This window comes from Nicotiana tomentosiformis, chromosome 1, assembly GCF_000390325.3.
Source record: "Nicotiana tomentosiformis chromosome 1, ASM39032v3, whole genome shotgun sequence".
Lineage (NCBI taxonomy): Eukaryota > Viridiplantae > Streptophyta > Magnoliopsida > Solanales > Solanaceae > Nicotiana > Nicotiana tomentosiformis.
Genome location: NC_090812.1, coordinates 82,656,123 through 82,800,301, shown reverse-complemented (window position 1 = coordinate 82,800,301; position 144,179 = coordinate 82,656,123). Strand labels below are relative to the sequence as shown.

At 37.5% G+C, this 144,179-nt stretch overlaps 7 protein-coding genes and 2 long non-coding RNA genes across 29 annotated transcripts in view; 8 read left to right on the top strand and 1 right to left on the bottom strand.

Annotated features, from left to right (window-relative positions):
- Positions 1–4,628, top strand: part of LOC104085704 (F-box/LRR-repeat protein 10) — a 6,175-nt gene extending 1,547 nt beyond the window's left edge. For 4 of the 7 annotated variants that reach the window (XM_009589816.4, XM_009589815.4, XM_009589817.4 and 1 more), the window contains exons 3-5: positions 1–8; positions 162–255; positions 2,944–4,628. The exon at positions 1–8 is cut by the window's left edge and continues 198 nt beyond it. In XM_009589816.4, coding sequence (XP_009588111.1) covers positions 1–8; positions 162–255; positions 2,944–4,380 — 1,539 coding nt within the window. In that variant the 3' untranslated portion in view covers positions 4,381–4,628. Of the gene's footprint in view, positions 9–161; positions 256–1,405; positions 1,440–2,912 lie in introns of those variants that run through there. The other 3 variants (XM_018767182.2, XM_018767183.3, XM_070186301.1) reach the window with 3 other exon arrangements.
- Positions 4,629–18,466: 13,838 nt separating this feature from the next.
- Positions 18,467–28,931, top strand: LOC104085703 (serine/threonine-protein kinase STY46-like). Its single transcript, XM_009589813.4, has 16 exons — positions 18,467–18,931; positions 19,400–19,514; positions 19,776–19,849; positions 20,014–20,130; positions 20,212–20,266; positions 20,743–20,853; positions 21,836–21,886; positions 22,153–22,319; positions 22,399–22,506; positions 22,705–22,778; positions 22,922–23,097; positions 24,501–24,596; positions 27,696–27,776; positions 27,871–27,924; positions 28,075–28,209; positions 28,619–28,931. Exons 1-16 carry the CDS (start codon positions 18,738–18,740, stop codon positions 28,697–28,699), a joined length of 1,689 nt encoding a protein of 562 aa, XP_009588108.1. The 5' UTR covers positions 18,467–18,737; the 3' UTR covers positions 28,700–28,931.
- Positions 28,932–31,240: 2,309 nt separating this feature from the next.
- On the top strand, positions 31,241–32,922 carry LOC104085702 (uncharacterized). The gene is made up of 3 exons (XR_683919.4): positions 31,241–31,551; positions 32,474–32,501; positions 32,593–32,922. It is a non-coding gene; the product is annotated as an uncharacterized lncRNA (long non-coding RNA).
- Positions 32,923–58,053: 25,131 nt separating this feature from the next.
- Positions 58,054–81,241, top strand: LOC104085701 (serine/threonine-protein kinase ATR). 7 transcript variants are annotated; one of them, XM_009589806.4, is made up of 18 exons: positions 58,054–58,664; positions 58,758–58,902; positions 59,650–59,762; positions 60,374–60,711; positions 60,837–60,961; positions 63,439–63,583; positions 63,688–64,254; positions 64,329–64,404; positions 65,259–65,571; positions 65,855–67,114; positions 68,154–71,538; positions 71,620–72,186; positions 73,507–74,130; positions 74,270–74,464; positions 74,749–75,023; positions 75,936–76,040; positions 76,237–76,469; positions 80,865–81,241. In XM_009589806.4, the coding sequence occupies exons 1-15, from the start codon at positions 58,514–58,516 to the stop codon at positions 74,914–74,916; spliced, it is 8,172 nt and encodes a 2,723-aa protein (XP_009588101.1). In that variant the 5' UTR covers positions 58,054–58,513; the 3' UTR covers positions 74,917–75,023; positions 75,936–76,040; positions 76,237–76,469; positions 80,865–81,241. The 7 variants fall into 7 exon arrangements, with proteins under 7 accessions (XP_009588101.1, XP_033509181.1, XP_070042375.1 ...); XM_033653290.2 differs by lacking the exon at positions 80,865–81,241 and having other exon boundaries at positions 68,154–70,396; positions 70,547–71,538; positions 76,237–76,605; XM_070186274.1 differs by lacking the exon at positions 80,865–81,241 and having other exon boundaries at positions 76,237–76,605.
- Positions 81,242–85,584: 4,343 nt separating this feature from the next.
- Positions 85,585–91,705, top strand: LOC104085700 (uncharacterized). Of its 4 annotated transcripts, none has more exons than XM_009589800.4 (5): positions 85,585–86,057; positions 86,811–87,062; positions 87,325–87,468; positions 87,942–88,691; positions 91,379–91,705. In XM_009589800.4, the coding sequence occupies exons 1-5, from the start codon at positions 85,947–85,949 to the stop codon at positions 91,598–91,600; spliced, it is 1,479 nt and encodes a 492-aa protein (XP_009588095.1). In that variant the 5' UTR covers positions 85,585–85,946; the 3' UTR covers positions 91,601–91,705. The 4 variants fall into 4 exon arrangements, with proteins under 4 accessions (XP_009588095.1, XP_009588094.1, XP_009588098.1 ...); XM_009589799.4 differs by having other exon boundaries at positions 85,587–86,057; positions 90,917–91,705; XM_009589803.4 differs by having other exon boundaries at positions 85,588–86,057; positions 86,782–87,062; positions 90,917–91,705.
- Positions 91,706–92,620: 915 nt separating this feature from the next.
- LOC104085709 (protein ASPARTIC PROTEASE IN GUARD CELL 1-like) lies at positions 92,621–94,763 on the top strand. The gene is made up of 3 exons (XM_070197086.1): positions 92,621–93,515; positions 94,124–94,279; positions 94,759–94,763. The coding sequence occupies exons 1-3, from the start codon at positions 92,621–92,623 to the stop codon at positions 94,761–94,763; spliced, it is 1,056 nt and encodes a 351-aa protein (XP_070053187.1).
- A 729-nt stretch (positions 94,764–95,492) lies between these two features.
- LOC104085699 (uncharacterized) lies at positions 95,493–117,192 on the bottom strand. 6 transcript variants are annotated; one of them, XM_070186272.1, is made up of 15 exons: positions 116,875–117,191; positions 116,685–116,796; positions 116,286–116,398; positions 116,091–116,180; positions 115,753–115,961; positions 115,270–115,314; positions 114,592–114,667; positions 114,402–114,488; positions 114,217–114,297; positions 97,002–97,034; positions 96,858–96,911; positions 96,692–96,733; positions 96,152–96,230; positions 96,001–96,071; positions 95,493–95,848 (listed from the first exon to the last, which is right to left on the bottom strand). In XM_070186272.1, the coding sequence occupies exons 1-15, from the start codon at positions 117,040–117,042 to the stop codon at positions 95,768–95,770; spliced, it is 1,341 nt and encodes a 446-aa protein (XP_070042373.1). In that variant the 5' UTR covers positions 117,043–117,191; the 3' UTR covers positions 95,493–95,767. The 6 variants fall into 6 exon arrangements, with proteins under 6 accessions (XP_070042373.1, XP_033509175.1, XP_033509177.1 ...); XM_033653284.2 differs by having other exon boundaries at positions 116,058–116,180; positions 116,875–117,189; XM_033653286.2 differs by lacking the exon at positions 114,217–114,297 and having other exon boundaries at positions 116,058–116,180.
- Positions 117,193–133,673: 16,481 nt separating this feature from the next.
- LOC104085697 (24-methylenesterol C-methyltransferase 2-like) lies at positions 133,674–135,157 on the top strand. The gene has a single exon (XM_009589796.4). The coding sequence runs from the start codon at positions 133,815–133,817 to the stop codon at positions 134,886–134,888; it is 1,074 nt and encodes a 357-aa protein (XP_009588091.1). The 5' UTR covers positions 133,674–133,814; the 3' UTR covers positions 134,889–135,157.
- A 3,703-nt stretch (positions 135,158–138,860) lies between these two features.
- Positions 138,861–140,488, top strand: LOC138899630 (uncharacterized). Its single transcript, XR_011411383.1, has 2 exons — positions 138,861–139,105; positions 139,794–140,488. It is a non-coding gene; the product is annotated as an uncharacterized lncRNA (long non-coding RNA).
- Positions 140,489–144,179: the final 3,691 nt, after the last annotated feature.

Below are 144,179 nucleotides of genomic sequence, written 5' to 3'. Positions count from 1 at the left end.
GACCTCAGGTTATCTCTTCGTCCCAAAGCTTTTCTTAACTTTTTCTCTGTAGAAACCAAAGTTTGAGCTTGTATAATCACGAGAATAAAGAAAATTCATTTGGATGTTTTATTCAGTTGATTATTAGCTTGTTTGTTAGTACGTTTTATTTTTATCTTCAGGTTTCTTTATCTGAGTTCTTTGGCGGAGAAGAGAGGCAGATCAATTGATGTATCTGATCTAGAGGTCTTATTTGGCGGATGCACTCAGCTGGAAGTAAGGCTTCTTGAAAGTGTGGCATAATAAAGATTTAATTTATTAGGATAACAAATGGGCTTGTGGCATAAAAAATATTTAATTTATTAGGATAATAAATAGGTTAATCAGCATCTTTGTAAATCGAAGAACATTAGCTAAGATATTGTGTGAACAGCCTATCTGACAAGCGGAAAAAGTTTAACTCAAGCAAAAAAGAGTATAGCACTAAAAGTGGTGCAGCTGTAGGCAATATCAATATTTAGCTTTTTCATAGAACATATCCCGTCAGAGTTCTTTCCTTTTCGTGGTTTCTATCATAGCCTTTTTGCTAGGGTGGATCCTGGATGAGTCGCTACAAGTCTGTTTTAGTTCTTTCACTTCACAGTGGTTTGTGCTAAGCGTAACCAATGGTGCAGATACCTTATCCAATTTCATGATAAGAATTGGCTAGATAAAAAAGGGAGGGGGTTAGGAATCATTCCAGTGTTTCGCCATTCGAATTTTGAGATTTCTTTTGCTTTTTCGTTCTTTCTTCAGGTTTTAAAGAAAGACTGAAGCATTTCGTACTTCAGACCTAACTTTTTCTTGAGAGAGAGTGGGAATAAATCATAAAAGTTTTCTGAATAAATTAAATAGATGGGTCCAGTTATTTGTATAATGAAGTTATAGGCGTATTGTTAAATTTGTTCAAATGACAATATGTAATATTGTAATTTAGAGAAAGTAACACATTGAATTAAACAAATAACAATAAATGATCAAGTGAGACTGCCAGTCATCCATACTTTTTTCTGGTGATGAATATATCTGTACTACTTCCTCTGATTAATTTTATATTATAGTGTTTGAATTAACACGAAGTTTAAGAAAAAGACTTTGATACATAAGCTAAATATATATGACATACCAAAAGTATTTTTAGAATCTTGTGGTCTTTTATAAGAGCGCATCATTAAGATTCTTTTAGTAAGGTTAATAATTTTATTAATGAGAAAATTTCCTGTATACAAGTAGGATATCAAAGTTGAGAATCTACAATAAAATGATTCTCTACAAACGAAACCCAATCTTCTATATAAAAAAAAACTAGGAATGAGATGCTCTTCCGCAAACATACATAGTCATTATTTATCCCTTTGAAAGCTCTCTTATTTCTCTCCTTTAACAGGACCCACATGAGTGCTCGTGGGGCAGCATCCCAGGTTCTCCGATTTCTCTTCCTTCTTCTAAATGTCCAATTGGGAGTGCCTCCTTCATGTGCCGAGCATCGTCCATTATAGCTTGAACAATCTCAAAATCTCACGCCACATAATGAGTTCCCACCTGACAATGTAGGAGAAGGTGGTTCACATCTTCGCCTAAACATTTGCACATAAAAGCACCATAAAATAGAAATGTCAAAATTAAAGAGTTTTTAAAGGTCAAACTTGTCAATCTTTTTGAGTGGACCAAAAATAAAAGAGAGTCATTGCAGTGGAACAGAGAGTAATAATTTAGATGTACCTTGATTTCCCACAACCATTTTTATTGAAGAGTGGTAGATATGGTCTGACTTTCTTGTGAAGTCTGCCTCATTTATTGCGTTGAAAAATTACCTTATAACTCCACAACATATAAATTGGAAAGGTCAACTAGGTCATTGTGTTATTGGTAAGGAGTTATTCTTTTGTTCTACGCTTCTCTCATTGCTCACTATTCCTCTGTATTTAGGGAATTAAGCATCTCACGTACGTAACTACATTTAGGATTACTGCTAACACGATGTGGGTCAAGTTAATAAAATTGTCCAGGCATATATAGCCTATAAAATGATGAAACCAGAATAATAAAAAAGCATTGACAATCATTACCAACATACTTCTTTTACCAGGTAGTGACAATTCTCCTTGATCATAGTGAACCTTACTAATTTAACTGACTAGAGTATGGTGAAAACTCTTGTTTTTAACTGTCACGAGGGATTGCCAGTTACCGGATCAAGTGACTTAGAGGGTTACTGTTGTGCCTTTATTTTAAAGAAATAGAAAGGCTGTTACCGTGCTTTAGCTTGGCTGGATATTGTTTTCTTCATTCATATATCCAATCACCAACTTGCTTTGAATTGAGGCATATAGTAGTTGTTGTATTCTTTACTCCTGCTTTTAGGTATGGTGTATGTGTACAGTTCACAGGTTGTGTTTTGATTATAGTGAAGTGATTTTTAAGTAGGAGTTGGAGAAAGGCTTTTGAGTTGAAGGACTGAGTGTAGTGTTGTGGTCTCGTCTTTGGTCTTCTAAGGCACCACATGTTAAATGCACTTAAATGCGCTTGATCTCCACTGATTTTGAAAAGTCGGGCTTTCATTTTTAGAGAAAGGAGATTCCATCATGAATACGTTTAACCTCTAATTTCTCCTAAACTGCCGAGCAACAATAAGGTCCATTCTGAGTAGGAGTGGTGAAGATATTCTTTCTGTTTATAAATAGTTCTCTGCAAATTTACCAATTCAAAACAATAAATGAAAAACTGAAAGCCTAAAATACTCACAGAGAAAGCAAATGGCAAAAGTTCCCTGAACAGACCTTTATTTTCATCAATTGATCTTTGTTTACCACCCACCTTCCTTGCAGCTAGGATGGAAGATTTGGGAGATCTGAGTCTTTATTGCAGTTCCTTTTATGCTTTTACTGATACAGGTTGCGCTGAGCATGTTGTTTTTCTTTGTAGACTCTGATCCTGATGTTTGATGTCTCAATGTTTTTGCGGCATAATTTTGCTCGTGTGTGGGCTATCGCCCCAGCAACTCTGTTATCCCTTGAAGTGGGTTATATTTCTTCAGTAATGGTGACAGAATTGCTTAGCCCGCCTGTGGTACCTTATCAGTCAATTGAGCATATTCGGCCATCCATATTACCAGGAATACAGAAGTTATGTCTTTCAGTGGATTATATTACTGACACCATGGTCAGCACAATAACTACAAATCTCAACTGTTTGACACATTTGGACCTTCGAGACTCACCAATTATGGAACCAAGATTGGCGTTTGATCTTACCAATGCAGGTATTCAACAAATTAATCTGCATGGGAGATTGAAACATCTGTCATTGGTGAGGAGTCAAGAGATTTTTCCAGCTTACTTCAAGCGAGTTAATGATCTCGGTATTCTTCTTATGGCTGATAGATGCTCAGACATGGAAAGTATTTATCTTGGTGGTTTTTGTCAGGTTACAGACACTGGTTTTAGAACAATTTTGCATTCATGTGCTAAAATATATAAGCTGAGGATCTATCACGGGCCCCACTTGACTGATCTTGTATTTCACGACATTGCTGCAACTTCGCTTACTTTGACACATGTTAGTTTAAGATGGTGTAATCTTTTGACGAACCATGGTGTTGCACGATTGGTTTCCAATGAAAATCTTAGTGTGCTTGACTTGAGGGACTGTAGGAATATTGGGGATGAAGCCCTCCGAACCATTAGCAATCTTTCTAAGTTGAAGGCTTTACTGATTGATGGTTCTGATATAAGTGATTCGGGATTGTCCCATTTATCAAAAGGGGCAATGAGTTCGCTTGTATCATTGTCTGTACGAGGGTGCAAGAGACTAACAGACAATTGCATTTCCTTTCTCTTTGATGAATCTTCTAATTGTGAATTGAGAGAATTGGACTTGTCAAACATTCCGAACCTATCTGATGCTGGTGTACTTTTGCTCGCTAAAAGACGTATTCCACTATTTGAGCTTAGAATGCGTCAATGTCCTTTGATAAGTGATACTTCAATTATGGTTTTAGCATCAATGAAGGTTGATGAAGAAGGGTGGTATGGAAGTAGTTTACTGCTGTTGGATCTCTATAATTGTGGGGGTATAACTCAGCTTTCATTCCAATGGTTAAAGAAGCCTTATTTTCCGAGATTGAGATGGTTGGGAGTATCGAGTTATGTCAGCAGGGATGTGCTGGATGCTTTATCCCGGAATAGACCATTTCTGCATGTAGCTTTTCATGGGGAGGAGCTGGGGACGACTGATCAATGGGATAATTCAGACAATCTTTATATGCATGATTATGATGAAGTTGATGAGTTGGAACAATGGCTTGATGGAGAAAATGAGGGTGATGATGAGGACATTCAAGAAGCGGAAAACATCGCATAACCTCATGCTGTAAGATGCCAATTATTTTATACAAATCTATGATAAATCAACAGTTCTATTTTTGTATATATTGTTACAATTCCAGATTCGTACTTAGCTCTACTGTTGTAACTTCTAAATATTTGACAATTCTTGATTTCGAATGTTGTATAGATTGTCGCAATATGACGTTATGTACCTGGCTTGGCCTACCCTTATAACAATCAGTTTGTCGAGATAATGCTTATGTTGGTATTTATCAGTTTAAATGGTGATTTCAGTTGTTTAAATTAAAGCTTTGATGTTATAATAAGCAGTGAATCTTTGCATACATTTGATGAGCATCACCTAGTGCACTACTGCAATTAAGAAGAAAAACGGTCTACAAGAACGAAAGCGGGCAAATCTAGCTCATCTCTTTGCGTATTTTTGTCATATCTGTTTCTGTTTATCCATGTAACACTGGAGGTTAGTATTTGTTGCTTGCTTTGAATCCTGTCCAGAAAAAGTGGCTTTTAGCCGTAACACCAAAAGGATTGTCCTTTAGATGTGCAGGTGTTGGAATTGCAGGATATCCTCTTCTTCACGAGGTTATGGCCCTGAAGAGAACAATTGGAACCTTGTCATCATGCATGTTTCCTATGGATAAGGCCAATATCAAAACGTGATAATTAGCTGTCACTTTCCTTGACAACAAGGATCTATAGCCTGTGGTTGATATTGAAGGTCTATAGACGGGCGGAGCTAGAGATTCGATAACGAATTTGTTTTAAGAAATTCATTTAATAAGTACAAATTCTTACTTTAGATATCCAGTAACATAAAAATGTAAGAATTCCGAACCCAATAACTTCAAATTCTGGCTCTGCCTAATAAATAACAGACATACTATAGATTTAGGGATCGTTTGGTTGGGAAACAAGTTATCTCATAATTAATTATCTCTGGATTAGTTATTCTGGGATTAGTTATCCCATCCTCCATAGGGATAAAAAAAAATATAATTTCGGGACTAGTTATACCACGATTTTATTCCAATCAAACATGAGATAAACTCATCTCAAATTTAATTTCGAGATTAATTATCCCTTATCTCTCGTACCAAACGAGCCCTTAGAGTTATCCTGCTTAAGTCGTGCAGGCCTGCAACTTTTAACCCTACCAAGGTTTGTTAACTTGCTTTCATGTTGGATCAGTGCCCCTCCTATGCTGCAATTGTAGAGTGAATAGCATAGCTATATCGTTAGATAAGTACTACAACAATTACGTTTCAATTCCAAATAAGTTTAGATTAACCACATGAATTCTCTATGATCATGTTACTCAATCTAAACTCATCTTAGGCCAATGTTGTATAGAATAAAAATAAAAATTACTAGATGTTTATATTTTCTATTGATGCATAAATTTCTGAAAAGGCTAAACAACTCCTAGAAAAACATAGGATGTGCACATCCTAAAAGTGCTAACATGATTAAAATATATTCTCTACTATATCTTCAATATAGATAACTTTTTTCTATTGTACCCATAATTTGCTAAGTCATCATGGATCCGAATAAATTATAGGTCATTCGACATAACTTTCTTTGAAATGATTTCAGCTCTATTTTGTCCCTTTTAACACCTTTACTCACCATAGTTTTACATCTACGGATATCATTAAGTGAGGGGGGTCCCGAGTGGCTTATTGGCGTTTGTTTGAATTTTGCAGAAAAACAGTTAGTATTTGGGTTTTTAAAATTAGTGTTTGTTTCCAAAGTTGTTGCAGCCAAAAAAAAAAAAAAAAAAGTACAACTTTCTTGAAATTAAACTCGGTCTTTCAAATATTAAGAATTCAAAAAAACTAGTAGCTATACTTTGTATACATGGTAAGAAATATGAATTGTACTTGAATTATAAATGCGCACAATGCTTTGCCGGTCACTGCTGAATTGAAGAGAAATATAGTACTACTATTTAAGGTCCTTACAACATAATGTTGTAATTAGCAATTCTGTTTGAATTGTAAAGCAATTCTTCGCATTTCAGAGAAAATCTAATATGAGTTGGATTTTAATATTTAATATTTTGAGGCGCAACCAATGGGAAGCATAATCACGAGTGAGCATATGTTGGACCATATATTACTTTCATCTGAAGCATAATCCTTGTCTACTTAAAAGCTGTCTAAGCTAATTAAAAATGAAGACTTCTATACGTTAGTAACGAGAATGGCGATTCAAAAATCAAAAGTTTGATTAATTAACTACTATACAGATAAAGTTGGTGAAATAATATCGTTCCAGAAAAATTACTGTCAAATATATATATATATATATATATATATATATATATATATATAAAACGTTATCGAAAAATTTCTCACAGCGGCACGTATAACGCAGAGAAGACCATCTCAAGATATTTTTTGTTTCTAAACTACATTAAATTCATATATTATCGTATTCGAAGAGTTCAATTGTATGCGCATTTTCAAGCGCCTTAATATGGTAATATGAAAATATAGAGTAATAATCTTATTAAATTTCAATGACAATGCAATAATTCTTTATATTTTAGCGTACATATATAACTTATAAATTCTTGTGTTATTCTTTATTTGTTTCTCCATTAATCCAATTCCTTATTTCTTAGCTCGCTAGCAGCTGTGCATCCACATTTTTTCATTAATCTTGAATTGATATTGGATTATTTTTTTTCAGACTCTAAATTTGTCAGGTAAATGCTAAATATAATGGCTTTGACCTTGGGAGCACCCTCTTTTCTAAAATTTTAAATTTAAACGTGCAATATAAACTGCTAAATAGAAATTTAGGAAGACTCATATTTGAGGCCATATTTTTAAAAAGTTGAGTCTGAAATTTTGATCACTTACCGTTTGACATCTCAAGATTGTACTAACTCGATTTAAATATTTGATGTACAGAGAGCATTTGTCATTCCAGATAATCTTAAATAAAGAAAGGAAAGATGTCGCGTATCATGCGTATTATTGAACGCGTCCAGATTCGGAAAACAAATTTCAATTCCATTTTCCTATATTATCCCACTAAAGAAATAGCTTTAGAGAAACATCTACAATTCTACATGTCCAGATTCGGAAAAACAAAGATGTAGACGACAGATTAGTTGATATAGTTTGCTTGTATTTTGAGTGTTCGCCATGCTTTAGTATTTATTAATTTTTTATCTTTGAATTTGTGATCCGAACATTGCAAAATAAATAAATAAAACAAAAGTAAACCTTTGACGTTCATTTTAATATCGATGTTTTACTTTTATGAATTTGTTTTATATATATGCATCAAACTAAGAAATTAAATGTGCACTGTTGTTGTTGCTGCTGGTATTTTTTTTTTTTTTTGGGCAAGAATTAACGTGCGTGACTGATTAATATAGTAATATACATTTTTAAGTAGGATTTTAGATAAGCACTCTAGCAGTCGTAGTATTTTTTTATTTTTTATTATTGGATTAAATTTATAATGTGAATAAATAAATCAAATGGTACTTGTAAAAATAGTGCCTATATTCAATGTACTTAAGGAACTCGTCTAGATTCAATGAACCTACACAAGGTCTACTGCTTCCTAATTGTGCAGCGGAAATAACTCACAATTAGGCTTTTATGTATCTTTTTAATTACTCTCTCACAATTTTTTTTTTCTTGTTATACTCACCGTATTAATTACCCATTTTAAATAATTTTCTCAAATTTATTAAAAATATACATTAATTAATATGTGTATTATAATAAATTATGCACTTTATTTATTATTTCTTAAATGATCTGCAAAGTCTATAGTGGACAAGTAAAAGTGAACGGAGTGAGTATCTTCTTTTATTTGTTTAGATTTATTAATTAATCCTTTTATCAAATTAAAGAAAAAAGTTAGTCTTATTAGTTTAAAAAATTGAAGGGAGAGAACGACCTAACCTAAACTAGATCTACTAACAATTATTGAAGCCTGAAGGCACGACCTAACAATCTTTTGGCCTCAACCTAACCCTAATTTTGTCAAATTTGTCAAAAGACATTTCTTTTCTTCCTTTAAATATTGCTATCATCTTATATATGACAAGCTAGAGTGAATAAAGATAACATCCTTAGTGCAAACATGTGCTTATTTTTAATTCTTTTTCTTATTCTTTTTGTGCTTATTTGTTTCAAACAAAATCTGATCAATAATGAGAAATAATATGAGAACATAAATTGTGTGAATTAGTGGGTCTTAAATCGTAACTCCTAACTCAGAAAATGATGAATCATTGCTAGGTCCATTTTTTCAGTAATCCTGAGCCTCGCAATGTTCAACTTAATTATCACTAATTTGTGTTAAACATAGTCTCTTAGAAAATGATTGATCATTATAATTTGCAACTAATATCCAACTCCAATTCACTGTTGCATTACCATTTTCGCTTTCTTTTATTGATATCCATGCAAATCAATCAAATCTTGAACTAGCAGGGACCATAAGTAAGCGCAAGAGACTTGTGAGTTGTGACCCCAGCAATAAATAGAAAATTGCCTTTTAACCGTTTTCTTGCCTTCATTCACTTAGTTATAAGCTTTTCAAGATTATCAAAATAATATGAAACTAGCATTTAATCAATTTACTGGTTTTAAGTTTCAATGTCTTTTGGACCTCCCATTAATCCCTCATTGTTTGCAGTAAAAAAGTTAACTCCTATAATATACATAAGCTGGAACATTTGAGTTGAATAATTAATAAAAAAGATCCAATCTTGTGAAACATTTGTGAAGGAGATATATGACAGCCCATAAAAGGAACACGACATGAAAATGTGTGAAACCTTATGTAAGGATTATGTGGTCCTCTTGAAAATGCATGTTCGTACTAATATTAGTATATATTAGGTAAGAATGTAAGATAATATTACATGAGTCGCCACACTACGTGAATCAGGACCCAAAGTTAGATTACTTTATTCCTGACTAGTCTCCGGGTAAAAACACACCCTATTATAAGATTAAAACCACTAAATTAATGAATCGGTTCCCCTCTCTATATATATGTATGTATGTATATTCAAAATACTAATACAATAAAAAGAATTCAAGACTAATACTTCTTCCGTTTCAAATTAGATGAGCTACTTTTCATTTTAGTCTGTTCCAAAATAAATGGCACATTTCTAAATTTGAAAATAATTCAACTTTAAACTCTTCATTTTACCAATTTTACCCTTAATGAGAATCTTTTATAATCACATAAATGTCATTGACATACAAAGTTTTTACCCATTAAATTTTTAAAATCACAAGTTTTAAATTTTTTTTTTTTTCTTAAACTCTGTAACGAATCAAACTATCTCGTCTAAATTGAGAGAGAGAGCAATAATTTAATTGTAGTACTAAGTAATGTGGGGTTACTAGACAATGTGGGGTCGTTTAATCAAAAAGAAAAAAATGACATGATGGGATCGACTCGTGTTTCGTCCAGTAGCCAGCTAATTAAAAGCACGTTGGAAAAACATCAAGTCACCGTTCTATGTTGCCCATACATAATTTGACCTCATGAATCTCTGACTCTATTCCACGTTAGCATATCGAAAAAGAAATTTCATTTAATTAACCGGATAAGGTTCGTACACTTATCTCCTTTATACTTTAGTCTTTACGCTTGGGAAAGCCGCATATTCCACCGGCTACAGGTCTCCACTTACACCACTGTAAAAATGACCTTTCGGGACTCCCAAAGGTCATCAATGCAGAATTGGAGTATTTAGTATGAGATCGGATAAATCCGATAATTTTTGCTTAAATATTGTATTATATTAAAAAAATTATTAAAAATATATAACAATAATAACAATAATCCAGTAAATTTTTATAAATGAGGTTCGGGAATGATAAAGTGTATCAGATGTTACACCTACCCCAGAGAATAAAGATGTTATTTCCGAAAGACCACGTCTCAAGAGAATGAAATTAAATATAATCAACAAAGACTTCTTGGGATAATATATAGTTATGTTGGAAATACCCCAAGAATAATTTTTTGTTTGTGCCTAAATTATTCTTCGGGAAATTAGATTGAAATACCCCAAGAATTATTTAGCCACAAGCAAAAAATTCAACAAAAATTATATAGAAGAAATTTATTAAACGAGGGAGAGAACATGGTAGGAGACTTTTTCACAACAACTCTTGAATCTCTCTATATCATAGTTACCTCTCTACAACTAAAAATATGTAGTAGCATCCCTATTTATAATACTACAAAATCAGATTTGAATAAAATCTAGAAAACATATTCCTACATGATTTTAGTTGTGTATCCTAATTAAAAATAAATTAAATAAACTAGTAAATATCAAATCCTAGACAACGTGGGAATACTAATTAATCTTGGTTTAATTTCCAACAGCCTCCCTTAAATCAAGATTTTCAAACTTGAGCATGCCATGAGTAACATCAAGCCTTGTAGAAGTCAAATACTTTAAACTCTCCACCAATTCTCTAAAATATGTTGCATCAACAAAGTCGCGAGTATCGTCTTTAGTTAACATCAAATTCCCTTCAATATTGACCATATATGATTTGTCTTTAACCATGGTAAATTCCTTCAAAATATCATCAACATATTTTTCCTTTACTTTGAAACCATCTACTTCTCTAGTTGCCTTGTAGTTGGACTTGCTCAACCATTCAACTCCAATTTGCTATTCTATAGGATGTAGAGTAATGCCACCAATAAACATTTTCTCTTGCTTGAAACATGCAATCTCGAACAATGGCACGAAATTGATTGCATCTTCAATATCTATAATCATATGTTGTTGTGGTTCTCGATCCCAAGTTATTTCTGCCTCAATCTTTGGTAGATTATCAGAAACTTTCTCTTGATGAATCGTCTTGCTTTTTTCGTTGCTATGTTCATCTTCAATACCATCAAATAACTTTTCTTGTAAAACACCAATCCCTTTTGGATGGGCATCTCTTGCAACCAAATCGTCCTTTTGAACAATCGCAAAAATTCTTGGAAGATCAATTTGAACATTATTTGACTTCTCTTCGCTTTTAATGGAATCTCTATCACAACAAAAATTACATGTACTTTCTCTTATTTTCTCATCTATTTTTGAATTTTGGTCTTCTTGATTTATTTCCACCATTATTGGTGTGCCCTTCTTTTTCTTTTGATTGATCATCCTTTTCTAGCGGTACATCATCTAATATCTCATCTTTATGTTGATTCAGTGATCTCTCGTATGTCACCAATTCACCTTCTAAATCATCAAGTTTGAGAGTGCCAAGATCTTTGGTAGCCTCAAGAGTAACTTTCTTGTTGTTAAACTTTCAACTGAGAGACTCCAATATTTTCTCAACAATTTTAACTTCGTCCAATACTTTTCCATTGGTCCTTAGACCATTGACTATTTCAGTAATTCTTGCAACGAATTCTTTAACGGACTATGTTGGTTTCATACGAGCCAACTCAAATTGACTCCTAAATTCTTGAAGTTTCTCCTTTTTTATGTCAACAGTATTTCGATATGACTTCACTGAGATTGTCCAAGCCTCTTTTGATGACTTTGCATGCAAATATTTTTTAGATACGTGCAATTCGACATTGATGGCGAGATAGTAGCATGCCTTATAATTTAAATATCTTTTCTCCTCCAATTTCGTAGCTATATCATCCGTCAATGTTGTGCCTTCCGGGAATTCCTCAAATCCTTCATCAACGGTGGACCATAATTCAATAGCCTTAAAAAAATTCTTCATCTGTTGATACCAAGTTTCGAAATTACTTTTGCCATCAAACATAAAAACGGGACAATTAGGTAATAGAGTATCCATATTTTTTTGTTGGATCTCACACACGCTCTGACAGAATCTCACACAAGCTCTAATACCAATTTGAAGGATTGAAATACCCCAAAAATTATTTAGGCACAAGCAAAAAATTTAACAAAGACTATATAGAAGAAATTTATTAAACTAGCGAGAGAACGTGGTAGGAGGCTTTTTCATAATTCATAAACTCTTGAATCTCTCTACATCATAGTTACCTCTCTACAACTAAAAATATGCAGTAGCATCCCTATTTATAATACTACAAAACCAGATTTGAATAGAATCTAGAAAATATATTCCTACATGATTTTGATTGTGTATCCTAATTAAACATAAATTAAATAAACTAGTAAATATCAAATCCTAGACAACGTAGGAATACTAATTAATCTTGATTTAATTTTTAACAACTTATAATATTTAATTGTCTATTAAGTAACTATATTATTATGAGTTATGTGTTTGGTAACAAATTCGTAACTTGTACTAAAAAACTTCAAATTCTACGTATATATTTAGGTTAGCCACGTGTGTTTCCTCATCCATTCGCGTGCTCCCCTCTTAGTCATGAATGTCAGCCACGTACAGCCTTTCATCCATCCACGTGCTCGGTACTCCCACTTTAATCTTAGAATTAACCCTAATTAACCTCTTCTTAAATTTGTTTGCTTCCCTCCCTCCAAAGTTATAAGTTGAAGAAGTCGGCATTTTTATTAAAGTTAATCCTTAGTAGGAAGTATATAATTAATCATCAGTTTTGAACTAACAGTAGAGATTTCGACAGCTGTTGCTTGGCATTAAATTTTTGTAAAGTCTTTATAGCTTTACCTTGTTTAGGAGATTTTTTTTTATTTGTACAGCTTTACTAGTTTACTTTGTTTAGGAGATTTGGTGAATTACAACACTTGTCTATATGTTTTGCTCGTGTCGACAAATAATACGTAGATCTTTGAGCTCCAATTTTCTCAGAATTTTTAAATTAGTGATATTAGAAAAAAGTTTATTGAAATTCGAATTGTAAATTCCAGTTTAAATTGTGATTTAGTAGCCACTAAATTGTCTATCAGAGGACTTGTGAAGTTGTGACACTTTCACCATTTTTGACCTAAAAAACATGTTCACTTTTAAATATTCTTTCCTCTTCATTTCCCTTTTTCTTGTTTCAGAACAGTCAAAGCCAAATATTGTATACATACATTATACATCTCTTTCCTCTGATTGGGATTGTGATGAGCAAATAAAATTTCAAATTTTATTCGAAAAAGTTCATTTCAACTTCACATCTTAAAGGGGAAACCGCATCCATTATGTGTTCACGATAATTGGTTTATGTTAATGATCGAATGCAACTAAGTAGTTTCACATGTGATTTTTACTCGTTCAACTAATATAAGTCGAAAAGGTCAAATTCTTATTAATGTTTGTCACGCTTAATGCTTTTTATTTAATCGTGACTGTTATATATGACAAATAAGTTAAACTAACGAGTTAATGAACGTCAAAGTACTTGTGAACATGAGAAATTTATCTTGAATGTAAAATTTTATACGCGTGACAGAGTACATGTAATTGTTAATTGAATCATACACTACTTTGTACTAGTGTCATTTATTATAGAATTTCTCATTTGATTAATCTATAGGTAGGGTTTATTCCTTTTGTTATGCGCACATCTCGAGTTTAAGAATCAAGTCCATTTTTTTGGCATGAGATTTTGGATTATTCTAGTTATACCTCTGTAATGATATGATTAATTAAGCCTAAAGACCACACATATCATCGCCTCTTTGTTCCTTAGAATTTTATAGAATCAAAAACTGCAAGTTGAATACAAATCTCATAGTATCGACTATCGAGTCATTGTTTTCTGTTCTTTTTGTCTCGAATAACTTTGCACTTGATTTTCCGTAAAATAAAAGAAGTTTTAAAAGGTAGATGAAAGCCCCTTTTCTCGATACTGGGGGACCTTACACTTTTAACAAAATTACAATTGAGCATCTGAAATTGGAAAATTGTCAAATTTGATCGTCAAAATAAAATATGATAATGTGAGTATGAAAATCTTCCCGTTATAAATCTATGTATGATATTGGAGAGTCAAACAGCAAACAAAAAATTTAGAAGAGGAAAAATAGATAGAAAAACCAAAATAACAAGCATTTTGACATCTCAAACATAATCTTTCATCCAGGAAAAAAAGAATGTCCATAATTGTTAATTCCATTAAACCTCCTAATTAATGGAGTACCACTCTCCTTTATTAAACCAAAAGTCAACAATGAAATAATAGTGTTTTAGGGCACTTTGTTTTGAAAGTCAAATTTATTTACCCAGAAAAATCTCGTCTTTTAATTGGATCTAAAGGCCCTATGTTAGCAAATGCAATTCAACTTCAAATTAACTAGATTATATTGACAAAACTACAATTACTATAGCTCAGTCTGAATGCAAATCAAACATAGGGGTGCTAATTCTCTCCCACATAGATTTTGTGTTGAAACTTTTAATTACGACGACATTTCTAAACTTGAATAATGACGATCTTTTGAAGTTGTATCTTGGGATTGTTTACCCTTAAAAATGGATAACAATTGAATTTATACGCAATTTAAAGGATGTGTAGACTAATTCAATACAAGTGATTAGCAGCGTTAGATGAGCAAATTAAAGATAGAATATATGGCCAAACCAGTAGTAGTATCGAGTTCGGGCTCGGTTGTGAGCCAAACAATTAGTCTGCCTTCGATTCGGAACCAAATACTTATGAAGAACTATGAACAAAATTAAGAATTTTGATATACCTTTAGAAACACATAAAACAAATGTATATTGTCTTAATATGCGTGTTATAGTGTGTCTATTAAATAATCAGTTTCCCCTTTATATAGTAGGAGAGTTTTACTCTAAGCACAATTCTAAGAAAGGTAAAAATCTTCCTTTTCGCTAATCACTAATCTGCTGTCGATACGGACCGAGATTCACGTCGTGGTATCCGGTTGGACATGGATATCATGACCCTTTGTTAATCGTGCGCGGTCGTTTGGTAATGCTCTCCGGAGTCTTTGAACTCGAACCAGACCTAGGGGCGTGGTCTTAATGGCTCCTAGGGCATGTGTTTTGCTCGGGCCTTGATATGAGGGGCACCTGGCTTCGATTATAAGTGCATTTTATGTTGGATATATTTATAATTATAATCATTAATTTCTTTTTTTCTTCCCAAAATCAAAAAGTGTCGTGTGCTTCCTTTTAGGTTTAGAGTTCTTTAGAATTCACACTAATTGGGATTCTTGCCTTACGATTTCTTTTCCTTTGGTTTTGTTTCCTTTAGTTTTATAATTCTTCCTTTACTTTTAGGACTCTTTATTTTTAATTATGTTATGTTTAAGATGCAATTTTCATTGTGTTTTTTTTGTGTAGGTTTAGGATTCAATTTAATATTAGTTTATCGACCGTAGTTTATGGTAATGTTGTATCTTCACTTTATTTATATTTAGGATTCAATTTAGGTTTCTAGAATTTTAGAACCAAAACATTAAAAATAAGGAGGAGCTAACCACTTTATAAAAGAAGCCATTAACCGGCAGTCTTTATTATAAATTATTTATAGTATCAAACGTTCGTATAGGTAAATTTGCTTGTGAATTGAGGTAAATTTTCTACCTTGTTCTATATTCTTGAACTTACTTAATAATGATCTTTAATGCATTACTCATAAACAATTGCATATAGAAAGTGTGTCAATTGTGATTTTATTTACAATGTCTCATATATGATCATTGGTTTAAAATTGGCTCATATACGAATATTGTACAGGTTCTTTGGATCATTGCATTCATCACATAAAATTGGTTAGACATTCTAACTCATATAAATTGAATATTTTATTAATTTAAGATTATTTTTCACTTTGTGTTTGATAGTTTTAATTATTATTTGTTATGCGAGCTCAAGTTGCTCATATTTTTTGAGAAAAAATTAAATTTAATTACTTCTTTTAATTTACTATATTATACATATCACAATATTATAATTGTGTTCTTAAAGAATAGCTCTTGGCAATTGGTGTCCTTGCATATGCCCAAAATTTTGACAGTTTTTACTGGTTCAGCTGGTAGCTTTATTTGATTTTACGCTACTATTAAAAATTAATTTTATTGTGCAATAAGGTATGTTCTTGTATATGTGAACAAAAGCATATTAGTCCTCAATTTGATACGATCTTGCTCAATGTATGGTCTTCAAATAAATTCATAAATATAGGAAGTCAAAAATTAAAGTCCTATCTCACCAAGAAATAATTTATGTTCGTCAATATTTAGTGATGATAGATTGTAATTCTCCATAAAAAAAATTACAACATTGGAGGATCCTAACTAGGTTAGAAGAGGTAACAAGGTAAGAAGTATAAAAATTAATAGTTTAGTAGTACGTGCATTCTGGTTGGATTAACATAGGTCAGTGCATTAGCAAATATATTTTTTATTATGTTAAATCCTTATTAGTGGTTTAAGTATTTCTTTTAAATCTTCTTTTAAATAAATCTTTTGAATATTGTCTATAAAGAGATATTATGTAAGATATAACAATATAACTGTTATTAAATCATAAAATATATTATTTATAATTACAAATGTTATATCACTACCTTAACTAATCAAAGTGTTGACTTTTGCAGGTTGAGAAGATATCAAACATAGGAGTATTTGAATTCACCTATTATATTAATGTAATTACACCCAATTTTTATTTTATTTGCATGTTGAAATTTATTTGGACATTAATTACTATTATACATAATTTGTTCTCGTCATATACAATTTTTCTACTAACATACGCGTCTTACACGTGCAACGCACGTACCCTAAAACTAGTATATTTTTGTGTTGCTGACTCGATTGCAGCAATAAATTTATTTTGATTTTGTGTTACCTTTTCAAAATAGTCCAATATTTTGCAAATAATCATTGAGAATCCGCATGAAATAGGAGTATTTAGCCATTTCATTCCATAAAGCATAACAAGCATGCAGTATCTCTCTCGCTTTCTCATATCTGCATTTCATATCTTTCCTATGAACTTATCAGACAATACGGCAGACTCGTTTCGACCAAAAGTTCACGAGCAAAAAGAAGCTCTAACATTGACCTTTAACTCTCTTATTATAAAATCCTAAAAGGATCATTCAATAGCTAATGTTTATTCCTGATGAATAGAGAAGGATACCGAATTTTAGCTAAATTATTTTTCACTTCGGTGAAATATAAATTCAATAATTTCACTTTTGATATGTTAAAAGTCCGTCAGTCATTTAATTACGTATTTTAACACAAAATTTATAAGTTGTTCCAATGACAAGATATCAGTGATGTGAAGCTTTATAAGGTTATTGTGAACAATCATATATATTCGTGCTAAATTCAAATTTTTAGTTATACTTTAATGTGACAAAAAGCTCTTAGTTTGCACCTTAATTATGTTATTTGATTTAAAAATTTATTCATGATAATGACGGCATGTTGTTGAATGGTGATGCTAATAATAAATGAATGAGACTTTGTAAACAAAACAAAATCCCCCACTGATTCTTGCTGATGACAACGAATTTAATGCTAAAAGTACTTTTAATTAAATTGATTTAACTCAAATTTGACAATTCTTTTTTTTAATAATTTCCATATTATTATTATTCACCGCATGATAATACATATTTTTATTCATCACATAGCAATTATTTCATTATTATTTAACCCATAAACAATCTCCCTATTATAATCTTGCATAATTTAAATCATCATATAATAATGAAACAATCCATGATTACAGCATAAAAAGCGCACAGTATAACCGATTACTTGTAAATCTTTATAACATCAGTACTGCATCTTTATCGAAATTTCACCTACATTTGTACAGTTCGTCTGAAACAACGGTGGATCCGCCGGCCCCGTTGATGTGAATGCTCTAATTGGCTATTGTTGCGGTGAAGCTTTGGCTTAATACTTAATAACACAGTAGCAACTATTCCCGGAGAATATCCTTTTTTATTTATATTTAATACCCACTTGTCGGTTTATTCATCACCTAAATTTTGCCAAAGCTAAGAATATTAAGCAAAGCAAAAAAAAAAGGGGAATGTAATTAGCACGCAAAAAAAGCAGATCGAAGATAAGCAGATCCACGTCAACTTGACTGTGCCAATTAAAATCCCACCTTTACCCCGAGTCAAAAAAGGGTTATACAATACATACATACATGATTCATTTCATGTACCCACCCCCCCACCCCACCCCCCCAACACAGAGAGAAAGGGAAAAACGATATGACCAATGGGAATGAAACCTTCCTCAAAACCACTCCCCCCACCGCCATTTGTTTCTTAATAATTCTTCTCAGTTTTCTTTCACAAATTAAACATGCATCTTTGATATAAAGTAGAATTTGAATTCTGTAATTTTCCATCTCCATAACGAAGATTCACTTTACGTAAACTGCACCGCGGCCATTATTTTTCATTCCGGAGGAATTTAAGACTAGTGAGAGAGGTGAAATGGCGATAGAGGATAACGAGAGTTGTGGGAGTAGAGTGGTGGATTCGGCGACTACCAGTGGTCGTCATCAGAGAAAAAAATTGGAGGTCTACAATGAGGTTTTACGGAGGCTTAAGGAATCAAACAACGTCGAGGCTTTAGAACCTGGATTTGACGATGAACTTTGGGCTCACTTCAATCGTCTACCTACTCGGTAACTTTACCTTTCTACCTCTCTCTATGTATTAATCCGTACAATTATATACGTTTTATGCGGTTTTCTATAGACGATAATATATGACTACTGACATATGATCTCAAATGTACCGTTGTCGTTCGCATTTGTTGTGCCTTTGGGAGATTGGATTATTTTTGGTCGACAGTTTCAATCTTCTTATCAAGTTAGAAGTCGATAATGCCAGTTATCGTTTCCAGCTTCCTCTTCTGGTCTTAAATTTTTAGGTTTTACTTGCCGAAAAGTTTGCTATCTTAGCTTGTTAAAATTTCGATGAACCAGTTGAATTTGCTAAGCAGTTCACATTTGTGCAGATGTATTAATGTGCGTGTTTTAGATGCACGACGTTGCGAAACGCTGAATACTTTTTTTTTTTGGAGAAGTGCATACTTATGTGCCGCCAAAATTGATTGATCAATAAACGAATACCTTATTTTTGCATTTAAGGTACGCAATAGATGTGAATGTCGAAAGGGCAGAAGATGTACTCACACACAAGCGATTGCTACATCTTGCACATGTTCCAGCTAATAGACCTGCCTTTGATGTCCGGTTGGTGCAGGTAATTAAACTACTCTTGCAAGATAACACCTTTTAGTTGCTTTGCTCTTGATATCGCATACATTTAAATCAAGCATGCCTTTTTCTGGAGTTAAGGAGGATATTTTAGATGTTCGTTCACTCTGACTAGCTAGTTCAATAGACCAACACATCTCCGTGTAATCTTGGTCCTTTGTATTTTTTGTTTATTGTTGCTTGTCCAGTACCTAATTATTCCCAGTATATGCTAGTTATGGATTGAATCAAACTTGGCATTGTGCAGGTTGCTTCGGTTCCTGATGGAAACTTAAGAGATTCTTTTCATTCGAGCTTTGCAAAGAAGGAAGTTAGCAGAAGGTATCACCTTCGTGACATTCTACCTGAAAACGATTTCCCATAGGACGCTGTATTTCTTTGGTTACTTAGTGATTCATTGAAGCCTTTTTCTGTTGTTTAATATAATCTTGAATTCTTACTTGTCATTGACTGTGCTAAATAACCGCTTCCATTTTGATACATAGTGTCCATCCTCCACCTGCCTTTGGTTCTTCTCCTAATCTCGAAGCCCTTGCTTGTGAAGCAATCAAATCTGAAGTTCAAGACGAAGATACTGCTGCTCCTTGTGCAAATTTTTCGCGGTATAGAATTTTTTTTCTTTTTGTGCATTCCGCTTCGACGAGTATATATTATGAAGCATAAAATTGTAAATAATTTTGCAGGCCCATGCATGAAATTACATTTTCAACAGATGACAAGCCAAAGCTTCTTAGCCAGGTAATTGATGTGCTTATTTATTCAATACACTATCTGCTTGATAGAAATGTACTCTATCTGTTGGCAGAGGTGGGATGTGGTAAGCTTTTTATTTGACATTGAAAAAATGTCCATTTATTATTGAAACCAATTGTTGACCCATGAACATGTATAATATTTAATTCTTTATGTAGAAATGTAATTCAGGGACCTTGATGTATGAAGGGCTGAGGCTTTTGTCTGTTCCTTTGTTTCATGAAAGAACACAACTCTCATCTTGCTGCAGATTTCAAAATGATGCATGATTTGGAATGTGCAAGTAAAACAGACATAATTGTATTTGGTGACACCAAAATTGATAAATATTGCCTGCCTACTTGGCATTGTGATGCAGTGAGAAAGGATTGTGTATTGCAAGAAAAGAAGTAGTTCTTTATATCAGTTTATATCTCATGATAAGGAAATCTGAGACAATAATGAACCTTTGAATATGACAGTTAACTTCATTACTAGCTGAGCTTGGGCTGAACATCCAGGAAGCGCATGCCTTTTCCACTGTGGATGGCTACTCCCTAGATGTCTTTGTTGTTGATGGTTGGCCCTATGAGGTACATCTCTGACGTTATATCCTCACTTTGATCTGGGTTCGCTTAGGTGCCTGTTATATTTTGTGACCTAACATCAAGAAGTGACAGATAATGTATGCATGGTTTAAAGTTCTGTATTATGGTCGCTTTCAGCTCAACTAAAAATTGAGTAACCACTTTTAAACTATGTAAAGTTTATGAGAATTTCATCAAATTATTTAGGCTACATAATTTAAAAGGAATTTGATAATTCTGATTAAAAAATAATATAAAGGATTTGTACTTGTACATCTAGAAAATTCAGTTATAAATACTTTTAACATTAAGATTTCAATAAATCAAAGTGCATAAAGGTTTACGTATGACAATCGACTATGATAAAACATATTGGAGTATAACTATGTTGAATTCAATGAGAGTATATCATACACTTTCATTTAACTATTATTATGTCATTAGGTTTTTGTTTTGTTTTTTGTTATTTCGTAAGAAAAAATGTGACATAAATTTAATAAGAGTGTCCCGCTTTCAGCTTACCTTGGGAAATGATTATGTCTTGCTTTCTTGATTATTACTTTGTATATATCACAGTCATGATTCTCTACTTCACTTATTAGGAAATGAGTTTTAAAAGGTCTACAGTAAAATAATCTTTTTGAAGTGTTGGTTCGCCAATTAACTTTTTCCGGCATAGGAATCCTTTCTGTAGTTGGCTTGTTGAGTTCTAGGCTACACTGTTGCACCTCTAAATTCAGTGCATAAACTGGGAGTATTTTACATTTCAAACAGAAGTGAATGAAATTCTGTGCTCCAATGCTTCATATTTGTAGCACCAATTCCAGCATTCAGTGTGAGCCCCATGGTAGGTGCCAATTTTTTTTTTTTTTCTAATTGAAAAAGTAAAATCACTCTGTTATGGTTTCTCGGTCATGGTCGGGGTTGTCTATTATATTCCTTCTGATGTCATGTGTCCAATGGAACATTTATTTCTGTTTCTCATCAGGAAGTTGTGCGACTTCGAACTGCATTGGAGAGGGAAATCTTGAGAAATGAGGTACTTTCCTGTTATTTTGTTCTATATAATGACATTTGATATTCTGCCGAGATTTCTGGATATGTTTTTTCTGCACTAGTTAAATCCCAACTAATGTACAAAGGACTTTGGTAAGAACAGATTTCTGGTCGTTTTCTGAATGATAATACTTTTGGAGTTACTAGGATTAGTCATTTCCTTGTTCTCCTCGACGAGCAATATAAGATTTAGCCAGTTGTCTGTAAGTTTTGTGTACTTATCATTTAACGAGGTGTAGCTCCATTCAGAAATCATGGCCAAGCCCGTCACAATCGTTCATAAAGCAGGAGCAAGACTTGATCAAACGTGAATTTGACCATTTGACAATACCTTTTGATGGCATTGACGTCTGGGAAATTGATCATCAGCTTTTAAAATTTGAATACAAGATTGCATCTGGTTCATATGGTGACTTGTAAGTTTGTTATGAGCTATATCATTCCTCTGACCATTTTAGTTTCCTGGAGACTTAATTAATTAGGTAATTGTTTCAGATACAAAGGTACATACTGCAGTCAGGATGTAGCTATCAAAATCCTAAAATCTGAGCGCTTGAACACAGAATTGCAGACGGAGTTTGCCCAAGAAGTGTATATCATGAGGTCCGTCTGGTTATACCTCCCTATGAAGCTTATGGCTATTATCTTTGATTTCTTTCTCTATGCTTAAAATATGTTCAGACAATATATGGTATTATTGTCACATTGCTATATCCTTTACTTTTCAGGACAAGTATAAGATTACACACCATGTCAAGTCGTTATCTTTCCTCTGATACTGTATTTCTTTTGTACTTGCAGAAAAGTTCGTCACAAAAATGTTGTCCAATTCATAGGGGCTTGTACCAGGCCTCCCAACTTGTGTATAGTAACAGGTAGTAAATGTCGTATTCAGATCACCCAACTTGCAGAATTGTTTCAAAATCGCCGACTATCACTGTTTTCAAAACCATTTCCTGTATCAGTTTCAGTAGGAGTTCACTTAATGTTTATTTATCTTTCATTTCTTTGACTGTAGAGTACATGTCTGGGGGAAGCGTATATGACTATTTACACAAACGAAAGGGCAGTTTTAAACTACCTACCCTGCTTAAAGTAGCGATTGATGTAGCTAAAGGGATGAACTACCTGCATCAAAATAATATTATACATAGGGACTTGAAGGCTGCCAATCTACTGATGGATGAAAATGAAGTAAGACGCAATTTTCAGTAAGGCTGAAAATCTTATACTTTGTGTGCTGTCTTATTGCTAGATGTTTTTAGTCGCTGATGTTACGTATATTGATGATTGATCAACTTTCTAGAGTAATTTTTATCATGTCCAACTAACTATGCTTGTAAATATTGATTTCCCATTTTCATTTGCAAATGTAGAACCATTAGCTAGTACACAAGGCCCTACCACATGAAAGAGGTTTATTTCTGAACGACTATAGGGAAGTTATTGGAGATGCCACCACAGGATACGGAGCGCTGCGTATTTTATATACCACTGATAACATTTTGTTATCACTCTTTTGCTTAGCGATAATGGGCTGCTTGAACTTTGGGACATTTTCCAAAGTTTTTATTATCAGCCTATAGGAAATCTGCTAAAGGCAAATCATTGTGGTTGCATTAGATCTATGAAATAGGATATGACTGTGTTTTATTTCGAGTCCGTGAAAAACATATTGCTTTTCTTGAAAATATTGAGAACACAAGCAGGTTGAAACACACTGACGATCTGTCCTCATCGTGGTCTTTTAGTGATAGAACCAGGATGGAAAGAACTGAGAGGCACTTAAGGCTATTTTTGTATAAAGATAGGAAAGAATTAAATGCTAAAGCGGAAGTAACAAAACATTAGCAAGTCCAAAGCCTCCTTGACTGAAAAACAGTGTCTAAAAGGCAGACATGATGTAATTCAATTTGTAGTTTCTGTTACCTCCGTGTCTGAGATTGTAGAACGACTCCACTTCTCCCTTACAGCCAGATTCTAATATTGGTGACCAAATTGCGCGAAATGCATTAATGATGCAATTGCCATCTTTTATCCCAAAATTTCATTGTTGTAGCTTTCAATTAAGCTTCAGCTTGAAATTCAGTTCATAACAGTGGAGTTCAAAGTGTGCCAAATTAAGGGTGTAATCTTTCATTCATCCCATGTTCTTTCAATTGTACTCTAGTTTTCAACTAAGTTTCACTTTGAAATCCCTTTTAATTTGACTTAAATCATTTGGTTAGTGTACTTAGACATAATAAAATATGTGTTGTAGGCATGTGTGGGTTCATTAGTCCTTCATCCACCTTATGTTCTGAATCAGTTAGTGGTAAATTTTGAGTCTAAAATTAGTTTTCAGCTGTTTGTAATCAATAGTTTGCTATAATTTTCTCGCAGAATATATCGATCATGTTATTTTTTCAACTGAGAATTACTCATTGATGCTTCACTATGGGTTAAATTACCCAATACACCTTTTTATCCGCTTTTATTTTCTTAAGTGGGTTTCAAAAATAATTATATTCAAGCTCTCTTTTGTTAGTTTAGTCTAGGCCAATCTTAACCCAAATTAGTTGGTTGCTTATCAAGTTTTACCTAATGTCTTTTTTCAGGTCATTAAAGTGGCTGATTTTGGTGTTGCCAGAGTGAAGGCACAAACAGGTGTAATGACGGCAGAAACCGGGACTTATAGATGGATGGCCCCGGAGGTAGGCCTATCATTCAAATCTTAAGATAGGAAATTTAATCCGAAATCTCCCAAACCAGGCTTAAGCCTTAAGATAGAAGTTAGTTATGAGTGAGCAGAATTTTGGTGCAGATCTTAAATTTAGCCATCTATATTGTTTAGGATTTAGGCGGTATTAATTGGTTGTACACACAGTAGTGAGTAGACTGTGGAAGGTGATTTAAGAGAAGGAAGGGATGGAAGAAGAGGAATAGAGAGAGGGAGCAGTCCTTATGTCAAGAGGGTGGAGTCTTAACTAAGATTTGTTCATTATAAGAATTATATAATACAAAGACGTGTAGACTCTATTTGATCTCTCAAAGAATTCGATAGCTTGTGGTACCAATTATGAATCCATTCAAGGTAACAGCAGTTGTTACAATGGAGGCTGAAGGTACTAAAGTTATGTGTGAAGGCAGACCAATACGAAAGCAATATGCGACATGGTTCCTCTAAATAGATACAGAAAGAGCTACATACATATGATAGGTGTAGTATCAGAGGTATATGTTGCATCATATTTACCAAGAACTAGATAGCTAGTACTACCAATCATGACTTGTGTTAGGTAAGAGAGTCTGCAATTACTGACACAAGCTTTCCTTCTGGACCTCCCCATCCAAATAACTCGCGTGAGTCCTAGATAATGTGCCGAGATGTTACGTTATTAAATTGTTGCATGGCAAGTCTCTAGTGATCTTGGCAAAGGATATTTTGTTTTTTTAGTACCAGAATTGTGTGTTACTAGAATCAGAGAGCTGACTGTGGGGTACCTTACTGCACCATTTTGGGCTGCAACTGCATAAGGGATGAGTATCAGAAAAAGTTTTGTGCTTTCTAAAGCTCTAATATCCTTTCTTGTAGATTCTAGATACAAACTTATCAAAAATGGTTAAATTGGGAACAAAACACAGTTTATGATGGAGCATGAGTTTTCTCATATTTCCATAACTGGAATTAGAGGCAATTGAAACTGTACCTTTTAGCTTTTTCTTGTTTGAATTTTGTTTCATTGGAGTGTTGTGAGATACAAGCACTGATATCAACTCTCTGCCCAGTTGATTGATGCACAACAACAACAAACCCAGTGAAGGTGTGGGGAGGATAATGTGTACACAGACCTTACCCCTACCCCGGAAGGTCAGAGAGGGAGAGGTTGTTTCTGATAGACCCTCGACTAGAGAGTAGATGAAATGCGCTTTATAGGAATATCACATATACATAAAGAAGCATAGGCCACAAGTAGTAACAACAACAGTATATTAAAAAACCAAAGCGAAAGATGCCAATCAAACAACAAGTAAAGATAGCAGTCTATGAGTAAAAGGGATACCATACTAATACTAATGCTATAGGTCTGGAAAAGAAAGAGCAGCGCGCTCGACTACCCACTAGCCTTCTACCCTAATACTCGACCTCCACAACCTCCTATCAAGGGACATGTCCGCAGTAAGCTCCAGCTGCGTCATATCCTGCCTAATCACCTCTCCCCGATACTTCTTCGGCATGCTACTACCCTTCCTCATACCCATTGTTGCTAACCTCTCACACATCATAACTGGGGCATCAATGTTTCTCCTTTGTCCGAACCATCTCAGACTCGCCTCCCGCATATTATCCTCCACGGAGGCCACTTTCGCCTTTTCTCAAATAACTCCATTCCTAATCTTATCAAATCGGGTATGCCCGCACATCCATTGCAATATTCTTATTTCAGCTACTTTTATCTTTTGGACATGAGAGTTCTTGACTGGCCAACACTCTACTCCATACAACATAGTCGGTCTAACCACCACTCTATAGAACTTACCTTTAAGTTTTAATGGAATATTCTTATTACACAAGACACCGGAAGCGAACTCCATTTCATCCACCCTGACACGATACGATGTGTGACATCCTCATCAACCTCCCTATTTCTTTGTATTATTGACCCAAGATACCTAAAACTTACTCTCTTGGGGATGACTTGTGTATCAAGCCTCACCTCCATGTCCGCTTCCTGGGTTACGTCGTTGAATTTGCACTCTAAGTATTCCGTCTTGGTCATGCTCAACTTGAAACCTTTAGACTCCAGGGTCTCCCTCCAAACCTACAGTCTCTTGTTAACACCTCCCAACGTCTCGTCAATCAGAACTTTGTCATTAGCAAATAACATACACCATGACACCTCCCTTGAATGTGTCGCGTAGGTGCGTCTATCACCAAGGAAAATAGAAACGGGCTAAGAGCTGATCCCTGGTGCAACTCTATCACAACCAGAAAGTGTTCCGAGTCTCCTCCCGTTGTCCTAACCAGGGTATTACCTCTATCATACATGTCCTTAATCACCCTAATATAGGCTACCGTGACCCCTTTAGCCTCCAAGCATCTCCATAGCACCTCCCTCGGGACTTTGTCGTATACTTTTTCTAGGTCAATGAACATCATATGCAAGTCCTTTATCTCCCTATACCTCTCCACCAATCTCCTCACAAGGTGAGTGGCTTCCGTAGTCGAACGACCCGACATGAAATCGAACTGGTTCTCAAAAATAGATACAACTCTCCTCACCCTCACTTCAACCATCTCTCTCCCAAACTTTCATCGTATGGCTGGCTCTTAATATGTTGACTATAGTGGTGATATCTTGTGTTTTTGTTGTTTGGAGTGTGGCTTAGAATTGAGGTATTTCATTGGTTGTTACTGGCCAAGAGGATCCAGATGTGTTAGGTAACTCCTAGGTGTCAGTGGTGATTGATGAAATTTAATGAGGTTGAGCTTATTTAGTGGGTACACGCAATGCTGATCAATGATTTTATGACTGCTTGTATAAGATTTGTGTTAAAAACTCCCTGTTATTTTGTATAAGATTTGTGTCATTGTAAGCATCACTGCAGTTGCTTGAATAGTAATTGAACTAGATGGAGCATGGGAAGGGTTATAGAAACTCGGCCAAAAACAATCAGTTAGTTATTTGTGACAGTTACTTAAATCAGTTAATGTGCGAGTTACTTCCGTTATTTTCTCAATGAGATTTTATATAACTAGTTGTGCAGTTAGCATGGCTGCATTGGCTTATTTCAGATCTTTCTTCTTGAAGGTAATAGAACACAAGCCCTACGATCACAAAGCAGATGTATTCAGTTTTGGGGTTGTGCTATGGGAGTTGCTGACAGGGAAGGTACTGATATGTGATTGGAAATTTTTGGGTTAGCCCGTTTTTGTTGGTTGTTTTCTTGGTATATACTTATATTCACTTGATTTTGTTTAACCAGCTTCCATATGAGTACTTGACCCCATTGCAAGCTGCTATTGGAGTGGTCCAGAAGGTAATGCTTCTTTTATTTGATTTTATTTTATTTGTAATATCGTATGACCATAATGGTTGATTGCATATTGCGCGCTCATCACATGCATGCGGGCGCACATAGAAAAGATATGCACAAATGATTTGATATTAATTTTCTAATTGCTGCCAGGGTTTGCGACCAACTATACCCAAGCACACTCCTCCCAGACTTGCTGAGCTGCTAGAGACATGCTGGCAACAAGACCCGACATCCAGGCCTGACTTTTCTGAAATAGTAGATATTTTGCAGCAAATAGCAAAAGAGGTATTTGTCTCTGCTCAGGCATTGGCCAGTTAATAATTATTTTTCTTGGTGATAAATGTACAGTACACGTCACAAATTGGATTTACTGGGATTTAAAAGGGTATTGATTTTCTTTGGCCGAACATCTTTTGGTCACGATTTACAATTTTCTGTCAAATTGCCACCTCATGCCGATAATATAAATTGTATTAATGGCTGGGGAAAAAAGAGTTCACTCTCCTTGAACTTCTTAAGAGTTGGCAGTCCCTTCTTCAGCTTCCCTAGAATAATAACTATCCTCATTTGTGCTTTGCTTTTAATTTTCATAATTTCTCTGCACACAAAGATGGATTTAAATAGTACTCTCATAACATAAACTGTAACAAAGGAAGTAGTTTATTAACTCGGCAACACTCGACATGTGGGTCAGGTTGGAGATGAAAGAGCAGATCGTTGCAAGGAGAAGTCAGCTGGAGGATTCTTTTCAGCCCTTAGACGTGGACATCATTGAGTAGATGCACACATACAGAATGTTGATAAAGTTTTGATTTTTAGCCTCATTTATCCAGACTGTACAGTTTTTTTCCAGATCAATGTTCCCATGGTCAAAAGGAAGTTATTATTTCCAATTCTTTGAACAAATTCCTTTTATAAGCAACTTTCTTTTGGCAGCTCCGTCAGAAGCTTTCGGAGTTGGATCAAATTAGATTAATATAATTTTGCGACTACTCCATCAACATCAACATCCACATCCACATCATTATTCATTCCCCACGATCACGATATGTTTCGTATTCCCTGAAAGTAATGGTAGGTTTCCCGTATATTGTTGTTTCCGCTTTCTAGTTGTTTTGCGTGTGTTTCACTGTTTATGTGATATTTGACCTTTATATCGTGGTTTTAGGTTTATGGCATCGATTATGTGCGCTATGAAAGAAATGAATTTTAAACTTTAGGGCTTTCTGTTTTTGATAATGAACTCTAATTTTCGTTTGTTACTATTGGAGTACATCCGATTATCTGAACTTAGTTTAAAATAGCATACTTATATGTTAGTTTGCGAGTTTAGAATCGGTATTATGAAACAATTGTGACTTTATTCTTTTATTAATTAAATAAAGATGAAATACTGGAGATTTTTTGAAGTCAATGTAAGACGAATATTATTCCATAGAACAGTCTTGAGGAGAGCTCTATACATACCAAAGCTCTGACGGAAAAAAAAAAGTACTTTATCTTTATAGAAAAAGAAAATTCGGTAATGTTAAAATCGATAGTTGGGGACTACGATGTTGCTTTTGAGATTTACGGCGGGAGACTTCGAACGCTCTACATTATACCAAGGTTTTTCCTGTATCATTCACTCAAATTACGTGCCTATGAAAAAAGAAGATTGTTTGATATAACAAGTTTGATTTTGGAAAAGTCGCCTATATTCGGATTTAACCTTCTCATTTATTGTAATGAGAAGTGGGTTGCTCTGATGGTAAGTGCCCTCCACTTCTAACCAAGAGGTTGTGAGTGAGTTCGAGTCACCCCAAGAGCAAGTTGGGAGTTCTTGGAGGGAAAGATGTCGAGTGTCTATTGGAAACAGCCTGGTAGGGGTCACTACCCTCCCCAAATCCCACTAGTGGAATTATACTGGGTTGTTGTTGTTGTTATTTATCGTAATGCCACCTATTTTCTTCTCTTTTACTTTCGTTCTTTCATTCTTCTCAGTTCTCACAGCTCAAACGAATATATAAAGAACACAAATAATTTTAAAATGGATGATCTTGAATTTTTATCCCCGCTTGTCATGAGCAGAAGTTCAAGTTTAACTAGTATTGTTCCTCGCTTGCCTCATGAGCAACACTTTTAACTTTTGACGTTGAACTTCTGTCCATTGGGTGAGCGGAGTCAAAAGTTAAAGACCATCCTAAAAAAAATGTCATATTTTTGCAATTTTTGTGTTTACCGCCATTGAACAAATTAAATCTTGGGTAATAAATTTCACTTACCATGTTTAATGACTTATAAATTCAAATTGCATGCCATCTATTTTTCAGCTAGAATTGATAGATTATTTTTTCGTAAAAATATTAAGTAATATTATGGTATTATATTTTTAAATATTAATTTTTTATCAAACATGCAGTCCATGATGTTCTTACAAAAAATGTACATTTAATTTTTATAATTAATTAAAGTAAAATATTATTAATTTAAAAAATATATGTCAATTATTTTTACAATATTAGTTACAAATATATGATTAGTAATTAAAATATTTTCAAGAAACAATATGTATCTTAAATGTCAAATTTAATATCATTTATAAAGGCATATATTTGATCTTAAATTTTAATTTTTGATAATTAACTTTATATTTAAAATGTAATCTAATTGTATAATTACACTTGTGCAACCAAACAGTACACTTGTAATTAATTACATTATGACAAATAAATAGATCGTCTAGGTTATGCAACTACTACCCTAATAATTACATCAATTCCAATTACCTGGTGGCTTTTCAAACATACCCTTATTTCGATCTTCAATCTACGACCAATACTTGATTGAGATATTATTAGGTCCAATTCTAATTTAACTATATGATGATGTGTGCACCTCAACCCTGGAATTTTCATCTCCTCTGAAGTAAAATCTCATCATACGCATTTGCATTTTTGATAAATTAGTTGTTACTTGTTTAATTTTCGCAATAGTAGATTAATAGAAAAACGTCACTCTTAAATAGCTTGGACAATTAATTGATTTTAGTTTGCTTAGTTAAAGATCAATCTAAGTATCTGTGGGTTCGACATCCGACTTTCAAGTCACTTTATTACTTGACGATTATGTATACTTGCGTGTACTTGGGTAACCAACACACTCTCATTTCTTTCTCCGAGCATTTGAGGTGGTCACATAGGAACAATGATATTGACCTTCCATTACTAACGTCACATCCTTTAGAATGTTTAAGTTTCTTCTATTAACAACTTTAAATTTATTTATTTATTTTATTATTATTATTATTTTATTATTATTATTAAGACTCTACTAATTTAGGGATTATTATTTCTCGTATTAGGTTGACGAATTATGGATTAGTTTCACAAGCTATTAGTGGTTCCAAGAGATAATCTCAGTTATTATAGATATGTCAAACCCAAAAATTGTATTCCCTCTGCTTCTGGTCCTTAGCCACCCAAAGCTGCTAAGATATTTTCAATTGAAACTTTCATTTTTATATTTTATTCCATTTTTTCCGGTTTGTTCTTAAAAGTTCTTATTGCGTGGTGGCAGCAAGAAGAGAGCAAGAAGGGTACAACTTCAAATTTAGACCAAGAAGTGCCAAAAGCACCAGATCTATAGGTGATACGTCTGTTTTATCAATTAAAGAGGTTTATCTGTTATCTTCCCTTTTACTTAAATACATTATGAGATTTTAATTTAATTTTTGTATGTTTGGTGTATATATTGTTTTACTGGAAGATCTGAAAAATATTGTAATGAGTCCTTTTTATCTTTGTCGAGTCCTTTTATTATTATCATTTGACAGAGACTCTTCTACATGATTGCATTCAATTGCATCATTTAGATCTTCAAATTCAATTTGGTCAGCAATTTGGGATCAATGGGGATAGATATGATTTTTGAATGGTTCAAACAAGTTTCACCTTGAGACACTGTGAAACAATCATAGATGAAACACCAATTGTAAGCAATAACAAACAACATGGACATTAAAAGGCAATATTTGTTCGAGTTTATGGTGCTGGCCATGATATCTTATTTATGAATAGTTTCACAATGAAAAGGTTATATTACTTGATATATGTTAAATTTTGAATAAAGTGATCCCTGCATGCAGCCAATAAAGTATGGTTGTAATTGTTGCTTGTCTTCAAAATAAGATTCCAGTACTGAATCACTTTGATTATGTTATTGGCTAATGTACATGGTGATTGCACATTAAGATTATTTTGATAAATTATTACTTCACATTATCATTCTTGAAGCTCAAAGCCATACGAAGTCTCTACTTTAATTGACTTGCCTTAATCCAATGTCTAACTTAGATTCTTACGATGGACTTGAAAATTTTGTCCTATGGCGCAAGATCTGTCATAAAAATTTGAATAGGTGTTCCACTTATGTAATGTTGTACTTTCTGTGTGTTATTTAGTTATTAAATTTTTTAATGGAATCCAGTTTATTGAAAATATTTTGGAATTGGAACATATCAGTACCACAGTTGAGACTCTAATTTGCATTTTCACCTTCTCTTTTACAGTAACGTTTGTGATGCTTCTCAACAGCTTGTAAGTTATTTTCAATGAAGACTTATAGGATTTAGCTTTTACCACTTGAAATATTTTAAGATTTTAATGATAATATATTGTTGATATGCAGGACTTTGTGCGAATACACAATGATTGGTACAAATGCTAAAGGAGATTGGCTTGTTATGAAAACGAATGATTTTCGACTTGGATACCAACCGATTCAAAAGACCATTCTTCTCAAGCTTGGTAATTTTCCAAACATTGCAGAAATGTTAAGTGCACTTTGACTCTCTGTCATTGTCCATTGTATGTGGACATCCTTTTTTTGTCTGAGCTAGATATTTGTTATTGTTCACTATTTCAGATTGAATTCCTAAGCTTCAAATATATGTGATGTAGCTTGGATGCTTGATTTATGTGATTGTAAAGTAAAATATTTCGCTCTTTATTTCCCTAAGCACTGAACTTCTTTTGTTTTTGCAACTTTAATGTTTGGGAGGTATGATTTACATGGCGGGTATTTTACTTTTCAGTTTTTGTGTCTTCATGTTTGAGACTTCTGAATTTACATTACCTTGTAAATAAAGAATGTTTTACGTTTGAGGTTTATTTTACTGTCCAAGTTGTCATATTTAGTTAATACTTTTTGTTACGTTTACTTGACTTTCTTGCTACGAGAGTATGTTGATTGAAAGCAATGACCAATTATATCAGAATATAAATTATCAATATTCTAAATTGTTGTCATTGCTTAAACCAACTAGAGGATTGAAAAGTGAAAGAAGTCTGCTACCTAAAAATATGAGATGTTTATATTAGCTCAATTGATGAAATCATCAAAGATCCCTGGTTCAGAAAAAGTCTTAAACGTATTAAATTCTTTCAAGAGGATATTGCATATGAGGAGCAGCTGGAAGATGATGATGATATTAAGAAAACATCAATGAACGTGTTCGATTTAATTTTATTTTCGTCGGGATTGAACCTTTCGGGATTATTCAACGAGTGAGGTAATCCGATGGAAAATTCAGAAAAGGCTGTGGTCGAAGGGATACCGAAGAAAATAATGGAGAGAGTGGAGGAGTTGGCAAAGAAGGAAAATATTAAAGTGAAGAGGAAGAAGTAATGAGGAATGGAGATCAAAGTGCAAAATGGTAGATTCACCATGTCTAAATAAAGAACTGAAAGTAGTGACGAGCTACACAGTTGAGTCCAATTACAGTAATTTCCAACATAATAAGGTAGGCATGCTTTCAAGTTCAACATTTAAGGCCAAAATAGTAATTTCATGTCAAGTTCAATTGAATCATAAGATAATATCTCTCAAAAATTTCAAAAAAAAAAAACAATGATATATGACAGCTGAAGTGCAACAGTAATGAAATCAAATGCATCCTCTCATGACCACAGTCACTCATCCATTCCATTCACTCAGCACTCACACTCAGTAGGTACCTGCGCTCACTGGGGGTGAGTATAGACTCCGGAGGGGCTCCTACAACCCAAGCGCTATAATCCGCACAGACAACTCACGTGCTATAATATAATATCTGGATCCGCACAGACAACTCACGTGCTATAGTATAATATATCGATTCGCACGGATAACTCACGTGCTATTGTATCAATAGAGATTGAGATAAACTAAACAAGTAAACGTTACTGAGTACAAAACAATAATTTAGCAAATAATTCAATATGTACATGACCTTTGTGGGTCCCTACAGTGCCAACACATAATTTAAACATGATTTGTGTTTCAATTTCTCTACTACATGGAAAATGTACAGATAACCACAGATTATTCAACTACACAATTTTATTTAATTTGACCAAGTCACAATTCATACGGTGCACGCCCACACGCCCGTCACCTATCATGTGCGTCACCTCCAAAACCAATCATACAACACATAATCCAGGGTTTCATACCCTCGGGACCAAATTTAGTAATGTTACTTACCTCAAACTGTGTAATTCTTTATTCTGTTATGCCTTTGCCTCGCGAATTGACCTCCAAACGCCTCAAATCTAGCCACAAATAATTCGTTTCAGTCAATACAATTATAGAAATTAATTTCATATGAAAATACTAATTTTTCAATAAAAAATCAAAATTGCACCCAAAAGTCGCCTGTGGGGCCCACGTCTCGAAATCCGACGAAACTCACAAAATCCGATAACACATTCAATTATGAGTACAACCATATCAATTTTATCAAATTCCGATAACAATTCGACCTCCAAATCTAAAATTTTCTCTTGAAAAGTTTTACAAAAATCTTGATTTCTTCCATTTAAATTCGAAATAAATGATGAATATAACCATGGATTTATGGAATATAATCACTTTTGGATATAGGACACTTACCCAAGTCGAAGTCGTGAAAAAATCCCCAAAATCGCCCAAAAAACGTGCTCCAAAAATCCAAAACTAAATGAAGGAAATGAACATTTTTTGTTCTTAAGTTTCTGTAGTCCATTTTCCGTCACTAAAAGTCCACACCAGAAGTTACTTGCACCAGCAGTTATATTTTTTTACTAAAAAGGCTCTAACTCCATCATACAAACTCAGAATTCGACGATTCTTGTTCCTATGAGTCACAAATAATAATACGAACCTAGTCGTTTAATCGAAACTCAATTCGAAGCTCATTTGCTCAATGCGATACCAATTTCGCTCGTTAAACAATTAACTTGTGTTTCACGCTAAAAACCCAATCGCGACTTGATGAAATTAGACCAAACTTTTCAGATCACTCCTATAATTCATTATCAAAATCCCGGAAGTCTCGAAATCGAATTTCGATCTCTAGAACTAAAAATGGACCTTTGGATCATTACATGCTTATGCTCAAATCACCAAACTCTTCCAAAACTTATCCGAGCCCATAGGACCCCAACTAAGTATACTAACAAGTCCCATAATATGACACAAACTTAGTCGATGAATCAAATTATATAGAACAACACTAAAACACGAACCGCGCCCCAATTCAAGCCTATTCAAAACTAACAATTTTCAACTTCTACATTCAATGCCGAAACCTATCAAATCAAGTCCGATTGACCTCAAATTTTGCACACAAGTCATAAATGACATAACGAAGCTATTCAAATTTTCAGAATCAGATTCCGACCCCGATATTAAAAAGTCAACTCCCCGGTCAAATTTCCAACTTAAATTTCTATTTTAGCCATTTCAAACCTAATTTAACTACGGACTTCCAAATAATTCTTCGGACACGCTCCTAAGTCCAAAATCACCATACGGAGCTGTTAGAATCATCAAAACTCTATTCTGGAGTCGTTTACACATAATTCAATTATTCGGTCAATATTTTTAACTTAAGTTTTCATCTTCGAGACTAAGTAGGCGTTTGGACATAAGAATTGTAAAATTCCAAAATAGGACGAAAACATTTTTCAAGTGAAAATGGTATTTGAAATTTAGAGTTGTGTTTGGACATGAATATAATTTTGGGTTATTTTTAAAATTTTGTGAGTGATTTGAGTGAATTTTGAAAAGCTGTTTTTGGAGTTTTTCAAATTTTCGAAAATTTCCAAAATGTATCTTCAAGTGAAAATTGGAAATTTTATGAACAAGCACTAATTTCGAAAAAATATAAAACAATTTTGGAAAAGGGGAAAAAATTCTTATGTCCAAACGGGCCTTAAGTGTCTCAATTCATTCAGAAACCTCACCGGACCCGAACCAATTATCCGAGCAAGTGACATAACAACTGTAAAGCACAAATTGAGCAGTAAATGGGAAAACGGGACTGCAACACTCAAAATGACCAGCCGGGTCATTACATTCTCTCTCACTTAAACATTTGTTCGTCCTCGAACGTGCTAAGAGTTATTTCCAAGCCATCACATCACTATTCCATCTTACCACGCACATACTCGGGGGTGATACCACGCCACTCTATTCCATATATGCCTAACAACACAACATAATTGAAGATCATTACTTTAACCTTAGTCCGTAAAACTTAGAACCCAATTTCCAACATCCAGAATTTCTTACAAGACTCGAGTCTCACATCTACACACTATATAAGTTTTGAACAAGTTGTATCAGGCTGTGATGACCCAAAATGTCATCTTTAAATTTAATAAGTAATTTTATGCTTTAAGACCTTGAAAAGCACTATTTATCATTCCTCGACTTACGTGCGCAGTCCGTAAATTTTTTTTGAAAGTTTTTATGTGAAAAATGGATTAAAATGTGAAATAGAGCTTTAAAAACTCAATTGAGTTGACTTTAATCAATATTTTGAGCAAACAGACCCGGATTAATATTTTGACAATTTCGGTAGGTCCGTATCGTGATTTGGGACTTGGGCGTATGCCCGGAATCGAATTCCGAGGTCCCTAGCTCGAGATATGGAATTTTAAAGAAAAATTAAAAGCTTGAAAGCTTAATGATTTTTAAGAAATTACTGATATTGGATTTATTGACCTCGGGTCCGTATTTTATTTTTGGAGCTCGGTATAGGTCCACTATAATATTTATGACTTGTATGCCGAACTTGGTGAGAATCGGAGTTGATTTGACGTGATTCGGACGTCTGGTAGTAAAAATATTAGTTTTAAAGTTTTCTTGGAAATTTCGTTTGATTTGGTGTCCGATTCGTAGTTCTTGGTGTTATTTTGGCGATTTGATCGTGCAAGCAAGTTTGTATGATGTTGTAGGATTTGGGTGCATGTTTGATTTGGAGCACCGAGGGCTTGGATTGGTTTCGGATGGTTAACGGATCATTTACGGACTTAGGAAATCTAGTTTTCTATAGACTTCAGGCTTCTGGTGTGTTCTTCTTCGCGTTCGCGAAGATACTCTCGCGAACGCGAAGAACAAATTGGGGCTGGCACATTTTGTACTTCGCGTTAGCGACAGAGTGAACGCGTTCACGAAGGCCTGAGGTTCAAAGCTTCGCGTTCGCGACCGAAGCCTCGCGTTCGCGAAGGGAAAGAGGCTGGCTAGGATTATTGCCTTCGTGTTCGCGAAGGGCATCTCGCGTTCGCGAAGGCTAAGGTGGGCAAGCTTCGCGTTCGCAAAGTAGCCCTCGCATTCATGAAGTGTAAAATGGGACAGCACAAATTTGTGCTTCGTGAACGCGAGACACTGACCGCGTTCGCGAAGGGTAAAAGTCCCAGAAACAGAACTTAAGTTCTGGAAAATGGGATTCGTCCCATTTTCAACCCTTTTCCATTTTTGAGCTCGGGTAAGACAATTTTTGGGCGATTTTTACGGAAAAATATTGGGATAAGTATTCCTTATCCTATATTGATTATATTTCATGATTTCATACTCATTTATATCATGAATCCGTGAATTTATGGAAGAAAAATCATATTTTTATAAAATCTTCCAAAAACGAAAATTTAAGATTTGAAGGTCCATTTGACATCGGAATTGGATAATTTTTGTATGGTTGGACTCGTCTCGGAATGGGTGTTCGGATTTCGTTAATTTTTTTCGTAATTTGAGATGTGGGTCCCACTGTCGAATATTTAAATAAATTTTGGATTTTTATCCGAAATTTATAAATTCATATGGAATTAATTCCTATGATTAGTATTGAATATATCAAATTATTTGTGAATAGATTTGAAGCTTTCGGAGTCAAATTTAAATGGAAAAGTTGTGGTTGAGTAATTGGTTGGAATTTACAAAGCGAGATAAGTGTCGTGGTTAACCTTGACTTGAGGGAATAGAATCCTTAATTTAATTGTTATGTGTATTGCAAGTTAACGACGTATAGGCGAGGTGAAGAATGTCTATACGTCGTCAAATTAATTATTTGCATGCTTACTTGAAAAATCATAAATTGTTTTAAATCATAAATTAATTATTATAATAACTATTTCTCTCCTATTCTTTGTCAAATATTAATTCTTGAATTCATGCATTAATTGTTAAATACTATTTGAATTATGTGTTTTAATTGTTATTTGATATTTAGCATATTAAATATTAAACTGCCTATTTTCTCCCTGATTTTCATAATAATCTGCTATTTGTCATTGTTTGTTTCATAATTAAATTATAATTATTGTATGTTTGTTGTCTTATAATTTTATATTAATTGTTGTATTTATTGGAGAAATTTCTTCTATAAGAATTGGTAAATGAATATGTTGGAGGAGCGGGTTGCGCGCCGCAACAGAATTAATTATAATGAATATATTAGAGGATCGGGTTGCACGCCGCAACAGACTTATGAAAAGTCCATATTGGAGGATCGGGTTGCACGCCGCAACAGACTTATGAAAAGTCCATATTGGAGGATCGGATTGCACGCCGCAACAGACTTATGAAAAGCCCATATTGGAGGATCGGGTTGCACACCGCAACAGACTTATGAAAAGTCCATACTAGAGGATCGGGTTGCACGCCGCATTAGACTTATGAAAAGTCCATATTGGAGGATCGGGTTGCACGCCGCAACAGACTTATTAAAAAGTTGACATACATATATATATTGGGGGATCGGGTTGCATGCCGCAACAGATTTGATTAAAGGAATATATTATGAGAGCGGGTTGCACGCTTTAACAGATTTGATTAAAGGAATATATTATGAGAGCGGGTTGCACGCTGCAACAGAATTGAATGTGAATATATTGTGAGAGCGGGTTGCACGCAGCAGCAAAATTGATGGAAATGATAATTGGTTATGACTGTTGAGTTGGATTCAATTATTATAAATGAGTTACCTCATTTATTTCTATTATTGTTGTTACTAATATTGCGTACAGGTAATGTAAGTGATCCGCCTTAGCCTCGTCACTACTTCGTCGAGGTTAGGCTCAACACTTACCAGTACATGTGGTCGGTTGTACTGATACTACACTCTGCACTTCTTGTGCAGATTTTGGAGCTGGTCCCAGCGGCGTGCCATAGACTTGCTCAGATTTTAGCTATTCAGAGGAGACTTGAGGTATAACTGCATGGCGTCCGCAGTTCTGAAGTCCCCGTCTATTTTACTTTAGCTGTGTGTTTATTTTCAGACAGTTTTATTTTATTCAGACCTTTATTTATATTTATTCTAGAAGCTCGTGCACTCGTGACACCAATTCTGGGATAGTATTTAGACACCGTTATTTTTATGGATTATTTCACTATGTTATAAACTTTGCTTTCGCTTTTGTTTCCTTGATTATTAATAATTTAAAAATAATTTAAAATTTATTAATATTATTCTAACGTTGGCTTGCCTAGCAATTGAAATATTAGGCGCCATCACGGTCCGAAGGAGGGAATTTCGGGTCGTGACACAAGCCATGACCATAACCCCACATATAGTCACATAACATATTACACAACTCGCAACACCATTTCCGATCACAGTAACTACTCAAGACCATCCTGGTACTAGTGTTAAACCTCATATCAAAAATATTAATTAATACAAGTCTCACATCAAGAATTTGAAAAAAATCATGATATAAAGATAAGCTAGAGAGAGAGAGAGGTGGAGAGGGAGAGGGAGAGGGAGAGAGAGACCCCAAGGGACAAACAAATTACTACTCTAGAGTACTATACCCAAGTGTCAAGTTACACCGCTTTAAAGAAGACGGAACAATGTCATTGAAGGCCAAGACACTATTATTACAATCTAATGAGGCATCATAAATTAAAGAGTATGTGATCCCCCTATTCTTAAGATTAAACCGGTCGTCAACAATTACGAAAAAAATTGGAGGAATGCTAATTCTTGTTTTTTCTTTGATAAGCTAACTCTGACAACTATATGGATATGCCGAAATTTAATGCAAATAGTTTTCAAAAACGTTGGTCGATACTCGATACATTTTACTTACCCTCGAGTAAAAGAAAGAAATAAGCTCAATCATATAAGTAGCAAATGACTAAAAAGTCCATTAGTTATCAAGAACATACACGGTTACGAAGTAGATACATTTATACGATTTCCATCACCACTATAAAAATAAAATATGGACCTATATAATAATTTTTTTAATATCATCTCAGCATTATCATCTTTTTATTGCTCATCACAAACAGAAAGGAAAAATGAGAATGCAATAGAACCTATCCTTTTCCACTTCATAACACTACAAGTACCAAACTAAAGTTCCATAAGCTAGATATTCAAAGAAACCAAATAATTATTTGTTAAGAGTACACAGGCTTCAAGATACAAAAAGAAAGGAAAAATGGGAATGCAATAGAACCTATCTTTTTCCACTTCATAACACTACAAGTACCAAACTAAAGTTCCATAAGCCAGATATTCAAAGAAACCAAATAATTATTTGTTAAGAGTACAAACTCTTCAAGACACTTGCCACATAGCACATTTCTTAAATCTAGATAGGTGCAGGGAGTTGTTATTGCTCAAGATTAATATACATACCTCACTCATTGGACTCCTTTGAACTTTTCTTTCGTGAATAATCGATCTATACCAAATTCAAAAAATGAAAACGATTTAGATTTCAAGAAATATTGGAGAAGATGTAATCAGACAGAACATGCCTTTCAAGATATAGTCAACTTAAAATGGTGCTTAATCTACTCTTTGCTAGCACATGAACACACTCCCAAAGAAGTAACCAGCTGAATTTTTTTCTCTGTACATTACATCCATAAGAAGCATAGACTCGGAGTCTTCCCAAATCCTACACCTCAATCGATAAGGCGAAGTATAGCACACATTCATCGAGTTCCTTTTTCGACTTTCTCTTGACGTTTCCTTTTCCTTAGTCGTATATAATCCATCAATACACCGATAAACCATAAACCGCACAAGCAGACAACCACGAGATCCAATCGTGGGCGGTGGGGCTCCCCCATTTAGCTTTAAGCTACCATCACATACTGTAGAGCCCACAACGATTTTCCTTTCTTATTTACCATGATCCCGTACCGTTAACCCGCCAATTTTCTTTTTAGAAGTCCTTTGTTAAGCTTTTCATGAACATTCTGAATCATTAGTCACAATCACATATTCGACCTCATAACGAGTAGCAAGTAGTATTCTTCGTAGAAGCTTCATCAACGTCACGCAACCGCTAACCTGCTCACAGAAAATTACCTACCTGTGGAGTTCCTTACCGACATCCTCCAACAACGCTGCACTGGATACAACAACCACGCAATTAGTAAACTATCCTGAGCCCATACTCGCCCACAGACTGTATAAATATGTTCCTTCCCCATTGACGTCCACTGAAAGTTCAACAATACCTTCCAATTTCAAAGCCATGTTGCATCAGAAACGATAATCAAATCTTCACACCCCTCTTTATTTCAAGCAAACTTCTTCCTGCCATATTCAATCTTGCTCCGCACAGTAACCATCATTCAAATTATAATTCGTAGACCAAAGCACCTTTCATTATGACTCCCAAACTATTATACACTTTCTCAAGGTATGTGGCTCTTCTACCACATAATCCATATGCTACTCTGCCACTCCCATTTCGGTCAAACCGTCTCCTTTAAGCAACTTCCTGACCTCTGTTATCCATAATTGACCTGCTAGTAATTCAACTATCGCGAGACACCTTCCGTCGTGTCCTTCCTCATACTTCGCTCCCCCAATGTTGCTTCAAATCAAATCCATACTTGTAGCATCGAAACTAATGAATTGCTACCAACTCTAAACCTCCTAGAAGATCATATTTCTCGAGCCATCAACACTAGAAACACTCCTTAGATTCCGAAACTGCTACACCTCTCTATCTCTGACAACTGCCCCTCATGCACCATTTCACAATACCCTGCCCCGAAGGCAAAATCAAGAAGACCATACCACCGGCGAATCTTAATGTGTTCAAACAAGGACGATGACACTGCATCATAAGAAAAATTCAACCACGCAAAAAAATACCAAGTTTCGTTACTCCATCAACCAAAGCCTGAACATCCATAGTCCGATTGCCTTTCCTTTGTTGGAATTAAATGTTGAACCTCTAAATCATGCACTGAAAAATCCTCCTTTCAAGTCATTCACTGCCTCAATACATAAACGAGCGCCCCATCATTACATCACTACTGTGCGATAACGATGCATGAATATCATAATAATCTGTGCATAACCTCAAACCAACGGAAATACAACTACTCAGCTAAAATGACAGAACATCCTTCTGCAAGGCGACGATAATAGCCTGCCCGAACACATAGGAAAAACATCATGCACCACGTATGTAGTACTACTACAACTTCTCGATGCCCAACTGATAACAAGCGCTTCACGTCGCATGAGATTGAGTATGAAGGAAATAAAGGCACTAGCCTCAATGGAATCAAATCGCACGATGAGGAATCAAGAAGGGAAGTGCTCCTAACAGTCCTGTAGCCTCTCGAAGTTAAGTACAAACGTCTCTGTACCGATCAACAAGACTTTACTAGACTTTCTCATGACTCGTGAGACCTAAATGAACCTAACACTCTGATACCAAGCTATCACGACCCAAAATCCACTAAAGGTCGTGATGGCGCCTAACATCGCCGTCATACAAGCCAACGGTGATTGATCAACTTAATTACCCATTTTGTATTTTGAAATCATAATTTTCCTTAATTGAACAATATAAAATAGAATTTACAGAGTAAATAAAAATATTTACATGAACCATAATAATGAATAACCTGAAGGAACCCCCAAAAACCGATGCCACAAGTGCATTAGCTTTTTCTAAGAAGCACAACAACAATACAACATCTGTCCATAATATAAATAAGACAGGATAAAATAATTAGTACGATGAAGACTCGGTGGACTGTGATGTGTAGCGTAGGTTGCAGCTCACGTAAAGTGTCCACAACATATGCGCCTACGCGCTAAGATGGTCATCGAATGAACCTATCAGATCATGCATATTTAGTGCAGAAGTGCAACATGATTACGTAAATCAACGTGTACCCAGTAAGTATCTAGCCTAACTCCGGAGAAGTAGTGATGAGTAGCCGACATCGATACTTACTAGAGGTCCAAATAAATAATATAATAAATTATAACATATGTGGAGTGCACAACAATAGTGGAGTAAGTTTGTACTTTCATAATTTTTCCCAATTATTTCATTTAAAGTATAAATTTTCTCAAACTTGTATTCTTTCTTAATATCCCAGAACATGCCAAGTGTCAATACCCAATAAATAGGAAATATCATAAAATGCCGGGCATCAGTGGAAAGATTAGCTCGTAAATATTCGGGCTACTAGCGATATAACACATGATACTGTCGAGGTCGTTCGGCCCGATCCAGAATAAAGTGTACACTGCCAAGAGACGTGCGACATGATCCATAGATGTATCTATATACTGCCGAGGCATTCGGCCTGCTCCACAAGAAAAGGAAGGAAGTTACCAAATTACGAGGCACGTATTTACAATACAGCACATGAGCACAAAATGAATTTAATCTTTACCATTTTCCAAATAACTCGCCCACAACTCAAAGTGTTAAGGCTTAGCCTAGTGTACATATATTTACTTCTAAATCAATTTCAATTATAACTTCAATTAATTAAGCCAGCATAATGAGTTCAAGTAATTTAAACATTTCATGATAAGATCCTAAGTCTACCCGAACATAAACATGCTTTAGCTACGTACAGACTCTCGTCACCTCGTGCGTACGTAGCACCCACAACTAGTAGCACATAACAATAAATATCACCTATGGGTAGTTTCCCCCTCACAAGGTTAGACATGAGACTTACCTCGCTCCAAAAGCCTCTCTAACACCTCAAACTGATGCACGTCGATCCAAAACTAGTCAAATAATGTGCAACCCAATCAAAATATACTTTAATACCCATAATTAATCAATTCAAACAATTTCCAACTCTCAACTCTGCTCTAAAAGTCAATAAAGTCGGCCCTCGGGCCCACATGCCCGGATGCTGAATATTTTCGAAGATAAACTATACCCATAACATCACAAACTAAAATATATAACTTATCCCAAATTTCATGTCCAATTTCGTGGCCAAAATCTAAAAATATCAATTTCTAGGTTTTCTACCAAAATTCCAAATTTCAACAAATTTTCATGTTTAAATCCATATACAAACCATGTATCTAACTTTTTGTAGTGGGAAGCACTTACCTTGTGTTGCTCGATGAAAATCTCCCCTTGAAGCTCAAATCTCCCCAACCAAGTGAAAAATGGAAGAAAAATAGGCCAAGTCCCTTTTTTTATAAAAACTTCACTGCCCAGCGGCCTCTCGCATCTGCGGTCCATTAGCCGCTTCTGTGGCTCCGCAGATGCGATGCTCTTCCTCGCTTCTGCGGTCAAAAGGTCCGCTTTTGCAGACTCGCTTCTGCGACAACATTGCCGCTTCTGCGAAGCAGCCCTCTCTCACACTTTACGCTTCTGCGATCGATCCGTCGCAGGTGCGACTCCGCTTCTGTGGTCCGCCTTCTCACTTCTGCGGCCCCAACCCTATTCGTGCCTGGAAGCTTCTGTGACCCTCTTGGTCACTTATGCGGCTCCGCACATACAACCAAAACCTCGCAGGTGCGGTTACACCAGATGTCAGTTGGTTCAGCATTTTCATAAGGCCAAATTAATTCCGTTAACCATATGGAATCCACTCGAGGCCCTCGAGACCTTAACCAAATATACCAATACGTCCACAAATACAGTACGAACTTAGTCGAAGCCTTAAACCACGTCAAACAACATCAAAATCATGAATCACGCCTCAAATTAAACTTATAAATTTTCAAAATTTCAAATTCTATATCTTGTGTCGAAACATATCAAATCAAGTATGATTGACCTCAAATTTTTGCACACAAGTCATAAATGATATAACGAAGATATTCCAAGGCTCAGAATCCCAAACGGACATTGATAACATTAAATCCACTTCAAGTCAAACTTAAGAATTTCTTAAACTTTTAAAATACCAACCTTCCATAATAAGCGTCGAATTGCTCTCGGGTGATATGATACTCCACCCGAACATACACCCAAGCACTACAGTAGGACTATGTACCACAACTACCATTTTGTCATGTCCATGTCTTTGAGTGTCCCTAGCTACATACCTACCATTCACTTCCATGCAACCTTCCTCTCCTCTTTGTACTGGCAGAGTATTTGGTGGTGGTGCATCGTTTGCCTTCTCAGTTAGCTGATTGTTACTAGTTTCCACCCTTTGAGATCTATATCCATCAACCCATGTAGGCTTCCATTGCACCCTTGTTTCTGTTGCTTGTTTTTGGCTAGTGGCATTTTCCCTTGTTCTGGTTGAGCACCTTTGTTAGGAGGTACTATTTGTTGTTTGCGAACCTTTTGGCAATTATGACCCACTTGCATACATTTCGGACGGTAGATAGGCTTCCAGTCATACCATACCTCTTGATTGATCATTTTTCCTTTATGATCCTAGACTTTGATTGTGGTCAGTAGTTCTTTGGTTATGTCAACCTCGACAAGAATTCTGGAAAATGCACCTAGTCTCTACGACTAGGTAAGCCTACCAAATTGCGGAAATTACAAAAATGGAAGTAAAACTTAACAACTAACTGCAAGAGATAACTAAATAATTGGTAACAATGCCGCTCGGCATGTACAATAACCAACACTCTAGAAATACACAGTATTCCCAAAATCCAAAACATCATAAGTCACAAGCTACAGAAGGAAACTAGTATCTCTCCAGAGTCTAATAAAAGAAGTATGAAAGGTAAATGACATGGGAGAGAATAGAGGGGGACTTCGAGGTCTACGGACGCGGCAGATGTACCTTGAAGTCTCCGTACAACAGCAAGCACTCTTAGCTAATAGCGGGGTTGATAAGAAGCATCTGGATCTGCACACAAAACATGTGCAAAAGAGTAGCATGAGTACACCACAACGGTACCCAGTAAGTGCCAAGCCTAACCTCGGTAGAGTAGCGATGAGGTCAGGTCCAAGCCCCACTAGGATATAATAATAAGACATATGATAAATATAAAATGAAGAAAACGGAGAATTTAACAGAAAGAATTCACAGAGAATTAACAACATGGGTACAATGAGATACTCAGCATGGGATCTCCCGAGATACCGTCCCGTAGTCCCAAAAGTAAATACGCGAGGAGATCTCCCGAGGTACCGCCTCGTAGTCTCAAAAGTAAATGTGCAGAGGTATCTACCGAGGTACCGCCTCGTAGTCCCAAAAGTTAATACACATGGGGATCTCCCGAGGTACCGCCTCGTAGTCCCAAAAGTAAATATGCACGAAGAACTCACAAGGTACCACCTCGTAGTCTCAAAAGTAAATATGCAGGGAGAACTACCGAGGTACCGCCTCGTAATCTCAAAAGTAAATATACAGGGAGAACTCCCGAGGTACTGCCTCTTAGTCTTAAAAGTAAATACACAGCTCAACCTATAAATACAACAGTTAACAACAAAAATTCTACAGTTAAAACTAATAAAGATCAAGGAAAAATAGGAAATCAACTAGGCATGCTGCACAGAGTTCAAATAAGCAGTTAACTACACATGCTGGTATAACTCAATTAAGATGAAAATAGGTTGCTACTCAGTAAAAGTCGGGTTTTCCAACAAATAGCTCGTGTACGCACTCATCACCTCACGTAAACGGTGCTCACATATCACAACAGTACCAAATCCTAAGGGGATTTCCCCCACACATGATTAGGCAAGCCACTTACCTCGAATCAAGCTCAATCAATCCGTAAGAATACCCTTTCCTCGATTATCCGCCTCTGAATGGCCCAAATCTAGCCAAACACAATTACATATCATAAATACAACTATAATAGGCTCATCTAATTAATGAAATCAATACTTTAATAAGAGTTTCGAAAATCACCCTAAAAGGTCGACCAAGGCCCACGTCTCGTAATCGGGTAAAAGTCACAAAATATGAACACCCATTCTCTCACGAGTTCACTCGTATCAAAATTATCCAATTCCGACATCAAAATCCGAATCAAAACCCAAAAACTTAGTTGAAGAACTTTCTCCCATTTTCCCCAAAATTTTCAACCCAAATCCGAAATTAAAGGATGGAATTAATGATAGATTAGTGGGATATAACCAAAAATAAGTGAAGAATCATAACCCAATCGATATCTATGAAAATCTCTCAAAATCTCGTCCAAATCCGAGCCCTCTATCTCAAGTTATGCTAAAAATGGCTTAACCCTCGATTTGGGAATGTTATATTCTGCCCAGGCATCCCTTCTTTGCGAACACGGAAGAACCCTTGCGTTCGCAAAGCACACTTACTCCAACCCGAAATCTTTCATCGCGAAGCGATGGACTAATCGCGAACATGAAGGCCACTCAGCTCGACCCTATACGAATGCGGGACCAACATCGCGAACGCGTAGGTAAAAAGTGACCGGGAGACTCAGGTGACCAATTCCTCAACGAGAAAGCGGGACCTTCATCGCGAACGCGTAGACCATTTGCCTCAGAGCTTTGCGAACGTGGGACCTCCATCGTGAACGTGAAGTACAAAATCCCACCTGCCACCAGTTTCTCTTCGCGAACGCGGGTTTCCCCTCGCGAACTCGAAGAAGGAAACCAGTAACTAGAAAACCAAATTTTTTTGCAATTCTTCACAAGTCCAAAATGACCCGTTAAGCATCCGAAACTCAACGGAGGCCCCCGAGACCTCAACCAAATATACCAACAAGTCCTATAACACCATACGATCTTAGTCGAACCCTCAAAACATATCAAACAACGACAAAAATATGAATCACCCACTAATCCAAACTTAATGAACTTTGAAACCTTAAACTTCTACAACCGATGCCGAAACCTATCATACTACGTCTGATTGACCTCAAATTTTGCACCCAAGTTATATTTGACATTACGGACCTACTCTCACTTCCGGAATCAGAATCTGACCCTGATATAAAAAAGTCCACTTGCGGTCAAACTTCCCAAAAATTCAACTTTCGTTATTTCAAGCCTAATTCAGCTACAGGCCTCCAAAACACAATCCGGACACGCTCCTAAGTCTAAAATCACCCAACGGAGCTAACGAAACCGACGAAACTCCATTCTGATCAATATCCTAGGACTTAAGCTTCCGTTTTAGGGACTAAGTGTCCCAAATCACTCCGAAATTACAAACGAAACCTCCTGGCAAGTCACATAAGTAGAAAAAGGGTATGGGGAAAATAATAAATAGGGGATCAGGGCTATTACTCTCATAACAATCGACCGGGTCGTTACATCCTTCCCCTCTTAAAACAATCGTTCGTCCTTGAACGAGCATCGAGACATACTTGAAGTGGTGAAAAGATGAGGATAACGACTGCCCATATCATGCTCGGTCTCCCAAGTCGTCTCCTCGACCGGCTGACCCCTCCACTGAACCTTCACGAAAGCAATGTTTTTCGACCTCAGCTTTCGAGCATGTCTGTCCAAAATAGCCACATGCTCCTCAACATAAGATAAATCCTTGTCCAACTGGATTTAGCTGAAATCTAACACATGAGACGGATCGTCGTGATACTTTTGGAGCATAGAAACATGAAATATCGGATGGACTCCTGCTAGGCTGGGAGGCAAGGCAAGCTCATAAGCAACCTCCCTAACACGTCGCAACACCTCGAATGGTCCAATAAACCTTGGGCTCAGCTTTCCCTTCTTTCCAAACCTTAAAACATCATTCATGGGTGACACCCGGAGCAGGACCTGCTCTCCAACCATGAATGCAACATCGCGAACCTTCCGATCCGCATAACTCTTCTGTCTGAACTGGGTTGTGCGAAGTCGATCCTGAATCACCTTAACCTTCTCGAGAGCATCCTGAACCAAGTCTATACCCAATAACCTAGTCTCGCCCGGTTCAAACCAACCCACCGTAGACCGGCACCGCCTACCATACAGAGCCTCATACGGTGCCATCTGGATGCTCGACTGATAACTGTTGTTGTAGGAAAACTCCGCAAGTGGCAAGAACTGATCCCACGAACCTCCAAACTCCATCACATACACATATAGCATATCCTCTAATATATGAATAGCGTGCTCGGATTGTCTGTCCGTCTGAGGGTGAAATGATGTGCTCAACTCCACTCGAGTACCCAACTCATATTATACGGCCCCTCCAGAACCGTGATGTAAACTGCGCACCCCGGTCAGAGATGACAGATACCGGTACGCCATGAAGTCTGACGATCTCGCGGATATAAACTCGAGCCAACTGCTCGGAAGAATAGGTAGTCATCACATGAATGAAATGAGCTGACTTGGTCAGCCTATCCACTATCACCCAAACTGCATAAAACTTCCGCTGAGTCCTTGGAAGCCCAACAACGAAATCCATAGTGATTTGCTCCCATTTCCACTCCGAAATCTCTAACTTCTGAAGCAATCCACCTGGACGTTGATGCTCATATTTTACCTGCTGGCAATTTAGACACCCAGCCATATATTCCACTATGTCCTTCTTCATTCTCCTTAACCAGTAATGTTGCCTCAAGTCCTGATACATCTTCGTAGTACCCGGATGAATGAAATACCACGAACTGTGAGCCTCCTGGAGAATCAACTCACGCAAACCGTCTACATTGGGCACACAGAGCCTGCTCTGCATCCTCAGTGCACCATCATCTCCAATAGTGACCTCCTTAATATCATAGTGCTGAACCGTGACCTTAAGGACAAGCAGATGAGGGTCATCATACTGACGCTCCCTGATACGATCATGAAGAGAAAACCGAGAGACTACACAAGCTAACACTCGACTCGGTTCAGAAATATCAAATCTAACAAACTGGCTGGCTAAGGTCTGAATATCCAACGCCAATGGCCTCTCTACTGCTGGTAGATATGCTAAGCTCTCAAAACTCTCTACCCGGCGACTCAAAGCATCGACTACCACATTGGCCTTCCCGGGATGGTACAAAATGGTGATATCATAATCCTTAACTAGCTCCAACCACCTCCGCTAATGCAAGTTAAGATCCTTCTATTTGAACATATGTTGCAAACTCCGGTGATCGGTGTAGATCTCACGAGGGACACCGTACAAATAGTGCCCCCAAATCTTCAAGGCATGAATAATAGTTGCTAACTCAAGGTCGTGGACGGGATAGTTCTTTTCATGCACCTTCAGTTGTTTGGACGCTTAGGCAATCACCCTACCGTCCTGCATCAACATCGCGTCGAGAACAATCCACAACGTATCACAATATATCGTATAAGACCCTAAACCTGTAGGCAATACCAATACTGGGGCTGTAGTCAAAGCTGTCTTGAGCTTCTGAAAGCTCTCCTCACACTTCTCTGTCCACCTGAACGGAGCACCCTTCTGGGTCAGCCTGGTTATAGATGTTGTAATAGATGAGAAACCCTCTACAAATTGATGGTAATACCCCGCCAAACCAAGAAAACTCCGGATCTCCGTAGCTGAGGACGGTCTAGACCAATTCTGCACTGCTTCCACCTTCTTCGGATCTGCCTTGATCCCATCACTCGATACTACATGACCCAAGAATGCCACTGAGTCTATCCAAAACTTGCACTTTAAAAATTTTGCATATAAATTCTTTTCTCTCAAAGTCTGAAGCACAGTCTTCAGGTGTTGTTCATGATCCTCCCGAGTCCAGGAGTACACCAGAATATTGTCAATAAACACAATGATGAAAGAGTCAAGATAGGGTCAGAACACATTGTGCATCAAGTGCATAAATGATGTTGGGGAGTTGGTCAGCCCAAACGACATCACAAGAAACTTGTAGTGACCATACCGAGTCCTGAAAGCAGTCTTTGGGATATCTGGCTCCCGAATCTTCAACTGATGATAGCCTGAACGTAAGTCAATCTTGGAAAACACTCTGGCACCTTGTAACTGATCAAATAGGTCATCAATGCGAGGCAACGGATACATGTTCTTCACTGTGACTTTATTCAACTGGAGATAATCAATGCACATACGCATAGAACCATCCTTCTTCTTCACAAACAAGACCGGAGCACCCCAAGGTGACACACTAGGACAAATGAAGCCCTTATCAAGCAACTCCTGTAACTGCTCCTTCAAGTTAGGAGGAGCCATACGATATGGAGGAACAGAGATGGGCTGAGTGCCCGGTAACAAATCAATGCCAAAGTCAATATCTCTGTCTGGTAGCATGCCTGGAAGATCAGCTGAAAATACATATGGAAAATCCCTCACTATTGGGACTGATTCAACTGTAGAGGTATCAATACTGACATCTCTCACACAAGCTAGATACGCGTCACACCCCTTCTCAACCATTCGTTAAGCTTTAAAAAATGAAATAACTCTATTAGGAGTATACTTTATGGTACCTCTCCACTCTAATCGCGGTAATCCTGGCATAACCAGCGTCACGGTCTTAGCGTGACAATCAAGAATAGCATAATGGGGCGACAACCAGTCCATGCCTAAAATAATATCAAAGTCTACCATGCTGAGCAATAATAAATCAACTATGGTCTCAAAATCACTAAGAGCAGCCAAACACGACCGATACATACGGTCCACAACAAAAGAATCTCCCACAAGTGTAGACACATACATAGGGGAACTCAAAGAATCATGAGATACGCCCAAATACGAGGCAAAATAAGATGACACATAGGAATAAGTGGAGCTTGTATCAAATAAAATCGACGCATCTCTCTGACAGACAAGAACAATACCTGTAATGATAGAGTCGGAAGCAACTACCTCTATACGAGCGGGAAGAGCATAATATATGTCCTGGCCTCCCCCTCTAGGGCGACCTCGACCTCCCCGACTTCCACCTCAAGCTGGTTGAGCAGGTAGAGTAGTAAATGGTGCGGTAATCGTAGCCTGAAGACCCGGTGGAGCACGCGGTGGCTGAGAAGTCTGTGGAGGTGCACCCCTTCTAAGTTTGGGGCAATCCCTTACTATATGGCGAGTGTCGCCACACTCAAAACAAGCTCTCGGAGGGCGTGGCTGCCGTGACTAGCTCGGTCCAGGTCTGTTAGACTGACCGTTAAGAGCATCCCGTGCAGGAGGTGCATTAGATACTCACGGTGAATAACAAGGCTCCCGGGGCCTAGAATGAGCCAGAATATCACTGACGGCTGGAAGAGCTGAGTAAATGGGGCACATAGCCCCTTCCATGATGAACTACAGCTGGGGCACGAGTACCATTGTAAGTGCCAAACTCTTGAGACCTCTTGGCCTCCCTCTCCTCTCTCTCCCGAGCAAGCATACCCTCCAATCTCCTAGTAATACTCACAACCTGTTGGTAAAAAATATCCATCTCTAACTCCCAGGCCATGCTAAGCCTGATACTGGGGTGGAGTCCCTCAATAAACAGACGAACCCTCTCTCGAATTGTGGCAACCAAGGCTGATGCATGTCAGTCCAAATCACTGAAGCGAACTGCATACTCTGATACAGTCATAGCACCCTGGCGCAACTGCTCAAACTCCGCGCGCCATGCGTCTCTGAGACTCTGGGGAACATACTCCCTCAAGAACATATCCAAGAACTGGGTCCATGTAAGTGAAGCTGCCTCAGCCGGACTACCTAACTCATAAGCATGCCACCACTGATAGGCTTCTCCTCTAAGCTAGAATGTAGTAAAAGAAACTCCACTCGACTCCGCTACACCTATTGTACGGAGAATATGGTGACACTCCTCCAAAAAATCCTAGGCATCCTCTGACGCTAATCCACTTAAGGTAGGAGGGTGGTACTTCCTGTACCTCTCAAGTCTGAGTTGCTCCATCTTAAGAATCTGCTACCCTAACCTCGGGCTGAGTTGAGCTACCGGATCAGTATAATCTCTAGAATCTGGTCGACCTAAACCCGTTGCTCTGGGTACGGGCGACGGGAGTCTGTGCTCCTCCCCCGACCCTGAGATGTGGCAAGAGCAAGTGGAATCAAGCCAGTCTGAGCCACGGTGCTGAACATGCTCAGAAACAGGGCTAGAGTTTCCTGGAGGGATGGTGCAGCAATAGGTACCTCAAGTGCCTGCCCTCAAACTGGAGCTACTAGGGTCTCCTCTATAGCAGCTCGTACGGGGTGCTCTAGCTGCATCGTGTTTACGTCTTCAGTCTCTACCCCGGCACCAGCCTCTCGCGGCTCTAGCAGGGGGCGCGGGTGCCTGGTCATCAGATCCGCATGTATGTGTCCTCACCATCTGTGAGAGAATAGAATACATAAGTTTAGATTATTTTTTTTTGAAGTCAAGAATTTTCGCACGACAAGGAAATCAAGGAAGTGGAATTTTCCTAACAGTTCCATAGCCTACCGAAGATAAGTACAGACGTCTCCGTACCGATCCGCGAGACTCTAATAAACCGGTTTGTGACTCACGACACCTATGAATCTAGAGCTCTGATACCAATTTTTCATGACCCAAAAATCCCTCAGTAAAACGTCGTGACGGCACCTAGTCTCTATGACCAGGTAAGCCTATCAAATTGCGAAAATAACAAAATGGAAGTAAAACTTAACAACTAACTGGTAACAATGTTGCTCGACATGTACAATAACCAACACTCTAAAAATACACAGTATTCCCAAAATCCGGAACATCATAAGTCACAAGCTACAGAAGAAAACTAATATCTCTATACACCAGAGTCTAATAAAAGAAGTACTGAAGGTAAATGACATGGGAGAGAATAGAGGGGGACTCTGAGGTCTGCGGACGCGGTAGATGTACCTTGAAGTCTCCGTACAGCAGCAAGCACTCTCAGCTAAGAACGGGGCTGATAAGAAGCACCTGGATCTGCACACAAAACATGTGCAGAAGAGTAGCATGAGTACACCTCAACGGTACCCAGTAAATGCCAAGCCTAACCTCGGTAGAGTAGTGACGAGGTCAGGTACGGGCCCTACTGGATATAATAATAAGACATATGATAAATATAAAATGAAGAAAAATGGAGAATTTAACAGAAAAAATTCACAGAAAATTAACAACACAGTACAATGAGATACTCAGCAGGGGATCTTCCGAGATACCGTCTCGTAGTCCCAAAAGTAAATATGCGAGGAGATCTCCCGAGGTACTGCCTTGTAGTCTCAAAAGTAAATGTGCAGAGGGATCTCCCGAGGTACCGCCCCGTAGTCCCAAAAGTAAATATACAGGGGGATCTCATGAGGTACCCCTCGTAGTTTCAAAAGTAAATATGCAGGGAGAACTCCCGAGGTACCGCTTCGTAGTCCCAAAAGTAAATATACTGGGAGAACTCCTGAGGTACCGCCTCGTAGTCTCAAAAGTAAATATACGTGGAGAACTCCCGAGGTACTGCCTCGTAGTCTCAAAAGTAAATACACAGCTCAACCGACAAATACAACAGTTAACGGCAAGAATTCTACAGTTAAAAATGATAAAGATAAAGGAAGAACAGGAAATAAACTAGGCATGCTGCACATAGTTCAAATAAGCAATTAAAGCACGTAGATATGCGATATTAGACTAAACAGGATAACTACACATGCTAGTATAACTCAATTAAGATGAAAACAAGTTACTACTCAGTAAAAGCCGAATTTTCCAATAAATAGCCAGTGTACGCACTCGTCATCTCACGTACACGACGCTCACATATCACAATAATACCAAATCCTAAGGGGATTTCCCCCGCACAAGGTTAGGTAAGTCACTTACCTTGAATTAAGCTCAATCAATCCGTAAGAATGTCCTTTCCTCGATTATCCGACTCCGAATGGCCCAAATCTAGCCAAACACAATTACATATTATAAATACAACTATAATAGACTTATCTAATTAATAAAATCAATACTTTAACAAGAATTTTGAAAATCGCCCTAAAAAGTCTACCCGGGCCCACGTCTCAGAATCGGGTAAAAGTCACAAAATATGAACACCCATTATCTCACGAGTTCACTCGTACCAAAATTATCCAAATCCGACAACAAAATTCAAATCAAAACCCAAAAACTTAGTTGAAGAACTTTCTCCCATTTCCCCCAAATATTTCAACCCAAATCCAAAATTAAAGGATGAAATTAATGATAGATTAGTGGGATATACCCAAAAATAAGTGAAAAATCATTACCCAATCGATGTCTCTAAAAATTTCTCAAAATCCCGTCCAAATCCAAGCCATCTATCTCAAGTTATGCTAAAAATGGCTTAACCCTCGGTTTTGGAATGTTATATTCTGCCTAGGCATCCCTTCTTCACGAACGCGACAGAACCCTCGCGTTCGCGAAGCACAAACTTACTCCAGCTCGAAACCCTTCATCGCGAACACGATGGACTAATCGCGAATGCGAAGGTCACTCAGCTCGACCCTACGCGAACGCGAGACCAACATCGCGAACGTGTAGGCAAAAATGGGCATGAAGACTCAGGTGACCACTTCCTCTACGCGAATGCGGGACTTTCATCGCGAACGCGTAGACCATTTGCCTCAGAGCTTCGCGAACGTGGGACCTTCATCGCGAACGTGAAGCATAAAATCCCACCTGCCACCAGTTCCTCTTCGCGAATGCGGGTCTCCCATCGCGAACGCGAAGAAGGAAACCAGTAACTGGAAAACCAGAAAATTCTGCAATTCTTCACAAGTCCAAAATAATCCGTTAAGCATCCGAAACTCACCCGAGGCCCCCGGGACCTCAACCAAATATACCAACAAGTCCTATAACACCATACGATCTTAGTCGAACCTTCAAAATACATCAAACAACGACAAAAACATGAATCATCCACCAATCCAAACTTAATGAACTTTGAAACTTTAAACTTCTACAACCGATGCCGAAACCTATCAAACCACGTCCGATTGACCTCAAATTTTGCACGCAAGTTATATTCGACATTATGGACCTACTACCACTTCCTGAATCGGAATCTGACCCCTATATCAAAAAGTCCACTTCCGGTCAAACTTCCAAAAAATTTAACTTTCGCCATTTCAAGCCTAATTCATCTACAGGCCTCCAAAACATAATCCGGACACGCTCCGAAGTCTAAAATCACCCAACAGAGCTAACAGAACCGACAAAACTCCATTTCGGAGTCGTCCTCATACAGTTCCAACTACGGTCAATATCATAGGACTTAAGCTTCCGTTTTAGGGACTAAATGTCCCAAATCACTCCGGAACCACAAACAGAATCTCCCGGCAAGTCACATAAGCAGAAAAAGGTACGGAAAAAATAGTAAATAGGGGATTGGGGCTATTACTCTCAAAACGACCGGCCGAATCGTTACATTAGCTGCTCACGCTAATCGTGTGCTGAGAGGAACCCTAGAGAGAGAAAGCTTTTTGAGTAATAAAATATATATTTTCTATTATAAAAAATAGCAGACAAAAATATTAAGCAAGTAATATGCAAATAATTACTATTAACAATGTAATTATACTTAATATATATCTAATATTATTAAAAGCGAGAGAAAAAAACACCATATTTACCCAGGTGGTAGCCTAGATATAAGCCACATTGCTTAATTAGTTATTTAGTTAATAATTATTTATTAGAAATTAACAAAAAATTAGCTAACTAAAATTAACTACTCTAGCATGGGTGATAGTTGGTTTAGGTTAGTTAATTTCTTTGTTTCTTTTTTTTTTTAAAATCATTTTTATTTTTCTTTTTTGATATAAAAAATATATTTATTCATTAAAAATCAGACAACATTATTGAGAAAAATATAATAAAATTTAAAATAAAAATATTTTCAAAAGTAATAAAATATATTTTCTATTATATTACAAAAAGAAAGTAGCATATAAAAATATTAAGCAAGTAATATGCTAATAGTTTCTATTAACAATGTAATTATACTAAACATTGGATAATATAATTAAAAAATACATAACGGAATAGTTATTCGATAACTATATAGGTTCCTTTAATTTAATAGAGATTTTATTCATTAAAATTTAGACAATACCTATTCTATTCTATCTATATAGAATATGAGAAGCAAATTAATGTGATAATTCCAAGTGTAACAACAAAATTTAACAAGTGACAAAATTTTAGGACAAAGCTCTAACAAATTTGAAGATTCAAAAATTATTTAAGAAAAAAATAAAAAACCAAAATGATAAAAAGAAAGACACAAAGAAATTAACTACTCAAACATGGGTGAGAGTTCTTTTAAAAAAAAAATATTTTTGTTTTTTTAAAATAAAAAGTGTATTTATTCATAAAAATCAGATAATATTATTGAGAATAATAGAATAAAATAAAAAATAAAAAATATTCAAAAGTACTAAAATATATATCTTCTATTATATTATAAAAAGAAAGCGAATAGGCAAAAATATTAAACAAAGTAATACGCTAATAAAATTTTCTATTAATAATGTAATAATACTAAACATTGGATAATATAATAAAGAAAAATACAGAACAAAAAAGTTATTCAATGATTATATAAGTCTTTTTAATTTAATAGAGATTTTATTATTGGGTATATCGTATTGACAAATAAGATGACAATTGAAGTTTATTAAAACGATATGATCTAATATGTTCAAACAAGCTGATCACAAATTAAGTTAATTAATATTTTTTTTTTTAATATTTAATATTACTATTGCTATCTTACCTTATCAAAAAAAAAGAAACAAGATATTACTATTTAAGATAGCAATAGTTTCAAAAAAAAACTATTGCTATCTTAAACAAGAAACAAGAGAAAAACCACCGTAAAAGAATAAACATTGAAGGCACTGCTGGGGCGAGTTTCCCTCCAAATCCGACAAACGCAGGCAACCCGGGTCGACCCGATCAAATTAGGGAAGACAGAAAGAGTACAGTTTGAAAAAGGAGGGAAGCAAAGAGTGCACAAACGGCCATGGCGAATCTCTCGAGTTTAGTCCACGAACTTCGAGAAGCAGCTTCATCATCTACACCTCCAAACATCCGCAAAAAAAAACTATTGCTATCTTAAACAAGAAACAAGAGAAAAACCACCGTAAAAGAATAAACATTGAAGGCACTGCTGGGGCGAGTTTCCCTCCAAATCCGACAAACGCAGGCAACCCGGGTCGACCCGATCAAATTAGGGAAGACAGAAAGAGTACAGTTTGAAAAAGGAGGGAAGCAAAGAGTGCACAAACGGCCATGGCGAATCTCTCGAGTTTAGTCCACGAACTTCGAGAAGCAGCTTCATCATCTACACCTCCAAACATCCGAAACGACGACGCATTAGAGGTCCGATTTCGCGCCGTACTTCCCAATCTTCTCAATGCCTATGTCGTTCCTTCTTCTTCAGGTCTCAATTTATTTCTGGAATCTTCTTTTGTAACTCTGTATATCTATGAACGTTAAGTTAGTTGATTCCTTTTTTTTTTGGTTTTTATTTTAGCGATAGAGAGAGAGGTTTTTGCTGTGCTAAGGCTTATATCACACACTGCGAAGAACTTTCCTGGAGTTTATTACCATGGCAAGGCTAGTGCTGTGCTTCCGGTGATAGGGCGCATTTTGCCATTTTTAGCTGAACCTACTTTTCGGTAAGTTACTTTGGAACATTATACATTTTTCATAGTCGAGCAATTGCTTCCGTGAACCTGTGTTAAGACTATAGATGTTAAGTTTGAGTCGTGGCTATAACCCTCCGTTTGAAATCAGCTGCCCAGCCTTGGTTGGCTGGGTTACCTGGCAATTGTGCTAGTGGTGGGTGTGAATTAGTGAAGGTGTCGCAAGCTGGTCTAGACATCACTAATAATTAAGAGCTTACTTGAGTTTGTTGGTCTTGCTTGTGATAAACTCTTATTATCTGTTGTTGGTAAGAAAGACATAGCCTCTTTGCTCATTGGGATTTGGACCCTAAATAAGAGCACATTTGTGCTTTCTTGCATATTTCAAGATTCTGAAGAGATAAGGAGTTAGAAGTGAAGTTTTATTTGGAGTCACCTCAGATTCTTTCCATGTAGTTAAGAGTACAGCTAACCATCATTCTGATTTTTCCAGCTCTAGACACGGAAATAACTATTATTGAGAAAAAAGCTTACTTGAATCTGTTAGTCTTGCCTTGCAGTAAGCTCTTTAATTATCTGTTGCTAAGAAACACGTAAGCGTGCTGTTAGACTCTTTTCTCAGTAGAATTTTGACCCTTGATGAGAGAGCCTATTTGTAGTTTTTTGCATGTGTCAAGATACTGAAGTGATAAGGAGTTAGAATTGAAGTTTTATGAGAGTTACCTAAGACTAATTCCATGTAGTTAAGAGTAACAGCTAACGACCATTTTGATTTTCCAGCTCTAGACACGGAGTGGTTATTGAAACAATCGGAGCCCTGTTATCCACTCTTCGTACAGGAGATCGAGATGCTTATCGACAATTCTTTATGGACACAATATCGGTGGTTGAAGGTACACATTGGAAATAGTTTTCAAGTAGTTCCAGTAGATCCACAAATTGCAATATGGATTGGTGGTAAATACTCAACCAAAAATTTCACTGTGACTAGAGTCAGCAAATTGCTAAAGTTGTGCCTTTGGGAGATAAACTATTCTCAGGTACATTAAGCTTATTACGATCAGGTCAAAGGGAGTTGAAAGAAAACATCAATGCAAAGAATGACTGATGAGGATTGCCAGATAACACGGGAAGAGATAATTAGAAACAATGTTTTGACTTTGTCCTAGATAGAGTTAAATGGAAACAAACAATAGATATCTGTAACTAGCCGGTGACTGTTTGGCTAAATGGTTTTTGTTTTATTTGGCTTCTATCCTAATCGTAGTTAAGATTGAGATGTGTGCTTGGAGGTTTCTCGATTATGACTATGCTCTAACTGTCATGGACATTTTCCCTGAATTTTATTTGCACAACGAATATGGTGATGTTATGCTTATCTTCATTGAGCTTGAGCTACGTAGTTTTTCCTAATTTCTATTGAGAAAATCAAACATCTAGTAGACAACTTTTCTGCTCATTCGATTGCTTACCAGAAAACCTGACTAGTTTTTTCTTCATATAGATCTTCTTAGTGTTGCTTCACTATGTGATAAGCCAAGCTCTACAGAATCAAGGAAAGTACTTTTGAGGTGTTTCAGTGAGTCACTCTGTGGAGGTTGGAGCAACCATGATACGACGGTATTAAGTGATCTCCCCTTGTGTTGTAAGCCTTCCGACGGCAATGGTATTCTGATTAATGTCAAAGGCAAAGAAAGGTGGCAGCCTTTTGCTTCTTCTTCCATCAAGATTCTCTGTAAATGTTTAACTGAAGGAACCCTATATGTTGAAGGACTCCTTGAGACCTCATCTGTTTTATCTGCATGTACCCTTCTGTGTTATGGAGATGCTGATGTGCACATGGTTGGTACTTTCATAGCAAGCTATCTTCATAACCTAATTTATAGTTATTCATAGCTTGAGGTCCTTTATGCTCTGTTGTTTTACTTTATTAATCTGATGTTTTCCTTGTCAAAATTTCAATCAAGGCATGTTTTGACTTGCTGAGAATCATTGGAGCAGCTATGAATCATGAAATCATTCCTGTTGAGAGATTGATTCAATTGATTATGACCATATTACGCGGAGATGAGGATGCGCTTCCGGTCTTCAGGTAAAGTTGCTTAACTTTTGACTTTGGAGTTTTGATGCTGCAGGGGAAAAAGGTTGAACCTCGGCCTCCTCTAAATCTTGTGTAACATTGCTATTCCTCTCCTCTGCATTTGGCTCAGTGAATATGGATACTAGTAGAAATGTAGTAAACGTGCCATTTATATAGAAAAATAAAAAGTAAAGAATGGGCCAATGTAACTTTCTTCTCTGCTTAGCAGAAATGCAAAATACTTTTGTGTATTCTCTTTGCCTTTCAATCCGGGGATATTTCCTATTTGTTTTGCTAATTTGTGGACTTATATATATGAGAAAGATCCAGTGTTTTTTGATCTAGGTTGAGGTTCTTATCCTGACCACACCCTTTAGCAATCACATAGCAACTTCGTGGCAACTTCTTCTAGAAATGGTTCATAACAAGGTTTGTTTTCCTCATTTTTTCTCCTTCCTATTCTGGTAGAGGCTGGGAGCTATTCAGTTTTAGAAGTGGTGTAGGACAGCTCTATGCAGGTTGCATAGATTTTGCTATATGCAGCTAATATGAGCAGTACATTGGAATGCAATTCCTACATGTATTTCTTGGAATATCTGGCAGGAGAGGAATAACATATGCTTTAATGATAGGAGAAAAGCATATTTCATGTTAAATCTAGATGTTTGAAGAGTCTATACATATGGTGTAGGAACTGCAGTGTATCTGATATGCACTCTATGATTCCTTAAATATATAGAAGGAAACTTCTCAGTTTGTACTCTTTCTGGTATCTTCTTGGTACTCATTAATGAAATCTTTTACGTTTTTCATAAAAAAAGACTAGGGAAGGACAGCTAGTGTGACCCTCCTCACGACTGCTTTGCCATCTAAATTAAATGTTTTGCTGGAATAAACAATGTTATTTTTTCTTCTTTTTAATACATTCCGTCGTAACTATATAAGAGAAGGGAAATGCAACTTAACAATTCTTTTCTGACTTCAATTCTTTACAGCCTTTTCTGTTGTCGGAACTTGCCTTAGTTGAGACCTGAGAGGGCTTGAGAATAATGATAAAGGGGTTCTTTTACTCTATTTTGTGCTCTGTGGAGCCACACCGCTAGTTGCAAGCCCAAGTTTTCTCAAGCTTAAATTACTCAATGTTTAAGAATCTTTGCTTTTGGACCACGTATTATATCTCTTGCTATGTAAACTAGATAATTTCCTTTGGAGTATCTTGTTGTAACATTTGCTATCTGGTTTTAATTTGTTTGCAAGTGAGGTGAGGTTTCTTAAATTTCATTCCGTGCATCTGCCATGGCCTTGGATATATACCCTATCTTAATATGAAGGCAAAATACATACTTTACCCATCAACCTTGTCCCCAAACCCCTCTTACACACCTGTTAAATACGGGAATAATATTACAGACCAAAAATTTTAAAGGTGTGTCAATTACACACCACTTCGGTGTTTGACCACATATGCTTAAAGATTGCTATTACACGCGCCAATCAGCATCTTGACACGTGTCATAAATCGAGAAAAAAAAGAAATACTAAAAAAAAAACCTCTGCCCCCCCACACCCCACCCCCTCTCCTCATCTTCCCAAAGAAAAAAAAAACAGAAAAGAAAAAACCCCGCCCCCTCCTCATCTTCCCAACCCCATCATCTTCTCCACTACCACCAACCCTTCCATCACAAGCACCTTCTTCCCTAACTATAGATTCAACTCTTTGCCGATTTTTAACAAGTTTTAACAACATTCATCACAAAAACCTTATACAAATTTCAAATTCAAGCTCAAACCCAAAGCTTCAAACTTGTAAATAGTGTTTTTTGAATTTTATCAAAATTAATCACCAAATTTTCAGCATATTTTTAGTAAATTTCTACTCAACAATAATCACGAATTCAAACTAATTTTCTAGGTCATGGAACACCAAAATCAACAAGACCCGATTAAATTTTCAAGCTTTTTCAAAAGGTCAATAATAGTGATTTTTACAAGACCCTCCTCTTTTCTTCTTTTTCTTTTTCTTCTTTGTCATGGGGGTTGGAGAGGCGAAATATGACGGGTAGACAAAACTAGGATGAGGGTTGGGAAGAAGACGAAACAGGGGGGAGGGACGCTGGGGTTTGGGGTTGGGGAAGAAGGCATGGGTTGTATTTTTTTCTCTTTAATTTAAAAAGGAAATAGTTAAAAAAAAAAGGGGAAAAATAGAAAAAAAAACTTAATTTCAGATGAATTTTTTAGTTTTAACGTGCCTCTTTTACGTGTAATACACGCGTGTGACACATGGAAAAAGAGGTGTGTAATTGACACTCTTAAAAGTTTTGGTGTGTAATACTATTCCCGTGTTTAACAAGTGTGTAAGAGGGATTTGAGTACAAGGTCGATGTGTAAGAGGAATTTAATCTAAAATCCCATTTGCTCTGTTTATTCTGAATCTTTCCGTGTTTGATTGTTTAATTTGCTTCTGCACATAATGCCTTCTTTCACTGCAGCAATACAACTTATGATTCATCCATTGGTGGATGCCTTCATGTATTATACTCCAGTTGTCCTGATGACATTGTTAGATCGACATCTGCCGATTTATTAAATATCTTTCCCCATTCGTTGCTTAAAACAAGAAGTCTTGTGCTGAAGGTGCACTGAGTTTTTGTCATTCTTCCTTCTTTTTAAGCAACCTGAATGAATTTGATTTTTGCTCTTTGATTTAATTTGTTCTAATATTTGTAAACTTGTTTCAGGATGCTTTATGTCTTGCCTATACTCGTATTGCAAAGACTTGCCCCCCTCATATCTGGAGGCCTGAATCTCTAATACATTTGCTTTACTCACCCACACCTATCATGCCTTTAATCGAGTGTTTTCAAGTGGCTTTATCTAGGCTTTTTCCTGATCTTACTGGGGGTAAAAGCGTTAATAATGATGAAACAGATTTATCTGATGTGCATGAAAGTCCAAGGGCTGCAGAGAAGAGGCCAGGAGAAGACTTGGAGATTTCAAATGCCAAACATCAGAAAATCGATGATGAAAATCGATGTTCCAGTATCAAATATGATGATGTGATTAAGCTTAGCCATGGATTTGGCTCTTTGGGGGAGAAACAGTTTGCTGATCATATGCGTAGCTCATTGACTCTGTTTATTAAACTTCTAAAGCCTCCAAGTCAGGAATCCAGTACTTTGGGCCCAGAAGTTGCATTGACAGCTCTTAGTACACTCTGTATTATTTTCTGCAGATATCCTCACATGGACCTTTCAATTCAAATATTCCATCAGATGTATGAATGGGTCCCTTGGGTGTGTGAACAGGTTGGTTGTCAGTTATGCATGTCATTTAAGTTATGATTTTTTTCGCCCCCATAATTATGGTCATCGTCATGCAGGCAAAGCAGAAATTTCCATTCCCTATTGATTTACATTTCCTTCTGGAAGCGATTCACAACCTATTGATCATAGCAGGTAAATGGTAGATATATGCTAATTCATTCTGCACTTCCGGTGACTCTTCGTTACTAATTATCTATCAGGCTAAAAAATATTCATTGTTTGTAAAAACAAGGTCATTTGAGTGAAGTAATAAGAGTTCCCACATATTTTTGTTACTCTATGTATATGTGTGTCGATCATTCTTCCTAATTGGCTATTTTGATTGATGTAACTGTGCTGGTATTCAAATTCTGGCAAATTGGAACGACTTATCCATTTTTGACTTGCTTGCTCTTTCGATGCTGATACTTATTAAAGACCACATGTCAATTAAACGTGTTTGAATTTGTTGGGTATTAAGGCAGCAGCATAGTTTGTACTAATTCTGAAGCTTCTGCCAGAAGAAATCTTACTGCTTAGTCGCTTCATAGAAAAACAAATATTACTGATTAGTCCAAATACTAAAATGATATTGATCCTTGTGAAGCAACTACAGCCGGGAATAGGTTCTTAATTCAGTTTCCGACGTCTTGGTACTTTACAGATAAGTGTTATCAATTTAGTATTTGATAAATCTCTCCCATTTCTTCTTCTTGCTCTGTTCCGTTTATTTGAACTAGCCAGCAGTAGTATGCATATCAACATAACTGGTCGCTCTGGTATTATCAACATAACTGGGGACACCTTTGTGTTTTCAATGTGAATTGTAGCTGAAATTTACTTTGTTTCATAGCAATGAGAGTAATTTGAATTTCATTTGGTCATTTATGACATCCTCAAAGATGGTGTATCTGTGAGTCAATGAAAAGATAAGTATCAATCTTCCATTAGCTGCTTTCTTTCTTTGTTTTTTTGTCTTTCCTTTTTAATGCGTAAAATCTATTTAGGATCCGTTCCTACTGAGAGTAAATATTTCAAGACCAAGGGTGGCAACTCAGCTCTTATGCAGTCATTGATAAGGCTATCATGGACCGGATCTCAATCTACTGATACCCACTCATTGTCGAAGGCAAAGATCATTTCTCTGCGTGTGCTGTCTAAAATGGGGGCTGTATTGCAAGGTGGAAATGATCTTGATATATTGGACTTGGGACTCCATGATACCGCCGAGGATGTTAGGATCGAAGCTGTCATTTCAATGCCTGTGATATTAATGTGGTCCGGTTTTGGTTTACTGAGTCACATGTTCAAGAGGCTGGAGTAAGTGAGAAAAAGCTATATATTTATGTTTTAATGTATATTTGTATGAACAAGACTGGTCTATATAACAGTCAAAAGAGGTTTTTTAGCTGCTGTATGTTTTATATTGTCACGTGGTTTTGTGCTTATCTGCTCATATAAAATTAAACATACGAGCTTGTGCATATGGATGTGCAGAATTAAGTTGGAGTAATTTCATTAATTTTCTGCGTCTCTGTGTCTATAATGTCAAGCAATCAACCAGATCAATAATGTATTAGCTATTTCTTATATTGGTTTGCAGGATCCTGGAAAAAGAGGCGGATGGACGAATTAACAAAGTAATCCCGGGGTGTCTTGGTTATTTGGCATGCCTTTATGCGTCCTGTACAACTGGTGTACTAACGGAATGCCAATGCAAATTTTACTTGCCAAAGGATAATATAAGACTAAATATGACAATGGATGACCTTGCGGGAGGATTTTGGTGTTCAAAGTGTGACAGAAATGGACTTGTGAACCCATCAAATTCAACTGTGTTGTGTCCTCCTTACTTACAGAAGAAAGAATCTACTAGAGATCATGATTATGTTTATTTACAATCCATCTTCTTCCGTCTTCTTTTTGATGAATCATCAGAAGATGTTCAGTTAGCCTGTGTACGTGTGGTTCAGAGGATACTCCTCCATGGAACTGAAAATATTCTGATTAAAACAAGATATGAATGGTTAAAATGTGTTGATTTCCTACTCATTCACAGGAAAAGGGCCATTCGAGAATCCTTTTCTAAACAGATTGGTTTCTTCATTGAGGAACCTATTCTGAATTGTTTGTTCTTGGATGAGGGGGGCCACGAGTCTGTGAGCAAATCAAAAGAACGAAAGTTCATTGACAAAATAAAACACGCTTTTGAAACAGCGGATGATCCCTTGGTTTTTGCAACTCTTCTAGAAGCTACAGCTGAGATTATGAAGGTGGTTGAGGTGCAGAGTCAGTCCTTTATGTTCTCTCTTATTTTATTGATTGATCAGCTTGATAATCCCCATGTGACAGTTAGAATAATTGCATCAAGGTTGATAATAAGGTCTTGCTACTTTCATCTTAAAGGAGGATTTGAATTAATTCTTTCTCGTTTTCTTCATATTCGAAATGAGTTTTTCGATTACCTGTCTATAAGGCTTGCTAGCCGACCAAAAATGGTTGAAGAGTTTGCGGGAGCTATTCTTGGTATTGATACTGAAGAACTTGTGCAGAGAATGGTTCCTGTCGTCCTCCCAAAGTTGGTCGTTACTCAGCAGGATAATGATCAAGCAATTTTCACCCTATATGAGCTCGCCAAGTGCTTAAATACAGATATGGTGCAACTAATTGTTAATTGGCTACCTAAAGTACTTGCTTATGCTCTTCATCGAGCTGATGGGCAAGAATTGCTCTCTGTCCTTCAGTTCTACCATGAGCAAACTGGTTCCAACAAACAAGAAATTTTTGCTGCTGCACTCCCCGCTCTTTTAGACGAACTTGTATGCTTCACAGATGAAGATGAGTCAAATGAGATAAGTAAAAGGTAATACAGCTTCAGAAAGCACAAAGAAGATTACATTATTTAGTTTGTTAAAACATGGATTCTAATTTCTTCTTTCATTTCTGAGGTGAGGGTTGGATAATTCTGAACTTTTACCTTTTTCTAGTGGATTATTCTTTCTGGAGATCGAATCACAAATTGATAGTATCTAAAGCAGGAGGTCCAAGTTTCTAGTATTACTATCATGGTGCCACCAGTTATTCGTTAATATTCCATTCTGCCTGGCCCATAAAAAAGAATTGAGTTGCATATGAGGGATCATGTTGGAGATGGATTTACACCTCCGCTTCCTAACAACTTCTTCCTCTTTTGGTTTTGTGGGGGGGGGGGGGGGTGGTGGGCACAAAGTAAGAATGTATTATTAACAAAACAGTGCTGGTTTATTTCCTATGTTAAAATTGAAGGGAACTTCTGCCTAACGACATAAAACCCCTTTTCAAATGCTAAGACCAAGGCTTAGAGAAACTCTTCATTTTGAGCAAGTTCTGAGAACAAGACCTTAACAGTAAAGTTCCCTTTTCTGTTACCTTTTCATTTTATAGAATCAGCCTTCTGACAAACCTGCTGGTCCGATTTCTTTTGCAGTGATATTGATAGTACCCGTTGAAAGTGACTTTCCAGATTCCATCTGTTCTTGTTGGGCTACAGTAGTTTCTGAAGTGGAAAATCTGAAAAGATCATGAAATTACTTCCTCCTTCACAGGAATGTCACCAAGCAACTATCCTGCCGATATTTTATCTTTCTTCCATCTCCCTCTTCAAAGTATAAATTTTGTTTGGAACTCTTTCCATAATTCCTGATAACTCCCACTCCATATGTATTAGAAACAACTTATAGCGATCCAAGGACCTTCCAAACCACATTTAGCATATACAGCCTTTCTCCACAAGGCATCTTATTCATTTAAAGCCATCCTATCAAGATTATTTATTTAAAACGAAAATTAGCCAACTGTATTCCAGAAATCAACAAAATTTTTGTCAGCTTTACATTGTAATAATGATGTTGCTAATTTCACAGGTTAATGAAGGTGCCTCAGGTGATAAAGGAAGTTGCTGGGATTCTAAGTGGTGACCAAGATATCCCTGCATTTTTAAGGAATCATTTTGTTGGTCTCCTAAACAGCATTGATAGGAAAATGCTGCATGCTGAAGATGTATCACTGCAAAGACAAGCTATCAAGCGAATTGAGATGCTGATAAATATGATGGGTTCCCATCTTAGCACTTATGTACCAAAACTTATGGTTCTTCTCATGCAGACTATTAATAAAGAATCACTTCAGGGTGATGGTCTTTCTGTCTTACATTTTTTCATCAAGCAGATAGCGCAGATATCACCATCTAGCACGAAGCACGTGATTTCTCAAGTTTTTGCAGCTCTGGTTCCCTTCCTGGAGAGAGAAAGTGAAAGTTCCTCCTCTCATTTGAATAAAATTGTGGAGATCTTGGAAGAACTCGTACTTCAGAATAGAGCTATTCTAAAGGAACACATTGGGGAGTTTCCTCCTTTGCCTAGTATTCCTGCTTTAGATAGGGTGAACAGAATGATAAACGCAGCACGTGGAATGATGACCTTGAAGGATCAGTTGCGGGATATTATTGATGGTTTGAATCATGAAAATTTGAATGTCAGGTATATGGTTGCATCTGAGTTGAGTAAATTGCTCAACCTTAGGAGGGAGGATATCATGGCTTTAATTACTAAGGTAGGAGATGCAAACATGGATGTAATGAGTGCATTGATCACATCTCTGCTTAGAGGATGTGCAGAACAATCAAGGACGATGGTTGGTCAGCGGCTAAAGTTGATATGTGCAGATTGTCTTGGAGCACTTGGTGCAATAGATCCTTCAAAAGTCAAGGGATTTTCAAGCATGCGTTTCCAAATTGCGTGTTCAGATGATGATTTAATTTTTGAGTTGATTCATAAGCATCTGGCCCGGGCCTTCAGGGCTGCTCCTGATACCATTATTCAAGATTCTGCAGCGTTGGCGATTCAGGAACTTCTAAAGATAGCAGGCTGTGAGGCATCTCTTGATGACAATGTGGTCGCTTCTACTTCACAGACAAGAGGCAAACGACCCGTTAAGTTGCTTGCATCTGTGGTGGATGGTAATTGCACTGAAATGCAGGAAAGGGGTCAGAGATTGTGGAATCGTTTCTCTAGTTATGTGAAGGAGATAATAGCCCCTTGCTTAACCTCCAGATTTCAGCTGCCAAGTATGTCTGATTCAGCATCTTCTGGTCCAATCTATCGCCCTTCAATGTCATTTAGAAGATGGATATTTTTCTGGATCAAGAAACTGACTGCACATGCAACAGGTTCTCGAGCAAGTATTTTCAATGCCTGTCGTGGTATAGTCCGCCATGATATGCAAATAGCAATGTATCTTCTTCCATATTTGGTCCTTAATGCAGTATGTGATGGTACTGAAGAGGCACGCTGTGGCATAACAGAGGAAATTTTATCTGTTCTCAATGCTGCTGCATCAGAGAATAGCACTGATGTTAATGGTATAAGTTCAGGGCACAACGAAGTGTGCATTCAAGCTGTATTTACTCTTCTTGATAATCTTGGTCAATGGGTGGATGACGTACAACAGGAACTTTCACTTTCCCAGTCTATTCAAACTTCCAGTTCGAGGCAACAAGCTCTCAAGTCGAAGGAGAAGGCCATCAATCTGTCAAGTGATTCTAACCAGGTGCTTATTCAGTGTAAACATGTCTCAGAACTCTTGGCTGCAATTCCTAAAGTGACTCTTGCAAGGTCATCTTTCAGATGCCAAGCTTATGCCAGGTCCCTTTTGTACTTTGAATCTCATGTGCGGGAAAAGTCGGGATCGTTTAATCCTGCCTCTGAGAAGAGTGGCCTTTTTGAGGATGAAGATATCTCATTCCTGATGGAAATATACAGTGGGTTGGATGAGCCAGATGGCTTATGTGGTTTTGCTTCCTTACGCAAGTCAAAGAGCTTGCAAGATCATCTATTGATAAATAAGAAGGCAGGAAACTGGGCAGAAGTATTGACTTCTTGTGAGCAGGCTTTGCAGATGGAACCAACTTCTGTCCAGAGGCATTCAGATGTTGTTAACTGCTTACTAAATATGTGCCATTTGCAGGCCACGGTCACCCATGTAGATGGGTTAATATCTAGAATACCTAAATACAAGAAAACTTGGTGTATGCAAGGTGTTCAGGCTGCATGGAGGCTTGGAAGGTGGGACTTGATGGATGAATATCTTAGTGGGGCTGATGAAGAAGGTTTAGTATGTAGTAGTTCTGAGAGTAATGCTTTATTTGACATGGATGTCGCTAAGATTCTTCAAGCAATAATGAAGAGAGATCAGTTCTCCATTGCTAAGAAAATTACTTTGTCGAAACAAGCTCTGATTGCTCCTTTAGCTGCTGCAGGCATGGATTCTTATGCGAGAGCTTACCCCTTTGTTGTCAAGCTTCACATGCTGCGGGAATTAGAGGATTATAGTTCTCTTCTTGGTGGTGAGTCTTTCTTAGAAAAATCATTCCCTCTATATGACCCAAATTTCTCAAAACTAATAGAAAGCTGGGAAAATCGTCTCAAACTCACACAACCATCCCTCTGGGCTAGGGAACCACTCTTGGTTTTTCGGAGATTAGTTTTTGGTGCAAGTGGTCTTCATGCTCAAGTTGGGGAGTGCTGGATTCAATATGCAAAGCTCTGTCGTTCTGCTGGTCATTACGAGACAGCAAGTCGAGCAATTCTAGAAGCCAAGGCCTCAGGTGCACCTAATGTTCACATGGAAAAGGCTAAGCTTCTGTGGAGCACCAGAAGAGCTGATGGTGCCATTGCTGAGCTCCAACAGACCCTTCTGAATATGCCTGTTGAGGTTGTAGGCTCTGCAGCAATATCATCAATCACTAGCCTCTCATTGGTTCCATTGAACCCACAGCCTCTTCGTTGTGGTACCCAGTCTTCTAACGAGAATAGAGGTGTAGCCAAAACTCTCCTACTCTATTCAAGGTGGATACATTACACTGGTCAAAAGCAGAAGGAAGATGTGATCAGTCTGTACTCTAGGGTGAAGGAATTACAGCCCAAGTGGGAAAAAGGGTACTTTTACCTGGCAAAATACTGTGATGAACTACTTGTTGATGCCCGAAAACGGCAGGAGGATAAGGAGCCGTGTTCCAAAGCAGTCCCAGCAAAGTCAGCTCTGGTAGCTGCCACAAATCTGAACACTGAGAAAAGTTGGTTATCATATCTTCCTGATGTGCTCTTATTTTATGCAAAGGCTCTTCACAGGGGCCATAGGAATCTTTTCCAAGCCCTTCCTAGATTGTTAACACTGTGGTTTGATTTTGGGAGCGTTTATCATATAAGCAGATCAGCAGCCAATAAAGAAATGAAAACAATCCATGGGAAGGTGGTGTAACACACATGCTTTCCTTTTTTGGTGTGATGCTGATTTCTTTGGATTCTTTTCATAACTTTTCTTCTTTTGTAGGTTTTGAGCATCATGCGAGGATGTTTAAATGATTTTCCAACATATCAGTGGCTAACTGTTCTGCCTCAACTGGTTTCCAGAATATGCCATCAAAATGAAGAAATTGTTCGGTTGGTGAAATACATAATAACAAGTGTTCTCCAGATATACCCTCAGCAAGCCCTTTGGATGATGGCAGCTGTTACAAAATCTACGGTTCCCTCAAGGAGGGAGGCTGCTGCAGAGATTATAAATGCTGCAAGAAGAAAATCCAATGAAGCAGGTGTTAGTTCTTTGTTTGCACAGTTTGCTATGCTCATTGATCACCTAATTAAGCTATGTTTCCATCCTGGTCAAACAAAGGCAAGAACAATCAATATTGCGACTGAATTCAGTGCTTTGAAGCGGATGATGCCAGTAGAAATCATAATGCCAACCCAACAGTCCCTTACTGTTAACCTACCGACATATGATGTGAATACATCTGAGTCCATTACATCTGAAATCTTCTATTCAGCAGACCTTCCTACAATCTCAGGAATTGCAGATGAGGCTGATGTTCTTTCCTCGCTTCAGAGGCCAAAGAAAGTAAGGCACTTCTTGATGTTTTTACATTTTTCTCCGAAGATTTTTTTCCTTCTATTTTGTTTAACCTGATGTGAAGTCCGCCAAACTGGAAAGAAAGGAATCTAAGATGCTTTGAAAGCAAAGTAGAGAACATAAAAATGGGCAACCCAGTGCACAAAGCATTTCGTGTTCACGCAAGGTCCAGGGAAGGGCCGCACCCAAGGGATGTGATATAGGCAGTCTACCCTAACGCAAGCATCAGTGGCTGATTCCACGGCTCGAACGTACATAAGTTAAAATACAAATGTCTCTCTGTTATGGCCTTTCGGTGTGATGTGGTGAATGTAAATGAAGTAGACGAATGTTGGGATTTCTTAGTCGCTTTACAGTGTAAAGAAGGCAATCACTACCGTAAGCACTACCTGGGTGCTGCTTTTTTTTCTTTTCCATTAATAGAATCTTCACTTACCAATCAAAATAAAAAATCTGATTTTTTTTTTATGTTCTACTGATAGCTTCACCCTCGCCTAGTAATTCTTCTTCCTTCCTCTTTAGTTATATAGCTAAGTTAGTATAGATACCAAATGTTTAACAAAATGTGATGCTCTACATACACCAAAGCTGTTGCTTAGCACAAATGGGGATACAGAAGCTATACGATGGATGACTGCTTGAAAAGATGGTTTTGCACAGCAGATATTTTCTTTGATAAAAGGTAAGGAGCTAATAAAGTCTAACAGTTGACACATACCATTTATAACTTCTTTGTCAAGTGTCCCACATTGATTGAGAGATGGGTTGCTTGTCTCCTTATATGGTCTTGGGCAATCCTCATGTCATAAGCTAGCTTTTAGGGCTGAGTTAGACCCAAGGTCCATTTCTTCACATGGTACCAGAACCAGGCCCGTCCCTATTATTGTGTCTCCCAATATTGGTCCCCCATTTTATGTTGTCCATGCTCCGGTTGGTAGGCCTGGGCGTACGAGGGGTGTTCGGTGTCTCATATTGGTTGAGGAATGGATGGTTTGTCTCCTTATATGGTCTTGAGAAATCCTCACCTTATGAGCTAGCTTTTGGGGTTGAGCTAGGCCCAAAGTCTATTTCTTTACACTCATTTACGCCAGAAAGCAGAAACTGGAAACAGATATACTTAAGTTGATGTGCTGGTTTTCTGCTTCCTTCAGAACGGTTGCTATTTCTCCCCATAGCACCCAGAGTATGCCTAATGGGATTGTGCAGAACATATATTATGATTAGGTGGATCTTCTTGCAATGGCTCATTATAATATGTCCTTCATATTTGAGCAAATCCTCATTTTCCTTTTTTTTTTTGTTTTGTAGATTATTCTTTTGGGAAGTGATGGAATTGAGCGGCCATTCCTTTGCAAACCCAAGGATGATCTCAGGAAAGATGCACGTATGATGGAATTCAATGCTATGGTCAATCTTCTTCTATCCAAGTGCTCTGAGAGTCGTAGGAGGAAGCTCTATATTCGCACATTTGCAGTGATACCACTGACAGAAGATTGTGGTATGGTTGAGTGGGTTCCTCATACCCGTGGGCTTCGACAAATACTCCAAGACATTTACATAAGCGGTGGCAAATTTGATAGACAGAAAACAAATTCTCAAATTAAGCATATTTATGATCGGTGCCTGGGTAAAATGCCAGAAGATGAAATGCTAAAGAACGAAATCCTTCCAATGTTCCCTCCAGCTTTCCATAAATGGTTCTTGAACACATTTTCTGAACCAGCTGCTTGGTTCAGGGCTCGGGTTGCATATGCTCATACTACTGCTGTTTGGTCAATGGTTGGGCATATAGTGGGCCTTGGAGATAGGCATGGAGAAAACATCCTTTTTGATTCAACCACTGGTGACTGTGTTCATGTTGATTTCAGCTGCTTATTTGACAAAGGTTTGCAGTTAGAGAAACCAGAACTGGTTCCTTTCAGGCTAACACAGGTACGAAGAAAAGAACAAAGATCTTTTGACGTATTAGCATTAGAAAAGGGTTTGAAATTTATCTTGGTAATCAGGTCAGAACTGAATTTGTGGGGAAATTCTCGTTTTGTGACTTACTCGTTACATTGACCTCATGCAGAACATGATTGATGGCTTGGGCATAACTGGTTATGAAGGAATCTTCCTAAGGGTTTGCGAGATCACACTTTCTGTATTACGGGAACATAGAGAGACGCTAATGAGTGTCCTTGAAACTTTCATCCATGATCCTCTGGTAGAATGGACCAAATCTCATAAATCCAGTGGGGTGGAGGTCCAAAACCCTCATGCACAGGTTGGAGCTTTTATCTCGTCCTTAATATATGTGCTGCAGTTTCAGTTATACTTTTGTCTCTGGTGACTGAAATCAATGAGTTTGATAGACAACAATTTCTTGTGGTGATGCCTTCGCAAGATTGTTATATATTTATAGTTACAACAAGAAATAACTGGGTTGAGTGCATGATTTGCATTAGTTGTCTTAAGCACAGGGATTCTTTCTACTAATTACTCTAATTGTACTTTACCACAGAAAATATTTTGACATAACTGCTAAATGGCTTTCCTTGATATTTACAGCGAGCAATCAGTAACATAGAAGCACGGTTGCAAGGAATTGTCGTTGGTGTGGGAGCTGCACCATCGTTGCCTCTTGCTGTGGAAGGGCAAGCTCGTCGCCTGATTGCTGAAGCTGTTTCACATAAAAATCTTGGCAAAATGTATATATGGTGGATGCCGTGGTTTTAAACCTCTATGGTGCCCATTAATTGCAATATGTTTATCTCTGTCTCTCTGAATTCTGCAAAGTTGGTTGTGATCTTCAGCAGTAAGGCATCTCTGGGAAGATACAGTCTGTAAGTACATGCTCTGCCCTTCCAAATGTTCTATATAATACTCTTGATGTCCTTGTGAATCATTCGATGAGCATGGGTGTGCATGAAATGATACAGGGTGTAAAAGGATTTTGGAGGCACCTCACGTGGTTCTTATTAGTACCTTTCTGCTGCTAGTTTTCACAAATCTGCTTGGGAATTTTGAGACTGCCTAATTCCTGATTATGTGACTTTTGTTTGCACCTAATAATTGGCCCTACTGATTGCTTTTGGGAGCTTTAAAGGAAAGTTGAGTTTTTCTACTCCCTAGTGTCTGAAAGTCAATGATTCATTCAGTCATAAGAACAAGAAATCTAAAAAGTTTGTCAGTTGATATATTCTAAGAGTTTATCAGTTGATATGTTCTACTTTTCAGGTTCTCATTCAGTCACCTTTTTCAACAATGGCTTTTCGGCACATGGAAGTTTGATAAAGAAAATATCTAGTTGTGGAAAAGAATCTAACTCGTTATGAAATCCAAATATTTCAGTTATTTGAGGAGGAACTAGTAGTAGTCCTGCAAGAAGTGCTTGGCAATTTGCATATTTTGTTTTTATGCATTTGACCTAATATAGCTTTATTATATTTCTTAATCTGCAATTAATGGATATATGGTGCATTAACTTTTTTTTGTGTGTGGGGGGGGAACCAAAAGACAGCAGTCACATAGTTACATAATTATTACACAGTAATAATCAACAAATGGATAGTCATTTTATCGGGGCTTAACTTTCTGGATAATATATGAGAAACTAGTTGGAGTAGTTTTCACCCTTATTGTCCTGGAGATCTTGCATACACTTTTGAAGCTTATATCTATTTCTGCTGTTGGATCTCGCCTTTCGTGCACAAATGAGAAAATAATGGCTGACAGGTTGTAATACACTTTTGCAGTATGACTATATTCTTGTAAGGAGATCCTCCAGTCTGCCTTGGATATGCTTGCTTGCGCTGAGTAGGTTTTCCAACCACCTGCAGAAATTTTGGTTGATTGGCTGGGTAAGAGCAATCCGTGCAGCAACTTGGTTTTGCCGCTGTCTTTGTTTTACTTGTGAATACTCCATGTATACTAGGATCTCAATGACTTTGGTTTGCTTATATAGCCATCAAGAGAAAAGACTCTTGTATGCTTCTTACAGATTTGCTTGATATCTTGCAAATTCCTCTGATTTACTTCTTATCTACACTATTGCAGTTTGATTTGTTTCAGTCGGATTTGCAATTGCTGAAGATGATGTCGGCATGGAAACCCGATATTCATATGATAACCAAAATATTAGATGCTTGAATAGCTCTTGAAGAGTGAATGTTCAGCAAAAATGCTGATGGTTCAGTGGCTGAAGATGATTATTCCACACAAGTTACATACTTCTCCTAAGCTGTCTCATTGATTATGACGACAAAATGCAGATGAGGGAGGGGTATTAGGTGTTAGTTTATAGATATGTATAGTGTAGTCTTGTCCCACATTGGAAGAGGAGTAATATCTCATTGTAGTGTATAGCTATAAATAGGGACCTCTTGTATTGTATTTGTCATCCAATATCAATAACATATTTTCTCCCATGCCTTCTCACATGGTATCAGAGCATTATTGAGAAAAGATCGTTGTGCGTTATTCCAGCGTTAACCGGGAAGAAAGAACTTAGTCATCGTGTAATTTTTCCGGTGACCTAAGGCTTGTCTAAGTGAAAGTCACTTTCTGTCGATGTTGTGCTAAAACCAACACCACCGCGAGGTAGATCACCCTCCGACTACCAACCCTTGAAATTTTATCCGGCAGAAAAGCCGCCACGCTCCTCCACGCGCCGGCAACAACTTTTCCGGCGAGGGTTCCGGTCACTTTCCGGCCATTTTTTCTCGAAGCTTCTTCAGGACAATGTGTTCTCCTCAAAATTCCGAGCCTACCCATCTAATTCAAATCAAATTTCGGCCACTTTTATATTTTTTCGGCGTGAACAGTGACCTTTCTGGCCATTTTTTGAAAATATTTCATTAGGACAGCTTGCTCGCAAAGGAATTCCGAGTTTATCCATCCTGGTTACAACAAATTCCGACAACTTTGGAATTTTCCGGCGAGCTACAGTGTTTCCGTCTTGAACAGTGTTTCCAGCACAGAACAATGTTCTGTTTTCCTGCTATAAACAGTGTTTTTTAAGCTATTTCTTCAGTTTTCTCACAGGAGTTACTTATTTTCACTATTTCAAGTTAACCATACTACTACAAATTGTAGCGACATGGGAACCGATGCTTTGAATAGTCGGATGGTTTCTTTAGCAGAGTATATTGAGTTCCTTCAGTATAAAGCATGTAAGCAGACATCTTCTGAGATAGCTTCTGTTGTTCAAACAGGTAATATCGTGACTTGTTTCTCCCAATTCTTCATCCTCTGAGTCTTGGGTCATTGATTCAGGTGCATCAGATCATATTTCTGGTAACAAATCTCTTTTCACTACTATTTCGTATTCTCAATCTCTTCCAAAAGTCACAATGGCCAATGGGTCTCAAACCATGGCAACTGCAATAGGTCAAGCAAGCCCACTTCCTTCCTTACCTTTAGATTCAGTCCTTTATGTTCCCAATAGTCCTTTTAATCTCATAGCTGTTAGTCGCTTAGCCAAATCACTTAAATGCGCTGTTTTATTTCTTGATGATCATGTTTTTATACCGGAACGCAGTACGGGGCGGATCATTGGTACCGGGTGTGAATCAAACGGACTTTATTATCTTATCCTTGCTAAATCACATGGACTCACATCTTGTCTTCCTTCTACAACTTGTCGTGTTACTGATTCACCAGATTTATTACATAAACGGTTGGGACATCCCAATTTGTCAAAACTTCAGAAAATGGTATCTGGCTTATCTCACTTGTCAGCTCTAGAGTATGACTCATGTCGGCTCGGTAAGCATACCCGCTCCCATTTCCCTCGGCGTCTTGATAATCGAGCAGAGTCACCTTTTACTTTAGCCAATTCAGATATTTAGGGTCCTAGTCGGGTCAGTTCTACCTTAGGATTCCGCTACTTTGTCAGTTTCATTGATGATTATTTCAGGTGCACTTGGATATTTTTGATAAAAAATCGATCTGAGCTATTTTCTATTTTCCAGACCTTCCACGCTGAATTCAAAATCAATTTGGGGTTTCTATTCGCACATTTCGTAGTGATAATGCCCGAGAGTATTTGTCTTCCCCATTTCAACAGTTTATGAAATCTCATGGGATTATTCATCAAACATCTTGTCCGTACACATCTCAACAAAATGGGGTAGCTGAAAGAAAGAATATGCATTTTATTGAAACTGCTCGTACCCTACTCATACAACCTCATGCTCCGTTGCGTTTTTGGGGGGATGTCGTTCTTACATCTTGCTATCTTATTAATCGTATGCCATTTTCAGCTATCCAAAATCAAGTTCCATTCTCTGTCATGTTTCCCCATTTACCTTTGTTCTCTCTTCCACCCCGTATCTTTGGAAGCACTTGTTTTGTCCATAACCTTACTCCAGGAACAGATAAGTTAGCTCCTCGTGCTCTTAAGTGCGTATTTCTGGGTTTCTCGAGAACACAAAAGGGGTATCGATGCTACTCTCCTGACCTCCAGCGGTACCTTATGTCCGCTGATGTTACCTTCTTTGAAACCCAATCATACTTCACAGGTTCAGGTCATCACTTAGATATTTCCGAGGTACTACCAGTTTCATCTTTTGGAGATTCAGTCACTCCAGCTCCACCACCTACAGCTCCAGTTGTAGCTCCACCACCTATAGCTCTAGTTGTAGCTCTAGCACCTATAGCTCCAGTTCCACCACCTACAACTCCGGTTGTAGCTCCACCACCTATAGCTCCAGTTCCTCCACATAATCCAGTTCAATCTTCTGAAGCTCCACCATTCTTGACTTATCATCGTCGTCCACATCCAGCATCAGGCCCAGGTGATTCACGCCCCGCATCAGATTCTGCACCTACTGCGGACTTGTCTCCTCTTAGTCAACCAATTGCACTCCGCAAAGGTGTACGATCCACACTTAATCCTAATCCCCACTATGTCGGTTTAAGTTATCATCGTCTGTCGTCACCACATTATGCTTTTATATCTTCTTTGTCCACTGTTTCTATCCCTAAGTCTACAGGTGAGGCACTATCTCATCCAGGATGGCGACATGCTATGATTGACGAGATGTCTGCTTTACATGCGAGTGACACTTGGGAGCTTGTTCCTCTTCCTGCAAGTAAGTCTACTGTTGGTTGTCGTTGGGTTTATGCAGTCAAAGTCTGCCCGGATGGCCAGATTGATCGGCTTAAGGCTCGTCTTGTTGCAAAAGGATATACTTAGATTTTTGGGCTTGATTATAGTGATACTTTCTCTCCCGTGGCTAAAGTAGCATCTGTTCGTCTCTTTTTGTCCATGGCTGTTGTACGTCATTGGCCTCTTTATCAGTTAGACATTAAGAATGCTTTTCTCCACGGTAATCTTGAGGAAGAAGTTTATATGGAGCAACCACCTGGTTTTGTTGCTCAGGGGAGTTTAATGGTTGTGTGTGCAGATTGCGCAAGTCACTATATGGTTTGAAACAGTCCCCTCGAGCTTGGTTTGGTAAGTTCAACACAATTATTCAGGAGTTCGGCATGACTCGTAGTGAGGCTGATCACTCTGTGTTTTATCGGCATTCTGCTCCTAATCTGTGTATTTATCTAGTGGTTTATGTTGATGATATTGTTATTACTGGTAATGATCAGGATGGTATTACTAATATGAAGGAATATCTCTTTCAGCACTTCCAGACTAAGGATCTGGGCAGATTGAAGTATTTTTTAGGTATTGAGGTTGCTCAGTCTAGCTCGGGTATTGTTATTTCACAGCGGAAGTATGCCTTAGACATTCTTGAGGAGACTGGAATGATGGGTTACAGACCTATTGACTCTCCTATGGATTCGAATGCTAAGCTTCTGCCTGGACATGGGGAGCCTCTTAGAGACCCTACGAGATATAGGAGGTTGGTTGGCAAATTGAATTACCTCACAGTGACTAGACCTGACATTTCTTTTCCGGTGAGTGTTGTAAGTCAGTTTATGGATTCTCCATGTGATAGTCACTGGGATGCAGTTGTTCGCATTCTTCGGTATATAAAGTCAGCTCCAGGTAAAGGATTACTATTCGAGGATCGAGGCCACGAGCAGATTGTTGGGTACACAGATGCTAATTGGGCATGATCACCTTTTGATAGACGTTCTACGTCTGGATATTGTGTTCTAGTAGGAGGTAATTTGGTCTCGTGGAAGAGCAAGAAACAGAATGTAGTTGCTCGATCTAGCGCCGAAGCCGAATATCGGGCCATGGCTATGGCGACGTGTGAGTTAGTTTGGGTCAAGCAGTTGCTCAAGGAGTTAAAGTTCGGAGAAATCAGCAAGATGGAACTAGTGTGTGATAACCAAGCTGCTCTTCATATTGCGTCAAATCCGGTGTTCCATGAGAGGACTAAACACATTGAGATCGACTGTTCACTTTGTCAGAGAAAAAATACTTTCAGGAGATATTGTTACAAAGTTTGTAAAGTCGAATGATCAACTAGCAGATATTTTCACTAAGTCTCTTACTGGTTCTCGTATTAGTTACATGTGTAACAAGCTCGGTACATATGATGTGTATGCACCGGCTTGAGGGGGAGTGTTAGTTTATAGATATGTATAGTGTAGTCTTGTCCCATATTGGAAGATGAGTAATATCTCCTTGTAGTGTATAGCTATAAATAGGGACCTCTTGTATTGTATTTATCATCCAATATCAATAACATATTTTCTTCCGTGCCTTCTCACATTAGGGAACTAGCGAGGATTAATAAAAAGAATTTGACGCCAACCTGTTTTCCAATTTGGCATGGATGTAAACCTGGGACGATGAGTCAGCCATGGGGTGATTCGAATCTTAGCCCCAGCCCTCGGCCCCACATTAATAGAGGAAAGCCCTCAGAAACAGTTACGCCTGAACATAATTGTGCATAGTATTGAGGTTATATATTCCAATGCGGTGGCTTGAATGAAATCTGTGTTGAAAATTGAAATGAAGGTCTTGCAAAAAGTTTGTTTCTTAATCCCTATGACCTTGAGCCCCATACATCTGTATTTATTTTTCTTCCCTTTGAGGGTGAATTCTGTTTCTTTTGATCCCTGTAACTATGAGTCTGTCTATATTTATTTAGTTACTCCCTTTTTTATGTATCCTTAAGTTTGAATTCTTAGAAGAAAGATAAATAAATCAACTAAAGTATCTACCGCCCAATTTAGCATTTATAGGGTTGAGTCAAACATGGCCGGAGAGGTGTAGTGCATCCGATTGTCAACTCAACCATGACAAGGGAGGCTGATACTTACTGATTTGATTCAGTATATTTCTCTTTATGTAAAATATAAACCTAAACCTCCCCTCCCCTCTAATTGGTCGTCAAACCTATCCATATTGTAAAGATGGATGTAGTACTCTGGTGAAACGCAAATTGCAAATGTAAGTTTGTTAAAGATGTGTGCTAGTGAAACACAAATATCGAATTTGAACTGAATCGACGAATGATATGAATAAAATCCAATTTGAGAATATATATGAATAAAACCCAATTTGGGAATATCATACTCGATTTATTGGAATTGGACATTGGCATGTGTGTAAGATGTCATTTTGCAAAGGCGAAATACATAAACGGCTCCTTTAAGTTGTCCTGAACTATAAGATGAGCACCTTCACTCCCCATTACCAATTAGACACTTCCTCTCTACTGAAGTGCAACCTCGTGGACATAACAGATCACAAGCGTGAAATACAATCGCGCTGATGTGCAAAAAGAACGAATTAAAAAATTATACGTGTATTTTGAAAAAGGAAAAAAAGAGAAGAAAATAGCTTTAGTTTTTTACCAAAAAAAAAAGTAGAAAATAATCCCCCCCATCCTTTCTTCTTCTTCTTCCAAGTTTCCCTAAACCAGCCGCTGCAATTTTTCCCCTACCTTGACTTCTTTTTCTCCGCAGTCGGATCCCATTGCCAAAATATAATGACTTCTTAGATAGGTAATTTTGGGGTTACAATAGTGGAAAGAAGATTAAAAAGTAGAAATGGGGCGACGGGATCGACGACTATCTATGGTTGTTAGTTATGCGAAAGAAATATTATTGTGAGGGAGAAAGAAAAAGGTGAGAAAGTGGCTATGGAGCTGTGGATTTCGCCGGCATGATTATAATGGTGATTTTATGGAGAAGTGATGAAATGGTGGCTGAAGGGGGTTACGGGACAGAGGGGAGGTGGCGGCTGATGAGATTTTAGGAAGAAATGATGAGATTGTTCACAAATAAAATTAAATTCTTGCCATAAAAAGTAAACTGGAGATGGTAGTAATTTGATTTCATTAATAACTGGAGCTTTTTGAGTTTATTTTTAACTTCTATTTCGTTGAATTTTCTTTAGACTTTTTGAAAGATGTAAAATGCTCCTTTATGGTAACAATGAAGATAGTGGAGAAGAAATTTTCGGATGGGCTTATTAGGGTGACAGATTGAAGGTATTTGCTTGGTATGCTTTTTTGTGTGGTGGTGGAGGCAGCTACAGTAGAGGTGGAGGAGGTGGACGGAGTTCTTACGGTGGTGGCAGTAGCAGTGATGGAAATAGTAACGATAATTTTTGAGGTTGAAGGAGACAAAAACACAACAATTTGAGATGCCAATTTTCCTATGCTAGCTTGCTATTTGGGCTGCCATAGCAGTTTAAATGCTTATAGTTGATTGTATAAGCAACACAATGTATATTGAAAGCAATTATTCTTGTTTTTCATCAAATGTGAAAAATATGAAGACTGAAGAAGGAGAAGTATGAAGATGAAGCTAAGTGGGGTCCACATAATCTAAGGTTAATGTAAAAAATAAGGGAAAAAGTTCAAAATTATCCCTTTACTATGGTATATTATTTATTTCTGCTACCCGTTATACTTTTCGTCCAAATCTATCCGTACCGTTAACAAAATTTGCATAATTGCCCCTAACCCTAACGTCCCTCCACTGTGGCAGCCAACCCCTCTAATATTTTATCCATGTCAGCTGCCAAGTCACTAAAGTTCTTCAAAATTCAATTTCAATCGTTCTTCTTTTTTTTTAAACCTCAAATTCGAATTTCCAAGAGATCGAGTAGCTTATGATGTTCGAATCCTCTCCAAATAGAATTAAATATTAGTACAAGCTTCGCAAGGTATTTCCCACAAGAAATTTGAACACCCAATTGATTTGAGTCATAACTTCGATGAATTTCCAGATCTGAGAGCCTCGACTCGTCAATCGCATTTTACAGATTCACTTATAATTCTATATTTCGAGAAGATTTCGACGAGCTTATCAGATTCAGAACAAACATACCTCTGACCTCCAAAAATGCAAACCCAGATTCAAAGTTCTAAACTCGGCAATGATGGCCTAGTTCTAAACCCCAAATCAGTGTTGGGATTTCAAACCCAACTTCCAAATCCAAGTTTCAAGAGAAGAGATCAAGGATACATTTTTAGTTAAACACCAGATTTCTCAATGAAGAATAAGAATTAGTGAGATATCAGATTTTAGAAGCAAACCATGAAGAACAAATATGAAGTAGATACTATTTTTCTATTTTGGATAATTTTTTAGTTAAACGCCTGATTTCTCAATGAAGAATAAGAACAAATGAGGTTCTATTGATTTTGTTTGAATCATTTGGCGGTTGCTGGGTGGAAAGTGAGTTGAACATTACAAGCACCTAGTGCTAGGTTAGCTCGGAGATCAAAGTTGTGGTTGGAAAAAAAGTTATTCAAATTTGAGGAGAAAAATATATGTTATTATTTATTGGAAATTAAATTCAGTTGGTTGTGTGTTTGTGGAGCTGAAAATTCACTAAGATCTGGAGTAGAACTTTTGAAAAACACCATTACCTGGGTTCGTTGGGCTTAAAGCTTGAATTTTTAAAAGATAATTAGGAGTTATTTGTTGTCCGAGTTTGATTTGTTGCTAATCTTTGGTTTTCAAAATATCTGAACTTAACTACGTGGGCTATAAAATCAGGATTAGCTATTCTGGAGATAACTTGGAACTAGAAAGAGATCTAAAGACTCCATTGGAAGCATTCATCAAAGCTTTAAATATGGTGGTTTTGATCTTTAAATGGCGACCAAAATAATTCTTGAGTTAAGACTTAAGAGAAGGAGAAGAAGATGAGAATATTTTAATAAGAAAAAGGGTGGATTAATTAGTGGGACCTGCTGACTTGGCAGCTAACATGGACAAAATATTAGAGGGGTTGGCTGCCATAGTGGAGGGACATTAGGGTTAGGGGCAATTATGCAAACTTTGTTAACGGCAGGGATAGATTTGGACAAAAAGTATAACGGGTGGCAGAAGTAAACAATGTACCATAGTAGAAGGGTAATTTTGGACATTTTCCTAAAAAACAAAAAGAAAAAGACTTAATTTTAAGGGTCTCACGCGCTCAAATACTAATATAAAGCACGCACTTTGCCATGTCAGCGTGAGGGGTTCACGAGGTTGCACTTCAGTAGAGAAGAACTGTCTAATTGGTAATGAGGTCAGTGAAGGTGTTCATATGATCGTTCAAGATAACTCAAAGGGACGTTTATGTATTTTGCCTTTTTGCAAATGTAAGTTTGTTTCTGCTGGTATGTAGCTTAAATTTGATAATTCATAATAGACACATGTCATTTCGGGTGCCATAGTTCAAAGACTATTTTATATTTGCTGAGTCAAGACTAAAGAATAACACTATATTTGGATCATTGTTTACTCATCGTTTTATAATGTATTGTATTGTATTATATCGTTTTATGAATACAATATTTGAATAGATTGCTGTTGTTAAATAACATTTTTGTTGTTTGGTTTGACTGTATCGTACCGTACTGTAACCGATAAGTTCACGAAAATACCCGTAATTATTTTAAATAAAATTTATCAAAAATTACACATAAAAATAATGTAAGAAAACCTCTTTCTACTTATTTATCATTAATTACCTAGCTTGGAAACAAGAGCAAAAACCTGGGTAAAAAAGGTTAACTAATATTAGCAACAAAAAAATAAATAAATAAAAACAATGAAAAGAGACAAAGAATCGAACAGAGACTTGGATAATAAAAAGAACGGGGCAAACCAACTCTAGAAAACATGAAAGAAGACAAAGTAGGTCAATAGGTTGGAGATTTGAAGTTAAAATAAAAAAAATTTAAATGATAAAATAGAATTATGGAGTAATAAGTAAGGGCATAATTAGAATAAAAAATAGGAAATGATCCCACCACACCAAATCAATTATTTCATAAAATGAGATTTTTGGTTGTTCCGAAATAATGAGTTTAACAATACGATACAATCAATTTTAAATAAACAATCAAAACAAACATTATTTTAGAATAACAATATAATAGGAATACAATTGTTAACAAACATCCAAACAAGGTGTAAGCAATATCCCACTAGTAAATAAGCAGTACAATGTTGCTTATTTACAAGACCTACCCCCAAAAAAAAAAATGGAAACATAGAGTAAGAGTAAAACAAAATCCTACGGAAAGAAAGAATACCGGAAAAGAGAGAGAAAAAAGAAAAAAAAACTTAGGGAGAGAATTAGAAGGGAAATGGAGTCTCTTTATTTCCTTGTCGCTGTTGCAAAAAACAAGCAGTAAGAAACAAAGCGTATAGTCGCGGCGAGATCCTCCAAGGGGCCGCTCTCTTTCTTCCAATCCTCCATTGACGTTTGATAAAGAATTAAAACTCAATTAAATTCAGTCTCAATCAATCCGATTGTCATTTGACCCCTAGTAATTTATATAAATAGTAGAAGAACCAAAAAGGCAGGCATCAAATTGAGTCAATTTCTGATTGCGATTATGAGAAAAAGGACGAGAAGTAGCGTCGACTGTGCAGTTGTGGATGTTTGGAAACGTGAAGTTGGGCAACTCTCTACCAGAAACTTCGCTCAACGTCTCGCTGCCTCTGAGGTACAACTTTTTTTTTTTTTTTTTTAAATTTTTCTGAAGTTAATTTCTTGCGATGTAAATATGAAATTTTCTGATCGTTAGTGTCTTAGTTGTTAATTACATGTGTTTATGATAACTCTTGAAATATGTCAAGGCGAACTTGTCACTTAAAAAAAAAAAAAAGGAAGGTGACATTGTCTCGCCTATTTTTATGCTGGAAATACATAAATCATTGTATTAAACATTTACTGATTGTGATCCTTGAAAGATGTTAAGCTGAGGTGCTTTCCCCATTTTTTATTATTATTGTTATTGTTGCTGCTGCTTAACCGTTGAACATCAATTCATGTTTGTATCTTTAGTTTTACTGAGCCTAAGATGATCAAAGATTATGTGGCATTTATTATTTCACTAAGTGAAGCTTAGGACAAAGGTGGAGTAGGTTATTGTTTGTCTCAACTTTTGTGTTATTAACTTTCTTTTGTTTTCTGTGTTGAGAAGGAAATTTTATTTCATTAACAAGTAGAGAGAGAGAGATAGGATTGTAAATTTGAAACAAAATCAGTTTGCTTAATTGTTGCATCGACTTAGTTAAGGGTGAAGTGATTTATAAGCGCAATACCTTCTCCATTTGCGTCCTTAATTATTTTGAAAATATATTAAATATGATATCAGCTGAAGAGCTTATATTCATTTGAATAAAGATTCTTAGCTGTGTCCTATTTATGTTCCAAGAAATTCTCAGAACCTGGAGCCTGCTAACTGTTGTACCAGGATCTGGTGCTCCGACTTGATGTCTTGCGGAAGCTGGAGAAGCACAGGGGCTGTGTTAATACAGTTAGCTTCAATGCTGATGGGGACATAGTCATATCAGGCTCTGATGACCAAATGGTCATACTCTGGGACTGGGAAACTGGGAAAGTTGTGCTCTCGTTCCATTCAGGTCATCATAACAATGTCTTTCAAGCAAAAATTATGCCATACACTGATGATCGAAGCATTGTTACCTGTGCTGCAGATGGACAGGTAACTTCTTTTTGTGGGTTTCGTTCTTCATGATGTTTCATGTAGATCATCACCTTCCTAAATGGTATGCTGTCTTTGCCCTCTATTTCCTTGATCTTCCTGAAAGGAGGGCACTTATTTCCTTCTTAGGAGTTGCAGATTTACTTCAAAATTACAAAAGGATTTTAGTTCACTTCTGCTATTATAGTTTGCTTCTGCTACTGCATCCAGTGAGAAAAAAGATACTGTTATTTTACACAATTTAATGATAACAATCATGCAGGTGAGACAAGCACAGATTCTAGATCATGGGAAGGTGGAAACCAAGTTACTGGCCAAACATCAAGGACGAGCTCACAAATTGGCAATTGAGCCTGCAAGCCCTCATATTTTTTACACTTGTGGAGAAGATGGGTTAGTTCAACATGTGAGTTACTGTCATGGTTCCTGTAGTTCTATAGCCCTTTGCATCATCTCATGAAAAATTTCTTATATTTATGATATTACTCATTAGTTTGAATTCAATAGATCTCTTTCGCTGGTAGTAGAAGATTGCTTCTTTTCTTCTTCCTTTTTCCCCTCTCATTTACCGGAACAACTTTGTCCTTATGCTTGGAAACAGTATATATGTAAAGTTGTAAACATAGTTTTAAATCAAACTATTAAGGAGTATATGTTGAAGTAAAATAATGACATAATGTCCTTTATATTTTTGTAAATGATTGCTAAAAATCTATGGGCTTTATGGGAATAAGAAAAGCAAAACAGAAATGCTAAAACACTGAAATACAAAGAGATTGAGACTTTGAAAAATAAGTATGGTTGTGGTTGAGGTTTCTCATAGCTTCTTTTCATCTGAGCTTTAAATGGCAAATGGTCTGATTCAATGTGTTCTTACAGATAGATTTGAGAACAAACACCGCTACAGAGCTTTTTACTTGCCGACCTCAGCGGGTGAGGAGATATATGTCCGTACTTCATCTAAATGCAATTACAATAGATCCAAGAAATCCCTATTTGTTTGCTGTTGCTGGATCAGATGAATTTACAAGAATTTTCGACATCCGCAAATATAAGTGGGATGGATCCACTGATTTTGGCCAACCGGTTGACTATTTTTGTCCCCCACATCTAGTTGGTGATGAGAACGTGGGGATAACAGGCTTGGCTTTCTCTGACCAGAGTGAGCTTCTTTTTACATATAATGAAGAGTTTATTTATCTTTTCACAAAGGACATGGGGCTGGGACCTGATCCATCCCCTACTTCGCCATTGTACAATGACAGTGATGAGGGTGAAATGAGCCAAGATCACGAATCTGGTGCATCTCCAGCTGACATAGAGATGGGAGAAAACATTGGTCCACAAGTCTACAAGGGGCACAAGAACTCTGAAACAGTAAAGGGCGTGAATTTTTTCGGGCCCAAGTGTGAATATGTGGTGAGTGGATCAGACTGTGGTAGAATTTTCATATGGAAGAAAAAGGGTGGGGATCTTGTTCGTGTTATGGAAGCAGATAAGCGCGTAGTGAACTGCATTGAGTCCCATCCTCATACCGCAGTGCTAGCCAGCAGTGGAATCGAGAGTGACATAAAGATATGGACTCCAAAAGCCATTGAAAGAGCTATTTTACCTGCAAATATTCAACAGGTATGTGATATCAAAATAAAAACTCAAATATGAAGAGGTAAATTTCGTTGTTGTAGGTTCTTTAGCTTGTTCTTCCTAACAGTTTTGTTGGAAGTAATACACAAGTTACTTCTATTGATGGACAATGGATGGGAAACATTTAATTGTTCTCAATATCTCAAGATTTTATCATTGGGTCATTATAACTTGGTTCATCATTTTCAGGTATAACCCAAGATTGTAGGGGTAATAAATTATGCATTAGCATGTTCTCTTTGATTTCAGCTGCCTACACATCCTGATCACACGAGTAAAGCTAAGCTAGTAATGGGACTACAGTTAGGGGGGTTTCTACTTATACAATAAATGGTTGACAATTGTACATTCAAACTTTGTACTGGTCTCTCTTGGTTTCGTAAAAACATTATCTACCTGATAGGGAGTATCAAAACTATTAGAAATATCATCTTGTGAAATTTGAATGTTTTTTATTTCAGCTGCATCCAATATTAAACTTCATTTAACTTGATATTATCTGGAAAAGCTCTCGAGGATGCTCTTGTTCATTATTGTTGTATTCATCCAAAAAAATTCAAATATTTTGGTAGCCATCATCCAGAAAACGACAAAGGTATAGTGCATGGATGAGGTTCTAGTTATTACACATGATTGAATGCCATTTAGTAGAGAATCATTTTTGTGTTGATTCAGCACTTCTGTTATACCTCTTGCATTCTGGGAATTTTCCTGTTACATGGAGTACTAGATTTTATCACCTAATCAAGAAAAGAAAGCCACAAAGGTATGAGGTTTCCCTCTGCTGGGAAAAAAAGATGAATTAGTTTCACTGAAGTGTCCTACTGAGAAAGGATTTTATATCACCCCGGCCCAAAAAAAAAAAAAAAAAAAAAGCTAAGGAATGTTACTTGGAAAATGAAGCAGGATCAGGTGAATCTAGGAAGCGGAAAGTTTGAAAAGATTCGAGTATCTTTCTGGGGGTTGCAGGAGTTCAGTGGTGCTGGGACGCAATTTATTTATTCAATTAGCTACTTTTTTCTTCTATTTCTGCAGTGTAGTCCTAATCCATGTATGTGCATTATTCAATCATTATCTTTATGCCAGCACTCTTGTATTGTGTTTCTCATAAAAAAGATTACTCTCGATGTGATCATATTAGACTAACTAATTTTGATAATGGTAGAGTCAAATATCCCAAAAAGGGTATATCTTGTTTAAGCTAGAACTGACTAAGAGCCTGTTTGGATGGAAACCAGCTTTTAAGCACTTTTTAACTTCTGGAAGTGTTTGGCAACCAAAAAAAGGGCTTAAAAAAGGTAAAATCTGCTTAAAAAAAGCCAAAACCAACAAGTTGGGTAAACCCAACTTCTTCGAAATTGGCTTAAAAGCCATATTGCTTTGACCAAGGATATTACATTCTTATCCCTTATAATTTTTCTTAATCCCGAAATTACCCCTCAGTAGAAAACTCGAAATTGCAGCCTCTGCTTTCTTCTTCCTCCCGAAATTGCAGCCTCTGCTTTCTTCTTCCTCTTCTTCCATAACTTTCCCCAACTTTAGCTCCAATTTTGAAAGCCTCTTCAGTCCACGTAAGTATAATATTCCTGTTGAATTTCAATCGCTGGTGTGTTTTCAAAGTTTTGGAATTATGAATATCATAAACAAGTCTTGGTATTAAATTTTTACCCATTAAAATTGAATACTACTATGATTTGTTTCCGGGATGTACTATAGATTCTTGATTTGTGTAGTTGCCCAATTTACTCTATTTATATATGCTCTTTCATATGGTTTAAGACTTAATTCCAATTTGTATGACGTCATTTCTTTATTAGTTGCCCAATTTACTCCATTTTTGTCTTGTTAACAGAAAAAAGTGCTTACCAGCACTTGTTTACCAAACACTTCAATTGCTTTTTTTAAGCTTCAACACTTTTATCCAAACAGGTAACTGCTTATTTATAAAACAAGTTCCAACACTTAAAAGCTGCAAAGCTACTTTTTTCCGGCTAATCCAAACGGGCTCTAAGTCGTATTTTAGCTTTGTTTGTTATCCATTATGGACCTGACTCCTTAAATGAGTGTGTTAAGTTCATGCATGTAGTAAGGGTGTTATACATGACTTATCCTAAAAGACAAACGATGTTAGATCCCAAATCCTTGCTATTTGATCTTTATGGAAGCCAAAGCAGCTCTAATTTAACTTCTAATATTTCTATCAAATTAAGGGTTCAGTACCTCGCCGATTTCATTTGTTTGGTTATGGTGGTGATGAAGACAATGGGATCTACTTCTTTGATGACGGGAGTGACAGTGATTATGGTGGTAGTAGTGACAATGAGGATGAAGATGATAGTAATATGGAAGAAGATGAAGATGATTTCTTCGATGATATGGATGATGACGACAACAATGATGACACTGATGATGATGATGGGTTTGAGGATTTAGATATCCACGAGTATAGAAATCCTGATGAGTTTTTTGACACTGTAGGGGACTCTGATTTTGACAATTCCTCTGATAATGACCAAGATGCTCCTAGCAGTTCACACTATGACAATGATGACTTGAATGACAATGACACTGATGAATGATGATGTTGCAACAGTAACAGGGATTATGTTAGTTCTCGTGAAGATGCTAATGCCGCTTACATGTGCTGATAATTGTGCACTTTCTGTTTCCAGCGAAGACCTAAAGCAAGGGGCTGGATACATCGCATGGCTTCTCCAGAGGACCTAATGTTGCAATTATTTTCACTGCAAAGGCAAAGAACAAACCCGGAGAGCAGTGAAGACAATTCAGAGGTTGGAAGAGAGCTTCTGCAACTCATTTTGACATTCGATGCAAACAGTGATAATTCTTCTGATGATGGTGAAGATACTACGAGCGCTGAAGACTGTTTTTGACTCAGTTATTTGGTTGCAACCTCTATTTTCTACATTTTTAGGAAGTGTACATAAGATACTGAATAAATCAAAATCTTTTAACATGAATTTGTTATTTCTTTGCAAGATTTCTTTTTAATTGAGCCGAAACCTCCTGATGTCTATTCTCCTTGGATTGTCTCCTTTGGATTGTGCTTTTGTTCTGCTTCTCGTTGTCTGGCACGGTAGAGTACTTGCAAACAAGTTTTAATGCAGCCTATTCCTTTCAACAGCTCCTGTATAGTTTCATTGGAGATCCCTGTTTTTAACTTCTTTATTTTTAATTTTTGTTTTCGGATTGAAGGGATTTGATCCCTTTTAGGTCTATCTTTTTTATTTTTTTGGGGGGGGGGTGGGGGTGGACATCTTTTCTGTTCTTATAAAAAATGATGCCACGTGCTCTTTTCTCAGGTCTATAATTGCTCTTAAAAAAGATGATGCACGATACTCTTGCTTTTTCTCAATTTAGATGTCTCGTTTCTTTTGCAAACGATATGAAGGTGAAAGTACGAATTTTATTGTGTTTAATTTAAATATTAGGTGATTTTTTTCTATTTGTTTATGTCTTGGTGAGCAAAATTATTCAATCGAGGTGTGTACAAGCTGACTCGGACAGTCACAATCATTTTAAAAAAAAGTCCCACTCGTAACCCACTTATCTTAGGTACAATCCTACAAGTGTTTCTACGGATCAAGAAATAGAGAGGAGCTTTGTTGCCATCCTTAGTCCATTCATCAATCGAGATAACATTTTAACCATTTATATCTTCATCAATGTTTTCCCTAACTTGCTCCTTTCATAAGATTTCAAAAGAATGAAAAAGGAAAAGAATCAAGCTAATCAACGTATAACTTTTGGCGTTGTCATTTATTAATGTTTTCCCTGTTTAGAAGATTTGATTAGAAAGATATAAGCCGATCAGAAAGAATTTAATTAGAATATATGCCCTATATAAATGCTAGGACTTAAGCACATAATGTGCGAGTAATTAAGTTTCAGACATGGGAAATTTCCTCCATGTTCTAGCCATGACACTGTTACTTTTCCTATTTTCCAATATCACAGTTTTAACAAGTGAAAACATTCATCTTTCCCTTAATTACACATCCATTTTGCAAGCCAGAAAAAATTTCATGGCTCTTGATATCTCCAACCTTTCTTATCATTCAACATCCTCTTACAGTTTTCCCCTTTACCATCGCGATGTATTCGAAAAATCAGAGTTCAAGGATTATGACTCATTACTCGATGCTCGTTTTGCTCAAGAAATGTTATTTTCTATGCCTGAATCTGAATACTCATCTGAAAATTCTACAGCAGCCTATTATGCTCGTGGTTTAATTGTGAGTCCCTTTTGGATTGGCAGTGAATTACAACGTGAACTTTTGGTTATAGACACTGGAAGTCGTCACGTTTGGTGGCAATGTGGTCCATGTGAAGCAAATAAATGTTATGAACAAAGGAGAAATTTATTATATGATTCAACACTCTCCAAAACTTTCCAACAAATTAATTGTGTCACTGACACTTCAAGTTGTTTCCAAGGGCAGAGAATTTCTTGCTCTAGACGAGAACAAAAATGTATTTATGAAACAATATACGGCGATGGTTCAGTCTCCACTGGATTTATGGCTTATGAAATGATAACATTTACTTCAATCCAAGATTCAGCAAAAATAATATTTGGTTGTGGGAAAGATCAAATGAGTGGGGTTAAGAAATTCCCAAGATTAATCAGTGGAATTGCTGGTCTTGGTGCTGGTCTATATACTAATGGATTTGAGAAATATTCATTACAGTCACAACTTGGTGCTACATTATTCTCTTTTTGCATTCCTAGTTCTACCTCAGGAAAGCCATCTACACTCAACTTTCACAAAACCCCATGGAAAACTGGTGAGTTATTCATTTCACGTACTATTTTTTTTTTGTTGCTATTAAAGCAATCATAGGCGGAGTTAGAATAATCTAATAACGACAACTTACTAGGTTTTGGATATTATTTATATATATTAAGTGATTTTTTAATTCAAATATAGAGTTTTCTGATATTAAAGCAAGTTTATAAAGTCACTAAAGTTTATCCATTACAGCAGTAGATTCATCTTAATTTTGAGTAGATTTTGTCTTAAACCTCTCCATAATAGCCTCATTTGTTCTGAATTTTTTTGGTTGTTATAACGAAGTGTCATTATATAGAATATATATTATAACATAACATGAAAATTGATTCCATAAAAAGCTTGGCTTTTATAGTAAATTGTTGTTATTCTGAATGTAGTAGGTAAAATTTAATTGTGACTTTAATGATATAGTAGATAAATTTTTTTTTCAAAAATAAAATTTACTGACCGTATGTGAAATTAATTTGACAACAGGAATAAGGACAACCCTGATGAGGAGCAACATGTTTCCTTCATTTTACTACTTACGAAACTTGTCGAAAATTACGATTAACGATAGGGAAGTTCCTATTGATCCTGCACATTGGAATTTGGGTGCAGATAAAAATGGTGGTATGTTTGTAGATACAGGAACCACTATTTCACAATTTTCTGCTGATGTTTATGTCCAATTTAGGTATATATTTAGGTCTGAAGTTAAAGGTATGATTTTGGATGCAAATCCACCAGATCCATTTGATACTTGCTATTTGGCAGGTAATAATGTTAATTGGGCCAATTTTCCAGTTGTTAGATTTTATTTTAAAAACAATGTAATACTTTTTGAAGCAAGACAACAACAAGTGATGATACTGTATCGGAGAAAATATTGCATGGGTTTTCGTAGTTCGGGTCATAATTGGTCCATAATAGGTGCCAACGTATTACAGACTTTTGGGTTGACTTTTGATCTTGATACATGGTGGTTGACATTTTCCCCAGATGCTTGTGAATGAAAAATGTAAAAGCTAAGGTTGTTATATATATATATATATATATATTATTTTTGTGGGTCAATTTGTAATGTAATTGGAGGATAGTATCGTATATTTATATTATTTTATTTTATATGAGTATATGACATGTTTAACTGAACACCAAATTCAAAAAAGGAGAAAATACCTTTGAAGTTAATGACAATTAGCGTGATTGCATTATATATTACATTTGTTTTTAAATATGTAATTAATGTGCAGTGTAATGCGCTAGTTAGATCCTTCTTCTTAGTCAATGAATATTTGTAAGTTAATGGTATTGTGATTATATTATTACCTTGTTTAAACTTTTTTACTACTCTTTGATATGATAATTTTAGAACGGAATTAATTAGTTACTCAACTTTTCCATATATGTGCCAGTTTAGAATTTTCGACCTATCAAAGGTGTAAACATTGAATTTTGAGATCATTAATTAATTATTATTACATACTAGGTGAGTACTGCTTAATAATGAGATTCCTATTTTGACTTTTGCCAACAATTTTCTCTCTATTGTCAAAATATAATAAAGCAGTATCCATGCTAGTCGACGGATTAATTAAAATGTGTATAATTGACTTGAACAAGACCCTCATCAAATGAATGTAAAAAAGTATAATTAAACTAATAATTGGGTTACTAGCTAACGAAAAAAGAGCTTTAAAAAGGGCAAGATAACCATCTCAATACTTCTTTATCTTAATGCCACTTTTGTGACTATGTTATCTTAAGTATCTTTGACAAAAATAAATGTATATAAAAAGGATCGAAAATGTATATTTCTTATATCATCCTTCTACGTGCATTTTCAAATATAAGTAGCAAAAAATATTAAGGTGTCACAGGTTTATCAAGTAATATCATTTTGATACTACAAAAAAATTGGATGAGAAACTAAAATCTTCCTACCAAATACATCAAATATATTCATTGCCTCAGGAAAGACAAAAACAAAAAAAAATGTTATCCATTTTTAACCATTTGAAGATTGTGTATATAGGATCATTCAGACATTCAAATACAGTCAGACCTCTCTATAACAACATTCTTATATAACAACACTTCACTATAAAAGCCAAACTTTTTCGGAACCAATATTTATGTTATGTTATAATATATGTTCTCTATAACAGTATTTCGCTATAACATCCAAAAATATTCGGAACAAAACGACGATGTTATAGAGAGGTTTGACTGTATAGCTTGTTAAATTCTCCTTCAAGCCTCCTAGCAGACGACGTCCCTGATTTTGAATCTTGAATTGTAGGAACCAAACCTTATCATCATGCTAGGAATAAATGCTATCAACTGCACAAAACATTGGAGGTTAGTAACGTAAGTACTATTAACTTTTGAGTACTGATAATATTAAAAAATAAATAAAACATTACGCTATCAGAACAACTAAGAAAAAGAAAACAATAGAAAACAAGAAAAAGGTTAATAAGTATATTGCTTACCCAAGCAAGGCCGATGCAAAACATACTAAAACCAGGATAATTAAATGGAGCTCTCTCAGATAAGAAAAGATCTATAAAGAGATGAACATTGTTAGTTTGAAAATTTAGGTCAAATTAAACACATAAATTGAATAACAAATTAATTAGTTACCTGTCAAAGGACTAAATATAAATGGAGAGAGAATGTTGGCGAAGGAGCTTACGCCCGAAATGCACCCTTGAGCAATTCCCTACTAGGTCGACAAAATAACAATTAATGGAACATTCACTTATATAACAATCAAATTCAATAATATTGTTTAGATTACCTGCCTTATTTTTCAGGTTACTAGTCTCATAACTTATATAGTATAAAGATACTTTTCGTTGTTTAATTAGATCCTACATATTGTAATCTAAGCTTGTACAAAAGTACAAATCAAGGTCAATTGTATAGGAAAATTGACAATGCATCGTCGCGTTCAAAATAATAGCAAAAAATATATATTTTATATATATATATATATATATATATATATATATATATATAATATTTTGTATGTTATATACAAAAATTATATAAATTTTATATACTTTTTCGGTTACTGAATGTAAATAGTTTCTGGCGCGGGTTAGAAGTGATAATACCCAGGTTTACCACAGTGATGTATAATTGTATATAAGCTAATGAAAGGTACTTATGCTAAATTACCTGTTCGTTTGGCCCAACTTGTTTTGAAACAATGCTTTGTAACTAGATTGAATAAAGCACTTAGATTAATATTACAGCCATGATAATCAATCAACGAAAAGACCAAAAGAAAAAATATGAAATGAAAAGTACTCCGTTATTTTTCGGGGAAAACAAGACAACTTACAGCTGGTTTTGCTAGGAAGAGAAACATAGGAAACAAAGCAACAACATAAGGAACCTGAAATTTTTGACAAATGTAAAAAATAAAGATCTTGAATTGGGAAATATGCTGAGACCTCAATAGTAAAGTTACAAAGTTTTATCTTACCCAGGCTGCCCATGCAATGCTATCTATTAGCATCTGCAGAATAATGAGAAAATCTCATCACTAATACATACAAACAAAAGGGTTTAAGCAAATATCAAACAATCAAAACTGCTCAATTCCAAACTAGTTATCAACAAAAATCCTTTATATGTGTTCCATTCTATGAAGATCCATTTCGAAATGAATTTAAGTTTTGTATGCTGACACTCTGAAAATTTACATTTTTTATGATTTAATCTGTCACTTCATAGCTCGCCTTCTACTCAAGGTTACCAACTAATGTTTGTTGCGGAAGTCGAACATATAGAGAATGATTAAATAACAATAACTATATCTAATAAGTGAGACAATAATAAAAAGAATACTAGAAGTTTACGAGGTTCGGCAAAATTTGATTTTTGCCTAGTTCTCGGACACAATCAACTCAAACTTTATTTCACTCCAAAAATACAAGTGAAATACTACAAGAGAGAAAGAAGATTCAAATGCCTTATGAGATAAGAAGGCAAGTGTGAGATGTTTACAAATGAATAAAACCCTTACTATTTATAGAAGGAAAATAGCCTTAATAATGTCATGCATGACATCATACAAAGTGTGATCATGCAATGTAAATGCATGAAAAAATGCATCTACCAAATTCTTCCTAAATGGAGGCTTCCAAATGTTCACACTAGTTCACATTAATCTTGTCAAATTCAATAAATCTCCACCTTGGCAAAATTCCACTTTTTCAATTTTCTCTCACTGATAAATTTTGATTGTGTCTTCAACTTCAATCTTCAAAGTTCAACAATGTTGATCAAGTTCAAACAATATTGAAACTTGATCGCAATTACTACTTTTGTTAGCATATCAGCAGGGTTGTCTGTAGTCCGAATTTTCTGTACCATGACTCCACCTTCTTTTATAATATCTCGTATAAAGTGATATCGAATATCAATGTGCTTCGTCCTTGTATGATAAAATTGGTTATTTGCTAATTGAATAGCACCTTGACTGTCATAAAATAGTGTGATACTTTCTAGACCAATACCAAGCTCTCTAAGCAACCCTTGAAGCCAAATTGCCTCCTTTACAACCTCTATAATTGCCATGTACTCTGCCTCAGTAGTAGACAAAGCAACCGTTGACTGCAAAGTAGACTTCCAACTAACTGGTGCATTTGCAAAAGTGTACACATAACCAGTAGTTGATCTACGTTTGTCCAAATCACCCGCATAATCTGAGTCACAATATCCAACCAGATACTGACTATCTTTCTGCTCAAAAATCAATCCAACATCTACGGTATTACGAATATACCGTAGAATCCATTTCACAGCTTGCCAATGCTCCTTTCCTAGATCATGCATATACATGCTTATAACTCTGATAACATGTGAAATATCAGGTCTTGTGTAAACCATTGCATACATCAATCTACCAACAGCATTCGCAAATAGTACTCTTGACATATACTCTCATTCAGCTTCATTCTTCGGCGACATAGCAACACTGAGCTTAAAGTGAGGAGCAAGCAAAGTGCTAACTGACTTCGTGTTCTCATTCATGCCAAATCGATCTATTACTCTCTTCAAGTATTCTTTCTGAGATAGATAGAGTTTCTTTGAATGCCTCTCTCCTTTTATCTCCGTGCCAAGAATTTTCTTCGCCTCACCCAAATCCTTCATCAAACTCCCCTTTTAGTTGAATCTTCAACTTCTCAATTTCTTCTTGACTTTTGGAAGCTATCAACATATTATCAACATATAGGAGAAGATACATGAATGATCCGTCTTCAAGCTTGATAAAATACACACAATGATCGTATTTGCTTCTGTACTTCTGCCGCAACATAAACTTGTCAAATCGTTTGTACCATTGTCTAGAAGATTGTTTCAATCCGTACAATGATTTTTTAAGTTTGCACACCATATTTTCCTTTACAACAACTTTGAATCCTTCTGGATGAGTCATATAGATTTTCTCTTCCAAATATCCATGTAAAAATGCAGGTTTTACATCTAATTTAACTAGTTCCAAATTTAACTACGCTACCAAAACCGACAAAACTCTAATGGAGGAGTGTTTCACGACTGGAGAAAATATCTCATTATAATTAATTCTCTCCTTTTGAGCGTATCCTTTGGCCACCAATATTGCTTTGTAGCGAATATCTTCTTAGTTAGGAAATTCCTCTTTCTTTGCAAATATCCATTTGCACCCAATTGCTTTCTTTTTCTTCAGGAGATTGGCCAATTTCCATGTGCGATTCTGATGAAGGGACTGCATTTCTTCATTCATGGAAATCCTCCACTTATCTTCTTCTGAACTTTGGACTGCATCTTTATAAGTGGTAGTAATACCATCAGCTACAATTGAGGCTGCACAAGCCACCGTCTCTATGAGACGAGCATGTTTCTTTACTTTTCTTTTTGGCTTGCTGATTGCTATTGATTCAAGTTGTTGTTGAGGTTCCTGAGTTGGAATCTCCCTCTCCACTGGCTCTTCTTCCAGCGAAAAATCTTCTGTTATTTTCTTGTTTTCTTCCTGTGTTGGGAAAATTAATTTTCCCTCGAACTTTACCTGCTTTGAAGCACCATCAGTTTTTTGACATTATCAATTATCATCTTATCTATTATGGCAGTTTGGTAATATCTCTGCTGAATATAATTTTTCTTGTCTATTGACACCATAAGAGGTATCCTTTGACTCTAGAAGTAATCCCCATAAATATAGTTTTCTTTGTTCTCGGATCAAATTTTGAATTTTTCACATGATATGTCATGGGCGGCTTTCCAGCCATGCCCCATGATCCCTTGGACGCGCCCCGTGGCGTCCTGGCCAGCCTCCCAACGCCCGTCGCCACGGTCGGCCCCGTGGTCTCGGCAGCTCCAAGTGACAAGCGCGCATGTGCCTCTGTCGCCCCACCGATAGCCATCGCCAGCGCCCAGCCACAGGCAAAAGCCAACAGCGCCGCGCGCGCAGACAATGCCGCGCGCGCAGACCCTGATGCTAAAGACAAAGTTGCTGCCAACGGACTTGCTGCTGCTTTGTAGAAGACTAAGTCCTTTTCATTGTAAATATAGAGTAGTTTTGCTACATTTTCTTTAAGTGTGATTTTCCAGCTTTCATAGGTCTAGTCATGTAACTTTGGTTTATTTTTTTTAAGCATTATTAAGGGGGACCAAGCAATCAAAACTTTCAAGCAAGCAAACAATTCTCTGTACTGGTGTCTCTCCCCCCCGACACCGTCTTGTTTTCTGTAATAGCTTTCATTCAATGCAATCAAGCTTTCTTTCATTCTCAATTCTCTTTTCTGCTCTCTTTCAATTGCTCATGACATTGGTTTTCCCGTACGGCACTGACAATCTAGTCTAGCGTACGGAGGGGACCTCAGTTGGCGGACAGCAACCGTACTGACATCGGTTGCCTAGCCTTACGTCGCCCTTCCAAGGAACTTCAGGAAGGCGCCGCGTAACAGTTGGTATCAGAGCCTAGGCTCGACATCGGACGAGGGATCACATCGCAATTACCACCATTTCTGACCATGGTGAATTATGGGGATCGCATCGCGACCCTTGAGGGAACGGTTGACGCATTACGGCCCATCGTGGAAATGGTGCCCGATCTAAAAACCAGCCTAGTGCAAAGGTTGGACGACCTGGACCGCAGACTCATCCAGGCCGAAGTTGACATAGAAAACATCAGCCGCGACTCTGAAGGAGACCGGCAAACAGCAGCCACAGAGGCAGCTGAAATTTTTGGTAAATTTGAGGTCCTCCAGCAGGAGCGTGCCGAGGATTTAGCCAACAGGGAACAAGAGGCAGACAGGGTGACTGCCATGCAACAAACCATTGACAACTTGACAGGCCAGCTCAATGTTGTCAATGCTGCTTTACAGGGCCTACTTCGAGGAGGCGGAAACCAATTTGGGGGTGGTGTGAACCTCGCCCCCGTGGCACAAAAGCTGAAAATTCCTGAGCCAAAGCCATACAGTGGAGCTCGGAATGCCAAAGAAGTGGAAAATTTCATTTTCGACATCGAGCAATACTTCGATGCCGTGGGAAGCCTGGAAGAAGCTAAGAAGGTAGCAACTGCTGCCATGTATCTTCAGGGTGATGCCAAACTCTGGTGGCGGGTGAAGTATGAAGCCATCAAGGCAGGTGAAGATGCCCTCGACACATGGGCGGAACTGAAGGCAGCCATACGCCTACAGTTCTTCCCCGAAAATGTTGAGTACAATGCCAGGAGAAAGTTGCGGGAGCTCCGCCAGACCAAATCAGTGCGAGATTACGTGCGGGAATTCTCCGCGCTCATGCTGAACATCCGTGACATGGGGGACAAAGACAAACTCTTCACCTTCCTGGAAGGGTTGAAACCTTATGCCCGGATGGAGTTGCAGAGACAAAGGGTAGACACGTTGCCTAAGGCAATCCAAGCAGCAGAGTGCCTTGGGGATTACCAAGTGGAAGCCCGGAAGGATAGGCCTCAACAGCCTGTCCGAGGAGGATACAAAGGGGGCCAACCAAACACTAGTGGCCCTAGCAGAAGTGGAGGAGACCGGAGTGCACCCAAATCCAAGACTCCCTCTTCCGGCAGTACTAGTGCTGCATCTAACAACAATGATCGGGGGAGGAAGCCCCCCTCAGGATGTCGCCATTGCGGCGGACCACATTGGAATAATGAATGTCCACATGCACAGATGAATGCCCATCAAGCTTTTGAGGATGGGACGGATGACGACGCCGATGATGCGGACCAGACCGAGCCAGTAGGTGCATTCAATGCAATTGTTGGCTCCATTTCTGAGCCCTTAGCGGGTACCAGTGCCGGTATCCGCAAGAAGAAGGACCCCTGTCCAATTGCCAGGAAAGGAAATAAGAAGGCGAATTTGAGGACTCCTCCTCATCAAGAGAGGACCCTAATGTTCGTTGACATGAAGGTAAATGGCAAGCCCATTCGGGCAATGATAGACACAGGTGCCACCCACAACTACTTAGCCTCGACTCAGGTGGAGCGTCTTGGACTAGTCGTAGGAAAGGGCAAAGGTCGTGTGAAGGCTATCAACTCACCACCTCAACCAGTGGGTGGAATAGCCAAAGAAGTACCAGTGAAGCTTGGCCCTTATGAAGGAAAGTTCAACCTGCGCGTAGTGATCATAGATGACTTTGAGTTAATCGTGGGGTTGGAATTCCTGAGACAGACCAATACCATGCCCGCACCGTATGCAGACATGCTGCTGATGATGGGGGCAAATGGGGCCAAGCCCTGCATTATTCCGTGCATTCCCATGAAGATGGCAGCCGAGAACATCTCGGCCTTGCAGTTGAAGAAGGGGGTAAAAAGACATGAACCCACGTTCCTGGCTACCCTCTGCATGGAAGATATAGAACGCTCCTCGGGTCCCATTCCTGCACCCGTGAAGGAGTTACTTCTGGAATTTGAAGACATCATGCCACAAGACATGCCAAAGCGTCTTCCGCCTAGGCGAACTGTGGACCATGAGATTGAGTTGGTGCCGGGTGCGAAGCCACCTGCCCGGGCGCCATACAGAATGTCACAACCCGAACTCGCCGAGCTTCGGAGACAATTGACGGAAATGCTAGACACAGGGATCATTGTGCCCTCTAAGTCCCCATACGGGTCCCCTGTGCTATTCCAAAAGAAACATGATGGTAGTTTGCGACTCTGCGTGGATTACCGGGCTCTAAACAAAATCACCGTGAAAAACAAGTACCCTATTCCGCTAATGGCAGACTTGTTTGATAGACTGGGTGGTGCGACGGTATTCACCAAAATAGACCTGAAGACAGGTTATTGGCAAGTTCGGATTGCCGATGGTGATGAGCACAAGACGACCTGTGTGACAAGATATGGGTCGTACGACTTCCTGGTTATGCCCTTTGGCTTGACTAACGCGCCAGCCACATTTTGCACCTTGATGAACCAAGTCTTCCGAGAATACATTGATGAATTCGTTGTGGTTTATTTGGATGACATTGTGGTATATAGCCAGACACTAGAAGAACACCTGGAGCATTTGCGGAAGGTCCTAGCCCGATTGCGGGAGCACGAACTATATGCGAAGCTATCCAAGTGCTCCTTTGCTCAGAAACAAATTGACTTCCTCGGACATGTCATCGAGGAAGGGAGGATCAAGATGGACCAGCAGAAGATTCAGGCCATTACAGAATGGCCGCCTCCTAAGGATATACATGCCTTGAGGTCGTTCCTTGGCCTATGCAACTTCTATCGGCGGTTTGTGAAAAGTTACTCCCTCATTGCAGTGCCGCTGACAGAACTTCTCAAGAAGGCCACCCCGTGGGATTGGGGCCCCAAGCGGGCAAAGGCCTTCGACGCATTGAAGATGGCTATGTCCAGTAGCCCAGTCTTGGCCCTCCCTGACTTGGCCAAGCCATTCGAAGTGCAAACGGATGCCTCCGACTATGCACTTGGTGGAGTATTGCTACAAGAAGGGCATCCCGTAGCGTACGAGAGCCGGAAACTGAAGGATGCAGAGCGACGCTATGCCGCCCATGAGAAAGAATTATTGGCTGTCGTTCATTGCTTACGCCTTTGGAGGCATTATCTACTGGGAGCCCCATTCGCGGTCAAGACAGACAATACAGCCGTTAGCCATTTCATGACCCAGCCAAAGCTGAATGGACGACAGGCTAGGTGGCAGGAACTCCTAGCGGAATTTCACTTCAACCTGGAGTACCGAAGTGGAAAGACCAATCATGTTGCTGATGCACTCAGTCGGAGAGCTGATCTAGCATCGATGTGTGTACTCGCCGCCCTAAAGGGAAGCGAAGTAACCACCACCATAAAAGACCAGATACAGGATCTACTCATCAAGGATCCTGCTGCACAGTATTTGATTGATTTGGTAGGACAGGGCAAGACTCGCCAATTCTACACCGAAGATGGGTTCCTGAAGGTGAAAGGGAACCGACTTTATGTTCCTAAAGGAGGAGATCTGCGACGGACTCTTCTTGCAGAATGCCACGATACTTTGTGGGCCGGTCATCCCGGCGAGGAACGCACCATGGCATTGCTTCGCCGTGCATATTATTGGCCTCAAATGGTCGATGACGTCGCTCAGTATGTGAAGACTTGTCTAGTATGCCAGAAAGATAAGTCAGACCGCTTGACGCAAGCAGGGCTCTTGGAACCACTAGCTGTACCAAAAAGACCTTGGGAAAGCGTTTCCCTGGACTTCATCACCGGATTGCCCAAGGTCGGAGATCTCACAACTATCTTGGTTGTGGTGGATCGGTTTTCCAAGTATGCTACCTTTATAGCAGCCCCACAATATATATCAGCAGAAGATACAGCTCGACTATTCTTCTCTCATGTCGTCAAGTATTGGGGCTTACCTAAAGACATTGTTAGTGATCGCGACTCACGCTTCACTAGCAATTTTTGGACCCAACTCTTTAAGTGCCTCGGGTCAAAATTGAGTCATAGCTCAAGTTTTCATCCGCAATCTGATGGCCAGACGGAGCGATTCAATGGCATGCTAGAGGAATATCTCCGGCACTTTGTGACCGGATCGCAGAAGAATTGGGTGAAGCTTCTGGATGCTGCTCAACTGTGTTTCAATTCACAAAAGAGCTCAAGTACCAACAAAAGCGCTTTTGAAATTGTTACCGGACAGCAACCGCTACTCCCACACACAGTGAACGCACCAAACATGTCAAAATCTCCTCGGGCTGCCAGCTTCTCAAAAGAATGGAAGCAAAATTTGGAGATAGTGCGGAGCTATCTTGTCAAAGCCCAAAAGCGGATGAAGAGGCATGCTGATCAGAATCGCCGCTTTGTGGAATACCAGGTGGGAGACAAAGTGATGGTCAAAATCCCAAAGCGGTACTTGTTTGCAGGGGTCCATGACCCTCGCCTATTGCAAAAATATATTGGACCCTTGTCCATTGAAAGGCGCATTGGGAAAGTTGCATACCGGGTGGATACCCCAGCTTGGTGGAAAATCCATCCTGTTTTCCATGTCAGTCTCCTGAAACCTTTTCGGGAAGATGTGGAGGATCCTTCACGAAGCCAACTCACAATACCAAGTATTCGAGGCCCCAATTCAACCGGAAAAAGGCGTGCTGAAGCTATTCTTGATGATCGAGTGATTCACGCCTCAAGAAAAGATCACCAGGAGTTCTTGGTGAAATGGCAGGGATGTGATGCAGAGGAGAATACTTGGGAGAGGGGAACAAACCTCAAAGCCTACAAGAGCCTGATTGACGATTACCTTGCAAGGAAGGCGCCGAGGACGTCGCCAACTCAGGTAGGGGAGAATGTCATGGGCGGCTTTCCAGCCATGCCCCATGATCCCTTGGACGCGCCCCGTGGCGTCCTGGCCAGCCTCCCAACGCCCGTCGCCACGGTCGGCCCCGTGGTCTCGGCAGCTCCAAGTGACAAGCGCGCATGTGCCTCTGTCGCCCCACCGATAGCCATCGCCAGCGCCCAGCCACAGGCAAAAGCCAACAGCGCCGCGCGCGCAGACAATGCCGCGCGCGCAGACCCTGATGCTAAAGACAAAGTTGCTGCCAACGGACTTGCTGCTGCTTTGTAGAAGACTAAGTCCTTTTCATTGTAAATATAGAGTAGTTTTGCTACATTTTCTTTAAGTGTGATTTTCCAGCTTTCATAGGTCTAGTCATGTAACTTTGGTTTATTTTTTTAAGCATTATTAAGGGGGACCAAGCAATCAAAACTTTCAAGCAAGCAAACAATTCTCTGTACTGGTGTCTCTCCCCCCGACACCGTCTTGTTTTCTGTAATAGCTTTCATTCAATGCAATCAAGCTTTCTTTCATTCTCAATTCTCTTTTCTGCTCTCTTTCAATTGCTCATGACATTGGTTTTCCCGTACGGCACTGACAATCTAGTCTAGCGTACGGAGGGGACCTCAGTTGGCGGACAGCAACCGTACTGACATCGGTTGCCTAGCCTTACGTCGCCCTTCCAAGGAACTTCAGGAAGGCGCCGCGTAACAGTTGGTATCAGAGCCTAGGCTCGACATCGGACGAGGGATCACATCGCAATTACCACCATTTCTGACCATGGTGAATTATGGGGATCGCATCGCGACCCTTGAGGGAACGGTTGACGCATTACGGCCCATCGTGGAAATGGTGCCCGATCTAAAAACCAGCCTAGTGCAAAGGTTGGACGACCTGGACCGCAGACTCATCCAGGCCGAAGTTGACATAGAAAACATCAGCCGCGACTCTGAAGGAGACCGGCAAACAGCAGCCACAGAGGCAGCTGAAATTTTTGGTAAATTTGAGGTCCTCCAGCAGGAGCGTGCCGAGGATTTAGCCAACAGGGAACAAGAGGCAGACAGGGTGACTGCCATGCAACAAACCATTGACAACTTGACAGGCCAGCTCAATGTTGTCAATGCTGCTTTACAGGGCCTACTTCGAGGAGGCGGAAACCAATTTGGGGGTGGTGTGAACCTCGCCCCCGTGGCACAAAAGCTGAAAATTCCTGAGCCAAAGCCATACAGTGGAGCTCGGAATGCCAAAGAAGTGGAAAATTTCATTTTCGACATCGAGCAATACTTCGATGCCGTGGGAAGCCTGGAAGAAGCTAAGAAGGTAGCAACTGCTGCCATGTATCTTCAGGGTGATGCCAAACTCTGGTGGCGGGTGAAGTATGAAGCCATCAAGGCAGGTGAAGATGCCCTCGACACATGGGCGGAACTGAAGGCAGCCATACGCCTACAGTTCTTCCCCGAAAATGTTGAGTACAATGCCAGGAGAAAGTTGCGGGAGCTCCGCCAGACCAAATCAGTGCGAGATTACGTGCGGGAATTCTCCGCGCTCATGCTGAACATCCGTGACATGGGGGACAAAGACAAACTCTTCACCTTCCTGGAAGGGTTGAAACCTTATGCCCGGATGGAGTTGCAGAGACAAAGGGTAGACACGTTGCCTAAGGCAATCCAAGCAGCAGAGTGCCTTGGGGATTACCAAGTGGAAGCCCGGAAGGATAGGCCTCAACAGCCTGTCCGAGGAGGATACAAAGGGGGCCAACCAAACACTAGTGGCCCTAGCAGAAGTGGAGGAGACCGGAGTGCACCCAAATCCAAGACTCCCTCTTCCGGCAGTACTAGTGCTGCATCTAACAACAATGATCGGGGGAGGAAGCCCCCCTCAGGATGTCGCCATTGCGGCGGACCACATTGGAATAATGAATGTCCACATGCACAGATGAATGCCCATCAAGCTTTTGAGGATGGGACGGATGACGACGCCGATGATGCGGACCAGACCGAGCCAGTAGGTGCATTCAATGCAATTGTTGGCTCCATTTCTGAGCCCTTAGCGGGTACCAGTGCCGGTATCCGCAAGAAGAAGGACCCCTGTCCAATTGCCAGGAAAGGAAATAAGAAGGCGAATTTGAGGACTCCTCCTCATCAAGAGAGGACCCTAATGTTCGTTGACATGAAGGTAAATGGCAAGCCCATTCGGGCAATGATAGACACAGGTGCCACCCACAACTACTTAGCCTCGACTCAGGTGGAGCGTCTTGGACTAGTCGTAGGAAAGGGCAAAGGTCGTGTGAAGGCTATCAACTCACCACCTCAACCAGTGGGTGGAATAGCCAAAGAAGTACCAGTGAAGCTTGGCCCTTATGAAGGAAAGTTCAACCTGCGCGTAGTGATCATAGATGACTTTGAGTTAATCGTGGGGTTGGAATTCCTGAGACAGACCAATACCATGCCCGCACCGTATGCAGACATGCTGCTGATGATGGGGGCAAATGGGGCCAAGCCCTGCATTATTCCGTGCATTCCCATGAAGATGGCAGCCGAGAACATCTCGGCCTTGCAGTTGAAGAAGGGGGTAAAAAGACATGAACCCACGTTCCTGGCTACCCTCTGCATGGAAGATATAGAACGCTCCTCGGGTCCCATTCCTGCACCCGTGAAGGAGTTACTTCTGGAATTTGAAGACATCATGCCACAAGACATGCCAAAGCGTCTTCCGCCTAGGCGAACTGTGGACCATGAGATTGAGTTGGTGCCGGGTGCGAAGCCACCTGCCCGGGCGCCATACAGAATGTCACAACCCGAACTCGCCGAGCTTCGGAGACAATTGACGGAAATGCTAGACACAGGGATCATTGTGCCCTCTAAGTCCCCATACGGGTCCCCTGTGCTATTCCAAAAGAAACATGATGGTAGTTTGCGACTCTGCGTGGATTACCGGGCTCTAAACAAAATCACCGTGAAAAACAAGTACCCTATTCCGCTAATGGCAGACTTGTTTGATAGACTGGGTGGTGCGACGGTATTCACCAAAATAGACCTGAAGACAGGTTATTGGCAAGTTCGGATTGCCGATGGTGATGAGCACAAGACGACCTGTGTGACAAGATATGGGTCGTACGACTTCCTGGTTATGCCCTTTGGCTTGACTAACGCGCCAGCCACATTTTGCACCTTGATGAACCAAGTCTTCCGAGAATACATTGATGAATTCGTTGTGGTTTATTTGGATGACATTGTGGTATATAGCCAGACACTAGAAGAACACCTGGAGCATTTGCGGAAGGTCCTAGCCCGATTGCGGGAGCACGAACTATATGCGAAGCTATCCAAGTGCTCCTTTGCTCAGAAACAAATTGACTTCCTCGGACATGTCATCGAGGAAGGGAGGATCAAGATGGACCAGCAGAAGATTCAGGCCATTACAGAATGGCCGCCTCCTAAGGATATACATGCCTTGAGGTCGTTCCTTGGCCTATGCAACTTCTATCGGCGGTTTGTGAAAAGTTACTCCCTCATTGCAGTGCCGCTGACAGAACTTCTCAAGAAGGCCACCCCGTGGGATTGGGGCCCCAAGCGGGCAAAGGCCTTCGACGCATTGAAGATGGCTATGTCCAGTAGCCCAGTCTTGGCCCTCCCTGACTTGGCCAAGCCATTCGAAGTGCAAACGGATGCCTCCGACTATGCACTTGGTGGAGTATTGCTACAAGAAGGGCATCCCGTAGCGTACGAGAGCCGGAAACTGAAGGATGCAGAGCGACGCTATGCCGCCCATGAGAAAGAATTATTGGCTGTCGTTCATTGCTTACGCCTTTGGAGGCATTATCTACTGGGAGCCCCATTCGCGGTCAAGACAGACAATACAGCCGTTAGCCATTTCATGACCCAGCCAAAGCTGAATGGACGACAGGCTAGGTGGCAGGAACTCCTAGCGGAATTTCACTTCAACCTGGAGTACCGAAGTGGAAAGACCAATCATGTTGCTGATGCACTCAGTCGGAGAGCTGATCTAGCATCGATGTGTGTACTCGCCGCCCTAAAGGGAAGCGAAGTAACCACCACCATAAAAGACCAGATACAGGATCTACTCATCAAGGATCCTGCTGCACAGTATTTGATTGATTTGGTAGGACAGGGCAAGACTCGCCAATTCTACACCGAAGATGGGTTCCTGAAGGTGAAAGGGAACCGACTTTATGTTCCTAAAGGAGGAGATCTGCGACGGACTCTTCTTGCAGAATGCCACGATACTTTGTGGGCCGGTCATCCCGGCGAGGAACGCACCATGGCATTGCTTCGCCGTGCATATTATTGGCCTCAAATGGTCGATGACGTCGCTCAGTATGTGAAGACTTGTCTAGTATGCCAGAAAGATAAGTCAGACCGCTTGACGCAGGCAGGGCTCTTGGAACCACTAGCTGTACCAAAAAGACCTTGGGAAAGCGTTTCCCTGGACTTCATCACCGGATTGCCCAAGGTCGGAGATCTCACAACTATCTTGGTTGTGGTGGATCGGTTTTCCAAGTATGCTACCTTTATAGCAGCCCCACAATATATATCAGCAGAAGATACAGCTCGACTATTCTTCTCTCATGTCGTCAAGTATTGGGGCTTACCTAAAGACATTGTTAGTGATCGCGACTCACGCTTCACTAGCAATTTTTGGACCCAACTCTTTAAGTGCCTCGGGTCAAAATTGAGTCATAGCTCAAGTTTTCATCCGCAATCTGATGGCCAGACGGAGCGATTCAATGGCATGCTAGAGGAATATCTCCGGCACTTTGTGACCGGATCGCAGAAGAATTGGGTGAAGCTTCTGGATGCTGCTCAACTGTGTTTCAATTCACAAAAGAGCTCAAGTACCAACAAAAGCGCTTTTGAAATTGTTACCGGACAGCAACCGCTACTCCCACACACAGTGAACGCACCAAACATGTCAAAATCTCCTCGGGCTGCCAGCTTCTCAAAAGAATGGAAGCAAAATTTGGAGATAGTGCGGAGCTATCTTGTCAAAGCCCAAAAGCGGATGAAGAGGCATGCTGATCAGAATCGCCGCTTTGTGGAATACCAGGTGGGAGACAAAGTGATGGTCAAAATCCCAAAGCGGTACTTGTTTGCAGGGGTCCATGACCCTCGCCTATTGCAAAAATATATTGGACCCTTGTCCATTGAAAGGCGCATTGGGAAAGTTGCATACCGGGTGGATACCCCAGCTTGGTGGAAAATCCATCCTGTTTTCCATGTCAGTCTCCTGAAACCTTTTCGGGAAGATGTGGAGGATCCTTCACGAAGCCAACTCACAATACCAAGTATTCGAGGCCCCAATTCAACCGGAAAAAGGCGTGCTGAAGCTATTCTTGATGATCGAGTGATTCACGCCTCAAGAAAAGATCACCAGGAGTTCTTGGTGAAATGGCAGGGATGTGATGCAGAGGAGAATACTTGGGAGAGGGGAACAAACCTCAAAGCCTACAAGAGCCTGATTGATGATTACCTTGCAAGGAAGGCGCCGAGGACGTCGCCAACTCAGGTGGGGGAGAATGTCATGGGCGGCTTTCCAGCCATGCCCCATGATCCCTTGGACGCGCCCCGTGGCGTCCTGGCCAGCCTCCCAACGCCCGTCGCCACGGTCGGCCCCGTGGTCTCGGCAGCTCCAAGTGACAAGCGCGCATGTGCCTCTGTCGCCCCACCGATAGCCATCGCCAGCGCCCAGCCACAGGCAAAAGCCAACAGCGCCGCGCGCGCAGACAATGCCGCGCGCGCAGACCCTGATGCTAAAGACAAAGTTGCTGCCAACGGACTTGCTGCTGCTTTGTAGAAGACTAAGTCCTTTTCATTGTAAATATAGAGTAGTTTTGCTGCATTTTCTTTAAGTGTGATTTTCCAGCTTTCATAGGTCTAGTCATGTAACTTTGGTTTATTTTTTTTAAGCATTATTAAGGGGGACCAAGCAATCAAAACTTTCAAGCAAGCAAACAATTCTCTGTACTGGTGTCTCTCCCCCCCGACACCGTCTTGTTTTCTGTAATAGCTTTCATTCAATGCAATCAAGCTTTCTTTCATTCTCAATTCTCTTTTCTGCTCTCTTTCAATTGCTCATGACATTGGTTTTCCCGTACGGCACTGACAATCTAGTCTAGCGTACGGAGGGGACCTCAGTTGGCGGACAGCAACCGTACTGACATCGGTTGCCTAGCCTTACGTCGCCCTTCCAAGGAACTTCAGGAAGGCGCCGCGTAACAGATAGTATGTAATTGAACCAAATACATGCAAAAAACTATAATCTTCACTAGGTTTTTCATACCATTTTTCAAATGGTGTCTTACCACCAATAACGGCAAATGGTAGGAGATTAATGAGGTAGCATGCATATGTTATTGCCTCAGCCCAAAATTCTTTACCTAAGCCAGCATTGGACAACATACACCGAACCTTCTCCAGCAAAGTCCAGTTCATACGTTCTGTCACTCCATTTTATTGTGGTGTATTTCTGACGGTGAAATATCTCAAAATGCCATCATCTTCACAAATCTTATTGAAAAGATCATTTTTGTATTCTCCACCGTTGTCTGTGCGAAGACACTTTATCTTTCTGCCTGTTTGAGTCTCTATCATCGCCTTCCATTTGAGAAAAATTCCTAACACCTCATCTTTGGTTTTCATCGTATACACCCACACTCTCCAAGAAAAGTCATCAATAAAGGTTACAAAATATTGTTTCTCACCTAATGAAGGTATTTTGGAAGCATCCCAAATATCAGAGTGAGCATAATCCAAAATACCTTTAGTATTATGGATTATATTTCCAAATTTAACCCTTGTCTGTTTTTCCTTGACACAACGCTCACAAAACTTCAAATTGCAAGTCTTTACTCCTTTTAACAATCCTTGATCTGATAAAATTTTCAAGGATTTTCCTCCAGCATGTCCCAAGTGCATTTACCATAGCTTGGTTGCTTCTGTCTCTTTGTCATCACTGGATGTCACTGTTGCTGTCCCAATAATTATACTACCGTGATAGTGGTACATGTTATTATTTCGCCAAATTCCCTTCATTACCACTAGTGCACCGGAGCATATTCTCATTATCCCATTTTTTGCAATGACTTTGAATCCTTTTGACTCTAGGGCTCCTACAGAAATGAGATTTTTCTTTAATTCCGGTACGTATCGAACATCTGTTAATGTTTTGATCAATCCATCATGTTTCTTAATCGGATTGAACCAATACCATATGCGGTAAGAGGATTGTTATTTACGGTGTGAATAACTCCATATTCTCCTTCTTGAAAATTAACGAACCAGTCCCGGTTGGGACACATATGATAGCTACAAGCTGAATCCATCAGCCATATGTCATATGGTTTGAATAGCTATGTTGTAACTAGTGAGAAATCAGAGTCGTCACAATCAGCTACATTTGAATCCCTGACAACCTTCCCATTGTTAGGTTTGGCCTTTCTTTTTTAACTTTGGACAATATTTCTTCCAGTGTCACTTTTCTCAGCAAAAGGCGCATTCATTTTTGCTGGGTCTGGATCTTGACTTCGATCTTCCTTTCTTCGTTATCATCTTGTTTTGAGAACGACCTCTCACGATCAGTGCTTCTCCTTCTCCACTATTTTGCTTTTCTCTCTTTCTTTGTTCATAGCTGTATAAGGCAGAACAAACTTTTTTGAGAGATACTTTATCATTCCCATGAATTTGAGTTGTTTTGAGGTGCTCGTACTCATTGGGAAGTGAACTTAATAATAATAAGGCAATATCTCCATCACTAAAAGTCACATCCATATTCTGCAAATCTGTCGCCAACTTATTAAAGTTGGTGATATGATCATTCATTGTAGTACCAAGAACATACGTGAAGCGTAACAGTCTTTTTTTTTTATTTTATATAAAGTTTATTTTGACTATTTTTCTTCAAGAATTTATCCTCCAATGCATTCTATAATTTACTTGTAGAAGTTTTTTTTGTGTATGGATACTTTTGTTCTCTTGCGAGGTAAGATCGAATGATACCACAAGCAACGCGGTTGATAATCTTCCAATCTTCTTCTCCTATATTGTCTGGTTTCTTTTCTTCTCTGGAAATATCTAGCCCTTGTTGAAAAAGAATATCAAGAACCTCAGCTTGCCACATCCCAAAATGTTCTGATCCATCAAAAATTTTAACTGCAAATTTCGCATTTGACATAATTCTTATCATAAGCGAAGTTGACATTCGATGTTGACTCTTCATTTTTCTTGTCTCCCATTTTTGTTATAGATACTAGTTATTTGCTGACACTACAGAACACCAAAGTAAGTATTTTCTGACGTGAAAGTTCAGACTATGCTGCAACCACAAAGCATACTCAGATACAACCTTGGCTCTGATACCAATTGTTGCGGAAGCCAAATATATAGAGAGTGATTAAATCACAACTGCTATATCTAAATGTAGCTAATAAATGGTAAGTGAGATAATAATAAAAAGAACACCAGAAGTTTACGAGGTTCGGCAAAATTTAATTTTTGCTTAGTCCTCGGATACAATCAACTCAAACTTTATTTCACTCCAAAAATACAAGTGAAATACTACAAGAGAGAAAGAAGATTCAAATGTCTTAGGAGATAGGAATGCAAGTGAGAGATGTTTACAAATGAACAAAACTCTTACTATTTATAGAGGGGAAATAACCTTAATATGTCATGCATGACATCACATAAAGTGTGATCATGCAATGTAAATGCATGAAAAATGCATCTACCAATTTCTTCCTAAAAGAAGGCTTCCAAATATTCACACTAGTTACATTAATCTTGTCAAATTCAATAATGTTGACTATATATATAGATTTATCTGTCATTATCATTTAAGTTATCTCGACGCAAAGAACTTATTTTCTTGCAAAATATAACTATAAGAGACCATAGATAGAGAGAGAACGTAGAAGGCACATACATTGGTAAAACCAGCTATGAGCGCCAAGGAAAGTATCGTCTCTTCTCGTATTATAGGAGCCAACTTAGGCACTAAGATCAACTACTCGAAAAAATTGAAAAGGAATTAATGACAAAATTATTGTAAGCACAAAAGTTACATGAAATTAACTTGATCTACCGGACGAAATCAGTTTGAACTTATACCTGAGAAAATGTTGCTCCACCGTAGCAAATCAACATTAAAATAGCAAAATTGTCTTTGTTGTATTGAAATCGAGCCCTTAAGAAGTACTTCAAAATAATAAAAAAAGTAAACAAATAAATGTTAGTTGTGAGGTTTACTAATTCTCTACGTAATATAATTGACACTTAAGAGAGCTACAGAATTGAGTACCATAAATGGAGTTTGTATTCCACCCTCAGCAAGACCATTCAAGAATGCAATTAATGTTGCTAGTGAAAGTGTGGTGCTGTGAAAAACAGGATTTTAAAAAAAACAATGAGATGATTGTTGTGTTTACTTCATTTCTTTCTCAAACTTAAAAGTGTGTATACTTTGATACTATTATATTTCTCCTATGCAACTATACCTACTTTAACTAGTTTGGAATTGAAATACAGTTGAATGATTGATTTTTTTAAAATGCGGGCATCAGAGTAGTAATAGTTTTTGTAGGGCTTTAAATCGTACATATTATACATAAATTATATATATATATATTATATATTTATTGACTATTTTTAATTTAAAGGGTTGGATGAGAAGTTACTTTGACTAATTCTTCTTTTAAAAAAAAGACTAAGTACTTACAAAATGGTAACCGCATACTTGTAGTGGAAAGTACAGAAGTATAGGTGTCATCAAGATTAAAAATTACCAACATAAGCTCTTATCAATACTTTCTTTCACAGTTGTCGAATCTGGTCAAACTAAAGTTACAAAATAAAGATGGCATAGTCCAATAGACCGCTCACAAGTATTATTCGAATGAAAACTTAATGACTTTTTCAACAACAACGAGACATTAAAATTCTACTAATGGTGTTTGGGAAGGGTAGTTTATACGCAGACCTTACCTCTACCCCGATGGGGCAGAGAGACTGTTTCCGATAGACCCTTGGCTCAAGAAGACAGAAAGAAAACAAAAAAAGACAATATATCAGTACCGTCAACAGAAATCATAAAAATAGTAACATCATAAAAAAACAGAAAATAAATGACATATAACAACAATAACTAGTAATTAAGACCCAAAAAACACAAATATTAACCACATCAACCATATCATGACTTTTTCAACAGCAATTAAATAATAATAACAATTACAAGCGGGTCAAAAGATGCCAAAAGTTGGTTCTTGGTGGTGTCATCAGTCATTATCAGCAAACAGCTATATATGGTAATGGTAGTCTTCAGTTTTCCAACAATTTTTTTTTTGGGGGCACTCTTCCCACATGCATCACGTTGAACTATTTTAGCTACCAAATGATTTAATTGCGTAAGTAACGAAAAGAAAAACTAGTAGATATTTGTAGATAAGGTGATACATCTTACCTACTTTTGAGCAAGCTAATAATATGGTAAAATGATGGAATATTTTTAGGACTCAGCCTTTTCTCTGAGGAGTCACTTTCAGAGTCATCGGCGCCATTAGCTAATATGGGTTGATTGAGAGCATCTTCGTCGATATTAATATGACGAGTCGTCTCCTTTAGAAATATTGTCATGTATACTGCCGCGGCCGTTGAAGAAATGGATGACACCTTCAATATTCCAACAGTTTTATAGTAACAAATTATTAAAGGAAACTAAGACAGTTAATTAGTCGCAAAATAGAAATAAAGAGAGAAGAAGTAAACCAGAAATATTTGAGCAGTGGAGAGGAAACGAACAGCAAAGGTACCACAAAAATATGCAGCAGAGCCTACACCCGCCACAACTCCAATCGCAGAAGCACGCTTCTCTTCTGATATACAATCTGCCTAATGTAACAAATACAAATTCAACATTTAGAGTCGATCAATTTCGAGTTAGTATAAAGTCATAAATTGAAAAAGGATTAGGCTAAAATTCAAATGAAATAATACCGCATAAGCAATGGGGAGGCACTGAATGCCAGTATCGCTGAGCATGCCAGTCAGGGTCCTTACGACATAGTAGGCATAGAAATAGTTTGTGGTCCTCTTATATGCCATTATTACTATAAAAAAATCGAATAAATTAGTGATAATGTCTACGACAATTGATATGGAAGAACAATTTTATTAATATTTTTAGAAAGAGTTTTATCGAAAATATGAGAAAAAATTTCCCGACAGCATCTCGTCGAAAAGTTAAAATTAAAAGTCTCCAACCAGTTCATTAACCAAAAGTAAATGAAAAAGTCGTCAACTCCTTTTCTTCGTCAAAAGAGATACTGTAGTTTTTTGTTGTCGAAATATTTTCATCTCTTTTCAACAGTTGAAGGAAAAAAAGACAAACTTTACCAGAAGGAAGAATGGAAGCAGTGACAGGGACAATGAGCAGAGCTTTTCTTCCATATACATCAGATAAGTTTCCAATCAGTGGCATCATCAACATTGATCCAAGCCCCATAATCTAAATGAATTGATCATCAAATGTAAAAAATAGAAGAATTGGTGTGAGTCTGATTCTTCAGATGGAACTGCTACTTACAGCCTGCTGTAAACCAGAAAGATAAATGGCAAGAGAGCATTTGTCTTGAGAAGGGCAAAGTGCGTCCATAGTGATATCAGTCATTGCTGGAGTCACCACATTTAACGCAAAATTAGAGAGAAACACTGTCACAAACAGATGTTTCAAACTTCTAATCTTACTATCCATTTTCTCTCTTTTCTACTCCGATGAGCTACACTATAAATTGAATTGATAGTTGTTGTAGGTTTGAACAAACTTGTTTCTTATTCATTTCTATCTATATCTATGTATGTATGAAGAGTTGACAATTTATTGATCCAAAATAGAATAATTAAATCTTACTTAATTAAGACTCCTTTAAAGGGAAAAGCCTAATCCAAATCATGATTAAAAATAGTATTTTTATTTTATTTTATTTTGTGAAGTACCAACCTCCAACTAACAGGGCTAAAGGGTTCTACCATACATGGACCAATTAGGTCATGCTCTACACTATACGGGAACACTCTAAACTATCTATCATTAGTTTGACTAGAATAATTGAGTAATGATGCAGGTCTACTAGTTTGGTAACAGAGGTATTCAGCTCTTTCTGAGTAGTATTATTATTGCAGCGCGGTCCACTAAATTCCGTTATAAACGGGGTTCAAAAAGGGTCGGACCATAAGGGTCTATTGTACGCAACCTTACCTTGTATTTCTGTAAGAGTCTGTTTCCACGGCTCGAACCTGTGACCTCATGATCACATGACTACAACTTTACTAATTACACCAAGGCTCCCCTTCAGGTATTTAGCTCTTTCTTCTTCCAAATCTTTGTTTATGCTGTTCAAATTGTTTAAAAATATTGTTGCATCCGTGTGAGATCCTTTTCAAGACTTGAATAACTTTTGGAGTATCTGATAGAAGTCCAGAGCAATATAAGTTTCTTTTGTCATTTATAATTAGTTGCAAAAGGAGTTCCTCTCAAGCCCTATTAGTACGCGTTTGGACATAAAAACTTGAGATTTGAAAAAAAGTAACTTTTGAAGTTAAATTGAAAAATATATATTTGAAAATTAAAATTGTGTTATACATGCATTCTACTTTAAAAAATATTTCAGTTTTGTGAGAGAAAAATTTTGTTTACTTAAAAAAAAAAAAAAAGAGAGGTAAAAACCGCTTTCTTAAAAAGTGAAACTCATCCTCAAAATTTTCATCTTCAAAAATTCAGTTATCTATATAACCAAACACTAATTTGAAAATTGTTTTTTGAAAAAGGGAAAAATTTATGTCCAAACGGCTTTTAGCTGCATTATTATACTATCCCAACAACTTTACGTAGGGCACACTTTTCTCTATCGATGTTCAAACATGTCCAAACTGTAGTCGCCGACCTAGAAATGGTTACTTCTATTCAAACAAAACAATTTTAGGCATCATTTCCTTAGAATTTTGTTGCTTGTTTACTCGTAGAAAGACAATGCAATATATTTACTCGTGGGAGCACACAAGTAACAAATGATGACGAGAAATAGAAATTCACTATCTGTCAGTTATTTCATCAACTAGTGCTCCATTCAGTGATTTGCTTAATTTCCATGACTTATGTGGCCACTGACCAGTAGCAAATAAAGAGAAAAGTTTGTTGAGATTGTTTAATAGTTAGCCACATTGTAATTATTTTACATTCTATATAGGCTATTCTTTGTATTGGTCAATTCTGCAAATTAGTTAGGTTATTACTGCAATAAGCCAGTAAGGCTATTTACAAATATATATATATATATATATATATATATATATATATATATATATATATAAAACATTGTACTGATATTTTTGAGCAGTGAAGAATCATTTTCCAATTCATCTGTCTCTCGAAGCTTCTCAATGAAGAATGCTTTTCTTCTTCATCCATTAGAGCTCGATCTGAGCTATCACCATTGTTGATCTTCAACATTTTGTCATGGTATCAAAGCCTAGGCTCTGATTCGTTCCTTAATCACTCGATTCAGTCGAATTATTCTGTCAAAACTTCATTCTTTTTCCTCTCATTTTTCTCTTCTTCGAGATTCTGATTCGCCTTGGTTAGGGCAAAATTGCAGAAGGTCGATAGGAAGACGATTTCTACATTTGAATCATGGCAACGGACAAGGAAGCCCTAGATTCATCTAGCCCGCTGTACATGCATCCGTCAGAGAACGCTGGAACGACACTGGTACCGGCGGCTTTCGACGGCACTGGTTATAGATCCTGGAGAAGAGGAGTGCTTAGGGCATTATCGGTGAAGAATAAAGTTGATTTTATCACTGGAAAGGTTAAGAAGCCAGATCCAACTCACGCCACCTTCGACCAATGAGAACGATGTGACGATATGGTCACCTCCTGGATTCTAAAATCGCTTTCAAGAGATTTAGCTGATAGTTTGCAGTATGTTAAGGATGCGAAGGAGTTATGGCAGGAATTGGAAGATAGATATGACCAAACTAACTGTGCCAAATTGTATCAGCTTTAAAAGGAAATCAGTGATCTAAGCTAAGGAACTCTTGACATCACTGGGTACTATACCAAAATGAAAAAGTTTTGGGAAGAACTTAACACTCTGAATGCACACGCTCAGTGCAATTGCACCTGCACTTGTGGAGCTAAGGCAAACATGCACAAGGCGGAACAAGATAGAAGATTGATTCAGTTCTTAATGGGATTAAATAAGGTGTACACTTTGGTGAGAGGCAGTATCTTGATGATGAATCCACTTTCCAGCATTGCACAAGCATTTTCCATACTAATAATTCAAGAGGAGAAACAGAGGGAAGTTAAATCGCACGGTCAGTTTGTGATGGAATCTGCATCTCTTAAAGCGAGTACAAGAAACAACAATTTTAGGACAAATTACAACACAAGTGGATACAATACTGGAAATACTGGAAACAATGCAAATAGAGGAGGATACACTTCGAACAAACCTCGCCCGTTCTGTGACTACTGTAAGAGGCCAGGACATAGTAAGGATAAGTGCTTCAAACTCCATGGGTATCCTCAGAATTCAAGGTATCCCAGCTATGGGAACAACAATAAAGGAAAAAGATTTGCATCAAATATGTTTGGAACACCAAATGATGGACCTAATGCTTCAGAAGTCGAAGAAGATCATTATGAAGAGGGAAGACTTATGCATCACCTGAGTGAAGAGCAATATGGACAACTTCTCAACATTCTTGAAAAGCTCCAAGTAGGAAACACAGGGGAGAAGCCAGGAGACATGAAGCTGACTGGAGGAGCTATGAACTTTGCAGGTACAGTCGCTTGTTCTTCTTCTATTGAGCATGATAATCAATTACGTGAATGTTCTGATTCAAATATTGATCAGTGGATCCTTGATTCCTGGGCCACAAACCATATGACCTTCAATAAGAAATTACTATGCAATGTCAAGACCTTAGTCTATCCCTACTTAGTTTCCTTGCCCAATGGATACAAAGTGAAGGTGACACTCATTGGTGATGTGATCCTTAGTTCAAAATTCATTCTGAGAAAAGTACTTTATGTACCCAGCTTCAAGTTTAACTTGATTTCTGTTCATTCCCTAACTGTGCAACTAGATTGCATTGTTGTATTTACAAAATTCTCCTGTCTTCTTCTACAGGGCCCTTCACTAAAGAGGCCACTGGAGATTGGTGAAGTAAAGGACAACCTTTACTTTCATTGTACAAACTCATGCAAAAGTAACTCAATTTTACCTTCTGCACTTGACACTACTGTTTTGACACACACCTCACACACAACACCTTGTGCATCCACTTCCACACACAACAGAAATAAAGTGCAGTCTACTATAGGAAAGACTGTTTCAAACAACAAAAATGAATGTCATGTTTCAAATGTTTCTTCCCGTCCTTCCTTCAATGCTCATGAATCTTGTAATTCAGTTCCTGTTCCTAATGCATCTACTTATTAGAAATGCAATGTAGACATTTTGTGACATAATAGATTAGGCCATGTACATTTTGTCAAAATGAGGGGCATCTCAGCCATCCCAACTACCTTTGCACAAAAACAACCATTCTTCTGTCCTGTCATTCCAATGGCCAGGCAGAGCAGATCTCCTTTTTCACAAAGTACCACAAAAATACTTAAAATCTTTGAACTGTTACATGTGGACCTCTGGGGCCCCTATCACATTCCAACCCATGATGGCTACAAATATTTCATTACTCTTGTAGATGATTACAGTAGGTTCACATGGACACATCTTCTCACTTGCAAGAGCAATGCTTTATATACTATCAAAGCCTTTGTTGTTATGGTAGAAAATCAATCCCAAACTACCATAAAAAAATGTTAGAACAGATAATGGTTTGGAGTTTGTCAATGCTGCCAGTACCATGTTATTCCAAAGTAAAGGAATCATACACCAAAAGACTTGTCCTTATACTCCCCAACAAAATGGGATAGTAGAGAGAAAATACAAATATCTCCTTGAAACAGCTAGGGCATTGCTATATCAATCTAAGCTACCTTTGAAATACTGGGGAGAATGCATACTTGCCTCTACATACCTAATAAACAGATTGCCATTATCCTCCATAAAAAACAAGTGTCCATATGAACTGCTCTACCAGAAAAAAGTCACTTTATTCACATCTTAGGAGTTTTAGTTGTCTCTGCTTCCCAACCACTCTCAAAACACACAAGGATAAATTTGAACATAGATCAACTCCACATGTATTCTTGGGATACCCTTTTGGGACAAAAGGCTACAAGGTGTTAAATCTTGTCACAAAAAGGATACACATTTCAAGAGATGTATTGTTTCATGAAAGTATCTTTCCATTTAGTTCAAAATCAAATTCTGTTGATCAGTTTCCTAATCTTGATGGTTTTTCTTTTCCACTACCTCAAATACACTTGAATGTAGAAAATCATGCACCACCAACTGATTCCAACACAAACGACTCTATTGCATCTCCCATTACATCACCTCATAATCACAATATGGTGTCACCAACACTTGTATCAGGGAACCAAGACTCTAAAAATGCCAGGATACAAATGAATATAATGTCCCATCTCCACAGTTTCAAGACCAAAACAGCCCACTTGGTACTGCTAGTTCATCTGATTATAGCCAACATACTCCAATCTTACCTCCAGAAAATAATAGACCATCTAGAACTCAGAAACTACCCACATACTTGAAAGATTATGTGTGTACACTACCCAAACAACCTGTGAATAACTCATCTCAAGATGAACAAAGCACTTCTTCTCAATCCTTCAATACCTTTATTCCTGAAGTACAACCCATTGACATTAGAGCCCTGGCCACTGATAGTCAACATTTGATGAAGAATGTTTCACAAGATTGTGAACCTGCCTCATATGAGGAAGCAACTGCTGTGCCTGCATGGCAAACAGCAATGACTCAAGAATTTGAGGTATTGTACACCAATGACACCTGGGATTTAGTTCCACTTCCAGCTGGAAAGAGGGCTAGAGGATCTAAATGGGTGTATAAGATAAAGCACAAGGCAGATGAGAGTGTAGAGAGGTTCAAAGCTAGACTAGTAGTGAAGGGTTATACTCAACAGGCTGGAGTGGATTACACTGAAACCTTCTCACCTGTTGTAAAGATGACAATAGTAAGGGTTCTGATTGGGGTAGCAGTTAAGAAGGGATGGGAAATATTTCAATTAGATGTGAACAATTCTTTTCTTCATGGTGATTTATATGAAGAAGTATACATGGAGACACCATCAAGTCTATTTGTAGAACAACCTGGAATGGTATGCAAGTTGAATAAATCCTTGTATGGATTGAAATAAGCTAGTAGACAATGGTATGCTAAGCTAACAGAAGCCCTTTGTTCTAGAGGGTATACACATTCCATATTTGATTACTCCTTGTTTTATAAAGGCAAAGGGAATTCAGTAACCTTTGTAGATGTATATGTGGATGATGTTATTATCATAGGAGTTCACTTAGAAGAGATTACCAGCTTAAAGAAGTTCCTCAATGAAACTTTTAAAATAAAGGATCTAGGGAGACTGCATTACTTTCTAGGATTGGAGATACTCTATAAGAGTGATGGAGTTCTGATTACACAAAAAAAGTACATTCAAGATCTTCTCAAAGAATTTGACTGTATAAGATGTACAACTATGACTTCACCTCTTGATTCAACAGTAAAGTCAAAAGCAGATGAATGAATATCCCTTTCAGACCTTGGCCATTATAGAAAACTAGTTGGGAAATTGAATTTCCTTACATGGACTAGGCCTGATATTGCCTATAGTGTTCAACACTTAAGCCAATATATGCAGAATCCTAGAGATACTCACCTAAGGGCAGCGGTACATGTATTGAGGTATTTGAAAGGAAGCTTATCTCTGGGGATTTTCTTGTCCAACAACAGAGATTACAGGATAAGGGCCTTTTGTGACTCTGATTGGGCAGCTTGCCCTAAAACCAGGAAGTTAGTCAGTGGATACATAGTACTACTTGATGATAGTCCCATTAGTTGGAAATCCAAAAAGCAATCTATTATTTCATTATCCTCAGCAGAAACTGAGTATAGAGCAGTAAGAAAGGTAGTTGAGGAATTAGTCTGGCTTACAAGACTGCTTGAGGAACTCACAATACCTTTATCTCTACATGTACCTATTTTCTGTGATAGCCAAGCAGCACTTCACATTGCAAAAAATTCTGTATTTCATGAGCGGACCAAGCACATAGAAGTGGACTGCTATTTTGTACGAGACAAGCTTCAAGATGGACTGATTTCACTACATTACATCCCTACTCATGAACAACTTGCAGACATCTTTACCAAATCTCTGCCAGGCAACAAGCATACTTTTCTACTTGGCAAGTTGGTTGTGGGTTCCCCACCTCCAACTTGAAGGGGGGTGTTGAGATTGTTTAATAGTTAGCCACATTGTAATTACTTTACATTCTATATAGGCTATTCTTTATATTGGCCAATTCTGCAAATTAGTTAGGCTATTACTGCAATAAGTCAGTAAGGGTATATATATATATATATATATATATATATATATATATATATATATATATATATAAAATACTGTACATATATTTTTGAGCAGTGAAGAATTATTTTCCAATTCATCTGTCTCTCGAAGCTTCTCAATGAAGAATGCTTTTCTTCTTCATCCATTAGAGCTCGATCTGAGCTATCACCATTGTTGATCTTCAGCATTTTGTCAAAGTTATCAGGAAAGTCGTTTGGAATTTACAAATCACTATAGATCATAATCCTCAATTTACATAATGAGAAATACTACAATGAGATAATACGGGCTTGATTAGATCAGTAGAAATGACAAAATGTACTATTGAAAAATTAGGAGGACACTACATTGTAGGTCACTTATTTAAGAGTATTACCATAAATAAAATCGTTCTTGTTTATTCCAAAAATAGCAGCTTCATTTACAAATGTAGCAAGTTTCAAAGTCCATAATCGCACATTCATTAAATAAATAGAGATCCACCAATTGAGGGATTTATTTTTATCCTTATTATCCTGTTCTTTTTTTTTTCTTTTTTTTTCGAGAAGGATTATTAGCCTATTCACTTTTCTCTCCCCTCTATTTTTTCTTTTCTTATTACTTTGTTGCAACCCCCTCCCCCCCAAACCAAACCCCATATCCGTTCTCTCTTTTCCCCACTCCCATCTCCCACCTTCACTTTTTAAACCTAACCATCATAATCCATTTTGAAAAAGGTCCGGGGAAGGAAATAAAAACAGAGAACACGAGAGAAAAAAGGGGCAGAGGAAAACTTGCTTCTGCATTCCAAGCTTCATAGCAAAAAGCTCATAAGCTTTAACAATGAAAAACTCATGAAAACTTCTATCTCATCCATAAAAAAAATCAGCCACCATCCTCCATTAAGACCATGTAAAGCTCCTTGAAATTCCATAAAAATGCCATAGAAAATCTGCTAAAAAATGACCTCCAAAGCCACCCCATTTCCGCTCCAAAAATGAGCTGAGAAATGTCCACAAAATCTGCTCGAAATCACCCCCAAAATAGCTCCAAAACGAGCTGAAAAATACTCCCCAAACCTAGCAATCATGAGCTCAAACCTTCCCCAAAACCCTTCATAAACCTCACAAAACCCAGCCAAAACTGACGCTAAACAGTCTTGAAATCAGCTATAAAACACCCATCCATTACGGCAAAAAACTATGTCGAGGTTCTAATTCGTAGCTTCAGTTTTCCAGTCTGACGGTCTTTACTCTGTTTAGTCCGATTGAGTTGCAAATTTTTGACTTTGTTCATCAATAAAAGGTCCGCTTCTCAATTTTCCATTCTTATTTCACCTTGTTACGATATCTTGGTGAGCTTTTTGACTGATTTGTGATTTTTCTTTATTTGAGTAGCATGTCTTAGCTTTCATTTAAGTTATTTTAATTGGTTTATCTATTTTGTGATGTGTGTAGTCTCTGTTCTTGAATAAATTCTCTAAATTGTTAGATGAGTTAAATCGGCAAATCGACAGAATGTTTTAGAGTGTTTAGGGGGCTACTAGAAATAATTCTTCACAATAAGGATTGGTTTGGACCTTTTTGAATAATTCTGGGCCCTAATATGCTGAAATTATGTCAGGCCCACTTCATAAAAATTACCATTTGCGATGATCTTGTTTTTCTCCTCTAAACATATAGCCAATAGGGAATAACATACTGGTCCATTATTCTCCAAAGATACAAGCTAGCTCACCTTTACAGCTAATTCACACCATTTTTCACAACAAATAATTTTATAATTCATAACCTTACATTAATCTCAAAGTAGTTTAGGAAAATACTCATGAATGTGGTAGTATACTTTTAGGCACACTCTTAATTAATCAAATCATCGTGATTATGTATACGTTCGCGTGACATAATTACGATATCCAAAGGTAAAACCAAGGTATGCGTTCGCACAACTTGGGGTGAAATAATCTTAATATTAAGTGTAATTACTTGTGTACACGTACGCGTGATATGATTTTAGCGCACTAAAGAAAACGGATTTACGCACATGTGATCCGTTTCAAAGATAAATTCATAACGCCATAATTAAAAGCGGTAAAAATAAAAAATACACATAGGTTCTAAAAATACGTAATTAAGCCAGGTATGATTAAAGCGACCATGCTAAAACCACAGAATTCGGGAGTGTCTTACACCTTCTACCGGGTTAACAGAATTCCTTACCCGATCTTCTGTGTTCGCAGGCCATAAATAGAGTCAATTTTCTCGATTTGGGATTTAAAATAAACCAGTGACTTGGGACACCATAATAATTATTCCAAGTGGCGACTCTGATTAAATAAATAATCCCATTTCGAACAATATCACTTTAATTGGATAAACTTCCTATTCCTCGGGAAAAGGAGGTGTGACAATTATAGACTCTAGTTCATGAGATATGAGTTGATGGGTTTGATAGAAAAGCATGAACGGTTATAGGTTTAGGTTGTTGATTGTTGATTATTGGTTAAGGGTGTTGTTTTATCTTATTGGTGATGAAGAATGATATTGTTTATAAGAAATTTGAGATTTTAGAATTTATCTAGGAGCAAGAGAATGGATTGTTGGGTGTAGAAATATTAATAATAAGGGTTACGAGCCTTTACGCCCATAAAGTATTTGATAAAATGTCTAAGTGACCAAAACATGAGTATTATTGCTAATATGGAATCACTTTGACTTGTATTGATATAGATTAAAATTGAAAGGGTTGGCGAATGTTGTATTACGCTCAAGAGCAGGAAGTTAAGGTATGTGATGCTAACTCTCTATGTTTGGGAATGTTAATGATTCTCTCTACACTACATTTCTTTTACAATATTACTAATTGCCTCTGAAATATAGCTAAGCTTAATGCCTTGAATAGTTGCAAAACTTCTATTCTCTAGCTTCATAATTCGTCCATGACTTTCATTCTTAACGTTGTGAGCTCAGTGCGTAATCAATGTAGACTTATGTTTGACGCCCATGAGTCTCAGTCTAGATTATTCAGCATGTCATAAACAGTTGAAACTTCAGTTCTCATAACCAGTTCATGAATACATGTCTCAGTCAAGTTCTATTCAGCATTCCAGTATCATGTAACTCAGTATGGTTCAGTATTTCAGTATCAAGTATTACAGTATGATTCTCAGTTCTTGATTTTAAATCCCTGAATATTGAACACCTGCATTTGAGCCCGAGGCCGCAGTTTATGCTTTATGCATCTTTGGGCCTGAGACCGCATTTTATGCTTTATGCATCTTTGGGCCTGAGGCCGCAGTTATGTATGCGTATACTTAGGCCCGAGGTCGCCGGTGCACATATATATTGGGCCTGAGGCCATAGTTTAATATTCATATAAATAGGCGGTTCATCATTCAGAAGAGGGAGTATTCATATCCTTACTTCCTTTGTTCAGTTCATTTATCAGTTATCAGTTATCAGTTTAGTTTCAGTTTCAGCATTTATAGTTGTTTCTTTCAGTTGCTTTACATACCAGTGCAATTCAAATGTACTGACGTCCCTTTTGCCTGGAGCCTGCATCTCACGATGCATGTAATGATTTACGGGTTGACGATTCAGAGCGCTAGGATACTCGTATCGGCTATTTTGGTGATCCCAGTTCTTTTGGGGCATTATCATTACCTTACAGTCTTCAGTATTTTCAGGCAGTCAGTGTTTTCAGTACTTCGTTAAAGGTTTCATAGACTAGAGTAACAATTAGATAGAATCACATGCTTTTCATGTTGGCCACATATATGTATTAGACTTATGTTAGTATTTCCGCACTTGATTTATATCATTCAGACTTTCAGCATATCAGCATGTGTTAGTTTATCTTCCGATCCAGTATGTTATGATATCACATGTTGATTCAGCCAGCCAGTTGGTTCGCTCGATCACAGTAATCAGGCATGGAGTGCCGTGTTACATCCAGGCCCAAATTCGGGACGTGACACTAATATGATTATGTTAGCCTACGAGATCTCTAGTTATGGATGAATATGTTCCAACACACCTTTTAGTGGTGGGTCCTATTTATGAAACAATAGAGTATAGGTTAAAATGAAGACTTGACCTCGCTTCAGTTCACACGCAGAAGTTCCTTTCACTACTTGCGAAAGCAACCCCAGTGCATAATCGAAGTTTATCTTATGGACCAATAAAAAAGATTTGAGTAGCTTTTGTTCATTTTTCAAATTTATGTTGCTTTAGAGAATTCATATGTGCTATCCACAAGAATGACTCATATGTACACTGTTGAAACTTGTCAATCTGTTAAAGTAATGGATTTGTACTCTCTAATTTTCATTTGACTCTCATTAGTTAAATAATTATCTTCTTAATCCCAATTTATCTGACATTATTTTCCTTGTTGCCCTTCTAAGTAAAATTGACACATTTTCTAACAAGTAATTTAAATTCTTATTTTGCCATTGACATAATTTGTTGCAGGACCCATTGGGTACAAAAATCTCAATTGATATATGTGGATAAGAACACTAAAATGTTTCCATGTGTCCACTTTTACTACAAGAACAAAATTGTTGCTCCTAAACTGGACGGTGTGACTGGTATCATGGCGGTAATATTTTAAAAAGTATGTGAATGTCTCTTTTAATAGTAACTTTTTTTTAAAATCATAATAATTGCCAGTTTCAGTGACAAATTAGTGTGATCATTAATATAGTAATTGTTTTTATTTTTGCCAGTTTCAGCAGTTGATTGACAGTAATTGTACCATTTAATCCATTTCACTTTACAATTTTTTGAGCCAACAATTTGAATCTCAGTCTTTCTCGAGAACTTTTTCTTTCCTTTTTAGCTGAGTTTTTGCAATAATAGCATAATGATAAATTATAATGCTGAAATAGCATAATGATAAATTACAATGATGATTATAGTACCCATTCTTTGGTTGCGTTAACTTCGTTTTCTCTTTCATTTCTATCTTAAAATTGTTTTTATTTTTGCCAATGAAAGGATGATGTGTACATCGGCAACTTTTGTTGAGACAATCAGGATAAAGACTAATAATAATACAAAAGCACCATAATATTATTTTTGAAAAAAAGGAAAAGTGAAATAAGAAAAGTAACACAATGAAAAAGAACGTGGATCTGATTTATAATTTTGCTTGAAAAGTTAACAAAGTAGATCGAAGTGTAAATTTACCGTTGTCATATTCCATAGTCAGATCCGATACATTTATCTTTCCCTCGAATATTCGAGCAGAATCTTATTATTTTGTTTGTCACGAAAAAAATTCCAAAGGCTTACATTTATTCTTTTTTTTTTTGGTTAACAGGGATACTTTATTAACATAAACTAAGTAGCATTACAATGTTCTATCATGGAAGATCCAACGGGATCGAGTCCATGATTTGTAGAGTTAAAAGAGCTATCAGAAAAAACAGAGGTGCCAATTATAGCACAAATGTTCGAAGACTAGCTAATTTATTATATGAACTCTCTGAAATAGTTCTGGTAAAGGAGGACCCCCTTTGATCTGCTAGAAAGTTGGCAGACACAAAGTGAGGGACGGTAGCAAGTTTCACTTGAGTGTTGAAACAGTCAAGCTTGGTACTTTCTGTTGCCAAGAGATGGGCTACTGAATTTGCTTCGCGAAAACTATGCATGATGTATTGGGAGTTGAAAGTTTCCACAGATTCCAAAGTGCAAACGGAAAAAAATCAAGCCAATCTAACATTAAGAGAGGTATTGGGAGTTGAAAGTTTTTTACAGTGTCAATCCAATGGCCCTCCACCAGCGTGATACTAGTATTATTGATACCAATTTCATTCCAAAATCCGTTAGCTATGGGGCAAGAAAGGAATATATGGGTAATGGTTTCTTCAGCACTCCTACAGACGTTCTATCAATGTTGTTGCCAATATTATTAAGATAGGTTCTAGTTGGAAGTCTATTATGGTAACAAAGCCAAAGCGAAAGAAGATAATTTTTTTGGAGCACGAAGATGCCAAATCCAGTCAAAGTCATTGACAGACCTTTCATGGTCGTCAATAAGACTATATGTGGATTTAGTGGTAAAAATACCATTTGCATTGATGGACCAAATTGGACGATCTTTGCAAAGTTCATTATGAGGGATGTTGATGCCAGTAATATAATATTTTAAATAATCAGGCAATTCGAAGGATATAGAAGAAAGATCCCATATTGCATCAGACCAAAGATTATAGATAATAAGGCTCTCTTAGCGCGGGGTTAAGGGATCATGAATAATGGTTCGAAGGGGAGGAGGGTTAAGGATCCATCTATGGTTCCAAAAATTTATATTTTTACCATTGCCAATCTCCCAAGTAATAGCTTCCTTGCATATGGACCAACCTTTGAGAATATTTTTCCAAATAAAGGAGCTATTTGAAGGATTCTTTTTGGAAGAGTATTGCCTAATGAGAGTATTAGCCCAGAGTGAAGTAGGATTAATAAAAAGTCTCCAAGCTAAGCCGGTTAACAAGGCCAAATTTTTTGAAGAAGCTTTTACTAGACCCAACCCCCCTTGGCGCTTAGTGATGATTTTCCAGTTAATAAGATGCAACTTTCTCTTAGTAGTAGTCCCCTAAAGGAAGTTCCGTTGAATCTTATCAATGTGATTAAGAATTTTAACTGGCAGATGGATATATTATATATCATGATTAGATATGTTAGAGAGAGTAGATGAGATCAATGCCGATCTGCCTGTCATAGTAAGGCAACTAATTTTCTAGTTGGCTAGCTTGGATCTCATCATGTCAATAACAAATTGAAAGTTTGATGCTTTAGGGTGTCTACTTATATTTAAGTTCGTAGTGTTATGGGTAAAGTTTATCTTCAAAAATTATCGAAAGGGAAAAGGGCTAAAATACCCGTATACTTTACAAAAATATCTAGATATACCCTCCGTTTAAAGTTTGGCTCAATAATACCCTTGTCATTTAACTTTAGGGCTAAAAATAACTCTAGTCACTAACCGTTCACTATTAAAGACTAATTAGCCTCTAATCAATTGGGTTAACATCTATGACTGCCATATGGCTTAATTTTAGTTTTTAATTTTTAATTTAAACTCTTTAACCCTCCTACAAACATCCTCCTTATTTTTATCAAATCAGTTATCTCCCTTCCTCCATATAGGACTTCCCTTTTCCTTCATCACTGCCATAACTGGTTTCTCTTATACTACTTTCCTACCCTCCCCTGCCCCTTATCATCCACCCCTTCTCTCTTCCTCTTCTATCACCATTATTATCTTTGTTGCTAAATAAATCCAACCTTCTACAGTAAAGAACCAAGTAACAAATTTAAATTTTTTTAAAAACAAAAACTAAGCAAGAATCTAGAAAATGAAGAAATATAATAGCTTGGAATGAAATTTCCATTGCCATGTATTTTATTTCAGAGAAGCAGCCGCCATTGTAGACAATGTTCCAACCGCTCTCTTCCATTAATCTTAATTTTTTTACAAACACAATAAATTCTTGAACCATTTCTTCATCAAAAATAATTAATTTAAGACAAAGTTACAATAAACTAACAAACCCAACAAAGTATTGAATAAGTTTCTTCCATAAAAAAGAAAAGAGAACTTTGGCAAATTATAGTTATCTTAGAAACCCACAAAATAAATTTACCAATTTCTTCACAAAAATTTATACAATTAAAAATGAGAAATTTAAGAATAATTACATAAACTTATCCAACACAATGGCTTCTTTCGTATGAAAACATTCTTCCTTCATTCTATTTTCCTCTTTCCATGCCATAAATCTGTATTATATTACATGTATTAATCATTGAATCGAATCTTGCCTATAAGAATTTTTGATATTTTCAGAGAGGAAACGGGAGAGAAGAGGTAAGGTTTTTGCTAAAGAGAAAAATAAAAATGAAATAGAGGGAGAGTTTGACAAAAGGCCACGTGGTTAATTGGTGCTAATTGACATACTTTGGGACTAATTAGTGTTAATTGGTGCTAATTAACATACTTCTTCCTCGCACGCAGCATCCAATTACAATCCGTAAACCATCTACGACAGACTACCTTGTATACATCTGGAGATGACTCGCGTACCGTGATCTCACGACACTCTTTTACGCTATACATTAGCACTACCCGGGTTAGGCGCGCTTTATCGAGAAAAAGCATGCCATTTGACAGCACCGTTGCTCTAGATTCATCCCACATTGCTGTCTGAATTTCGTCAATATCCCTTGTGAGGGCATCCACATCCGGCATACTTGGCAAATAATCAAGGTAGGGAATCTCCCTTGAATGAAACAGAACATGGGACTCGTATACTCTTGGTCTAACGGGGGTGGAGCATGTTCCCTCGTCAAATCAGGTCCAGTATTCTCTTCCTCCTCATCATCACCCTCATCACGAAAGGGTGTGTCATCTCCAGATTCATCGGCATTGTTGCCATAATCCATATTCTCTTCCTGACTCTGTGCATCTGCCAGATCCTGATTAAATATGCCGCCTTCAGGCAATTGAGTAAGGACAGGACCTTCAGGATGCTCGTTTTCACTACACAACCAACAAAATAATGAGTTACTCAAATTGATAAATACTTTACATATAGCTATATCACTTCACTTACAAATCGTAATGTGTTGACATCCCATGATGGATATTATCCTGTTGGTGATGACTCCAAGATGGATCATCATGATCCAACACACCAGAACTAGGCATATTTCAACTGGGTGTTGGTTGATAACTTATAAAATTCATATCTGGCCGGTACCCCCTGTGTTAATACAAATTCAATACTGCAAAAATAAACATCGTAACACAAAGGAAAATTAAAGTTTACCACTCGTCTTGTGGATTATGTAAACTAGGAGAGAAATTATTTCCTCGCTCCTCATTCGCCCATGGAGATAAGTTTAGATCACGCCAAACTCTTTCAGCCGGAACCTGTTCGGCTAAAAGTGCTCTAAAATAACCACCCGATGACTGAGGGATATCCCTGCTTTGTACAACCTCATTATTGCGAATGTCTTCAACCTTGACGTACATTTTCAATATTTTTATTACAAGAAATTCCCGGTATTCATCCGCAGTCCTCAAAAAATCTCTTAGAGTTTCATCGTCCTCGATGTTAAACTCAGCATAACAAGAAACCCTTTGCGGAGTGACAGAATACAGATATCTTCCGGTTACTTTAAGGTTCATCGAATGTTTGCTCACACTCATTTTTTTACATAACAACGATACCAATGTATCGTACTCCATTGTAACTGGCAACTTAACATGACACTGTGGAGATAAACTATAGGTTACTGAGTTATTCGCCACCACAACCTCATCCCCCCTCCCAATATAATGAAAACCTTATTCTTCGCTCTTCAGACATTATGACAAAATGCAAAACAACTTAACGAAGAAATATTTCAGAAGACTTGAGAATATGTGTGAATGGATTTTTAAAAAATCCTTAACCTCTTTAAATAAGGAAAAAACAAATCTGGGGGTACAATTTTTTTTAGCTATAGCACTTTAAATAAGGGTACTATACCGACTTGAATTATTGCTATATCAGTTAAGCTCAAAAAAATTATTGATGGGTCCACATAATATATATAATGCGATAATGAAAGGCTATATATATATATATATATATATATTATAGCGTATTTTAAAAAGACGTTATACCTTAACGGATCATTATATATATATTTTAATTTCTATATTTTTTTTCACACATTTTAATTTTTTGAGTACAAATGAATCACATTTTGATCTCTTCGGGTTGAATGTAATTATGTTTGACGTGTCATATCACTTGGTCAGTTGGTTACTTGGTTGTCACTTTGTCCTCATGCGCCCTCTGCTAAATACTTTTCACACACACACTTCATAAAAAGCCACTCCGCTTCTCACCCTTCACTTTGCTCTCTTCTCATCACTTTCCTCTTTTCTCACTTCCACAGTCCCACCAATGGACTCTCTCACTCTCATTTGCACCGCCGCTCTTCTAGCTGCTGGTGGACTTTACTGGTTCGTATGCATCCTTGGCTCCGCCGAGGTTAAGGGTAAACGCGCCGTCCAACTTTCCGGCGGGTCCATCGAGAAAGAGAATGTCCAAGACAATTATAAACAGTACTGGTCTTTCTTCCGCCGCCCTAAAGAAATCGAAACCGCCGATAAAGTCCCGGCCTTCGTCGATACGTTCTATAATCTCGTCACTGATATTTACGAATGGGGTTGGGGTCAGTCTTTTCACTTTTCCCCATCTATCCCTGGGAAATCTCACCGCGAAGCCACACGTATTCACGAAGAAATGGCCGTAGATCTAATAGGTGTTAAGCCCGGAGCCCGCATTCTCGACGCGGGTTGTGGTGTGGGCGGGCCGATGAGGGCTATCGCGGCCCATTCACGCGCTAACGTTGTGGGCATCACAATTAATGAGTATCAGGTGAAACGAGCCCGGATGCACAACAAAAAGGCTGGCCTCGATTCACTTTGCGAAGTTGTTTGCGGCAATTTCCTGCAAATGCCCTTTCCAGACAACAGCTTCGACGGAGCTTATTCAATTGAAGCTACGTGTCACGCTCCTAAGCTTGAAGAAGTGTACAAGGAGATCTACCGGGTAATGAAACCCGGATCCCTTTACGTTTCCTATGAATGGGTCACAACCGAATTGTACAAACCCGAAGACCCGGAACATGTCGAAATTATTCACGGGATTGAAAGGGGTGATGCTTTACCAGGGCTGAGGAGTTACAAGGACATAGCTGAAGTTGCTAAGAAAGTGGGATTTGAAGTAGTGAAGGAAAAGGATTTGTCTAAGCCGCCATCGAACCCGTGGTGGACGAGGCTGAAAATGGGGAGAATTGCTTACTGGAGGAACCATATTTTGGTCACAATTCTTGCTTTTCTTGGAATTGCACCAAAAGGTACAGTTGATGTGCACGAGATGTTGTTCGTGACTGCTGATTATTTGTCTAAAGGTGGTGAGAAAGGCATTTTTTCTCCTATGCATATGATTCTCTGCAGAAAACCTGTAGAGTAAAATTAAGCTCTCTTTCAAATTCTGATTAGCAGTTACAAGTATGATGTAGAGATTGACCATGTAGGTTAATTTCGCTCTGTTGTCCCTCTTTTTTTGGTTTTCTTTTTGGACGATTTAATTTTATGTCGTTTTTTTCTTTCTTTTTCTTGTTTCTAGCTTGAATATTTGGCTTCTGATGTGTTAGATCTCTTTCTTTTTGCTGCTGTTTCGACCTAAAAACTAGAAAGGATCCATCTTTATTTATTAAGTAATAATTATTCACTTGGTAATTTGACAATGTCCTCTTAACTTAAGTTTCTGATTACGTGGTAATTTCGGAATTACCGATGGTGCTTATTACATGTTCTGTTTCCCACTTTCTGTGGTACTCTGATGTTTGTGGTATCTTTAGATATTTTCTAGGCTGGTGAATTAATGGTGTCTGATTGAGATTTCTGACTGAATTTGTTCTTTTATGTGTTTGTATGTAGTGGAACTTCTGTACATATTACGTGGCTGCTTTATTATTTGAGTAGACATAGCATGTGATTTGATTAGCTGTATGATCTACTTTCTCATTTGAGTCACTCCCCTCCCTCTTGTAGTGGTCCTCTAGTACTTTGAAAATGAATTCACAAATGTAGTAGTAGTACTAACATAATTTGAGTTAGGGATTAGATCGGGTCCTCTTCTAGTGGTCCTCTGCTTTATTGTTTTGCTGGGTAAAAGTTGCAGCTTTAGCTTTTGTTTGCAGGGCACTAGACATACTTTGTTGTTAAAGTTGTGCGTATATATGTTGTGTTTAAGAATATTTTGCAGTGGCGAGAATGATGTTAAACGGCACTTTGAACGAGTAATTAGTTACTAAAATATTGGTGGCATGTGCCTAAGATTTTGAATTTGGATTAAATTAAATAGTGTATGTGCATACTACCGTTAATTGGAAAGTTACGTTAGATCCACTCAGTCATACATGTGTTTGATTAATCAAATAAACGACTTCTTCCTAGCTTCACTCTTTAAAAAAATGAAATATATTTTGAGGGGCATGTGATGTATCTCTATCGACTGTCTAGATTCATTGCGCATGGTAAATATCTGTAAAACTGCATTCGATTTTTTTTTTATGACAGCGAAAAATATGAACCTCCTGGTTCTTCTTTTATTTTATTAACCACTAGTTCACACCCTTGAATATAGAAATGCATTAATTATAATGATGATCTAAGTTAAGAACTACAGATTGATAATATACTTGTTGGAATAACAAATACAGTATTATAGTGTTGACTTAACTGAATTTCTTAATGTTCTAAATTGTAGCTTTTTTTTTTATGTGTATCGTTGTTATTTCTAGTTGATGATGTCCTAGTGTATCTTGGAAGTTGTAAATGTGAAAAATAGAAATTATCGTCTAATTTTTCTTTTTTGTTTGTGAGTACACAGCGATTTTATTAAATATAGGATATTTTTAGAAGAAATATATTTCTCGTACGTTTGTGTTGTCACAAAGTAACAACAGCCTTAACGATATTTTTGCATTAATGGAAAATATCATAAATCAGGCGGGTGCATTGGGTTTAGATCCGAGAGCTTCCTCTCTGGCAAAAAAATGAACCCTTCAACAATACTGCTGGCAAATAATCCAAAGATTTTAACGTCGTGACCCGTGAATTTACCGAAAGTTCCAAAACAAGCCAGCTTTCATGTTTTGATCTTCTTTTTCTTTCTCTTTCTTTGGCGTGATAATGAAAAGAAAGAAATGTGAAGCATTTATTGAAACAGAGGAATGAAACAAACAACATTAAAAGAAGATGCATATAATTCCCTATCATTACCTGAAACATGAAGTGACACAGTGGATTGAGAAGCGAATTAAATGCTTTGAGTGTTACTCCCTCCGGTCCATGATAAGTGAGTAATTTATTTTTTTATTTTGATTCAAAATAAGTGTCTATTCATATAATTAAGAAAAAATTTAATTTATTTTTACTTTTTTACTCTTATGTGCATATCCCTAAAAAGTTTTCTTACTCCTCACATTAAATCTACTATAATTATGTGACCAATATTTAATTAAGGGTAATTTAGTCATACTAGGTATTTTTGTATAGAATTTAGTATTTTCTTAATGGGCGTGCCTAAAACAAATTGGTCACTTATTATAGACCGGAGGGAGTAGGTAGTAACGTAGAATATGTATATGTAAAATATGTTCGATCGAATTTAGTAATTTTTTATCAAATAATGTATGTGTAATATATATATATATATATATATATATATATTCGACGATGTTTTAAAATCCAAAACCTATAAAGTTGAAATCTTATGTCAAAATACTAGCAAATATCAGTGTTTATCTGTCAACCCTCTAGGCTCCGACTCACTAATAGCCGGTTTGGCCAAGCTTCTAAAATCAGCTTATTTTGAGAAGTACTTTTCAAAAAAGTATTTTTGGTGATAAACAGTTTGTGTTTGGCTAATTAATTTGAAAAACACTTTTGAGCATTAATTTGTGTTTGACCAAACTTTTAAAAACTATTTCTAATTGTATTTTTATCAAAAATACTTATCAGAAAAGTGTTTATAGAGAAAATTACTTTTTTTAAAAGTTTGGCCAAACATGTTATAATGCTCGCAAGTGTGCACCTGAATCTCGGATTGACTTTGGATTAGACATTTTTTTTTCAAAATAAAATAAAATATTGTCAGCATTGTGGTGAAAGGTTTAGGCCTTTGGATTAGACATGGGATAGTAGCTAAACCAAATAAGAGTTTATAAGCCACAAACAAATTTAAAATCACAAATTTTAAAAATATATAGCTAAACAAATGATATGATAGGTTTAAAATCATAGTTTTGAAAAATAATTATTACTATTTAATTAAACTTGATGCCTAGTAAAACTGTATAAATTGTTTCAACGTGGTCCGTTCCAGGGAATAGTGGGTGGTCCATATTATGGTTCTGTCACAGTCCTTAGCGCTGTGTCTTTTTCAGCTTCTTTGTTCTGGTGCGTTTTTCTTTCGGTTAACTTTTCATGAGATTTTTACACAGTTGCTCACTTTTTAAAGAGTTTTCTCGTAAATAATAGTAGTATTTTCTGCTTATTCACAAAATAGCAAACTTTTTTACCATTTTAGTATATCTAATTTTTAATTTAAATTTGAAAGTTTGACCAATTCTATTAGACCCCTAAAAAACTATAGTAAAGGATAAAGAATTCGTAATAGAATTTGAGCTGGGGACAATAACTTTAACTAGTCAAGTCTTTAATTGAACGTGAATGAATTCGGAGCAGCATAAAGTCGAAATTAGTTTTGGGTATATGCTCCGTTATTGGGCTGTGACAATCAAATCAAAATAAAAAGATTAGTCCATCCAGGTAGAGATGTATGCTTCTTAAATTGGCCCAAGGAAATTACTACGAAGAGTTCACAGTTCACAGTTCACACATTTCTCTGAACACAATATTGGTCTCACTTTTTGGATGTTACAGTGAAGTGTTATTATCGAGGACATACATTATAACATAATATAATAATCGGTTCCGAAAAAAACTCGGCTTTTATAGTGAATGACTATTATATAGGGATTATGTTGTATATAATCGTTTAAAAAGAAACAAGGATCTACGTGACAGAAAAGCATACACAACATGCAACTGCCATTAATTAGCTCTTCGCTTCTCCAGAAATATGATCTCATCGATCAGCTGCTAATTATGCTCTTAACAACTACTCATTGCCATTGCCAATCAATACTAACACTCCTACTTCCTCGCTATAATTGGTATCAACAACTATATTCACCAACAAATATATACGCACATATAATTATGTTATCGAGAACAGCTATTATTATAAGGTATCAATAAAATATTTGAAAATTAAAGTAGTTTACGAAACCATAATTAATAAGTTGAAGGAAAATCTTCAACTTAAAAGGTAGGCAGACGCGTTGGTTTTGGTTTCGTAATCATTAACTGTAGCTCCGTCGAATCAGGATTTGCATGTGAGCCGTTGGTGTATATTTGAAATAACAGCCCATCAAATTATGCCAACAATAATACCAAATTGTTGGTAATCATAACCCTGAAGTATAATCGATGAGGAAGTAAGAAATGGGTTCACAAATTAACTTCAAGCATTTGTCAATCCTGAAGTGCCATAGAGCATGATACACGAGCATGATAAAAGTCAATCCTGCTATAAATCAAGAAAAAGAAATCACGGTAAGAATCATATTAATCTGATGTGATACACGTTAAATTTGGATTAGTTTGCTAAAACGAAAATCATTAAGTTATTTCAGAATGTAAAATCCAATGCCTTTCTCAGCAGCGGGGCTAGAAGTCTCTACGAATTTGGCCAAATTCAGTAGCTTTTGGTGAAATAATATATTTGCGTTATAAAATTCATTAAATATATATAAATATTTGAATTAGAACCAGTTATTGACACTTAAAAATGTTATTCTAAAATTCAAAACCATAAAGTTGGAATCCTGCCTCTAGCCTCTCTAATTCCTTTGCCGTTAAAAGGACGTTGTTTAAACATCAAATTAAGCTGCTTTCAGCTTCCCTGTGCAACAAATAGTATAACTATGCTTATATATTAAAATTTCAAATCAAAGGAATCACAGCTAGCATTTTATCATTCACATTTGCATACTCATGTTTGAGAATATATATTGACATAACACGTAGTGGACTTCGTACGTTATTTTCCAGGCGAATGCCAACTTAGCATCTAACTTCATGATAATCTTCTCCAAAGTCAAATATTTATTTATGAACTTGGGATATCTCTGTATGTGCTGTACTTTATCAAACCATATTTAATCTACCGACCTCCATTTTTTGTTTATTATATTTATTAGGTATTTCTGTTATTCTAACGAATCATCAATCTATATATAAGGCAATCATAAAGAAATTCAAGCAAAGCACTATTACAAAAAGAAGGAAGGAACAGAAAAAAGAATTAAGCTAAGGGAAAATGGAAGTGAAATTTGCAGAAGACAGATGCGCGTGGCCAAAGAGATCATCAGAATCAAAGATTTCAAGAACAAGGAGCCAAAAAGCAAATGTGATGAGCAATATTTTGGATGCCATTGCAAAAGATTTCTCAAGTCAAGAAAAAGGAGAGGTGGTGAGGATGAAAATTGTGGTGAAAAAAGAAGATTTAAAGCAAGTTCTTGAAGCATTAAGAGATGGTAATATTAATGAAAATAGAAGCCAAATTTCTCCTTCGCAGGCTGCTGTTTTGTCTTTGGAGCAACGCTTGAATTTCATGAGAAAAAGACAGCAAATTAGAAAAGCCAATCAGCTCAAGCTTAGAAACAATTACAATTCCTCTAATTGGATGCCTGTGCTTCAAAGCATTCCTGAGGACTTTTAATCTTTAATTCCTCTGCTTTTTTAATTTGGTTCTCCAATTATTTTGTGCTCTCTATATATACTTACACATAAAGAGTTGCACATTTTACGTAGAATTTCTTTTTCACTTAAAATTTGCTTGTACTATTGCATTGATCTTCTTATTAAAGCCTTATAGTATCTTTAGCAGAATATTCATTTTATTCCGTATTCGGCGATTTGAAGACAAATTTATGCTTTCTTCTCTCAATTTTATATATATATTGTTTAACCATTCGGTGAGACCTGACAAATTTGAATTCAATGAGTTTAATAGTTTGCTCTGACTCAAATTATGTATGCATTGGAAAAGAATTTTAAAATGTATACCTACAATAAGATGTTGTGAGTTCGAGTCACCTCAAGAGCAAGGTGTGGAGTTTTTGGAGGGAGGAAGCCGATGATCTATCGGAAATAACCTTTCTAACCTAGGGTAGGGGTAAAGTCTGCGTACACACTACCCTCCCCAAACCCCACTAACGAAATTATGCTGGATTGTTATTGTTATATACGTACAATAAGATCACACGTATTATCGATTCTAAATCCTATATTCGACTATGCGTGATGCCTATCACATGAAATGTTGTTGATCCCAAGTTCAAGAATATCCAGATATGTACTGTGCTGAAGCAAAAACATAGAGCTGGCTGAGTTATTGCAGACAAAATATATGACAAACATTTATTGCTTCTCTTTTGCTTTCTAAAACATTTAATACCCCAAATTCCTAAGGAATCGTTTGGTACAACGGTGGGATATTCTAAAATATTTCATGGGGTGGAATACATTATGGGATTAGTTATTCCGGTTTTTATATGGGATAACTAATTTCATCATTTTAATGTAAAAATTATCCCAAGATTAGTTATACCCCAAATCAAACATGGGATAAAGTTGTTTATCCTCAAAATCGGATAACAATTAAATTTGTAAGTGATTTTGAGGATACGCGGATTTATTTGACACAAAATAATAAATAAAGATAAATTAAATAAATAAGAATGAAGTAAGTTCAAACTACACGAGGAAGACAATTTAAGCCTTAGTGAAATACTTGCCATCGATCTGTGCTCGTAACAACAAGCAATGAAAAACGAAAGTAGAAGAATTAATAACATAATAAATAATGATATATTACCTTGAAATGCGTATTACAATATACTTTATGAATTATTATACCCCTTTAATATAATAGAGGAGTCATACTTTAGGTACAATTGTATAAAAGATAAAAAAACCTTTTGATTTACTGATTTCCAGTTCTTTATCGGTACGTGCCGAGATTCCCGCCATAATATCCGGCTGGTCACGAATATTTCGGTCTTCTATTAGCTATGCTGACAATGTTTCTTCAAAGTCGTTTGAGGCTAGGACCGGTTCCGGGATCATGGCCTCGATATTCTCGAAGGCAGGCGTCTACATGCATAGAGATGTATTTTCATCATGTTGTACGGTATCGCGTCATTCATGACTTCTCACACATGTTGATATATGGGCATATTGATACATTTGTTTTACACTGGCTATCTAGAAAGAAAATGAGACATCTTATTTATTATTGAAAGAATTTTTGGGAAAATTACTGTTTTCAAACTTACTCATATTTTTGGCAACTTCGGTGAACGATTTGAGTTTTCACTGATATACTTGAAAGGCAGAACTATTTTCAGATATCATGATTAAGCTGAGCATTTTATCTTTGAGTTACTTCTTTTATTACTTGCACTATGTTGTTATGAATTGTTGTTGGTTACTTGAATTGGACTCTGACCTTGGTACAAGTTCGTCACTACTTTCAACCTAAGGTTAGGTTTGTTACTTATTGAGTACATGGGGTCGGTTATACTCATACTACACTTATGCACCTTGCTTGCTGATGCTGGCTGCTGATGTTGCTGTGTTCGTTGGGAGCTGGATCTGAAGATGTACCTGCGTTCCGGTTGTAGTTGCCTCTTGTTCATGGTAGCCTTAGATTTACAAAACTCTATTTATGTAATTTTCAAACATATGATGTATTTACTTCATACCAGCTTTGTAAACTCTATTCTTAGAAGCTCATGATTTGTACTACCAGTTCTTGGGGAATGTATCAGATTCAGATATTTCATTACTTAATTGCTTTATTAATTGTTATTGAAATTGGTTAGTGGTTAACTGGCTTATCTAGCGAGTTAGGTTAGGTACCATCACGACTAGTTAGATTTTGTATCGTGACATCGGTACTTCACCGTGAAACTTTCCTTCGATATCGGGACTAGCTAAACTAGCTTGAAGCCGAGCGCTCACTGAGAAGAGAGATACTTACAAACTCCTCAGCTAGTAGTGTGAAGGGGAGGCTAAGTGCCTCCGAGTTGAGCTGGAGGTGGCTTGGAAGGAGCATGCTGATCTGGTCGAACATGTAAAAATATTTGAAGTTAGTGACAATGAGCAAGACACGGTGACTAATGGTCAGAATCCGCAGGTCCAACAGAAGATCGATCGGATCGACCAACTCCGAGCTTAGATGGATGTAATTAAGGTCGAGGCTGAAGAATGGAGAGGCGGGATGGACCGCCTGGCCTTGGAAAAGGTACTTCTCGGGCGCAGTTGACTTCGGCAGAGGTCCAGCTTCAGGGGCAAAGGACAAGGTCGAGGTGTGGGCCCAAAAAGCTGAGGCGCTCCGGTCTTAGCTTAGCTCGTCCGTCTCCGATCGAGAAACTATTGCCAAGGAGATCGAAATGGCCAAATCGGTGGTTGCGGTGGTAAAAGTTGATGCAGACGAGATGGTGTCTCAATACAAAGTCGATGCCGAGGCGGCCCAAGATCGATTGAAAGATGTCGTCGAGCACACGAAGCGGGAATCCCGAAGAGAGGCCCACGAGGAAATTCATGCTCGGGGTTTCGACTTATCGGTTGAGATTGAGAGTGCTAAGGGACTCGAATCCGAGGCCAAGAAGTTGGCGTATCCCGAGGATGAAGAAGACTCCGAGGGTTCGAGCGGATCCGAGGGTAGAGGGGACTCCGAAGACCCTAGCAACCAGGCGGGCTCCGGTGAAGACCAGGATGTTTAAGTGCCTTGTATATTTTCCTTTGATTTTTGTATTTTTGTACTTTTGTACTTTTTGTTAAGGTCGTTTGTCCTTTGTAAAGACTTTTTATATATATAATATAAGGCTTCTTTTTCCCTTTGACTTTTTCTAAAGTTTGTTTGCCTTCGCTTTATTCTTTATGTTTGCAAAGATCGAAATGCCTTAGCATGTAATAATTAGGTCTTGTTCGGAGGTTCGAACATGCCTTTCTTTCGATATTATTTCATTTACGATTCGTAAGGGCTCGGTATGACCGGAAGATTTCACCAAAATACTTAAAACTTTTTAGATGATAATTTTGCCGAGGGTAGCTTTTTGAACCGGTTTAGAAATTTTTGAAGGCCTTATTTTTTGTTACGGGTCTCGGACATCTCCGAGCCGTTTTAATATGGCCGTAGCCTTTTTAGTTCGGATGTTGCCCAGTCAGCTTGTTACCCCAAGTTATCCGGGCTTGCCCAAGATAATAGTCCTCGAATGGGGATGGCCATTGACATTAAGGTTTAGGCACTGCCTAATAGGTCTCATGCCGCCGGACTCTGATAGCCTGGATTGTCCAAGTTTGTCTTTGGACGTCAATCCCCGAGTGAGAGCGATTCTTTCAACCCAGATAAAGGCGGCCCTTGGGCTCGATATCTTTAGGGGATCGAATGTAGGAAATTCCTTAAGAGAAAAGAAAGAAAGAAAAAATTTATTAAGGGACAAGATATCTATCCGCAAGGTAGAAACTTCTTTTTATTTCTGTGCGTAGTATATATGGTTCCAAATTTGTACAAGCTTTGTGTCAGGGCTCGAGCAGTCTATGTGGGCACGGTTTATTT

Bases quoted from the DNA above. Each gene is read 5' to 3' on its own strand.
- LOC104085700 (XM_009589799.4), top strand. From the start codon at position 85,947: ATGAGAAAAAGGACGAGAAGTAGCGTCGACTGTGCAGTTGTGGATGTT. The intron at 86,058-86,810 runs GTACAACTTTTT...CTGTTGTACCAG, and splicing joins AACGTCTCGCTGCCTCTGAG to GATCTGGTGCTCCGACTTGA. The intron at 87,469-87,941 runs GTGAGTTACTGT...GTGTTCTTACAG, and splicing joins AAGATGGGTTAGTTCAACAT to ATAGATTTGAGAACAAACAC.
- LOC104085697 (XM_009589796.4), top strand. From the start codon at position 133,815: ATGGACTCTCTCACTCTCATTTGCACCGCCGCTCTTCTAGCTGCTGGT.
- LOC104085699 (XM_033653284.2), bottom strand. From the start codon at position 117,042: ATGGATAGTAAGATTAGAAGTTTGAAACATCTGTTTGTGACAGTGTTT. The intron at 114,668-115,269 runs GTCTGCGTATAA...TGTTTTTCACAG, and splicing joins CCCATCGGGGTAGAGGTAAG to CACCACACTTTCACTAGCAA. The intron at 95,849-96,000 runs GTAAGCAATATA...TGTTTTGTGCAG, and splicing joins TTTGCATCGGCCTTGCTTGG to TTGATAGCATTTATTCCTAG.
- LOC104085703 (XM_009589813.4), top strand. From the start codon at position 18,738: ATGGCGATAGAGGATAACGAGAGTTGTGGGAGTAGAGTGGTGGATTCG. The intron at 20,267-20,742 runs GTAATTGATGTG...TGAATATGACAG, and splicing joins AGCCAAAGCTTCTTAGCCAG to TTAACTTCATTACTAGCTGA. The intron at 22,779-22,921 runs GTAGTAAATGTC...CTTTGACTGTAG, and splicing joins CAACTTGTGTATAGTAACAG to AGTACATGTCTGGGGGAAGC.
- LOC104085701 (XM_009589806.4), top strand. From the start codon at position 58,514: ATGGCGAATCTCTCGAGTTTAGTCCACGAACTTCGAGAAGCAGCTTCA. The intron at 60,712-60,836 runs GTTGGTACTTTC...ATTTCAATCAAG, and splicing joins GAGATGCTGATGTGCACATG to GCATGTTTTGACTTGCTGAG. The intron at 65,572-65,854 runs GTAAGTGAGAAA...ATTGGTTTGCAG, and splicing joins CACATGTTCAAGAGGCTGGA to GATCCTGGAAAAAGAGGCGG.
- LOC104085709 (XM_070197086.1), top strand. From the start codon at position 92,621: ATGGGAAATTTCCTCCATGTTCTAGCCATGACACTGTTACTTTTCCTA. The intron at 93,516-94,123 runs GTGAGTTATTCA...ATTTGGGTGCAG, and splicing joins CAAAACCCCATGGAAAACTG to ATAAAAATGGTGGTATGTTT.